This window comes from Podarcis liolepis, assembly GCF_965112155.1.
Source record: "Podarcis liolepis genome assembly, chromosome: 11".
Classification (NCBI taxonomy): domain Eukaryota; kingdom Metazoa; phylum Chordata; class Lepidosauria; order Squamata; family Lacertidae; genus Podarcis; species Podarcis liolepis.
Window position 1 is genome coordinate 7,273,698 of NC_139565.1, and position 144,179 is coordinate 7,417,876.

At 43.5% G+C, this 144,179-nt stretch overlaps 2 long non-coding RNA genes across 3 annotated transcripts; both read left to right on the forward strand.

The window, feature by feature from the left end:
• The first annotated feature begins 46,364 nt into the window (after positions 1-46,364).
• LOC310688525 lies at positions 46,365-84,733 on the forward strand. 2 transcript variants are annotated; one of them, XR_014517006.1, is made up of 4 exons: positions 46,365-46,464; positions 82,006-82,170; positions 83,139-83,236; positions 84,666-84,733. It is a non-coding gene; the product is annotated as an uncharacterized lncRNA (long non-coding RNA). The 2 variants fall into 2 exon arrangements; XR_014517007.1 differs by lacking the exon at positions 83,139-83,236.
• A 35,409-nt stretch (positions 84,734-120,142) lies between these two features.
• LOC310688546 lies at positions 120,143-132,056 on the forward strand. Its single transcript, XR_014517027.1, has 3 exons — positions 120,143-120,264; positions 130,747-130,791; positions 131,901-132,056. It is a non-coding gene; the product is annotated as an uncharacterized lncRNA (long non-coding RNA).
• The last annotated feature ends 12,123 nt before the right edge of the window (positions 132,057-144,179 follow it).

Consider the following 144,179-nt stretch of genomic DNA (forward strand, 5'->3'; position numbering starts at 1 on the left):
CTCCTGAAAGGTTTGGCAGTCGAATCAGAAGGCTTTTTATCACCGGCCAAGAAATCAGCCCTCAACAACTTAACCGGCGAAAAATTTTTTTTTTGAAAAATCCCAAACCCCCGGGGTCACAATTTCAGCAAAAATCTGACTTTTGGCAATTCTCTCAAAAATGGTGCCAAAAGCTTGAAAATGCTCTCCTGAAATGTTAGGCAGTCAAAACAGAAGGCTTTTTATCACAGGACAAGAAATCAGCCCTCAACAACTTAACCGGCGGAAAATATTTTTTTGAAAAAATCCCTAACCCCCGGGGTCAAAATTTCAGGAAAAATCTGACTTTTGGCAATTCTCTCAAAAATGGTGCCAAAAGCTTGAAAATGCTCTCCTGAAATGATTGGCAGTCGAAACAGAAGGCTTTTTTATCACAGGACAAGAAATCAGCCCTCAACAACTTAACCGGCGGAAAATACTTTTTTGAAAAAAACCATAACCCCTGGGGTCACAATTTCAGCAAAAATCTGACTTTTGGCAATTCATTTAAAAATGGTGCCAAAAGCTTGAAAATACTCTCCTGAAAGGTTTGGCAGTCAAAACAGAAGGCTTTTTATCACCGGACAAGAAATCAGCCCTCAACAACGTAACAGGCGAAAAATATTTTTTTTGGATAAATCCCTAACCTAAATCTGACTTTTGGCAATTCTCTCAAAAATGGTGCCAAAAGCTTGAAAATGCTCTCCTGAAATGTTTGGCAGTCAAAACAGAAGGCTTTTTATCACCGGACAAGAAATCAACACTCAACAACATAACCGGCGGAAAATATTTTTTTTCGAAAAATCCCTAACCCCCGGGGTCACAATTTCAGCAAAAATCTGACTTTTGGCAATTCTCTCAAAAATGGTGCCAAAAGCTTGAAAATGCTCTCCTGAAATGTTAGGCAGTCAAAACAGAAGGCTTTTTATCACAGGACAAGAAATCAGCCCTCAACAACTTAACCGGCGGAAAATATTTTTTTGAAAAAATCCCTAACCCCCGGGGTCACAATTTCAGCAAAAATCTGACTTTTGGCAATTCTCTCAAAAATGGTGCCAAAAGCTTGAAAATGCTCTCCTGAAATGTTAGGCAGTCAAAACAGAAGGCTTTTTATCACAGGACAAGAAATCAGCCCTCAACAACTTAACCGGCGGAAAATATTTTTTTGAAAAAATCCCTAACCCCCGTTGTCAAAATTTCAGCAAAAATCTGACTTTTGGAAATTCTCTCAAAAATGGTGCCAAAAGCTTGAAAATGCTCTCCTGAAATGTTAGGCAGTCAAAACAGAAGGCTTTTTATCACAGGACAAGAAATCAGCCCTCAACAACTTAACCGGCGGAAAATATTTTTTTGAAAAAATCCCTAACCCCCGGGGTCAAAATTTCAGGAAAAATCTGACTTTTGGCAATTCATTCAAAAATGGTGCCAAAAGTTCAAAAATGCTCTCCTGAAAGGTTTGGGAGTCGAAACAGAAGGCTTTTTATCACCGGACAAGAAATCAGCCCTCAACAACTTAACCGGCGGAAAATTTTTTTTTAAAAAAATCCCTAATCCCCGAGGTCAGAATTTCAGCAAAAATCTGACTTTTGGCAATTCACTCAAAAATGGTGCGAACCGGTTGCAAATGCTCCCCTGAAAGCTTTTGCGGTGGAAACAGGAGGCTTTTTATCACAGGACAAGAAATCAACCGTCAACAACTTAACTGGCGGAAAATAATTTTTTTAAAAAAATCCCTAATCCCCGAGGTCACAATTTCAGGAAAAATCTGACTTTTGGCAATTCTCTCAAAAATGGTGCCAAAAGCTTGAAAATGCTCTCCTGAAATGTTTGGCAGTCAAAACAGAAGGCTTTTTATCACCGGACAAGAAATCAACACTCAACAACATAACGGGCGTAAAATATTTTTTTGGAAAAATCCCTAACCCCCGGGGTCACAATTTCAGCAAAAATCTGACTTTTGGCAATTCACTCCAAAATGGTGCCAAAATCTTGAAAATGCCCTCCTGAAAAGTTTGGCAATCGAAACAGAAGGCTTTTTTATCACAGGACAAGAAATCAAGCCTCAACAACTTAACCGGCGAAAAATACTTTTTTGAAAAAAACCCTAACCCCCGGGGTCACAATTTCAGCAAAAATCTGACTTTTGGCAATTCATTCAAAAATGGTGCCAAAAGCTTGAAAATGCTCTCCTGAAAGGTTTGGCAGTCAAAACTGAAGGCTTTTTATCACCGGACAAGAAATCAGCCCTCAACAACATAACCGGCGGAAAATATTTTTTTGGAAAAATCCCTAACCCCCGGGGTCACAATTTCAGCAAAAATCTGACTTTTGGCATTTCACTCCAAAATGGTGCCAAAAGCTTGAAAATGCTCTCCTGAAAAGTTTGGCAATCGAAACAGAAGGCTTTTTTATCACAGGACAAGAAATCAGGCCTCAACAACTTAACCGGCGAAAAATATTTTTTTGAAAAAAACCCTAACCCCCGGGGTCACAATTTCAGGAAAAATCTGACTTTTGGCAATTCATTCAAAAATGGTGCCAAAAGGTTGAAAAAGCTCTCCTGAAAGGTTTGGCAGTCGAATCAGAAGGCTTTTTATCACCGGCCAAGAAATAAGCCCTCAACAACTTAACCGGCGAAAAATTTTTTTTGGTAAAAATCCCAAACCCCCGGGGTCACAATTTCAGCAAAAATCTGACTTTTGGCAATTCACTCCAAAATGGTGCCAACCGGTTGCAAATGATCCCCTGAAAGCTTTGGCGATGGAAACAGAAGGCTTTTTATCACAGGACAAGAAATCAGCCCTCAACAACTTAACCAGCGGAAAATATTTTTTTGAAAAAATCTCTAACCCCCGGGGTCACAATTTCAGCAAAAATCTGACTTTTGGTAATTCTCTCAAAAAGGGTGCCAAAATCTTGAAAATGCTCTCCTGAAAGGTTTGGCAGTCGAAGCTGAAGGCTTTTTATCACAGGACAAGAAATCAGCCCTCAACATCTTAACCGGCGGAAAATATTTTTTTAAAAAAATCCCTAAGCCCCGGGGTCACAATTTCCGCAAAAATCTGACTTTTGGCAATTCACTCAAAAATGGTGCCAAAAGCTTGAAAATGCTCTCCTGAAAAGTTTGGCAGTCGAAACAGAAGGCTTTTTTATCACAGGACAAGAAATCAGGCCTCAACAACTTAACCGGCGAAAAATATTTTTTTGGAAAAATCCCTAACCCCCGGGGTCACAATTTCAGCAAAAAATTGACTTTTGGCAATTCACTCAAAAATGGTGCCAACCAGTTGCAAATGCTCCCCTGAAAGCTTTGGCGGTGGAAACAGGAGGCTTTTTATCACAGGACAAGAAATCAACCGTCAACAACTTAACTGGCGGAAAATAATTTTTTTTAAAAAATCCCTAATCCCCGAGGTCACAATTTCAGCAAAAATCTGACTTTTGGCAATTGACTAAAAAATGGTGCCAACCGGTTGCAAATGCTCCCCTGAAAGCTTAGGCGATGGAAACAGAAGGCTTTTTATCACAGGACAAGAAATCAGCCCTCAACAACTTAACCGGTAGAAAAAATTTATTTGAAAAAATCCCTAACCCCCGGGGTCACAATTTCAGCAAAAATCTGACTTTTGACAATTCACTCAAAAATGGCGCCAAAAGCTTGAAAATGCTCCCCTGAAAGCTTTGACGATGGAAACAGAAGCCTTTTATTGCAGGACAAGAAATCAGCCGTCAACAACTTAAGCAGCGGAAAATATTTTTTTGAAAAAATCCCTAACCCCCGGGGTCACAATTTCAGCAAAAATCTGACTTTTGACAATTCACTCAAAAATGGCGCCAAAAGCTTGAAAATGCTCCCCTGAAAGCTTTGACGATGGAAACAGAAGCCTTTTTATTGCAGGACAAGAAATCAGCCCTCAACAACTTAACCAGCGGAAAATATTTTTTTGAAAAAATCCCTACCCCCCGGGGTCACAATTTCAGTAAAAATCTGACTTTTGGTAATTCTCTCAAAAATGGTGCCAAAAGCTTGAAAATGCTCTCCTGAAAGGTTTGGCAGTCAAAACAGAAGGCTTTTTATCACCGGACAAGAAATCAGCCCTCAACAACTTAACCGGCGAAAAATATTTTTTTGGAAAAATCCCTAACCTAAATCTGACTTTTGGCAATTCTCTCAAAAATGGTGCCAAAAGCTTGAAAATGCTCTCCTGAAATGTTTGGCAGTCAAAACAGAAGGCTTTTTATCACCGGACAAGAAATCAGCCCTCAACAACATAACCGGCGGAAAATATTTTTTTGGAAAAATCCCTAACCCCCGGGGTCACAATTTCAGCAAAAATCTGACTTTTGGCAATTCACTCCAAAATGGTGCCAAAAGCTTGAAAATGCCCTCCTGAAAAGTTTGGCAATCAAAACAGAAGGCTTTTTTATCACAGGACAAGAAATCAGGCCTCAACAACTTAACCGGCGAAAAATATTTTTTTGGAAAAAATCCTAACCCCCGGGGTCACAATTTCAGCAAAAATCTGACTTTTGGCAATTCATTCAAAAATGGTGCCAAAAGCTTGAAAATGCTCTCCTGAAAGGTTTGGCAGTCGAATCAGAAGGCTTTTTATCACCGGCCAAGAAATCAGCCCTCAACAACTTAACCGGCGAAAAATTTTTTTTTTGAAAAATCCCAAACCCCCGGGGTCACAATTTCAGCAAAAATCTGACTTTTGGCAATTCTCTCAAAAATGGTGCCAAAAGCTTGAAAATGCTCTCCTGAAATGTTAGGCAGTCAAAACAGAAGGCTTTTTATCACAGGACAAGAAATCAGCCCTCAACAACTTAACCGGCGGAAAATATTTTTTTGAAAAAATCCCTAACCCCCGGGGTCAAAATTTCAGGAAAAATCTGACTTTTGGCAATTCTCTCAAAAATGGTGCCAAAAGCTTGAAAATGCTCTCCTGAAATGATTGGCAGTCGAAACAGAAGGCTTTTTTATCACAGGACAAGAAATCAGCCCTCAACAACTTAACCGGCGGAAAATACTTTTTTGAAAAAAACCATAACCCCTGGGGTCACAATTTCAGCAAAAATCTGACTTTTGGCAATTCATTTAAAAATGGTGCCAAAAGCTTGAAAATACTCTCCTGAAAGGTTTGGCAGTCAAAACAGAAGGCTTTTTATCACCGGACAAGAAATCAGCCCTCAACAACGTAACAGGCGAAAAATATTTTTTTTGGATAAATCCCTAACCTAAATCTGACTTTTGGCAATTCTCTCAAAAATGGTGCCAAAAGCTTGAAAATGCTCTCCTGAAATGTTTGGCAGTCAAAACAGAAGGCTTTTTATCACCGGACAAGAAATCAACACTCAACAACATAACCGGCGGAAAATATTTTTTTTCGAAAAATCCCTAACCCCCGGGGTCACAATTTCAGCAAAAATCTGACTTTTGGCAATTCTCTCAAAAATGGTGCCAAAAGCTTGAAAATGCTCTCCTGAAATGTTAGGCAGTCAAAACAGAAGGCTTTTTATCACAGGACAAGAAATCAGCCCTCAACAACTTAACCGGCGGAAAATATTTTTTTGAAAAAATCCCTAACCCCCGGGGTCACAATTTCAGCAAAAATCTGACTTTTGGCAATTCTCTCAAAAATGGTGCCAAAAGCTTGAAAATGCTCTCCTGAAATGTTAGGCAGTCAAAACAGAAGGCTTTTTATCACAGGACAAGAAATCAGCCCTCAACAACTTAACCGGCGGAAAATATTTTTTTGAAAAAATCCCTAACCCCCGTTGTCAAAATTTCAGCAAAAATCTGACTTTTGGCAATTCTCTCAAAAATGGTGCCAAAAGCTTGAAAATGCTCTCCTGAAATGTTAGGCAGTCAAAACAGAAGGCTTTTTATCACAGGACAAGAAATCAGCCCTCAACAACTTAACCGGCGGAAAATATTTTTTTGAAAAAATCCCTAACCCCCGGGGTCAAAATTTCAGGAAAAATCTGACTTTTGGCAATTCATTCAAAAATGGTGCCAAAAGTTCAAAAATGCTCTCCTGAAAGGTTTGGGAGTCGAAACAGAAGGCTTTTTATCACCGGACAAGAAATCAGCCCTCAACAACTTAACCGGCGGAAAATTTTTTTTTAAAAAAATCCCTAATCCCCGAGGTCAGAATTTCAGCAAAAATCTGACTTTTGGCAATTCACTCAAAAATGGTGCGAACCGGTTGCAAATGCTCCCCTGAAAGCTTTTGCGGTGGAAACAGGAGGCTTTTTATCACAGGACAAGAAATCAACCGTCAACAACTTAACTGGCGGAAAATAATTTTTTTAAAAAAATCCCTAATCCCCGAGGTCAGAATTTCAGCAAAAATCTGACTTTTGGCAATTGTCTCAAAAATGGTGCCAAAATCTTGAAAATGCTCTCCTGAAAGGTTTGGCAGTCAAAACAGAAGGCTTTTTATCACCGGACAAGAAATCAGCCCTCAACAACATAACCGGCGGAAAATATTTTTTTGGAAAAATCCCTAACCCCCGGGGTCACAATTTCAGCAAAAATTTGACTTTTGGCAATTCACTCCAAAATGGTGCCAAAAGCTTGAAAATGCTCTCCTGAAAAGTTTGGCAATCGAAACAGAAGGCTTTTTTATCACAGGACAAGAAATTAGGCCTCAACAACTTAACCGGCGAAAAATATTTTTTTGAAAAAAACCCTAACCGCCGGGGTCACAATTTCAGGAAAAATCTGACTTTTGGCAATTGATTCAAAAATGGTGCCAAAAGCTTGAAAAAGCTCTCCTGAAAGGTTTGGCAGTCGAATCAGAAGGCTTTTTATCACCGGCCAAGAAATAAGCCCTCAACAACTTAACCGGCGAAAAATTTTTTTTTGGAAAAATCCCAAACCCCCGGGGTCACAATTTCAGCAAAAATCTGACTTTTGGCAATTCTCTCAAAAATGGTGCCAAAAGCTTGAAAATGCTCTCCTGAAATGTTTGGCAGTCAAAACAGAAGGCTTTTTATCACCGGACAAGAAATCAGCCCTCAACAACTTAACCGGCGGAAAATATTTTTTTGAAAAAATCCCTAACCCCCGGGGTCACAATTTCAGCAAAAATCTGACTTTTGGCAATTCACTCAAAAATGGTGCCAAAAGCTTGAAAATGCTCTCCTGAAAGGTTTGGCAGTCGAAACAGAAGGCTTTTTTATCACAGGACAAGAAATCAGCCCTCAACAACTTAAGCGGCGGAATATTTTTTTTTGAAAAAATCCCTAAGCCCCGGGGTCACAATTTCAGCAAAAAATTGACTTTTGGCAATTCACTCAAAAATGGTGCCAACCAGTTGCAAATGCTCCCCTGAAAGCTTTGGCGGTGGAAACAGGAGGCTTTTTATCACAGGACAAGAAATCAACCGTCAACAACTTAACTGGCGGAAAATAATTTTTTTAAAAAAATCCCTAATCCCCGAGGTCACAATTTCAGCAAAAATCTGACTTTTGGCAATTGACTAAAAAATCGTGCCAACCGGTTGCAAAGGCTCCCCTGAAAGGTTTGGCAGTCGAAACAGAAGGCTTTTTTATCACAGGACAAGAAATCAGCCCTCGAAAACTTAACCGGCGGAAAATATTTTTTTGAAAAAAACCCTAACCCCGGGGTCACAATTTCAGCAAAAATCTGACTTTTGACAATTCACTCAAAAATGGTGCCAAAAGCTTGAAAATGCTCTCCTGAAAGGTTTGGCAGTCAAAACAGAAGGTTTTTTATCACCCGACAAGAAATCAGCCCTCAACAACTTAACCGGCGAAAAATATTTTCTTGGAAAAATCCCTAACCTAAATCTGACTTTTGGCAATTCTCTCAAAAATGGTGCCAAAAGCTTGAAAATGCTCTCCTGAAATGTTTGGCAGTCAAAACAGAAGGCTTTTTATCACCGGACAAGAAATCAGCACTCAACAACATAACCGGCGGAAAATATTTTTTTGGAAAAATCCCTAACCACCGGGGTCACAATTTCAGCAAAAATCTGACTTTTGGCAATTCACTCCAAAATGGTGCCAAAAGCTTGAAAATGCCCTCCTGAAAAGTTTGGCAATCGAAACAGAAGGCTTTTTTATCACAGGACAAGAAATCAGGCCTCAACAACTTAACCGGCGAAAAATATTTTTTTGGAAAAATCCCTAACCCCTGGGGTCACAATTTCAGCAAAAATCTGACTTTTGGCAATTCATTCAAAAATGGTGCCAAAAGCTTGAAAATGCTCTCCTGAAAGGTTTGGCAGTCGAATCAGAAGGCTTTTTATCACCGGCCAAGAAATCAGCCCTCAACAACTTAACCGGCGAAAAAATTTTTTTGGGAAAATTCCCAAACCCCCGGGGTCACAATTTCAGAAAAATCTGACTTTTGGCAATTCTCTCAAAAATGGTGCCAAAAGCTTGAAAATGCTCCCCTGAAAGCTTTTGCGGTGGAAACAGGAGGCTTTTATCACAGGACAAGAAATCAACCGTCAACAACTTAACTGGCGGAAAATAATTTTTTTAAAAAAATCCCTAATCCCCGATGTCAGAATTTCAGCAAAAATCTGACTTTTGGCAATTGTCTCAAAAAGGGTGCCAAAATCTTGAAAATGCTCTCTTGAAAGGTTTGGGAGTCCAAACAGAAAGATTTTTATCACAGGACAAGAAATCAGCCCTCAACAACTTAACCGGCGGAAAATAGTTTTTTGAAAAAAACCCTAACCCCCGGGGTCAGAATTTCAGCAAAAATCTGACTTTTGGCAATTCTCTCAAAAATGGTGCCAAAAGCTTGAAAATGCTCTCCTGAAATGTTTGGCAGTCAAAACAGAAGGCTTTTTATCACCGGACAAGAAATCAACACTCAACAACATAACGGGCGGAAAATATTTTTTTGGAAAAATCCCTAACCCCCGGGGTCACAATTTCAGCAAAAATCTGACTTTTGGCAATTCACTCCAAAATGGTGCCAAAATCTTGAAAATGCCCTCCTGAAAAGTTTGGCAATCGAAATAGAAGGCTTTTTTATCACAGGACAAGAAATCAGGCCTCAACAACTTAACCGGCGAAAAATACTTTTTTGAAAAAAACCCTAACCCCCGGGGTCACAATTTCAGCAAAAATCTGACTTTTGGCAATTCATTCAAAAATGGTGCCAAAAGCTTGAAAATGCTCTCCTGAAAGGTTTGGCAGTCAAAACAGAAGGCTTTTTATCACCGGACAAGAAATCAGCCCTCAACAACATAACCGGCGGAAAATATTTTTTTGGAAAAATCCCTAACCCCCGGGGTCACAATTCCAGCAAAAATCTGACTTTTGGCAATTCACTCCAAAATGGTGCCAAAAGCTTGAAAATGCCCTCCTGAAAAGTTTGGCAATCGAAACAGAAGGCTTTTTTATCACAGGACAAGAAATCAGGCCTCAACAACTTAACCGGCGAAAAATATTTTTTTGAAAAAAACCCTAACCCCCGGGGTCACAATTTCAGCAAAAATCTGACTTTTGGCAATTCATTCAAAAATGGTGCCAAAAGCTTGAAAATGCTCTCCTGAAAGGTTTGGCAGTCAAAACAGAAGGCTTTTTATCACCGGACAAGAAATCAGCCCTCAACAACATAACCGGCGGAAAATATTTTTTTGGAAAAATCCCTAACCCCCGGGGTCACAATTTCAGCAAAAATCTGACTTTTGGCAATTCACTCAAAAATGGTGCCAAAAGCTTGAAAATGCTCTCCTGAAAAGTTTGGCAATCGAAACAGAAGGCTTTTTTATCACAGGACAAGAAATCAGGCCTCAACAACTTAACCGGCGAAAAATATTTTTTTGAAAAAAACCCTAACCCCCGGGGTCACAATTTCAGGAGAAATCTGACTTTTGGCAATTCATTCAAAAATGGTGCCAAAAGGTTGAAAAAGCTCTCCTGAAAGGTTTGGCAGTCGAATCAGAAGGCTTTTTATCACCGGCCAAGAAATAAGCCCTCAACAACTTAACCGGCGAAAAATTTTTTTGGGGAAAAATCCCAAACCCCCGGGGTCACAATTACAGGAAAAATCTGACTTTTGGCAATTCTCTCAAAAATGGTGCCAAAAGCTTGAAAATGCTCTCCTGAAATGTTTGGCAGTCAAAACAGAAGGCTTTTTATCACCGGACAAGAAATCAGCCCTCAACAACTTAACCGGCGGAAAATATTTTTTTGAAAAAATCCCTAACCCCCGGGGTCACAATTTCAGCAAAAATCTGACTTTTGGCAATTCACTCCAAAATGGTGCCAAAAGCTTGAAAATGCTCTCCTGAAAGGTTTGGCAGTCGAAACAGAAGGCTTTTTTATCACAGGACAAGAAATCAGCCCTCAACAACTTAACCGGCGGAAAATATCTTTTTGAAAAAAACCCTAACCCCAGGGGTCACAATTTCAGCAAAAATCTGACTTTTGACAATTCACTCAAAAATGGTGCCAACCGGTTGCAAATGATCCCCTGAAAGCTTTGGCGATGGAAACAGAAGGCTTTTTATCACAGGACAAGAAATCAGCCCTCAACAACTTAACCAGTGGAAAATATTTTTTTGAAAAAATCTCTAACCCCCGGGGTCACAATTTCAGCAAAAATCTGACTTTTGGTAATTCTCTCAAAAAGGGTGCCAAAATCTTGAAAATGCTCTCCTGAAAGGTTTGGCAGTCGAAGCTGAAGGCTTTTTATCACAGGACAAGAAATCAGCCCTCAACATCTTAACCGGCGGAAAATATTTTTTTAAAAAAATCCCTAAGCCCCGGGGTCACAATTTCCGCAAAAATCTGACTTTTGGCAATTCACTCAAAAATGGTGCCAAAAGCTTGAAAATGCTCTCCTGAAAAGTTTGGCAGTCGAAACAGAAGGCTTTTTTATCACAGGACAAGAAATCAGGCCTCAACAACTTAACCGGCGAAAAATATTTTTTTGGAAAAATCCCTAACCCCCGGGGTCACAATTTCAGCAAAAAATTGACTTTTGGCAATTCACTCAAAAATGGTGCCAACCAGTTGCAAATGCTCCCCTGAAAGCTTTGGCGGTGGAAACAGGAGGCTTTTTATCACAGGACAAGAAATCAACCGTCAACAACTTAACTGGCGGAAAATAAATTTTTTAAAAAAATCCCTAATCCCCGAGGTCACAATTTCAGCAAAAATCTGACTTTTGGCAATTGACTGAAAAATGGTGCCAACCGGTTGCAAATGCTCCCCTGAAAGCTTAGGCGATGGAAACAGAAGGCTTTTTATCACAGGACAAGAAATCAGCCCTCAACAACTTAACCGGTAGAAAAAAATTATTTGAAAAAATCCCTAACCCCCGGGGTCACAATTTCAGCAAAAATCTGACTTTTGACAATTCACTCAAAAATGGCGCCAAAAGCTTGAAAATGCTCCCCTGAAAGCTTTGACGATGGAAACAGAAGCCTTTTTATTGCAGGACAAGAAATCAGCCGTCAACAACTTAAGCAGCGGAAAATATTTTTTTGAAAAAATCCCTAACCCCCGGGGTCACAATTTCAGCAAAAATCTGACTTTTGACAATTCACTCAAAAATGGCGCCAAAAGCTTGAAAATGCTCCCCTGAAAGCTTTGACGATGGAAACAGAAGCCTTTTTATTGCAGGACAAGAAATCAGCCCTCAACAACTTAACCAGCGGAAAATATTTTTTTGAAAAAATCCCTAACCCCCGGGGTCACAATTTCAGTAAAAATCTGACTTTTGGTAATTCTCTCAAAAATGGTGCCAAAAGCTTGAAAATGCTCTCCTGAAAGGTTTGGCAGTCAAAACAGAAGGCTTTTTATCACCGGACAAGAAATCAGCCCTCAACAACTTAACCGGCGAAAAATATTTTTTTGGAAAAATCCCTAACCTAAATCTGACTTTTGGCAATTCTCTCAAAAATGGTGCCAAAAGCTTGAAAATGCTCTCCTGAAATGTTTGGCAGTCAAAACAGAAGGCTTTTTATCACCGGACAAGAAATCAGCCCTCAACAACATAACCGGCGGAAAATATTTTTTTGGAAAAATCCCTAACCCCCGGGGTCACAATTTCAGCAAAAATCTGACTTTTGGCAATTCACTCCAAAATGGTGCCAAAAGCTTGAAAATGCCCTCCTGAAAAGTTTGGCAATCGAAACAGAAGGCTTTTTTATCACAGGACAAGAAATCAGGCCTCAACAACTTAACCGGCGAAAAATATTTTTTTGGAAAAAATCCTAACCCCCGGGGTCACAATTTCAGCAAAAATCTGACTTTTGGCAATTCTCTCAAAAATGGCACCAAAAGCTTGAAAATGCTCCCCTGAAAGCTTTGGCGATGGAAACAGAAGGCTTTTTATCACAGGACAAGAAATCAGCCCTCAACAACTTAACCAGCGGAAAATATTTTTTTGAAAAAATCCCTAACCTAAATCTGACTTTTGGCAATTCTCTCAAAAATGGTGCCAAAAGCTTGAAAATGCTCTCCTGAAATATTTGGCAGTCAAAACAGAAGGCTTTTTATCACCGGACAAGAAATCAGCCCTCAACAACATAACCGGCGGAAAATATTTTTTTGGAAATATCCCTAACCCCCGGGGTCACAATTTCAGCAAAACTCTGACTTTTGGCAATTCACTTCAAAATGGTGCCAAAAGCTTGAAAATGCTCTCCTGAAAAGTTTGGCAATCGAAACAGAAGGCTTTTTTATCACAGGACAAGAAATCAGGCCTCAACAACTTAACCGGTGAAAAATATTTTTTTGGAAAAATCCCTAACCCCCGGGGTCACAATTTCAGCAAAAATCTGACTTTTGGCATTTCATTCAAAAATGGTGCCAAAAGCTTGAAAATGCTCTCCTGAAAGGTTTGGCAGTCGAATCAGAAGGCTTTTTATCACTGGCCAAGAAATCAGCCCTCAACAACTTAACCGGCGAAAATTTTTTTTTTGGAAAAATCCCAAACCCCCGGGGTCACAATTTCAGGAAAAATCTGACCTTTGGCAATTCTCTCAAAAATGGTGCCAAAAGCTTGAAAATGCTCTCCTGAAATGAGTGGCAGTCGAAACAGAAGGCTTTTTTATCACAGGACAAGAAATCAACCCTCAACAACTTAACCGGTGGAAAATATTTTTTTGAAAAAAACCCTAACCCCCGGGGTCACAATTTCAGCAAAAATCAGACTTTTGACAATTCACTCAAAAATGGCGCCAAAAGCTTGAAAATGCTCCCCTGAAAGCTTTGGCGATGGAAACAGAAGCCTTTTTATTACAGGACAAGAAATCAGCCCTCAACAACTTAACCAGTGGAAAATATTTTTTAAAAAAATCCCTAACCCCTGGGGTCACAATTTCAGCAAAAATCTGACTTTTGGTAATTGTCTCAAAAAGGGTGCCAAAATCTTGAAAATGCTCTTCTAAAAGGTTTGGCAGTCGAATCAGAAGGCTTTTTATCACCGGACAAGAAATCAGCCCTCAACAACTTAACTGGCGGAAAATATTTTTTTGAAAAAATCCCTAACCCCCGGGGTCACAATTTCCGCAAAAATCTGACTTTTGGCAATTCACTCAAAAATGGTGCCAAAAGCTTGAAAATGCTCTCCTGAAAGGTTTGGCAATCGAAACAGAAGGCTTTTTGTCAGAGGACAAGAAATCAGCCCTCAACAACTTAACCGGCGGAAAATATTTTTTTGAAAAAATCCCTAATCCCCGAGGTCACAATTTGAGCAAAAATCTGACTTTTGACAATTGACTCAAAAATGGTGCCAACCAGTTGCAAATGCTCCCCTGAAAGGTTTGGCAGTCGAAACAGAAGGCTTTTTATCACCGGACAAGAAATCAGCCCTCAACAACTTAACCGGCGAAAAATATTTTTTTGGAAAAATCCCTAACCTAAATCTGACTTTTGGCAATTCTCTCAAAAATGGTGCCAAAAGCTTGAAAATTCTCTCCTGAAATGTTTGGCAGTCAAAACAGAAGGCATTTTATCACCGGACAAGAAATCAGCCCTCAAAAACTTAACCGGCGGAAAATATTTTTTAGAAAAAATCCCTAACCCCCGGGGTCACAATTTCAGCATAAATCTGACTTTTGACAATTCACTCAAAAATGGCGCCAAAAGCTTGAAAATGCTCCACTGAAAGCTTTGGCGATGGAAATAGAAGCCTTTTTATTATAGGACAAGAAATCAGCCCTCAACAAGTTAACCGGCGAAAAATATTTTTTTGTAAAAATCCCTAACCTAAATCTGACTTTTGGCAATTCTCTCAAAAATGGTGCCAAAAGCTTGAAAATGCTCTCCTGAAGGGTTTGGCAGTCAAAACAGAAGGCTTTTTATCACAGGACAAGAAATCAGCCCTCAACAACATAACCGGCGGAAAATATTTTTTTGGAAAAATCCCAAACCCCCGGGGTCACAATTTCAGCAAAAATCTGACTTTTGGCAATTCTCTCAAAAATGGTGCCAAAAGCTTGAAAATGCTCTCCTGAAATGTTAGGCAGTCAAAACAGTAGGCTTTTTATCACAGGACAAGAAATCAGCCCTCAACAACTTAACCGGCGGAAAATATTTTTTTGAAAAAATCCCTAACCCCCGGGGTCAAAATTTCAGGAAAAATCTGACTTTTGGCAATTCTCTCAAAAATGGTGCCAAAAGCTTGAAAATGCTCTCCTGAAATGATTGGCAGTCGAAACAGAAGGCTTTTTTATCACAGGACAAGAAATCAGCCCTCAAAAACTTAACCGGCAGAAAATATTTTTTTGAAAAAACCCCTAACCCCCGGGGTCACAATTTCAGCAAAAATCTGACTTTTGACAATTCACTCAAAAATGGCGCCAAAAGCTTGAAAATGCTCCCCTGAAAGCTTTGGCGATGGAAACAGAAGCCTTTTTATTACAGGACAAGAAATCAGCCCTCAACAACTTAACCAGCGGAAAATATTTTTTTGAAAAAATCCCTAACCCCTGGGGTCACAATTTCAGCAAAAATCTGACTTTTGGTAATTGTCTCAAAAAGGGTGCCAAAATCTTGAAAATGCTCTCCTAAAAGGTTTGGCAGTCGAATCAGAAGGCTTTTTATCACCGGACAAGAAATCAGCCCTCAACAACTTAACTGGCGGAAAATATTTTTTTGAAAAAATCCCTAACCCCCGGGGTCACAATTTCCGCAAAAATCTGACTTTTGGCAATTCACTCAAAAATGGTGCCAAAAGCTTGAAAATGCTCTCCTGAAAGGTTTGGCAATCGAAACAGAAGGCTTTTTGTCAGAGGACAAGAAATCAGCCCTCAACAACTTAACCGGCGGAAAATATTTTTTTGAAAAAATCCCTAATCCCCGAGGTCACAATTTGAGCAAAAATCTGACTTTTGACAATTGACTCAAAAATCGTGCCAACCAGTTGCAAATGCTCCCCTGAAAGGTTTGGCAGTCGAATCAGAAGGCTTTTTATCACAGGACAAGAAATCAGCCCTCAACAACTTAACCTGCGGAAAATACTTTTTTGAAAAAAACCCTAACCCCCGGGGTCACAATTTCAGCAAAAATCTGACTTTTGGCAATTCATTCAAAAATGGTGCCAAAAGCTTGAAAATGCTCTCCTGAAAGGTTTGGCAGTCGAAACAGAAGGCTTTTTATCACCGGAGAAGAAATCAGCCCTCAACAACTTATCCGGCGAAAAATTTTTTTTGGAAAAATCCCTAACCTAAATCTGACTTTTGGCAATTCTCTCAAAAATGGTGCCAAAAGCTTGAAAATTCTCTCCTGAAATGTTTGGCAGTCAAAACAGAAGGCTTTTTATCACCGGACAAGAAATCAGCCCTCAAAAACTTAACCGGCGGAAAATATTTTTTTGAAAAAATCCCTAACCCCCGGGGTCACAATTTCAGCAAAAATCTGACTTTTGGCAATTCACTCCAAAATGGTGCCAAAAGCTTGAAAATGCTCTCCTGAAAGGTTTGGCAGTCGAATCAGAAGGCTTTTTATCACAGGACAAGAAATCAGCCCTCAACAACTTAACTGGCAGAAAATATTTTTTTTAAAAAATCCCTAACCCCCAGGGTCACAATTTCAGCAAAAATCTGACTTTTTGCAATTCACTCAAAAATGGTGCCAAAAGCTTGAAAATGCTCTCCTGAAAGGTTTGGCAGTCGAAACAGAAAGCTTTTTTATCACAGGACAAGAAATCAGCCCTCAACAACTAAACTGGCGGAAAATATTTTTTTGAAAGAAACCCTAACCCCCGGGGTCACAATTTCAGCAAAAATCTGACTTTTGGCAATTCATTCAAAAATGGTGCCAAAAGCTTGAAAATGCTCTCCTGAAAGGTTTGGCAGTCGAAACAGAAGGCTTTTTATCACCGGACAAGAAATCAGCCCTCAACAACTTATCCGGCGAAAAATATTTTTTTGGAAAAATCCCTAACCTAAATCTGACTTTTGGCAATTCTCTCAAAAATGGTGCCAAAAGCTTGAAAATTCTCTCCTGATATGTTTGGCAGTCAAAACGGAAGGCTTTTTATCACAGGACAAGAAACCAGCGGAAAATATTTTTTTGAAAATATCCCTATACCCCGGGGTCACAATTTCAGCAAAAATATGACTTTTGGCAATTCAGTCAAAAATGGTGCCAACCGGTTGCAAATGCTCCCCCGAAAGCTTGGGGATGGAAACAGAAGGCTTTTTATCACAGGACAAGAAATCAACCCTCAACAACTTAAGATGCGGAAAATATTTTTTTGAAAAAATCCCTAACCCCCGGGGTCACAATTTCAGCAAAAATCTGACTTTTGGCAATTCATTCAAAAATGGTGCCAAAAGCTTGAAAATGCTCTCCTGAAATGTTTGGCAGTCAAAACAGAAGCCTTTTTTATCACAGGACAAGAAATCAGCGCTCAACAACTTAACCGGCGGAAAAGATTTTTTTGAAAAAAACCCTAACCCCCGGGGTCTCAATTTCAGCAAAAATCTGACTTTCGGTAATTTTCTCAAAAACGGTGCCAAAAACTTGAAAATGCTCTCCTGAAAGGTTTGGCAGTCGAAACAGAAGGCTTTTTTATCACCGGACAAGAAATCAGCCCTCAACAACTTATCCGGCGAAAAATATTTTTTTGGAAAAATCCCTAACCTAAATCTGACTTTTGGCAATTCTCTCAAAAATGGTGCCAAAAGCTTGAAAATTCTCTCCTGATATGTTTGGCAGTCAAAACAGAAGGCTTTTTATCACAGGACAAGAAACCAGCGGAAAATATTTTTTTGAAAATATCCCTATACCCCGGGGTCACAATTTCAGCAAAAATATGACTTTTGGCAATTCAGTCAAAAATGGTGCCAACCGGTTGCAAATGCTCCCCCGAAAGCTTGGGGATGGAAACAGAAGGCTTTTTATCACAGGACAAGAAATCAACCCTCAACAACTTAAGATGCGGAAAATATTTTTTTGAAAAAATCCCTAACCCCCGGGGTCACAATTTCAGCAAAAATCTGACTTTTGGCAATTCATTCAAAAATGGTGCCAAAAGCTTGAAAATGCTCTCCTGAAATGTTTGGCAGTCAAAACAGAAGCCTTTTTTATCACAGGACAAGAAATCAGCGCTCAACAACTTAACCGGCGGAAAAGATTTTTTTGAAAAAAACCCTAACCCCCGGGGTCACAATTTCAGCAAAAATCTGACTTTCGGTAATTTTCTCAAAAACGGTGCCAAAAATTTGAAAATGCTCTCCTGAAAGGTTTGGCAGTCGAATCAGAAGGCTTTTTATCACAGGACAAGAAATCAGCCATCAACAACTTAACCGGCGGAAAATATTTTTTTGAAGAAATCCCTAATCCCCGAGGTCACAATTTCAGCAAAAATCTGACTTTTGGCAATTCACTCAAAAATGGTGCCAAAAGCTTGAAAATGCTCTCCTGAAAGGTTTGGCAGTCGAAACAGAAGGCTGTATATCACAGGACAAGAAATCAGCCCTCAACAACTTAACCGGCGGAAAATAATTTTTTGAAAAAATCCCTAACCCCCGGGGTCACAATTTCAGCAAAAATCTGACTTTTGGCAATTCTCTCAAACATTTTGCCAAAAGCTTGAAAATGCTCTCCTGAAAGGTTTGGCATTTGAAACAGAAGGCTGTTTATCACCGGACCAGAAATCAGCCCTCAACAACTTAACTGGCGGAAAAGATTTTTTTGAAAAAAACCCTAACCCCCGGGGTCACAATTTCAGCAAAAATCTGACTTTTGGCAATTCACTCAAAAATGGTGCCAAAAGATTGAAAATCCTCTCTTGAAAGGTTTGGCAGTCGAAACAGAAGGCTTTTCATCACAGGACTATAAATCAGCCCTCAACAAATTAACCTGCGGAATATATTTTTTTGAAAAAATCCCTAACCCCCGGGGTCACAATTTCAGCAAAAATCTGACTTTTGGCAATTCACTCAAAAATGGTGCCAACCGGTTGCAAATGCTCCCCTGAAAGCTTTGGCGATGGAAACAGAAGGCTTATTATCAAAGGACAAGAAATCAGCCTTGAACAACTTAACCGGCGGAAAATATTTTTTTGAAATAATCCCTAACCCCCGGGGTCACAATTTAAGCAAAAATCTGACTTTTGGCAATTCACTTAAAAATGGTGCCAAAAGCTTGAAAATGCTCTCCTGAAAGGTTTGGGAGTCGAAACAGAAGGTTTTTTATCACAGGACAAGAAATCAGCCCTCAACAACTTAACGGGCGGAAAATATTTTTTTTGAAAAAATCCCTAAGCCCTGGGGTCACAATTTCAGCAACAATCTGACTTTTGGCAAGTCACTCAAAAATGCTGCCAAAAGCTTGAAATGCTCTCCTGAAAGGTTTGGCAGTCGAAACAGAAGGCTTTTTATCACAGGACAACAAATCAGCCCTCAACAACTTAACCGGTGGAAAAAATTAATTTGAAAAAATCCCTAAGCCCCGGGGTCACAATTTCAGCAAAAATCTGACTTTTGGCAATTCCCTCAAAAATGGTGCCAAAAGCTTGAAAATGCTCCCCTGAAAGCTTTGGCGATGGAAACAGAAGGCTTTTTATCACAGGACAAGAAATCAGCCCTCAACAACTGAAACGGCGGAAAATATTTTTTTGAAAAAATCCCTAAGACCCGGGTTCACAATTTCAGCAAAAATTTGACTTTTGGCAATTCACTCAAAAATGGTGCCAAAAGCTTGAAAATGCTCTCCTGAAATGTTTGGCAGTCGAAACAGAAGGCTTTTAATCCCAGGACAAGAAATCAGCCCTCAACAATTTAAACGGCAGAAAATATTTTTTTCAACAAAAATCTGACTTTTGGCAATTCACTCAAAAATGGTTCCAACCGGTTGCAAATGCTCCCCTGAAAGCTTAGGCGATGGAAACAGAAGGCTTTTTATCACAGGAGAAGAAATCAGCCCTCAACAATTTAACCGGCGGAAAATATTTTTTTTGAAAAAATCCCTAAGCCCTGGGGTCACAATTTCAGCAACAATCTGACTTTTGGCAAGTCACTCAAAAATGCTGCCAAAAGCTTGATATGCTCTCCTGAAAGGTTTGGCAGTCGAAACAGAAGGCTTTTTATCACAGGACAAGAATTCAGCCCTCAACAACTTAAGCGACGGAAAATATTTTTTTGAAAAAATCCCTAACCCCCAGGGTCACAATTTCAGCAAAAATCTCACTTTTGGCAATTCACTCAAAAATGGTGCCCAAAGCTTGAAACTGCTCCCCTGAAAGCTTGGGCGATGGAAACAGAAGGATTTTATCACAGGACAAGAAATCAGCCCTCAACAACTTAAGCGGCGGAAAAGATTTTTTTGAAAAAATCCCTAACCCCCGGGATCAAAATTTCAGGAAAAATCTGACTTTTGACAGTTCACTCAAAAATGGTGCCAAAAGCTTGAAAATGCTCTCCTGAAAGGTTTGGCAGTCAAAACAGAAGGCTTTTTATCACAGGAGAAGAAATCAGCCCTCAACAAATTAACCGGCGGGAAATATTTTTTTGAAAAAAAACCCTAACCCCCGGGGTCACAATTTCAGCAAAAAAATGACTTTTGGCAATTCACTCAACAATGGTGCCAACTGGTTGAAAATGCTCCCCTGAAAGCTTAGGCGATGGAAACAGAAGGCTTTTTATCACAGGAAAAGAAATCAGCCCTCAACAACTTAACCGGCGGAAAATAGATTTTTTGAAAAAATCCCTAACCCCCGGGGTCACAATTTCAGCAAAAATCTGATTTTTGGCGATTCTCTCAAAAATGGTGCCAAAAGCTTGAAAATGCTCTCTTGAAAGCTTTGGCGATGGAAACAGAAGGCTTTTTATCACAGGACAAAAAATCAGCCCTCAACAACTTAACTGGCGGAAAAAAATTATTTGAAAATATCCCTAAGCCCCGGGGTCACAATTTCAGCAAAAATCTGACTTTTGACAGTTCACTCAAAAATGGTGCAAAAAGCTTGAAAATGCTCCCCTGAAACCTTTGGCGATGGAAACAGAAGGCTTTTTATTGCAGGACAAGAAATCAGCCCTCAACAACTTAACCAGCGGAAAATATTTTTTTGAAAAAATCCCTACCCCCCGGGGTCACAATTTCAGTAAAAATCTGACTTTTGGTAATTCTCTCAAAAATGGTGCCAAAAGCTTGAAAATGCTCTCCTGAAAGGTTTGGCAGTCAAAACAGAAGGCTTTTTATCACCGGACAAGAAATCAGCCCTGAACAACTTAACCGGCGGAAAATATTTTTTTGAAAAAATCCCTAACCCCCGGGGTCACAATTCCAGCAAAAATCTGACTTTTGGCAATTCACTCAAAAATGGTGCCAAAAGCTTGAAAATGCTCCCCTCACAGCTTTGGCGATGAAAACAGAAGGCTTTTTATCCCAGGACAAGAAATCAGCCCTCAACAACTTAACCAGCGGGAAATATTTTTTTGAAAAGATCCCTAACCCCCGGCGTCACAATTTCAGCAAAAATCTGACTTTTGGCAATTCACTCAAAAATGGTGCCAAAAGCTGGAAAATGCTCTCCTGAAATGTTTGGCACTCGAAACAGAAAGCTTTTTATCACAGGACAAGAAATCAGCCCTCAACAATTTAAACGGCGGAAAATATTTTTTTCAGCAAAAATCTGACTTTTGGCAAGTCACTCAAAAATGGTTCCAACCGGTTGCAAATTCTCCCCTGAAAGCTTAGGCGATGGAAAGAGAAGGCTTTTTATCACAGGAGAAGAAATCAGCCCTCAACAACTTAACCGGCGGAAAATATTTTTTGGAAAATATCCCTAAGCCCCGGGGTCACAATTTCAGCAAAAATCTGACTTTTTGCAATTCTCTCAAAAATGGTGCCAAAAGCTTTATAATGCTCTCCTGAAAGGTTTGGCAGTCGAAACAGAAGGCTTTTTATCACAGGACAAGAATTCAGCCCTCAACAACTTAAGCGGCGGAAAAGATTTTTTTGAAAAAATCCCTAAGCCTGGGGTCACAATTTCAGCAAAAATCTGACTTTTGGCAATTCACTCAAAAATGGTGCCAACCAGTTGCAAATGCTATCCTGAAAGGTTTGGCAGTCAAAACAGAAGGCTTTTTATCACAGGACAAGAAATCAGCCCTCAACAACTTAAGCGGCGGAAAAGATTTTTTAGAAAAAATCCCTAACCCCCGGGGTCACAATTTCAGCAAAAATCTGACTTTTGGCGATTCTCTCAAAAATGGTGCCAAAAGCTTGAAAATGCTCTCCTTAAAGGTTTGGCAGTCAAAACAGAAGGCTTTTTATCACAGGACAAGAAATCAGCCCTCAACAACTTAAGCGGCGGAAAAGATTTTTTAGAAAAAAACCCTAACCCCCGGGGTCACAATTTCAGCAAAAATCTGACTTTTGGCAATTCACTCAAAAATGGTGCCAACCAGTTGCAAATGCTCCCCTGAATGCTTTGGCGATGGAAACAGAAGGCTTTTTATCATAGGATAAGAAATCAACCCTCAACAACTTAAGCGGCGGAAAATATTTTTTTGAAAAAATCCCTAACCCCTGGGGTCACAATTTCAGCAAAAATCTGACTTTTGGCAATTCACTCAAAAATGGTGCCAACCAGTTGCAAATGCTATCCTGAAAGGTTTGGCAGTCAAAACAGAAGGCTTTTTATCACAGGACAAGAAATCAGCCCTCAACAACTTAACCGGCAGAAAAAATTTATTTGAAAAAATCCCTAACCCCCGGGGACATAATTTCAGCAAAAATCTGATTTTTGACAATTCACTTAAAAATGGTGCCAAAAGCTTGAAAATGCTTCTCTGAAGGCTTTGGCCATGGAAAGAGGAGGTTTTTTTATCACAGGACAAGAAATCAGCCCTCAACAACTTAACCAGTGGAAAAAATTATTTGAAAAAATCCCTAACCACAATTTCAGCAAAAATCTGACTTTTGGCAATTCACTGAAAAATGGTGCCAAAAGCTTGAAAATGCTCTCCTGAAATGTTTGGCAGTCGAAAATGAAGGCTTTTTATCACAGGACAAGAAATCAGCCCTCAACAATTTAAGCGGCGGAAATTTTTTTTTTGAAAAAATCCCTAACCACCGCGGTCACAATTTCAGCAAAAATCTGACTTTTGGCAATTCTCTAAAAAATGGTGCCAAAAGCTTGAAAATGCTCTCCTGAAAGGTTTGGCAGTCGAAACAGAAGTCTTTTTATCACAGGACAATAAATCAGCGCTCAACAACTTAAGCGGCGGAAAAGATTTTTTTGAAAAAAACCCTAACCCCCTGCAGTCACAATTTCAGCAAAAATCTGACTTTTGGCGATTCTCTCAAAAATGGTGCCAAAAGCTTGAAAATGCTCTCCTGAAAGCTTTGGCGATGGAAACAGAAGGCTTTTTATCACAGGACAAGAAATCAGCCCTCAACAACTTAAGCGGCGGAAAAGATTTTTTAGAAAAAAACCCTAACCCCCGGGGTCACAATTTCAGCAAAAATCTGACTTTTGGCAATTCACTCAAAAATGGTGCCAACCAGTTGCAAATGCTATCCTGAAAGGTTTGGCAGTCAAAACAGAAGGCTTTTTATCACAGGACAAGAAATCAGCCCTCAACAACTTAACCGGCAGAAAAAATTTATTTGAAAAAATCCCTAACCCCCGGGGACATAATTTCAGCAAAAATCTGATTTTTGACAATTCACTTAAAAATGGTGCCAAAAGCTTGAAAATGCTTCTCTGAAAGCTTTGGCCATGGAAAGAGGAGGTTTTTTTATCACAGGACAAGAAATCAGCCCTCAACAACTTAACCAGTGGAAAAAATTATTTGAAAAAATCCCTAACCACAATTTCAGCAAAAATCTGACTTTTGGCAATTCACTGAAAAATGGTGCCAAAAGCTTGAAAATGCTCTCCTGAAATGTTTGGCAGTCGAAACAGAAGGCTTTTAATCACAGGACAAGAAATCAGCCCTCAACAATTTAAACGGCAGAAAATATTTTTTTCAGCAAAAATCTGACTTTTGGCAATTCACTCAAAAATGGTTCCAACCGGTTGCAAATGCTCCCCTGAAAGCTTAGGCGATGGAAACAGAAGGCTTTTTATCACAGGAGAAGAAATCAGCCCTCAACAACTTAACCGGCGGAAAATATTTTTTTGAAAAAATCCCTAACCCCCGGGGTCACAATTTCAGCAATAATCTGACTTTTGGCAATTCCCTCAAAAATGGTGCCAAAAGCTGGAAAATGCTCTCCTGAAAGGTTTGGCAGTCGAAACAGAAGGCTTTTTATCACAGGACAAGAAATCAACCCTCAATAATTTAAGCGGCGGAAAATATTTTTTTGAAAAAATCCCTAACCCCCAGGGTCACAATTTCAGCAAAAATCTCACTTTTGGCAATTCACTCAAAAATGGTGCCAAAAGCTTGAAACTGCTCCCCTGAAAGCTTGGGCAATGGAAACAGAAGGATTTTATCACAGGACAAGAAATCAGCCCTCAACAACTTAACCGGCGGAAAATAGATTTTTTGAAAAAATCCCTAACCCCTGGGGTCACAATTTCAGCAAAAATCTGACTTTTGGCAATTCCCTCAAAAATGGTGCCCAAAGCTTGAACATGCTCCCCTGAAAGCTTGGGCGATGGAAAAAGAAGGATTTTATCACAGGACAAGAAGTCAGCCCTCAACAACTTAAGCGGCGGAAAAGATTTTTTTGAAAAAATCCCTCACCCCCAGGATCAAAATTTCAGGAAAAATCTGACTTTTGACAGTTCACTCAAAAATGGTGCCAAAAGCTTGAAAATGCTCTCCTGAAAGGTTTGGCAGTCAAAACAGAAGGCTTTTTATCACAGGAGAAGAAATCAGCCCTCAACAAATTAACCGGCGGGAAATATTTTTTTGAAAAAAAACCCTAACCCCCGAGGTCACAATTTCAGCAAAAAAATGACTTTTGGCAATTCACTCAACAATGGTGCCAAAAGCTTGAAAATGCTCTCTTGAAAGCTTTGGCGATGGAAACAGAAGGCTTTTTATCACAGGACAAAAAATCAGCCCTCAACAACTTAACTGGCGGAAAAAAATTATTTGAAAATATCCCTAAGCCCCGGGGTCACAATTTCAGCAAAAATCTGACTTTTGGCAATTCACTCAAAAATGGTGCCAACCGGTTGCAAATGCTCCCCTGATAGCTTAGGCGATGGAAACAGCAGGCTTTTTATCACAGGACAAGAAATCAGCCCTCAACAATTTAACCACCGGAAAATATTTTTTTGAAAAAATCCCTATCCCCCGGGGTCACAATTCCAGCAAAAATCTGACTTTTGGCAATTCACTCAAAAATGGTGCCAAAAGCTTGAAAATGCTCCCCTCACAGCTTTGGCGATGAAAACAGAAGGCTTTTTATCCCAGGACAAGAAATCAGCCCTCAACAACTTAACCAGCGGGAAATATTTTTTTGAAAAGATCCCTAACCCCCGGCGTCACAATTTCAGCAAAAATCTGACTTTTGGCAATTCACTCAAAAATGGTGCCAAAAGCTGGAAAATGCTCTCCTGAAATGTTTGGCACTCGAAACAGAAAGCTTTTTATCACAGGACAAGAAATCAGCCCTCAACAATTTAAACGGCGGAAAATATTTTTTTCAGCAAAAATCTGACTTTTGGCAAGTCACTCAAAAATGGTTCCAACCCGGTTGCAAATTCTCCCCTGAAAGCTTAGGCGATGGAAAGAGAAGGCTTTTTATCACAGGAGAAGAAATCAGCCCTCAACAACTTAACCGGCGGAAAATATTTTTTGGAAAATATCCCTAAGCCCCGGGGTCACAATTTCAGCAAAAATCTGACGTTTTGCAATTCTCTCAAAAATGGTGCCAAAAGCTTTAAAATGCTCTCCTGAAAGGTTTGGCAGTCGAAACAGAAGGCTTTTTATCACAGGACAAGAATTCAGCCCTCAACAACTTAAGCGGCGGAAAAGATTTTTTTGAAAAAATCCCTAAGCCTGGGGTCACAATTTCAGCAAAAATCTGACTTTTGGCAATTCACTCAAAAATGGTGCCAACCAGTTGCAAATGCTATCCTGAAAGGTTTGGCAGTCAAAACAGAAGGCTTTTTATCCCAGGACAAGAAATCAGCCCTCAACAACTTAAGCGGCGGAAAAGATTTTTTAGAAAAAAACCCTAACCCCTGGGGTCACAATTTCAGCAAAAATCTGACTTTTGGCAATTCACTCAAAAATGGTGCCAACCAGTTGCAAATGCTATCCTGAAAGGTTTGGCAGTCAAAACAGAAGGCTTTTTATCACAGGACAAGAAATCAGCCCTCAACAACTTAACCGGCAGAAAAAATTTATTTGAAAAAATCCCTAACCCCCGGGGACATAATTTCAGCAAAAATCTGATTTTTGACAATTCACTTAAAAATGGTGCCAAAAGCTTGAAAATGCTTCTCTGAAGGCTTTGGCCATGGAAAGAGGAGGTTTTTTTATCACAGGACAAGAAATCAGCCCTCAACAACTTAACCAGTGGAAAAAATTATTTGAAAAAATCCCTAACCACAATTTCAGCAAAAATCTGACTTTTGGCAATTCACTGAAAAATGGTGCCAAAAGCTTGAAAATGCTCTCCTGAAATGTTTGGCAGTCGAAAATGAAGGCTTTTTATCACAGGACAAGAAATCAGCCCTCAAAAATTTAAGCGGCGGAAATTTTCTTTTTGAAAAAATCCCTAACCACCGCGGTCACAATTTCAGCAAAAATCTGACTTTTGGCAATTCACTCAAAAATGGTGCCAAAAACTTGAAAATGCTCTCCTGAAAGCTTTGGCGATGGAAACAGAAGTCTTTTTATCACAGGACAAGAAATCAGCCCTCAACAATTTAAACGGCGGAAAATATTTATTTGAAAAAATCCCTAACCCCCGGGGTCACAATTTCAGCAAAAATCTGACTTTTGGCGATTCTCTCAAAAATGGTGCCAAAAGCTTGAAAATGCTCTCCTGAAAGGTTTGGCAGTTGAAACAGAAGGCTTTTTATCACCGGACCAGAAATCAGCCCTCAACAACTTAACCGGCGGAAAAGATTTTTTTGAAAAAATCCCTAAGCCTGGGGTCACAATTTCAGCAAAAATCTGACTTTTGGCAATTCACTCAAAAATGGTGCCAACCAGTTGCAAATGCTATCCTGAAAGGTTTGGCAGTTGAAACAGAAGGCTTTTTATCACAGGACAAGAAATCAGCCCTCAACAACTTAACCGGCAGAAAAAATTATTTGAAAAAATCCCTAACCCCCGGGGACATAATTTCAGCAAAAATCTGATTTTTGACAATTCACTTTAAAATGGTGCCAAAAGCTTGAAAATGCTTCTCTGAAAGCTTTGGCCATGGAAAGAGGAGGTTTTTTTATCACAGGACAAGAAATCAGCCCTCAACAACTTAACCAGTGGAAAAAATTATTTGAAAAAATCCCTAACCACAATTTCAGCAAAAATCTGACTTTTGGCAATTCACTGAAAAATGGTGCCAAAAGCTTGAAAATGCTCTCCTGAAATGTTTGGCAGTCGAAAATGAAGGCTTTTTATCACAGGACAAGAAATCAGCCCTCAACAATTTAAGCGGCGGAAATTTTTTTTTTGAAAAAATCCCTAACCACCGCGGACACAATTTCAGCAAAAATCTGACTTTTGGCAATTCACTCAAAAATGGTGCCAAAAACTTGAAAATGCTCTCCTGAAAGCTTTGGCGATGGAAACAGAAGGCTTTTTATCACAGGACAAGAAATCAGCCCTCAACAATTTAAACGGCGGAAAATATTTATTTGAAAAAATCCCTAACCCCCGGGGTCACAATTTCAGCAAAAATCTGACTTTTGGCGATTCACTCAAAAATGGTGCCAAAAGCTTGAAAATGCTCTCCTTAAAGGTTTGGCAGTCAAAACAGAAGGCTTTTTATCACAGGACAAGAAATCAGCCCTCAACAACTTAAGCGGCGGAAAAGATGTTTTAGAAAAAATCCCTAACCCCCGGGGTCTCAATTTCAGCAAAAATCTGACTTTTGGCGATTCTCTCAAAAATGGTGCCAAAAGCTTGAAAATGCTCTCCTTAAAGGTTTGGCAGTCAAAACAGAAGGCTTTTTATCACAGGACAAGAAATCAGCCGTCAACAACTTAAGCGGCGGAAAAGATTTTTTAGAAAAAATCCCTAAGCCCCGGGGTCACAATTTCAGCAAAAATCTGACTTTTGGCAATTCACTCAAAAATGGTGCCAACCAGTTGCAAATGCTCCCCTGAATGCTTTGGCGATGGAAACAGAAGGCTTTTTATCATAGGATAAGAAATCAACCCTCAACAACTTAAGCGGCGGAAAATATTTTTTTGAAAAAATCCCTAACCCCTGGGGTCACAATTTCAGCAAAAATCTGACTTTTGGCAATTCACTCAAAAATGGTGCCAAAAACTTGAAAATGCTCTCCTGAAAGCTTTGGCGATGGAAACAGAAGGCTTTTTATCACAGGACAAGAAATCAGCCCTCAACAATTTAAACGGCGGAAAATATTTATTTGAAAAAATCCCTAACCCCCGGGGTCACAATTTCAGCAAAAATCTGACTTTTGGCGATTCTCTCAAAAATGGTGCCAAAAGCTTGAAAATGCTCTCCTGAAAGGTTTGGCAGTTGAAACAGAAGGCTTTTTATCACCGGACCAGAAATCAGCCCTCAACAATTTAACCGGCGGAAAAGATTTTTTTGAAAAAATCCCTAAGCCTGGGGTCACAATTTCAGCAAGAATCTGACTTTTGGCGATTCACTCAAAAATGGTGCCAAAAGCTTGAAAATGCTCTCCTTAAAGGTTTGGCAGTCAAAACAGAAGGCTTTTTATCACAGGACAAGAAATCAGCCCTCAACAACTTAAGCGGCGGAAAAGATTTTTTAGAAAAAATCCCTAACCCCCGGGGTCACAATTTCAGCAAAAATCTGACTTTTGGCAATTCACTCAAAAATGGTGCCAACCAGTTGCAAATGCTCCCCTGAATGCTTTGGCGATGGAAACAGAAGGCTTTTTATCATAGGATAAGAAATCAACCCTCAACAACTTAAGCGGCGGAAAATATTTTTTTGAAAAAATCCCTAACCCCTGGGGTCACAATTTCAGCAAAAATCTGACTTTTGGCAATTCACTCAAAAATGGTGCCAACCAGTTGCAAATGCTATCCTGAAAGGTTTGGCAGTCAAAACAGAAGGCTTTTTATCACAGGACAAGAAATCAGCCCTCAACAACTTAACCGGCAGAAAAAATTTATTTGAAAAAATCCCTAACCCCCGGGGACATAATTTCAGCAAAAATCTGATTTTTGACAATTCACTTAAAAATGGTGCCAAAAGCTTGAAAATGCTTCTCTGAAAGCTTTGGCCATGGAAAGAGGAGGTTTTTTTATCACAGGACAAGAAATCAGCCCTCAACAACTTAACCAGTGGAAAAAATTATTTGAAAAAATCCCTAACCACAATTTCAGCAAAAATCTGACTTTTGGCAATTCACTGAAAAATGGTGCCAAAAGCTTGAAAATGCTCTCCTGAAATGTTTGGCAGTCGAAAATGAAGGCTTTTTATCACAGGACAAGAAATCAGCCCTCAACAATTTAAGCGGCGGAATTTTTTTTTTTGAAAAAATCCCTAACCACCGCGGTCACAATTTCAGCAAAAATCTGACTTTTGGCAATTCACTCAAAAATGGTGCCAAAAACTTGAAAATGCTCTCCTGAAAGCTTTGGCGATGGAAACAGAAGGGTTTTTATCACAGGACAAGAAATCAGACCTCTACAATTTAAACGGCGGAAAATATTTATTTGAAAAAATCCCTAAGCCCCGGGGTCACAATTTCAGCAAAAATCTGACTTTTGGCGATTCTCTCAAAAATGGTGCCAAAAGCTTGAAAATGCTCTCCTGAAAGGTTTGGCAGTTGAAACAGAAGGCTTTTTATCACCGGACCAGAAATCAGCCCTCAACAACTTAACCGGCGGAAAAGATTTTTTTGAAAAAATCCCTAACCCCCGGGGTCACAATTTCAGCAAAAATCAGACTTTTGACAATTCACTCAAAAATGTTGTCAACCGGTTTTAAATGCTCCCCTGAAAGCTTTGGCGATGGAAACAGAAGGCTTTTCATCACAGGACAAGAAATCAGCCCTCAAAAACTTAACCGGCGGAATGACCGCTCCCCGCTTAAAACGGGGGGCGCCCTTTGCGTGGACGCGTGCAGCCCCTAGATCTGGAGCGGACCCAACAGCATAGGCTTGGCTTTACCTTCCCACAGGTGTGATACCTGGAGGTCTCCGCCTACCTCAGTCAGTTGTCCAATCCCACCTGGGGGAAGCGTTGCCAAGGAGACCAGGCCAGGTAGGGGAGGGATTACCTGCCCACACAATAGAGGGAGGATCTTCCCTAGGAATCCTCACTTGGCTCCAGAGCTTCTCCCACCCTACCCACCCTCAGTTAATGTCTTATTTTGCAGGCTAACTTTTCTTCACAGGTATGCGGGCGCTGCTACGTTAAGGTCGCTGTTAAAGGGACGGAAAGGAATTTCCCTGCATAGGCAGGTTTCGCCTTTCCGGTAGCAAAACGTCACAACTTTGGCGGTATCAGGCCTTGGGCGGAATCCTTTTGTCCATCTTCCTCTTGCGGCGGCAATACCAGGGTTCCCCGTTAAAGGGGTTTTCTGAAGGGAGGCTTTGGCCGTACACCGAAAGGTTGTTATTGCTCTCTCCTGCGGCGGCGGTGTTACGGGGGCGGCCATCTCTGCTTGAACATATGTTCTCCAGAGCCGGCCCACCCCCCCCACACTGGATAATCCTGATGCTCCCTAGGTCCCCGGCTGGGGACCAGGGAGGGAGAACGCCCAATGCCTGAGCCAAGTTCTACCCACATTTGAAATTTAATAAAGTTGTGGCCAATTTAATCCCATAGCATGTTGTCTTGAGTCGTTATTCCACATGACGGGGGGAGCGTGCAGGATCTGGGGACTCCGCCTGTCCACGCAAAAGATTTTTTTGAAAAAATCCCTAAGCCCGCGGTCACAATTTCAGCAAAAATCTGACTTTTGGCGATTCTCTCAAAAATGGTGCTGAAAGCTTGAAAATGCTCTCCTGAAAGGTTTGGCAGTCAAAACAGAAGGCTTTTTATCACAGGACAAGAAATCAGCCCTCAACAACTTAACCGGCGGAAAATATTTTTTTGAAAAAATACCTAACCCCCGGGGTCACAATTTCAGCTAAAATCTGACTTTTGGCGATTCTCTCAAAAATGGTGCCAAAAGCTTGAAAATGCTCTCCTGAAAGCTTTGGCGATGGAAACAGAAGGCTTTTTATCACAGGACAAGAAATCAGCCCTCAACAACTTAACCGGCGGAAAAAAATTATTTGAAAAAATCCCTAACCCCCGGGGTCACAATTTCAGCTAAAATCTGACTTTTGGCGATTCTCTCAAAAATGGTGCCAAAAGCTTGAAAATGCTCTCCTGAAAGCTTTGGCGATGGAAACAGAAGGCTTTTTATCACAGGACATGAAATCAGCCCTAAACAACTTAACCGGCGGAATTTTTTTTTTTGAAAAAATCCCTAACCACCGGGGTCACAATTTCAGCAAAAATCTGACTTTTGGCAATTCCCTCAAAAATGGTGCCAAAAGCTTGAAAATGCTCCCCTGAAAGCTTTGGTGATGGAAACAGAATGCTTTTCATCACAGGACAAGAAAACAGCCCTCAACAACTTAAGCGGCGGAAAAGATTTTTTTCAAAAAATCACAATTTCAGCAAAAATCTGACTTTTGGCAATTCACTCAAAAATGGTGCCAAAAGCTTGAAAATGCTCTCCTGAAATGTTTGGCAGTCGAAACAGAAGGCTTTTTATCACAGGACAAGAAATCAGCCCTCAACAATTTAAACGGCGGAAAATATTTTTCTCAGCAAAAATCTGACTTTTGGCAATTCACTCAAAAATGGTTCCAACCGGTTGCAAATGCTCCCCTGAAAGCTTAGGCGATGGAAACAGAAGGCTTTTTTATCACAGGACAAGAAATCAGCCCTCAACAACTTAACCGGCGGAAAAAATTTATTTGAAAAAATGCCTAATCCCCGGGGTCACAATTTCAGCTAAAATCTGACTTTTGGCGATTCTCTCAAAAATGGTGCCAAAGGCTTGAAAATGCTCTCCTGAAAGCTTTGGCGATGGAAACAGAAGGCTTTTTATCACAGGACATCAAATCAGCCCTAAACAACTTAACCGGCGGAAATTTTTTTTTTGAAAAAATCCCTAACCCCGGGGTCACAATTTCTGCAAAAATCTGACTTTTGGCAATTCCCTCAAAAATGGTGCCAAAAGCTTGAAAATGCTCCCCTGAAAGCTTTGGTGATGGAAACAGAATGCTTTTCATCAAAGGACAAGAAATCAGCCCTCAACAACTTAACCGGCGGAAAATATTTTTTTGAAAAAATCACAATTTCAGCAAAAATCTGACTTTTGGCAATTCTCTCAAAAATGGTGCCAAAAGCTTGAAAATGCTCTCCTGAAATGTTAGGCAGTCGAAACAGAAGGCTTTTTATCACAGGACAAGAAATCAGCCCTCAACAATTTAAACGGCGGAAAATATTTTTTTCAGCAAAAATCTGACTTTTGTCAATTCACTCAAAAATGGTTCCAACCGGTTGCAAATGCTTCCCTGAAAGCTTAGGCGATGGAGACAGAAGGCTTTTTATCACAGGACAAAAATCAGCCTCAACAACTTAACCGGCGGAAATTTTTTTTAAAAAAACATCCCTAACCCCCGGGGTCACAATTTCAGCAAAAATCTGACTTTTGGCAATTCCCTCAAAAATGGTGCCAAAAGCTTGAAAATGCTCCCCTGAAAGCTTTGGCGATGGAAACAGAAGGCTTTTCATCACAGGACAAGAAAACAGCCCTCAACAACTTAACCGGCAGAATGACCGCTCCCCGCTTAAAACGGGGGGCGCCCTTTGCGTGGACGCGTGCAGCCCCTAGATCTGGAGCGGCCCCAACAGCATAGGCTTGGCTTTACCTTCCCACAGGTGTGATACCTGGAGGTCTCCGCCTACCTCAGTCAGTTGTCCAATCCCACCTGGGGGAAGCGTTGCCAAGGAGACCAGGCCAGGTAGGGGAGGGATTACCTGCCCACACAATAGAGGGAGGATCTTCCCTAGGAATCCTCACTTGGCTCCAGAGCTTCTCCCACCCTACCCACCCTCAGTTAATGTCTTATTTTGCAGGCTAACTTTTCTTCACAGGTATGCGGGCGCTGCTACGTTAAGGTCGCTGTTAAAGGGCCGGAAAGGAATTTCCCTGCATTGGCAGGTTTCGCCTTTCCGGTAGCAAAACGTCACAACTTTGGTGGTATCAGGCCTTGGGCGGAATCCTTTTGTCCATCTTCCTCTTGCGGCGGCAATACCAGGGTTCTCCGTTAAAGGGGTTTTCTGAAGGGAGGCTTTGGCCGTACACCGAAAGGTTGTTATTGCTCTCTCCTGCGGCGGCGGCGTTACGGGGGCGGCCATCTCTGCTTGAACATATGTTCTCCAGAGCCGGCCCACCCCCCCCCACACACACTGGATAATCCTGATGCTCCCTAGGTCCCCGGCTGGGGACCAGGGAGGGAGAACGCCCAATGCCTGAGCCAAGGTCTACCCACATTTGAAATTTAATAAAGTTGTGGTGTGGCCAATTTAATCCCATAGCATGTTGTCTTGAGTCGTTATTCCACATGACGGGGGGAGCGTGCAGGATCTGGGGATTCCGCCTGTCCACGCAAAAGATTTTTTTGAAAAAATCCCTAAGCCCGGGGTCACAATTTCAGCAAAAATCTGACTTTTGGCGATTCTCTCAAAAATGGTGCCAAAAGCTTGAAAATGCTCTCCTGAAAGGTTTGGCAGTCGAAACAGAAGGCTTTTTATCACAGGACAAGAAATCAGCCCTCAACAACTTAACCGGCGGAAAAAATTTATTTGAAAAAATCCCTAACCCCCGGGGTCACAATTTCAGCAAAAATCTGACTTTTGGCGATTCTCTCAAAAATGGTGCCAAAAGCTTGAAAATGCTCTCCTGAAAGCTCTGGCGATGGAAACAGAAGGCCTTTTATCACAGGACAAGAAATCAGCCCTCAACAATTTAAACGGCGGAAAATATTTCTTTCAGCAAAAATCTGACTTTTGGCAATTCACTCAAAAATGGTTCCAACCGGTTGCAAATGCTCCCCTGAAAGCTTAGGCGATGGAAACAGAAGGCTTTTTATCACAGGACAAGAAATCAGCCCTCAACAACTTAACCGGCAGAAAAAAATTATTTGAAAAAATCCCTAACCGCCGAGGTCACAATTTCAGCAAAAATCTGACTTTTGACAATTCATTCCAAAATGGTGCCAAAAGCTTGAAAATGCTCTCCTGAAATGTTTGGCAGTCAAAACAGAAGGCTTTTTATCACAGGACAAGAAATGAGCCCTAAACAACTTAACCGGCGGAAAATATTTTTTTGAAAAAACCCCTAACCCCCGTGGTCACAATTTCAGCAAAAATCTGACTTTTGACAATTCACTTAAAAATGGTGCCAAAAGCTTGAAAATGCTTCTCTGAAAGCTTTGGCCATGGAAAGAGGAGGTTTTTTATCACAGGACAAGAAATCAGCCCTCAACAACTTAACCGGCGGAAAAAAATTATTTGAAAAAATCCCTAACCACAATTTCAGCAAAAATCTGACTTCTGGCAATTCACTGAAAAATGGTGCCAAAAGCTTGAAAATGTTCTCCTGAAAGGTTTGGCAGTCGTAACAGAAGGCTTTTTATCACAGGACAAGAAATCAGCCCTCAACAACTTAACCGACGGAAAATATTTTTTTGAAAAAATCCCTAAAACCCGGGGTCACAATTTCAGCAAAAATCTGACTTTTGGCAATTCACCTAAAAATGGTGCCAACCGGTTGCAAATGCTCCCCTGAAAGCTTAGGCGTTGGAAACAGAAGGCTTTTTATCACAGGACAAGAAATCAGCCCTCAACAACAAAACCGGCGGAAAATATTTTTTTGAAAAGAACCCTAACCCCCGGGGTCACAATTTCAACAAAAATCTGACTTTTGGCAATTCACTCAAAAATGGTGCCAAAAGCTTGAAAATGCTCTCCTGAAAGATTTGGCTGTCAAAACAGAAGGATTTTTATCACAGGACAAGAAATCAGCCCTCAACAACTTAACCGGCAGAAAAAAATTATTTGAAAAAATCCCTAACCGCCGAGGTCACAATTTCAGCAAAAATCTGACTTTTGACAATTCATTAAAAATGGTGCCAAAAGCTTGAAAATGCTTCTCTGAAAGCTTTGGCCATGGAAAGAGGAGGTTTTTTATCACAGGACAAGAAATCAGCCCTCAACAACTTAACCGGTGGAAAAAAATTATTTGAAAAAATCCCTAACCCCCGGGGTCACAATTTCAGCAAAAATCTGACTTTTGGCAATTCACTCAAAAATGGTGCCAACCGGTTGCAAATGCTCCCCTGAAAGCTTAGGCGATGGAAACAGAAGGCTTTTTATCACAGGACAAGAAATCAGCCCTCAACAACTTAACAGGCAGAACAAATTTATTTGAAAAAATCCCTAACCGCCGAGGTCACAATTTCAGCAAAAATCTGACTTTTGGCAATTCTCTCAAAAATGGTGCCAAAAGCTTGAAAATGCTCTCCTGAAATGTTTGGCAGTCAAAACAGAAGGCTTTTTATCACAGGACAAGAAATCAGCCCTAAACAACTTAACCGGCGGAAAATATTTTTTTGAAAAAACCCCTAACCCCCGTGGTCACAATTTCAGCAAAAATCTGACTTTTGACAATTCACTTAAAAATGGTGCCAAAAGCTTGAAAATGCTTCTCTGAAAGCTTTGGCCATGGAAAGAGGAGGTTTTTTATCACAGGACAAGAAATCAGCCCTCAACAACTTAACCGGCGGAAAAAAATTATTTGAAAAAATCCCTAACCACAATTTCAGCAAAAATCTGACTTCTGGCAATTCACTGAAAAATGGTGCCAAAAGCTTGAAAATGTTCTCCTGAAAGGTTTGGCAGTCGTAACAGAAGGCTTTTTATCACAGGACAAGAAATCAGCCCTCAACAACTTAACCGACGGAAAATATTTTTTTGAAAAAATCCCTAAAACCCGGGGTCACAATTTCAGCAAAAATCTGACTTTTGGCGATTCACCTAAAAATGGTGCCAACCGGTTGCAAATGCTCCCCTGAAAGCTTAGGCGTTGGAAACAGAAGGCTTTTTATCACAGGACAAGAAATCAGCCCTCAACAACAAAACCGGCGGAAAATATTTTTTTGAAAAGAACCCTAACCCCCGGGGTCACAATTTCAACAAAAATCTGACTTTTGGCAATTCACTCAAAAATGGTGCCAAAAGCTTGAAAATGCTCTCCTGAAAGATTTGGCTGTCAAAACAGAAGGATTTTTATCACAGGACAAGAAATCAGCCCTCAACAACTTAACCGGCGGAAAATATTTTTTTGAAAAAACCCCTAACCCTCGGGGTCACAATTTCAGCAAAAATCTGACTTTTGGTAATTTTCTCAATAAGGTGCCAGAAGCTTGAAAATGCTCTCCTGAAAGGTTTGGCAGTCGAAACAGAAGGCTTTTTATCACAGGACAAGAAATCCGCCCTCAACAACTTAACCGGCAGAAAAAAATTATTTGAAAAAATCCCTAAGCCCGGGGTCACAATTTCAGCAAAAATCTGACTTTTGGCGATTCTCTCAAAAATGGTGCCAAAAGCTTGAAAATGCTCTCCTGAAAGGTTTGGCAGTCGAAACAGAAGGCTTTTTATCACAGGACAAGAAATCAGCCCTCAACAACTTAACCGGCGGAAAAAATTTATTTGAAAAAATCCCTAACCCCCGGGGTCACAATTTCAGCAAAAATCTGACTTTTGGCGATTCTCTCAAAAATGGTGCCAAAAGCTTGAAAATGCTCTCCTGAAAGCTCTGGCGATGGAAACAGAAGGCCTTTTATCACAGGACAAGAAATCAGCCCTCAACAATTTAAACGGCGGAAAATATTTCTTTCAGCAAAAATCTGACTTTTGGCAATTCACTCAAAAATGGTTCCAACCGGTTGCAAATGCTCCCCTGAAAGCTTAGGCGATGGAAACAGAAGGCTTTTTATCACAGGACAAGAAATCAGCCCTCAACAACTTAACCGGCAGAAAAAAATTATTTGAAAAAATCCCTAACCGCCGAGGTCACAATTTCAGCAAAAATCTGACTTTTGACAATTCATTCCAAAATGGTGCCAAAAGCTTGAAAATGCTTCTCTGAAAGCTTTGGCCATGGAAAGAGGAGGTTTTTTATCACAGGACAAGAAATCAGCCCTCAACAACTTAACCGGTGGAAAAAAATTATTTGAAAAAATCCCTAACCCCCGGGGTCACAATTTCAGCAAAAATCTGACTTTTGGCAATTCACTCAAAAATGGTGCCAACCGGTTGCAAATGCTCCCCTGAAAGCTTAGGCGATGGAAACAGAAGGCTTTTTATCACAGGACAAGAAATCAGCCCTCAACAACTTAACAGGCAGAACAAATTTATTTGAAAAAATCCCTAACCGCCGAGGTCACAATTTCAGCAAAAATCTGACTTTTGGCAATTCTCTCAAAAATGGTGCCAAAAGCTTGAAAATGCTCTCCTGAAATGTTTGGCAGTCAAAACAGAAGGCTTTTTATCACAGGACAAGAAATGAGCCCTAAACAACTTAACCGGCGGAAAATATTTTTTTGAAAAAACCCCTAACCCCCGTGGTCACAATTTCAGCAAAAATCTGACTTTTGACAATTCACTTAAAAATGGTGCCAAAAGCTTGAAAATGCTTCTCTGAAAGCTTTGGCCATGGAAAGAGGAGGTTTTTTATCACAGGACAAGAAATCAGCCCTCAACAACTTAACCGGCGGAAAAAAATTATTTGAAAAAATCCCTAACCACAATTTCAGCAAAAATCTGACTTCTGGCAATTCACTGAAAAATGGTGCCAAAAGCTTGAAAATGTTCTCCTGAAAGGTTTGGCAGTCGTAACAGAAGGCTTTTTATCACAGGACAAGAAATCAGCCCTCAACAACTTAACCGACGGAAAATATTTTTTTGAAAAAATCCCTAAAACCCGGGGTCACAATTTCAGCAAAAATCTGACTTTTGGCAATTCACCTAAAAATGGTGCCAACCGGTTGCAAATGCTCCCCTGAAAGCTTAGGCGTTGGAAACAGAAGGCTTTTTATCACAGGACAAGAAATCAGCCCTCAACAACAAAACCGGCGGAAAATATTTTTTTGAAAAGAACCCTAACCCCCGGGGTCACAATTTCAACAAAAATCTGACTTTTGGCAATTCACTCAAAAATGGTGCCAAAAGCTTGAAAATGCTCTCCTGAAAGATTTGGCTGTCAAAACAGAAGGATTTTTATCACAGGACAAGAAATCAGCCCTCAACAACTTAACCGGCAGAAAAAAATTATTTGAAAAAATCCCTAACCGCCGAGGTCACAATTTCAGCAAAAATCTGACTTTTGACAATTCATTAAAAATGGTGCCAAAAGCTTGAAAATGCTTCTCTGAAAGCTTTGGCCATGGAAAGAGGAGGTTTTTTATCACAGGACAAGAAATCAGCCCTCAACAACTTAACCGGTGGAAAAAAATTATTTGAAAAAATCCCTAACCCCCGGGGTCACAATTTCAGCAAAAATCTGACTTTTGGCAATTCACTCAAAAATGGTGCCAACCGGTTGCAAATGCTCCCCTGAAAGCTTAGGCGATGGAAACAGAAGGCTTTTTATCACAGGACAAGAAATCAGCCCTCAACAACTTAACAGGCAGAACAAATTTATTTGAAAAAATCCCTAACCGCCGAGGTCACAATTTCAGCAAAAATCTGACTTTTGGCAATTCTCTCAAAAATGGTGCCAAAAGCTTGAAAATGCTCTCCTGAAATGTTTGGCAGTCAAAACAGAAGGCTTTTTATCACAGGACAAGAAATCAGCCCTAAACAACTTAACCGGCGGAAAATATTTTTTTGAAAAAACCCCTAACCCCCGTGGTCACAATTTCAGCAAAAATCTGACTTTTGACAATTCACTTAAAAATGGTGCCAAAAGCTTGAAAATGCTTCTCTGAAAGCTTTGGCCATGGAAAGAGGAGGTTTTTTATCACAGGACAAGAAATCAGCCCTCAACAACTTAACCGGCGGAAAAAAATTATTTGAAAAAATCCCTAACCACAATTTCAGCAAAAATCTGACTTCTGGCAATTCACTGAAAAATGGTGCCAAAAGCTTGAAAATGTTCTCCTGAAAGGTTTGGCAGTCGTAACAGAAGGCTTTTTATCACAGGACAAGAAATCAGCCCTCAACAACTTAACCGACGGAAAATATTTTTTTGAAAAAATCCCTAAAACCCGGGGTCACAATTTCAGCAAAAATCTGACTTTTGGCGATTCACCTAAAAATGGTGCCAACCGGTTGCAAATGCTCCCCTGAAAGCTTAGGCGTTGGAAACAGAAGGCTTTTTATCACAGGACAAGAAATCAGCCCTCAACAACAAAACCGGCGGAAAATATTTTTTTGAAAAGAACCCTAACCCCCGGGGTCACAATTTCAACAAAAATCTGACTTTTGGCAATTCACTCAAAAATGGTGCCAAAAGCTTGAAAATGCTCTCCTGAAAGATTTGGCTGTCAAAACAGAAGGATTTTTATCACAGGACAAGAAATCAGCCCTCAACAACTTAACCGGCGGAAAATATTTTTTTGAAAAAACCCCTAACCCTCGGGGTCACAATTTCAGCAAAAATCTGACTTTTGGTAATTTTCTCAATAAGGTGCCAGAAGCTTGAAAATGCTCTCCTGAAAGGTTTGGCAGTCGAAACAGAAGGCTTTTTATCACAGGACAAGAAATCCGCCCTCAACAACTTAACCGGCAGAAAAAAATTATTTGAAAAAATCCCTAAGCCCGGGGTCACAATTTCAGCAAAAATCTGACTTTTGACAATTGACTCAAAAATGGTGCCAAAAGTTTGAAAATGCTCCCCTGAAAGCTTTGGCGATGGAAACAGAAGGCTTTTTATCACAGGACAAGAAATCAGCCCTCAACAACTTAACTAGCGGAAAATATTTTTTTTGAAAAAATCCCTAAGCCCCAGGGTCACAATTTCAGCAAAAATCTGACTTTTGGCAATTCCCTCAGAAACGGTGCCAAAAGCTTGAAAATTCTCTCCTGAAATGTGTGGCAGTCGAAACAGAAGGCCTTTTATCACAGGACAAGATTTCAGTCCTCAACAACTTAACCGGCGGAAAATATTTTTTTGAAAAAATCCCTAACCCCCGGGGTCACAATTTCAGCAAAAATCTGACTTTTGGCAATTCACTCAAAAATGGTGCCAACCGGTTGCAAATGCTCCCCTGAAAGCTTAGGCGATGGAAACAGAAGGCTTTTTATCACAGGACAAGAAATCAGCCCTGAACAACTTAACCGGCGAAAATATTTTTTTGAAAAAATCCCTAACCCCAGGGGTCACAATTTCAGCAAAAATCTCACTTTTGGCAATTCCCTCAAAAATGGTGCCAAAATCTTGATAATGCTTCCCTGAAAGCTTGGGCGATGGAAACAGAAGGATTTTATCACAGGACAAGAAATCAGCCCTGAACAACGTAACCGGCGCAAAAGATTTTTTTGAAAAAATCCCTAAGTCCCGGGGTCACAATTTCAGCAAGAATCTGACTTTTGGCAATTCACTCAAAAATGGTGCCAAAAGTTTGAAAATGCTCCCCTGAAATGTTTGGCAGTCGAAACAGAAGGCTTTTTATCACGGGACAAGAAATCAACCCTCAACAACGTAACCGGCGTAAAAGATTTTTTTGAAAAAATCCCCAAGCCCCGGGGTCACAATTTCAGCAGAAATCTGACTTTTGGCAATTCCCTCAATAATGGTGCCAAACGGATGCAAATGCTCCCCTGAAAGCTTTGGCGATGGAAACAGAAGGCTTTTTATCACAGGACAAGAAATCAGCCCTCAACAACTTAACTAGCGGAAAAGATTTTTTTGAAAAAATCCCTAAGGCCCGGGGTCACAATTTCAGCAAAAATCTAACTTTTGGCAATTCGCTCAAAAATGCTGCGAAAAGCTTGAAAATGCTCTCCTGAAAGGTTTGGCAGTCGAAACAGAAGGCTTTTTATCACAGGACAAGAAATCAGCCCTCAACAACTTAACCGGCGTAAAAGATTTTTTTGAAGAAATCCCTAAGGCCCGGGGTCACCATTTCAGCAAAAATCTAACTTTTGGCAATTCACTCAAATATGGTGCGAAATGGTTGCAAATGCTCCCCTGAAAGGTTTGGCGGTCGAAACAGGACCAGCTTTCCAGGTCATGTGGCCAGCAGGACTAAACTGCTTCTGGCACAATGGGACACCGCGACGGAAAGCAAAATGCACAGAAATACCGTTTACCTTCCTGCTGCAGTGGTATCTATCTATCTACTTGCACTGGCGTGCTTTCTAACTGCTAGGTCAGGAGGAGCTGGGACAGACAAATGGGAGCTCACCCCGTCATGGGGATTCAAACCACCAACCTTCCGATTGGCAAATCCAAGAGGCTCAGTGGTTTAGACCAGTGTTTCCCAACCTTGGGCCTCCAGCTGTTTTTGGACTACAACTCCCATCATCCCTCGCTGGCAAGACCAGTGGTTAAGGATGATGGGAATTGTAGTCCAAAAACAGCTGGAGGCCCAAGGTTGGGGAACACTGGTTTAGACCACAGTGCAACCCATGTCCCGAATAAACAAGCACACAATCACTGATAGGTCCACCCGTCATTGTGAGGCTGAAAGCAATGAAGATGATGCCTCCCCAGCTGTTGCCATTGGCTGTGGGTTTCTTGTGATGTCACAAAAGCCCTTGGCAACTGAGGGTATATAAAGGCAGGCCAAGGGGAAAGCCCTTTTCTATTTCCAGCAGGACAAACCTGGCAATAGATGTGACATTCAGCACTGCCCGGGTTTCTTCCACTTGGAGGAGGCAAAGTGGTGAATGGAAGGAGGCAATCCTCTGGCAGTGGGATGCTAGGGAGCGAGAATAAGGCAGGTTTGCTTGCTTGAAGGCTGCTGGTATCCATAGCTGGAAGCTGGCGGACATCTCATGAAGGACCTAAGAGAAGCTGGCAGATGTTGGTGGATGGAAGCCAGTGGCTTTTGGATTCGGAAGTCAGTGGAGGCTACAAGGCTACAGCAGACTGATGTTTGTGGATGTCGGCTGATTGAAGTTCACCTTTGGAAGACAGTCATCAGAAGCCAGTGAATATTTGTGGACTGAAGCCAGGGCACAAACGTGAATTGATGTCATGTTTTTGGATGTCGGCTGGTATATGTTCGTGTGAGTAAATAGGAGGTTTCAAATGTGGTTGAGGCAGAATGGTGTTTACATGTGCACGAATGTGGCATGTGAAAGGTAGATATTCATGAATAGATGGAACCCATGGGAGGGGGGGATATTAGTTTCATGGAATCAGAATCAGGGAATCGAGTTTGGGAGGGACCATGAGGGTCATCTAGCCCAACCCTTTACAGTGCAGGAATCTTTGTCCATTGTGGGGCTCAAACCCACAACCCTGAGATTAAGAGTCTCATGTATTTTGTGTTTTCGTGTTGTATTTTTATGTTGTGAACTGTCTTGTGATCTTTGGATGGAGAGCAGCATTCAAATTTTAATAATAATAATCATAATCATCATAATCATCATAATAAATATTGGTAGGCTGAAGTTAGCAGGTGAAGTTACCAGGCAGAAGCCAATGAAGGGTCCTGAGTGATGCTGTCAGATGGTAGCCTTAAAGCCTGGCCATCTATGGGTGAAGCAGCCACCTTGGCCTTTACAATCATAGAATCATAGTGTTGGAAGGGACCCCGATGGTCATCTAGTCCAACCCCCTGCAGTGCAGGAATCTCAGCTAAAGCATCCATGATAGATGGCCATCCAACCTCTGCTTAAAAAACTCCAAGGAAGGAGAGTCAAGAACCTAATATAATTGTCCATATGCTAATACATTCCTCCAAGAAAGGAGAGTTCACAACTTCCTGAGATTGCTGTCTATGTCCTTTGACATCCCAAAGTATTTATTAGTTAGTACATTTAATAATAGTTAGCATTTATGCAGAGCTCTTGGGGCTTCAGAACACTTCTCTTACAGTGGGTGCTATAATCCTAACAAGGACAGTATTGAAAACACCCTTATCTCAGATAGGAAGCTACAATTTACCCCGGAGCACCCAGTGTATTCATGCCAAGGTGAGATTTGAACCAAGGACTTGGGTGATTTGTGGCTCAGTCTCCACACCACACCATGCCTTGACATTTTTAATATCCTTCTTGAAACTGAAAATCACAATCAATACTGCAACAGCTGCTGAAAGGCTTTTTTTGTAGTTACCTTCTTGAGTAGAAGGCAATTACACGCCTGTCGTTAGAACAATCTCAAGAAGACTAGGAAACATTATGTTCCCTTGCTATAATATGTACCACACAAAGCAAAAACATATAATCTGCGGTTGGAGCAGAGAATGAATTACAACAGTAACAATTATTGTGCTTAATAGAACGCTCACAAGCTGAAACCTACCTTGTTAATCCAGTTTGCTCTGCCCAACGCTGATTAAGGTACATTACTGCATAGCTTGGTAAAATCATGCAATTTCACAAGCATTTTACAACAACTGCTATTAGACACAGGGACATAGTGTTCATCTTCCAATAGCACATTTCTACGGTTCCATAAGATCTGATCTGCAACTGTTAAAATGACCCAGTCATTTCCCTAAATTTAATATTGCATAATTCAGACACTCTAGTGATGGTCAAAAATGTGCACTATTCGGTCAAAACTGTACTTACTTATCTACTTGTTGTTAATGTGTGTGTTGTTGTTTTTAATTATCTGATTGGTTTTTTAGGGGTGTGCATCTTTTTAAAAATACTGCTTTTATTTATTTTAATGGTACCGAAGATACGGGTAACTCTTGAGGCAACAATTGTTACAACAGTAAACATTAATTATCTGATTGTTGATTTATTTTATGGTTAAAAGTTTGGGGTGTTTGCGTTGGGCCAGACCATATTTTGGAAAGAAAAAAAAAATATGAACGAATTCCTATGCCCCACAAATAAGCCAGAGATGCATTTTAAACAAAAGGACACGTTTTACTCATGTAAAAACACCCTGATTCCAGGACCGTCCACAGGCCAGATTTAGAAGGCGATTGGACCAGATCCGGCCCCTGGGCCTTAGTTTGCCTACACATGGTATATATTATGAGACTAAACCTGGCTCTGAGTGAGTTTCTTTTAAATACATATTTTTACATTTATTTTCTCTAAAAGTACGTGTCTCCAAAAAACAAACTGAGCTAAATAGCTCCAGAACATTTGAGATATCATTACATTAAGAAATCATTACATTCCAACTAGTGCAATTAGTCCAGGAGGTGAGAATTAGGTTGGTTCATCTCAGAAACCAGAAATATTGAATTTCTTACTCATCTTTGATATAGGCTTCTCCAAGGAGTTCAACAACCGCTTTATTCTGCCTACATGAAATTTTGGGAGGGGCTATAATGTTAATTCTCATTAGCACTGCAGCTCTGACCCTATTGCATTTCATTAACCTGCAATCATATTACAGGTTGCCCTGAGATGTGGAAGACAAAATAAATGGCATATTTTGTCACACCTGGAAATAAGCACACGCAGGAACTTATATATTGCTTGTTTTGTTTTTGTGTTCCCGTGGTGGTACTTCTGGACTACCTGTCAGATGTTATTAAAAATACAATAAAGACATTGACAAAACAGAACACCTCGGTCACAAAGCTTGCATATTCTTACTACCAGAAAATAGTGCAATAAAAGCAGTGGGGGGTTTTCTGGGGACACGCATACCCCTAAACATTTTGTGAATCTTTGTACTTTTGTCCATTTACTGTAGTATAAAATGGTGATTTTCTTGAGTCAAAATGAGAGCACCCCTAGACATTCTTTTTTTTAGAAAAAAAGCACTGAATAAAAGTATCTGTATGATCCATTTTGTCTTTCTCACGTTATAAGGCCCTACATTGTATTTATTTCCTGTATCACAGTGATGCAATGTAGCTTCCTTTAGAGACCTTTAGGAGTATTTATGGGAGCCAGTTTCCTAGGAGTTTCCTAGGTTACTGGATCTGCGATATGGGAACGACGTTGTGAGCTCAGGCAGTGACATGGCTGAGATCATCATAAGCAGAACTGACAATCTGGAACAAATCAAGAATCTCATAGGTAAATGATTTGCTGCGTAGATTGTCTAAGAGGATGCAACTTAATCCCGGAGAGATGCCTTTTCAATTGCCTGACCAAAGGATGTTACCATTGAGTGAGAAGGTTTGCATCATACAAAACAAGGTGTGTAATGAATTTAACCAAAGTGAAGGTAACAGGAACATGGATCAGCATCGCTGTCTAAAATTAACCGAAGCACATTAGAATATAAAGTACAAAGAGCCACCAGCAAGCTCCCGTCAGCCATTTCCAGGAAGATATCCCCAAACACAAAAGCTACCCATGTTGGGCATCACAGCAAATAAACACAAGTTAATTTCCAAGTTTAGTTCATTCAATATTTCTAGTGTGACAAGTGACATGTTCTTACAATCACTGCATGCTCTAGGAGTATGGACGATTTAATCTGTTTCATGCCCTCCAACATTTCTCAGATGAAAATAGTGGCATCCTATATAGCAACAACAATTTTATTATTTATATCCCACACATCTGACTGGGTTGCCTCAGCCACTCTGGGCGGCTTCCAACTTATATAAAAACATCATTAAACAGTAAACAATAAGAACACCTCCCTATACAGTGGTACCTCTGGTTATGAACGCTTCTGGTTGCGAATGCTTCGGGTTACGAACTCCGCAAACCCGGAAATAGGTGTTCCTAGTTGCAAACTTTGCCTCGGTATGCGAACAGAAATTGTGCGCCAGAAGCACACGCACAGTGGGAGGCCCCATTAGCAAAAGTGTGCCTCAGGATAAGAACAGTTTCAGCTTAAGAACGGACCTCTGGAACGAATTAAGTTCGTAACCAGAGGTACCACTGTAAAGGGCTTCCCTTCAGATGTCTTCTATATATTGTATAGCTACTTATCTCCTTGGCTCTGGGGTCACATAACTCTAGGTTGCAGGGTATCTCCAGGGGCAACAAGGGCTGGAGCGCTTTTCTGGGGGCCGCTCTAGGCTGTGAGCATCTCTGGACATGGCAAAAGTTGGGGCGACCCTCTGGGGGCTGCTGTAGGCTGCGCTGTGTCTCGTGAGGCTGCACAGGGCAGGAGGCAGAAGACAGCAAAGGGAAGAGGGGAGGGAAGGAGGGGGTGAGAGAATGGGTTGTGGCTGCAGGCAGGCAAGGAAGGGATTAGTGTCAGTGACGGGGATGGTAGTGGGTGCCCCGAATTTCCAACACAAAATGTTAGAGGGTATGTATTCAGCTGTCTGAAGTGGTATGCCAGAATACTTGGTGGATTGGTTCAAGAGGCAAAACCTATTATCCAGAGACTCACACCACTTCACTGAAGGTCATAAAATTACCAAAGATTTTTAAGTTGTATATACAGTGGTACCTCGGGTCAAGTACTCATTCTGGAGGTCTGTTCTTAACCTGAAACTGTTCTTAACCTGAAGCACCACTTTAGCTAATGGGGCCTCCTGCTGCCGCCGCGCCGCACCACCAGAGCACAATTTCTGTTCTCATCCTGAAGCAAAGTTCTTAACCTGAGGTACTATTTCTGGGTTAGCGGAGTCTGTAACCTGAAACGTATGTAACCCGAGGTACCACTGTATGTACTATGACGGGATGAGCTCCCGTTGCTCTGCCCCAGCTCATGCCAACGTAGCAGTTCGAAAACACACCAGTGCAAGTAGATAAATAGGTACCACTGTTGCGGGAAGGTAAACGGTGTTTCCGTGTCCTCTGGCTTCCTTCACGGTATCCCATTGTGCCAGAAGCTGTTTAGTCCTACTGGCCACATGACCCGGAAAGGTGTCTGTGGACAAACGCCAGCTCCCTCAGCCTGAAAGCAAGATGAGCACCGCAACCCCATAGTCACCTTTGACTGTCCAGGGGTCCTTTACCTTTTTTACCTTTACTATGACTGATTAGTAAACTAACAAAATATGTAGTTAAAGTCTTCTGAAAGTGAGATATTATTCACAATGCATGTACTCACTTTTGGTGATGTGTTTCCACCACATAACCCTAACTCATGATTCAAGGTGTACTGCAACTCACAGGCCAGAGTTACTACTTCTTCACCAAAATTCAGTGCCCCTCTGCCTCTTGCACTCCTTTCTAAATAATATTTGCAATGCCCCCGGCATCAACCCCAAAGTTCTGTGCCTAGTGCAATCGGAGCTGTCACGCTCCCCAAATTCTGCCTCTGATGCATAGCTGTCAAGCGTCCCTTATTTGGAGGGACAGTCCCTTATCCCAGCGCCATGTCCCACTGCTGTCCCTTATTGATGGATGTCCCTTAAATTTCCCGGGTTTCAAAGGAAGCAGCTCCTCTCCCTCCCTCCCTGCCAGCCAGGGAGGAAGGAGGCTCCAACTGTGTTGCTTGGCTGCCCGGATCGCCCCCCTCTGACCTCCTCTCACCAGCCTCAGCCCCCGGGAGCCCCTCCCCGCCAGGACTGGTGGGAGCCTCGGGCCTTTCCGCCACCATCCTCCTCGCGGCTGCCTCCCCTCTCCCAGTCGCCGCCACTCCCGCTAGGCCGTACTGCGGCTGTGCCGCCGAATGACCCTGATGAGATGGGCAGCCTGGCATGGCCTATGAATTGTTGAGGTGCCTTGAAAGGAGAGCGAGGGCAACCATAGAGAAAGCAGTTCAGAGAGAGGAGGCGGCGGAGGTGTGGGCAGGTGTTCCAAGGGCTACAAGGGAAGGACCGCAAGTCCTTCTCCCATAGATTTGTAGTGGTAGACTAGCATAGATGGTCTGATCTGCAGGTTTACTTCAGGCTCTATTCCCCCCCCCCCTTCCTCCCGCCCCACCTGATGGAATTGAGAGCTGCAGATGGAGAACGAGAGAAAAGATACAGAACTGAAGCAGCATCTTCGTAGCTTGGACTTCGTTTTGCGCGAAAAGTGGTTGCTGCTTGTAGTTATTTAATTGCAGTGTTTCATCGGCTGGTGTCTTGAGCAGCAACCTCTGGAAACAAAGGGCTAAAAACCGGCGCTGCTCTCCAAAATTATCTGGTCCCTTTTAACTTCGTATTTCAGCTGATTGACTGAAATCCCTTATTTTGGCTGCTGGTCCCTTATTTTCAAGGCTGCTGGTCCCTTATTTTCAAATCTGTAAGTTGACAGCTATGCTCTGATGGCAAGTAGCTCTGCCACTGTCTTATTCAATGGACAATGATTTCTCCTTCTTGGGTGTCATCCCCCAGAAAGATTTGAAATCCTACAATAAACCTCATCACAAGATGTGTAATATCTGCCTCTGCTTTTCAGTAGACAAGAAGGGACTTTCGTTATAGGCCTCATTTTATAGTAAGCAGAGCAAAATGTACTCTGAGCCTGTAGGGTTTTATAATTATAACATTAGATGTCCACAACCTCAATATTTTACCCTTGCTGAGTACACAAGTTGGAAACCTTTCGGACATGCATTAAAGGAATGCTGAGGCCCACTTCTCCTGTAATTGCATTTGGGAGTCTGCATCGTTGGCAGAATTTGTCTGCATTTGAAGCCACCTGGTGTTATTTAGAACATATGGCAGCAGAAAGAGAGATAAAAGAAAAGAAAATTAGGGCAACAAGCACCTGGCTCAAAAGCATTTGCTCATCACTGCTGGCTAGAAATATTGAGCTCTAGATCCAGTTTTGTTACGTTTCTAAATCAGTGATGCTCCTCAAGCACATGGCAAGCTCTTCTCTATATTTACCCCAACGTTGCATCCAGGCAATACTGGGAGCAATATCTGAATCCCGTTTGCTGAGGCAAAGTTCACAATAGGACAGTTTCCCCCTTTCTGAAGCCTCATAAGAAAGCCAGACTCTTCAGGGGATGGAGTTGATTGCCTGTCCTTAGGGGCAGTGGTGTAGTGTGGGTTGCCAGCACCCGGGGCGGACAGGAAGCCAATGCCACCAGAGCACCCCCACGAGCCAAGTGGGGCTGCACTGTACCGTCTGCCTCCCCGTGCAGGGGGGAGCTTGGCCAACCTACAGCCCTTGGCAGATGAATCCCCCCAATGCCCGTGGACAGGAGCACCAGGCCGGGCCACGCTAGGGTCAACCCTTGCCCGCCTCCCTCCATCCATGCCAGCTCACCATGGACCCGAGCTGCTCTGCTGCCTTTGCCAGGGCAGGGATCCCCATGAAAGCCTGTGCCTGCATGGGGGTGTCTGGTTGTTCCCCCTACAAATTTTGCGCCTGGGGCCACGGTCCCCCACGCTATGCCACTTCCCTTGCAGACAAGTGGGGTTGGTTGAATCTGTCAATCACTGTTTCTGTTTCTCATTTTTTCCAATTCTCCACATTTCCACATCTTTTGCATTTTTTTTAAAAAAAGAAGTCCTTATGAAAAGTCTGTAACATTTCTGCTAGTATCCACATCTTTGTAGGCGATGCTTATTTACAATCTTAATAAAGGAAGGTAAGGAACGTGGACGTCCCAACTTTTGAAGTTGCAAAGACAGGGAGTTTTAAAGTTCATCTCTTATTTTGGAATTCTTCCTCCCATTTGACTTGTGATGGAAGCGAAGCTTAATTAACAGTGATGTTCTTTAACTTAAGAAATTGCAGTGTACAGAAAAATTAACGCAGGAAAGACAAAGTAGGCTGATTAGTTTTCAAGGTGGAAGGAGACAATGCATAGTGTGGGCTTGCTCAAAAGTGGAGCGTTGTAAGCTCCAAGGGAGGGGATTTTATTTATTTTGAAGATTTCTGTTCCACTTTATCTTCAGTGAGTGCAAAGCATTTTCCATCAAATCACTAAACCATCAAGCTGATGAAGAATAAACAATAGCAAAATTATTATCAAAGAAATAAAATGTTCCCATCAGAATGAGCTATAGCACTAATCCATAAAAAGGAGACTGACCCCACTTGCAGCAACAGAAAAGTAGTGAATATTTTAAAGACCATCTGATCCTGAAGGCATTCAGTGCCCGAGGTAGGCATTCCATAAGTTTGGTGCCAGTACTGAGAAGCCCCTGCTTCTGGCGGAGCCCAGTGTGGCACGGCTTCTGCTCTCATGCTCGGGAGCAGCCAACTATGGTCCTGTGTTGAAGAGAAGTTATTTATTTTCCTATAAAATTGCTTAAACATTAAGTGTTTGTTTTGATTTCAATTTCTCATCCCTGATCACTACACAGTCAGACCGCGCTTTGCCCTTGCTTTATTTTACCTGCTTTACTTACAAACTCCAAAAGTCAGATTCATGCGTTATTCCATGCAGCAGCAAGAAGAACACAGGTATAATTTCTTGGGTTAGAAAATACAGAAAAATGCTTCTGAGCACACAGTCTGCACTTTAAGTGGTCACCCCTGACATGTTTAGCACATCCAGAGGGATTTTAGTACATGGGCACATTAATACTCCCATTTGCACTCCAAATGCAATCTGGTTAACCTGGGGAAGACTGTACAATGTGCCTTTGCTAAATGTACAGTGGTACCTCGGGTTAAGAACTTAATTCGTTCTGGAGGTCCGTTCTTAACCTGAAACTGTTCTTAACCTGAGGTACCACTTTAGCTAATGGGGCCTCCCGCTGCCGCCGCCGCACAATTTCTGTTCTCATCCTGAAGCAAAGTTCTTAACTCAAGGTACTATTTCTGGGTTAGCGGTGTCTGTAACCTGAAGCATCTGTAACTTGAAGTGCCTGTAACCTGAGGTACCGCTGTAATTGGATCTGAAAACCCTCACTGTTTTTTGTTTTGCCATTATATCTTGATTTTAGTTTTATTTTGAAGTTCCCATTCTATCAGTCTAATTAGATGAATTTGTTCCTCTTGATTTTAAGCTAAACGAACTGTTTTATTGACAATAGGGTTGATGTATGTTTCTGTGCTTTCCAAGTATCATTTGTGAATTTCTCTATCAGTTGATTTATTTCTTGAGCGCACGCTGCGACAGCAGGGTACATTAAACAAAAATCAGTCTCGTAGCTGTTGATTTATTTGTATCCTCTTTTCCAGTTTAGAGAATGTTAAATTGATTTTGAAAGGAACTTAACTTCTTTTTCATATACTTTAAGAGAAAATACCACTTAAATAACCCAGATTAGGTCCAGGTCTTTCTGTTCATATTAGAATGGTTGCAATCAGGGTTGTATTTTGCCTTATATATGAGACAAATCTTTTACACCACATTTTTATACTAAAGACATCTCTTACACATTGCCTTCCCCAACCTGGTGCCCTCCAGAATTGTTGGACTGCAACACTCATCAGTCCCAGCTAGCATGACCAACGGTCAGGAACAGCCAGGCACTGCTGCCAATTTCAGTATTCTGGATATGTCTGGGGAAATCTGGATGTATGGCAACCCCAAATATCTACAACAGATTGTATGTCCAAGTGCTATGGCATGGATAAAGTGTGTTCCCTAGCTTTTTCTGTAGAGCACATGACACTTTCTGAACACAACTAGTGGCTTCACAATCCTATTTCCCAAGCAGTGAGATTTAGAGAATGCTGGAGACTTGCAGTATCTTTGTAATTATCTGTTCATTATTTTTTTTTAAAAAAAATACAGGTTGAACAGGAGTCACGGAGCACAAAATCAGCTGCACAGACTATATCAGTTGTATGACTACATCAGTCCAAGTCTCACCAAATTCAGATCCAAATTCCAGACTGTTGATTGATGCTGTCAGGCATATGCTTTCAGACACAATGCACAACTTCCAGCAATCACCCTCCGGCTGGGTTTTACCAGAGATACAGTACAATGTGGTTTTAGATCAAAGTCACAGAGTGACTGTCGGTTGTCTAAGCCATCCAAACTTAAGAGCTGCCACTTTTCTTAACAGGGCAACATGACTAACCATCACATCGGTAATGAGCAGGTAAGACTGCATGATTCTCACCAGATAATTGCACAAAACTGCCTTGCAATGGCAAGAAAATCGTTACAGGCGCTCCTCTTAAGTTTGACACAAGAGAGCCCTGGCCGCTCAACACAGATAAACATTGCACAGCCTCTGGAGAGGTTTGAAGCTCAACTCAAAATAATATTTTTCACCACTTCCAGATTTTGGTCTCATTGCACATACAGTGGTACCTTGGGTTAAGAACTTAATACATTCTGGAGGTCCTTAACCTGAAACTGTTCTTAACCTAAGGTACCACTTTAGCTAATGGGTCCTCCCACTGCCACTCAATTTTTGTTCTCATCCTGAGGTAAAGTTCTTAACCTGAGGTACTATTTCTGGGTTGGCAGAGTCTGTAACCTGAAGCGTCTATAACCCGAGGTACCACTGTACTATAAATCCCCCAAGAGGTCTTTGTAAGTGACAGAGTCTGAAAGATACTGTTTGTTTTTTAAATATACCTGCACTCCTGCAGTGGCTGAGCTTTACAAAATACTCACTCTTATTAAAACAGCGACATGGGGAGCACATTCCTCCTTTGATGACTGACGCTACCATTAATTAAAGTCATCTGACTGACTGAAGGGAGAAGCAGCACAAAGACTTTAGTTTTGTACAGCAAGTTCAAAATCTGTAAAAAAAGGTAAAGGGACCCCTGACCTTTAGGTCCAGTCGTGGCCAACTCTGGGGTTGCGGCGCTCTCTCGCTTTAGTGGCCGAGGGAGCCGGCATACAGCTTCTGGGTCATGTGGCCAGCATGACTAAGCCGCTTCTGGCGAACCAGAGCAACGCACGGAAACGCCGTTTACCTTCCCGCCGGAGCAGTACCTATTTATCTACTTGCACTTTGATGTGCTTTCGAACTGCTAGGCTGGCAGGAGCAGGGACCGAGCAATGGGAGCTCACCCCGTCGCGAGGATTCGAACCGCTGACCTTCTGATCGGCAAGTCCTAGGCTCTGTGGTTTAACCCACAGTGCCACCCGTGTCAAAATCTGTACCTGGTACTAAATAAATCCTGGTACTCATCTCTGTGGCTGCTTTTCCAATAAAACCTATGGTTGCTTCCAGGTGACTCTAATGTCTGAAATTTTTCTGGTGGATCTCTCTCAACAGTTCTGCCTCTTAGTTGCCCTGTCAGTCATTGTAGTCACTAAGCAGTAGCTTAAATCTAGATAGAGTTCTTTGAAAGCCATTTTGCGTTCCCGGGGAGATGACGCTGCGGGCTGGGAGCAAGCCTTCCCCACGCGCATAGGGCGGGATAGCCCTTGTGCCATTGGATGGTCCTCAGCCACATCATCCTTAGGCCGTCCAATCCGGACGGTCCAGGGGCGTGGCCCAGGCTATTTAAACTGCCCGCAGCTGAGGACTTGCCCCTGTTTTCTCCCTGCTCTGTCAGTTCTCCTGCCCTCCTGCCCTTAGGTTAGGCTCTTTATGTCTTGACCTTGCTATGGACCTCGGTTGCTCGCCTTGGTTGTCCAAGGGGCCTGGTAGGAATTTTTCCCCACTTGGCAAATTGGCACCAGCCATTTGGTTTTGCGCCTACCTTGTCACAACTTTGTAAGTTTTGGCGGTTAGGCATTGGAGTATTAGGTTGAAGGTGAGGGGAGGTAGTGGCCATCACCTACCACTCCTAATTAAAGGGCATTCCATTAAAGGAATCTGGGGTGTGTGGTCTCTGTCAAAAGCCCCAGACGGGGGGCTAGGGCCATGGCACGGCCCCTAGCGGTGTCCCTGGGGGAGTTCCTAGTTGATGTGCATCAGCAGGACTCCCCCTACTGGTGGTTAACCCTTTCAAGACTCCTGCAGACGGGTTTCCAGTGCCTAAGCCAATAACACTCACATTCTGTAACCAATAAAGTTGTGGTCTTTTTCACCCATTAACCTAAAATACTGTTCCATGTGTCTTTATTCCACTTCCCAGGAGGGTTTGGGACCTTGCCACACAAAAACAAAGCAACTGAATTTCAGCACCCTCCATGAACTCCATGTTGGCAGGTCATTGTCTTGCATTGAAAACAAGCCTTCCAAACTGTCAGCAAACAATTGCTTAAAAAAAAAAAGTGGCTTCATGTAGTTATTAAATGAGAACAAGGCAGCCTGGTTCTATGGGGCTCCCATACATTTAACAGCCTTTACCAAAAGTGTCATGGGTTTTGAAGACACTCGAACTCAGGACAAAAGGGAGAAATGTGCTTAGAGAAAGGCACGCTTGGCAAACCCTCACCATGATCAACTCCAGCCCGGAAACCTATGTCTCCACTGTGGAAGGGCGTGTGGATCCAGAATAGGCCTCCACAGTCACTTACGGACTCACTTTTAAAATTGTGTTTATGGAAGACCATCTTACTTGGCTATGAGGGATCGCCAAAGAACTAGTTGCATATTCCATCTTAACAGACAAATACAGATTACCTACAAATGCTCAATGGCAACATCTCCAGATAAAACACTTGCTAACCACCATCTACGGGCCAGCAGCTTTTACAGCCTCAGAGACCCCAGAGATATTGAAGCAGTTGATTAATTCTTATGCAACAAAAAAACCCAGCCATCAGCATATATAAATCTTTGTTACTAGCAAACCAGTATAATACACAGGCACTGAGGGGGGATTGGAATAAAGAATTAGGCATCTCACTTTCGACCACACAGTGGGAAACTGTTTTAACTGCTATAACAAGGGTGTCTCTGGACCTTAAATTGACAAAAAAATAATATTTAGAATACACTGACGTTTGTTGAAAAAAGGGCTATCTAAGGTATCTATCTGTTGGAGATGCAATAGGGATAATGCTTCTCTAAAACATATGCTTTTTCATTTTCCTGTATTGAAAGATTTTTGGCAGAAGGTAACTGAAACTATCAACAGAACTGTACGGAACAACCTTACATTTACAGAGCAAAATATCCTCTTGAATTATATACCCAGCACATGGGACCTTTAAAAAGGACAATACGAGTGGACTCTTCTGCTTAACTCAGTGGTGCAGGACTTTTTGGTGACTGTATGTGAAAATGAACTTCATGCTTATGCATGTTAATTGTTAATTGTTCAACATCCCTGGAGAAGGTACACCCTTAAGATGCTACTTTATGCCTTATAACTCTGTTTGAAATGTATGCGCTAGCCTGGATCTACAGCCACACAATATGAATCATACTTAATTCTAAGGACTCAGCTATACAGCTGCAAATAAAACGTTTTAAGTGTGTTGTAACATGCAATATACAAATGCGACACTAGATGGCAATAGTGAGCTATGGCAAATTCAATATAGTTTTCAAAACGTTTTTTAAAAAGCATTTTCATAGCATTTTTTATATGTGTGTAGATTCCACCCAGGATTCAGTAAAAACAGGCTTTCAACCTTCCCCATACTATTTGTAGATGGCAAAGTTGGGGATACATGTAAACTGCTTAGATACTACTTGGGCAATTGAGCACATAATGTAATAAAATAATGATAATAATTTTTACATATGGATGAAGGAAGACATGGACTAAGAGCTACAAGGAGGGTGGGCCAAGTCCTTTGCTTTCCTCAGTATTAAAATAATATAGAATAATACTTAAATAGGATCCACAGTCATAATTCACAGACAGTGAAACTAGGAGGAGCCAAAATATATTCAAGCAATAGACTGAAAATTTTCAACACTTGAGGACTATCTATAGCTATAAATTGACAGAAAATTTGTCAGAAAGTATGATTAACCATGGAGTCCAATGCATTTACTTAGGAAAAAGTCTCATTGTGTCCAGTGAGACTCCCTAATAAGTGTCCTCAGGACTGAAGCCTTAGGCTACACATTGCAAGTGCATGCTCACTTGCTTGGCAGTAAACTTGATTCTACTCAGTAGTACTGCCAAGGAAATACAGGATCAGGCCTGCAATCCTACTGCATTGGAATTAAGTCCCAGCAGTGAGTTGACTGCTGAAGAAACATGCTTAGGATCAGGCTACATGGAGGGCTGTAGTTTGTCTGAAACTCTTCACTGGCTGCAGAGATGAAAGGAGCCTGAATTCCAGATTTCTTAGATCTCACCACTAGATCATGCTGTGACACAATAGATGCCTCTACAAGCCTAATTTTCAAAATCTGTTATCTAATGCTGCATAACACAGTGGGCCTGCAGAAACTGACACATTTCCTCTCAGTTCGATAAGGCTGTTTTTATCCAGAGAACCGAACATGATTTTAATCTTTCTGAGAGAAGCTGAAATCTTATAGGGGCATTTGGGTTCTTTTGGCAACCGTTGCTGAATCTGAACTCCTTTATTTTTCATTTTACACACAAGGGTTCTGTGCTGGGAATGGGAAGAAGGAGTGCAGAAACATTTTTATACAGTCATACCTCGGGTTGCAGACGCTTCGGGTTGTGCGATTTCGGGTTGCGCACTGCACCGAACCCAGAAGTACCGGAACGGGTTACTTCTGGGTTTTGGCACTTGCACATGTGCAGAAGTGCTAAATCATGCTTTGTGTATGCACCAAAGTGCCAAATTGCAAGCCGCACGTGCACAGATGTTCCGCTGCGGGTTGTGAATGTGCTTCCTGCACGGATCATGTTTGCAACCCGAGCATCCACTGTGTGTGTGTGTGTGTGTATATATATGTTATGAGGGGGAAAAAACTGCTCCTTTTCCCTTATCGGGTACCCAAGAGCCCATATAGAGTCCTTTTGTAGTTTCTCTATCAGCAGGAGAAAATAACAGAGGCCAACCAGAGAATATTGAGAAGCAAAGCAGCTAGTAAGCCTGATCTTTATTAAAGCTGTTGCAACAAGGTGTTGCCCCCCCCCCAGGACCCCGAGCCACGTGCGCAAGCCCTTATACAGTGGTGTCCCGCAAGACGAATGCCTCACAAGACGGAAAACCCGCTAGACGAAAGGGTTTTCCGTTTTGGAGGTGCTTCGCAAAACAAATTTCCTATGGGCTTGCTTTGCAAGACGACAATGCCTTGCGAGTTCCTGCGGGGTCCCCCCCCTTTTTCTAAGCCGCTAAGCTGCTTATCAGCTGATCCGATCAGCAGATAAGCCGCTAAAAGCCGCTAATAGCGCTAATCCGCTAATCCGTCAATGGGCTTGCTTCGCAAGACGAAAAAACCGCTAGACGAAGAGAATCACAGAACGGATTCTTTTCGTCTTGCGAGGCACCACTGTATAGACATTTTTAATTGCCCGCCCTGGAGTCCAAGACCACCCCCAGAAACATCATACATACATCACAGAAGGGGTGTGGCCCAAGACTACCCCCGGAAATCTGGGTGTGTTGTTTCTTCCTGTCTGCCACGTTACCTGAGTGGATTACCTGGGCATCCTGGCCACTCTTTTGTTATGATAACTACTCATTTCCTGAATCCAGGTCACAGGTCACGGGCTCACACCCTATTCATATCTTAAATGTGCCCTTAAGACAGGATTTGTTAATGAGACAATGGGGAGATTTCCCATTTCCTTCGACCTTCCAGAGAAATATTTGAGGTCATTTTGAGAGAGCGAAAACGGTTTCAGGACTTTTCTGTGGGTTTCAGACATGTGGTTTACATATTTTGATGGGTTTGCTTGGTACATTTATGAACATCTATTTTACATATGTAAGACCTTAAAATTATTATAACAATATATATTGGTGAATTTTGAACTTGTCCAGTTTTGTGATGGAATGCAGACAGATCTCAAGTGCAGCAGCCCACGGTGTTTACTAAGCAATTCTGTCTGGATTCTTTGGCTTCTGGTGATACTTGTGGCTCTCCTTGACATTTTATGCAAGAAGAAATAAAGCAAATTTAAAGTTGCAGGAGTGGCTTAGAGTAATTGATGCTGCAAAGATGCATGTCAATTAGCAATATGCATTTGGTATATAAGGTAAAGGGACCCCTGACCATTAGGTCCAGTTGTCACCGACTCTGGGGTTGCAGCGCTCATCTTGCTTTATTGGCCGAGGGAGCCGGCGTACAGCTTCCGGGTCATGTGGCCAAACCAGAGCAGCGCACGGAAACGCTGTTTACCTTCCCACCGGAGCAGGACCTATTTATCTACTTGCACTTTGATGTGCTTTCGAACTGCTGGGTTGGCAGGAGCTGGGACCGAGCAACGGGAGCTCACCCCATCGCAGGGATTTGAACCGCCGACCTTCTGATCAGCAAGTCCTAGGCTCTGTGGTTTAACCCACAGCGCCACCCGCGTCCCTTTGGTATATAGTCTTTTTGGTATATAGTCTTTGCCAATTTTTGAGTTTTCAAGTTTTACCCTATAGGCATTTTGTGTCTTCCAAAAGTACCACGTAATATCAAATCAATCTAGAAAATAGTTATGTAAAGGAAACAGCAGGGATGAAGAAACCAGCATCTCCTGCTCTTCATCCTACTGTTAGCGATGATTAGCTGAATGAGATAACCACAGATAAGGACAGAAGGCGAAAGTCCACTGGCCACTTTCCCTTCCAGTAAGATGTCAAGGCAAGTCCAGAGGGAGCCTTCAGAATACCAAATAATTAGATTCCAGCTGCTTTTCATGTGATGAATAAAAAGCAGCTGGCTCTACGGTCTAGCAGAATGTGGTAGGAAGCTTATGGTGGGGTTCCCCACCATAGTTTGTAACTTTGGGGATCATATTTGTTGTTGTTGTTTTGTTTTGTTTTTTTAAATACTCATAAAGAAAAAAGACTCCTCGTAAGTTGGAGAAAACGTAACGGGTTTCCAAAAGAAAAAAGCACACCCCCACATCCTGAAGGGATACTGTCTCCTATTTCATGTCATGATTCTGCTGTCTCAGTCTGATACATGTCAGCATGAGGCACAAGAGCTACATTACACTTGATGCCCAGTGAGATGGTAGAATGCCTGACTGTGTCATTTCAAGCGGCAGGTGGGTGTGTCTTTGAAAACTCCCTCATGTTAACACACATAATCTTGTGTGCAAAAGAAAAAAGAAAGAAAAGAAAGCCACATTGTGTAGCTCTCTACCTGTTGTACAGCAACACGAGCAGTTTTGAGGAGAATGTGCTTCTGGTGCAACGGGATACTGTGATGGAAACCAGAGTGCATGGAAATGCCTTTTACCTTCCCACCACAGCAGTACCTATTTATCTAGTTGCCCAGGTGTGCTTTCGATCTGCTAAGTTGGCAGAAGCTGGGGCAGAGCAACAGGAGCTCATTCCATCACAGGGATTCGAACCGCCAACCTTCTGATTGGGAAGCCCAAGAGGCTTGGTGGTTTAGACCAAGGCACCACCCATGTCCCAGATAATCAAGCACACAATCACTGAAAGGTCCGCCCACCATTGTGAGGCTCAAAACAATGAAGATGATGCCTCCCCAGCTGTTGCCATTGGCTGTGGGTTTCTTGTGATGTCACAAAAGCCCTTGGCAGCTGAGTGGATATAAAGTCAAGCCAAGGGGAAAGCCATTTTCTATTTCCAGCAGGACACACCTGACAATGGATGTGACATTCAGCACTGCCCAGATTTCTTCCACTTGGAGGAGGCAAACTGGTGGATGGAAGGAGGCAATCCTCTGGCAGTGGGGTGCTAGGGAGCGATAATAAGGCAAGTTTGCTTGCTTGAAGGCTGCTGGTATCCATGGCTGGAAGCTGGTGGATGTCTCATGATGGACCTAACTGTAGCTTCTGGCACAACGGACACTGTGATGGAAACCAGAGCACACAGAATGCCAATCACCTTCCTGCCACAGTGGTACCTATTTATCTACTTGCACTGGCGTGCTTTTGAACTGCTTGGTTGGCAGGAGGTTGGCAGAGCAACGGAAGCTCATCCCGTTGTGAGAATTCGAACTGCCGACCATCTGATTGGCAAGCCCAAGAAGCTCAGTGGTTTAGACCACAGCGCCACCCACATGCAACAATCTCATCTTAATAAAGAACAGTTGATTAGGCTGAGAACAAGTGCCATGGCTGCATGTTCCTACAGCTATCACATTTGAATCCTGCTCTTCTGAGGCTTCCAAGCTTTTCTGCATATTTGGTTAAGGGATTATGAATGCAACAACAATTATCGCATACTGGCGTACTTTGAACCCCATCTTTTGCTGATATCATATCATGTTCCTGGCTAGAGTCATCTTATGCAAACAGATTATAATATATTAAATGTTTAATGTTAAATAATGTGTCTGTGTTGCCTACAGCTCTCTACAAGCTGCAGCAATGAACAGTTTTACTACCTCTATTAGTACATTTGGATGGCTGCCTCTTCGTTTCCTAGTCCCATCGCTCACAAAGGTAAAACAAAAACTCTGAACCAATTTCTGATGGAAAATTATCCATTGTTGAACTGTTGCTGCACATTTCCTGTTTAATGAGAAGTGTTTCAAAGCTTTAGGAAAAGCTATTGTTTTTCTGCAATTTCTTGAACGGCCAGGAGAAAGGAGCATTTCACTTCCAAGGCCAATGCAAAATTTATAGGCTAAACTCCTTTCAGTGACAACATTTCTCAAAGTAATGTGTAGCAGAAGTGAACATTTTTTTTGCCCAAGCATATCCTGTTTAACAAATGCAACACCCGCCTGCTGCTTCTGTAACTCTCTTTAAATAGTAATCCTATTTTAACAGAACTTGTGGTTATGCAAACAAGGTGGGTTTCCCCCAAACCACTCAGTAAATGGGCCTTACTGTCCCAACAGAAAGCAAAACATACTTAGCGGTCATTGCACATATTCTTCCTTTCCCTATTTTCCCTCCAGTAGCCACCAGTGAGATGATGTGGGCGGGAGACTCTTCCTCTCCCAGTACAGAGGCTGACTGGCAAATGTTTAGCAGAGGAGGAATAAGACTCAGGGAGATTGACTGTGTGACAGTGCAGACCCTCCAGGTGTCCCTGTTTTCCAGAGACACTCCCAGATTTACAGAATCCGATTTGATCCAAGAATGTCCTGCTTTTCTTTAGGCCATCCTTATTTTCATCAGAGGTGATGGAGTCATGCGATCCCCAATTCAAGGAGAGAAGTAACTATACAACCTTTAGAAGACCCTGGAATTTTTAAAATGTTTTATTATGGTGTGTGTGTGTGTGTGTGTGTGTCAGTCAGGATGCTGTCATCAGCTCCTGGCTGGTTGCCCAGGAAAGTATAAAGACAAGGAAAAGTTTCTTGCCATCCTTTTTTATTTCAGTCTTTTCAGACAGAGGCTATAGAACCCAGCCTCTTGGACAGGCATAGGCAGACTTGGCCCTTCAGATGTTTTGGGACTACAGCTCCCACCAGCCCTAGCCAATTGGTCAGGGATGGTGCGAGTTGTAGTCCCAAAACATCTGGAGGGCCGAGTTTGCCTATGCCTGCTCTTGGATAATGGCATTGTCCCGAGTGAATCTCCACCCCTTGTCTCTCTCTCTCTTTTTAATTTATTTAATCATTTTTTCAATACAAACAACCGCAAAAGACACATACAACAAGAACCATAATAACACTAATAACACAATTTGACAATTCAGATTTGAATACTGATATACCAATGACTACACCTTTTTAACAATATTCCCCCACCTCTCCTCCCCCTACTTCCCACCACTGTCCGCCTTATCGCTCTTGGATAAAGGCGTTGTCCCGAGTGAATCTTCACCCCGTCTCTTCCACCTTCTCATTCATCATTATCATCTCCTCTGTGGGTGCTGCTATGTGCCTTCTGTCTTTGAGCTCTTTGCTCTCCTACGTTTAAGGCTCGCCGGGTTCTAGGACGTGTCTGGGGAAACATGGACATATGACAACCCTGTCATAAGGAATAATTGTTTTGGATCTACCATTAAACTGAATGGGCTCAAGGAGCTGGGGATTTTATAGGAGTGTATCTGTGCAGTTCGAAAGCACGTGAAAGTGCAAGTAGATAAATAGGTACCACTCCGGTGGGAAGGTAAACGGTGTTTTCATGCACTGCTCTGGTTTGCCAGAAGCGGCTTAGTCATGCTGGCCACATGACCCAGAAGCTGTACGCCGGCTCCCTCGGCCAATAAAGTGAGATGAGCGCTGCAACCCCATTGTTGGTCACGACTGGACCTAATGGTCAGGGGTCCCTTTACCTTTACCTTTATCTGTGATTTAGGCTGCAGTGGCAGGTGACGCAGTAGGACTGTGCACTTACGTGACCTCCCTGCAGCTGAGTCAATGCTGCTACTGGGATGCTGCTGGGATGGAGAGCAGTGTGGTGTGACAGCGCTGAGGTCAGTGCAGTGCAATCACACAGGCAGGAACACCAGATTGGCTCCGCCAGCGCATTCGCACCACGCTGACCATTCCACTACCTCTTCTTCCCATTGCATCCTGGTATCCACCAGCAACTCAGCAAGAGGAAGATCAAGTAAGTGGTGTAGCCCCACTGAATTCCATATCCGTGTAACTGGGAGCAAGCCTTGATGAACTTAATGGGAGTCCCTTCTGAGTAGATAATGTAAAAGATTGGTACTGTTATGAGATCTCTGTTTCTCTCTCTGATCGGATTCATTACGTTTCATGAGATCTAAAAATATATCCTCTTCTTGTAGCAGATGTTTGAAAGGCTGCACATTTATATTCAGAGATTCCTGCTCATCCACGAGCATCTCAATATGAATTATGAACTAATCTTGGCATTCGGTGCCTCTCAAGAATTTATCTGCTTGCAATTCTAGGAACAGATTGGAAAACTGGGTATCATTAATTTTGTCTCTCTGCAATACTTCTTCAAGAAGGAGAAAAAACTGTCGCTACAAGTTTTTTTTAAAATAAGATATTTATTAAGATTTTCAAAAAATTACAAAAGAAAAATAAAAATAGTTAAAAAACAGTTCAATCTTTCCATCACATATTTTTCATTTGCTTATTTCCCGGACCTCCTCACGCCTTCCTTTTCTGTATTCCAGTTCCAATTGTTAATTCAGCAAATCCCTCCCCTCTTCATAGTTAAAAAACAGTTCAATCTTTCCATCATTCATCTTAATCTTCAATTTTTAAATATTATAACATTATTTTTTTTACCCATTAATAACCATTTTCTCATATTCCACTTAGTTTCTATCCAACATCATTCTAACATTCATTAATTTTACAGTGTTTCTGTAAATAATCTTTGAACTTTTTCCAATCTTCTTCCACCAACTCTTCTCCCTGGTCTCGGATTCTGCCAGTCATTTCTGCCAGTTCCATATAGTCCATCACCTTCATCTGCCATTCTTCCAGGGTGGGTAGATCTTGTGTCTTCCAGTACTTTGCGATGAGTATTCTTGCTGCTGTTGTGGCTTACATAAAGAAAGTTCTATCCTTCTTTGGCACCAATTGGCTGACCATGCCCAGGAGAAAGGCCTCTGGTTTCTTCAGGAAGGTATATTTAAATACCTTTTTCATTTCATTATAAATCATCTCCCAGAAAGCCTTAATCCTTGGGCACGTCCACAAAGGTGAAAGAATGTACCTTCAGTTTCTTTACATTTCCAACATTTATTATCGGGCAAATGATAGATTTTTGCAAGCTTGACTGGTGTCATGTACCACCTGTATATCATTTTCATAATATTCTCTCTTAGGGCATTACATGCCGTAAATTTCATACCTGTGGTCCATAACTGTTCCCAGTCAGCAAACATAATGTTATGTCCAACATCTTGTGCCCATTTAATCATAGCAGATTTCACCGTTTCATCCTGAGTATTCTATTTCAACAGCAAGTTATACATCTTTGACAAAGTCTTAGTTTTAGGTTCTAACAGTTCTATTTCTAATTTTGATTTTTCCACCTGGAAGCCAATTTTCTTATCCAAGTTATATGCCTCCATTATCTGATAGTAATGAAGCCAGTCTCGCACTTTATCTTTTAATTTCTCAAAACTCTCCAATTTCAATTTGTCTCCTTCTTGTTCCAAAATTTCCCAATATTTTGGCCATTTGACCTCCATATTAAGTTTTTTCTGAGCCTTCGCCTCCATTGGTGATAACCACCTTGGGGTTTTGTTTTCAAGTAAGTCTTTATATCTTATCCAGACATTAAACAATGCTCTTCTGACAATATGGTTTTTAAATGCTTTGTGTGCTTTAACCTTGTCGTACCACAAATACGCATGCCACCCAAAAACATTGTTAAAACCTTCTAGATCCAAAATGTCTGTGTTCTCAAGAAGCAGCCATTCTTTCAGCCAGCAAAATGCTGCTGACTCATAGTAAAGTTTAAGGTCTGGCAGGGCAAATCCACCTCTGTCCTTTGCATCAGTTAATATTTTAAATTTTATTCTGGGCTTCTTGCCCTGCCAGACAAATCTAGAAATGTCTCTCTGCCACTTCTTGAAACAGTCCATTTTGTCCAAAATTTGCAATGATTGAAACAAAAATAACATTCTTGGCAATACATTCATCTTCTGTTGCTACAAGATTTAAGAGGGACGTGGGTGGCACTGTGGGTTAAACCACAGAGCCTAGGGATTGCTAACCGGAAGGTTGGTGGTTCGAATCCCCGTGACGGGGTGAGCTCCCATTGCTCGGTCCCTGCTCCTGCCAACCTAGCAGTTCAAAAGCATGTCAAAGTGCAAGTAGATAAATAGGTACCGCTCCGGCAGGAAGGTAAACGGCGTTTCCGTGCGCTGCTCTGGTTCGCCAGAAGCGGCTGAGTCATGCTGGCCACATGACCCGGAAGCTGTACTCAGCCAATAAAGCGAGATGAGCGCCGCAACCCTAGAGTCGGTCACGACTGGACCTAATGGTCAGGGGTCCCTTTACCTTTACCTTTACAAGATTTAAAGCCTTCAGTAAACCAAGCGCTTTTGCTTCTGGAAACGGACATCATCGAACATTTAACTAGAGAAGGATTCCAATGAAACCATTGTCTGAGTATGCAACTGTAGTTCAAGGAAATGACATAAATATTTATTTATTAAATTTATATCACACCCTTCCTCCTGATTTAAGGAAAGCCCAATGAGTACAGATACATCTCTGGGTGGATATTACTGGGGCTTTAAAAAGCCTACAACCTTCTGAATGATGGCTGCTAATACTCTTTCAGCCATTGCAGATATCAGTGATAGACAACTGAGGGGCTGAGTTCTTGACACTCTAGCCGCTTACTAGATGAAATAAATAGATGCAATAAGGTTCTTGATAATGTAAACTCATTTGTATTACAGTGGTACCTTGGTTCTCAAACACTGAAAACCTGGAGGTGTTCCAAATGTTTTTCAGAAGCCGAAAGTCCGATGCAGATATCAGCTATTGTTTCCGGGGTGCCTGCACCAATCATAAGCTGCGCCTTGGTTTTTGAACATTTCAGAAGTCAAACGGACTTCCGGAACGGATTAAGTTTGGCACTTTTGTTTTTGCAATTTATTTTGTGTGGGGGTTTTTTTGAGGCTTTTTTGGTTAATTTGTTTTTGTGACTTTGTGGATGATAATTTTTGTCATCTACAATACTGTCTTATTTATTTTATAGTACAGCACATTGATTACTGCTTTCGTTTTGTGGATCAGTGGTCTTGTTAGATAGTAAAATTCATGTTAAATGCTGTTTTAAGGGTTGTTTTTAAAAGTCTGGAATAGATTAATCCATTTTGCATTACTTTCTATGGGAAAGCATGCATTGGTTTTGGAACACTTTGGTTTTGGAACAAACTTCTAGAATGGATTAAGTTTGAGAACCAAGGTGCCACGGTACTGTGACACTGATCTGTTATATTTGATTTTGATATGTAAATTTGTCTTGCTGTGCTTAGTGCTTCATATTTACCTTTTTAGCATTTGTTAAGCTAAATATTTTTGTTATGTCCTGTTTCAATAAGAATTAAAAGACAATATTTTAAAAAAAAGAAAAGAAAAAGAATTCTTAGGGCAGTAGAGGGGCACTAACAACATAGTGGATCCAGGCAGAGGAGTCTTCTGTTGCATGTGATTAATTGTATTTATATACAGATATTCAAGGTTACTGAAGATAATACAAAATAAGACTGGAAGGAAAATAAGTAAACGCATGCCGATCCAAATCTGTTGCCAATTTTTATGAATTCATTTGTCCCCTGCAAAAATTAGAAGGGAGTTTCTCCTGGGGTTTTTTTTTGGGGGGGGTATTATTGTAATGCAATATAATTCATTTATTCTTTCACCACCACCTAGGTTGAAAGGCATCCACTCTAGAAGGAGTGCTGAAACATGCCTGTGAATTTAGATTAATTGGCTAACTAATATCACAGTCAGTGATAAAGGAGGGGAGAGAAATATTACCTCATTAGTTCAAACAAATGGCCCTTCTTGCTAACTTCACGCAGAATGCCATATTTAAAATGTCAGACAAGTGCAATATCAGCATCACTCAATTGCAGACCCCAAGATAAACCATGTGGAACCTCAATGAGTAATGAATTTTAGAATCACCCTTGACAGCAAGGTCCATAACTGTGTTGACCTCACTAAAAATAAATTAGAAGGTAATGGCTCCTCTTCATGGTGAATTTTGCATTGCAAATGGATATTGTCCTCCAGGAGCCTCATTCAGATTGTTTCTCAAAGAGATTTCAGAAGTGCTGTCATGCCATAATAAAGCACTTGGCAAGATTTAACAGGCACTGATGCCAACCAGGAATAATATTTTTAAAACCTGTTTTTATCCTAGTTTTGAGAATGCCTTTTACCTGTTGTTCAACTTATTGTTCTACATCACTACAGTCATAGATCCTAAATAAATGTAGACTTCATTTTAGCCTCTCTCCAAACATACAAATCAACATTCTTAACCTATAATTTCATTTACGCTTTAGGTACAGAACGGTGGAAACACAAACAGAAAATAACAAGTATGGAAATAATTACAACAGTGAATAGAGTAACAACAGGAGGAAACTCCTCAGTTTTAGTTGCAACAAGTTTAATAGCGGGTGGCGCTGTGGGTTAAACCACAAAGCCTAGGGCTTGCCGATCAGAAGGTCGGCAGTTCGAATCCCCGCAATGGGATGAGCTCCTGTTGCTCAGTCCCAGCTCCTGCCAACCTAGCAGATCGAAAGCACATCAAAGTGCAAGTAGATAAATAGGTACCGCTCCGGCAGGAAGGTAAATGTCGTTTCTGTGTGCTGCTCTGGTTCGCCAGAAGCGGCTTAGTCATGCTGGCCACATGACCTGGCAGCTGTACGCCAGCTCCCTCGGCCAATAAAGCAAGATGAGCACCGCAACCCCAGAGTTGTCCGCGACTGGACCTAATGGTCAGGGGTCCCTTTACCCTTACCTAATATAATACAGGCACAGAATTGTAGAGCTGGAAGGGATCTCGATGATCATCTAGCCCAAACCCCTGCAGTGCAGGAATCTCAACTAAAGCATCCATGACAGATGGCCATCCAACCTTTGTTTGAAAACCTCCAAGGAAGAAGAGTCTACGACCTCCCAAGGGAGTCTGTTCCACTGTTGAACAGCTCTTACTGTCAGAAAGTCTTCCTGATGTTTAATCAGAATCTCCTTTCTTGTGACTTGAATCCATTGGTTCAGGTCCTACCTGTAGTGGTTGGGAGTTACTCGTGCATAATCCTGCTCCGTTTGAGCATTAGATTGCCTGGTTAAACCCTCCGGAATGCACAGCCCATCTCAGCGTGGCTGCCCTTAGTCACTCGTAGAATCTGTCTGTGGGCGTTTCTTAAAGCGTTGCCAACATAAGAGTTGTTTGACGCCCAATCGTTTCCGCCTCTCACTGCGCGGGAGTCTCCTGCGCAGGGTGGGCGTGGGCAGCGGGGTGCTTGGGCTCTCCTCACTAACTTCCAACGAAGAGTCCTGGAGCCCCTGCACCTCCCTGTCCCTTGCTCTCCTGGATCCCCGGTGTTACACTCATTCTCTTCCCCTTCTTCCCAGCTGAGTCTCCCCCTAGCACTGGGACCTTCTCCTGCAGAATCAGAGACCCTCTCCTTCTCCCGTGCCTCTGATGTCAGTTCCCTGAAACTACCCTCTAAGACAGGTGAAACAAGCTTGCTCCATCATCCACGTTACACACCTTTAGATATTTGAAATTCCTATTATATCTCCTCTCAATTTCCTTCCCCCCCCAAGCTAAACACCCAGCTCCTTCAACAGTTCTTCATAAGAATATCATGGGGGACTTTGTCAATATATATATATTACTTAAGATAACACTCCCACACTTTAGAACATATTTTCAGAGATTTCATTCAATACCTGGATATGCCTGTCTTCCTTGAATAGAAATAAGAGCCTTTTTCATGGCTCATGAATGGAGACTACAATTTTTGAAAACCCAATCTCAGGAGTCCCCTTCTTGCAGAAGTAAGGAAGACAGACTTCTTGTAAAGCAAAGGGAATTTTACAGTGAATTGTAGTATATTTATATAATTTTGAACAAACGTTATAAAGCAGCCATTCTTCTTAGACATTTCAATTATCCAGGCAAACGTGATGATGTTCATTGGTAGGCAACTACTGCAAGCTAATTGGGAAGCTACCTTAAACTGAGTAAGACTATTAGTCTTTCTAGTTCAGATTTGTTAATTATTATTATTATTATTATTATTATTATTATTATTATTATTATTTATTATTATTTATACCCCACCAATCTGGCTGGGTTTCCCCAGCTACTCTAGGTGGCTCCCAACAGAATATTAAAAGCACAAGACAACATCAAACATTAAAAACTTCCCTAAACTTCCTTGACATCTGATGGGAAGGCGTTCCACAGGGTGGGTGCCGCTACCAAGAAGGCCCTATGCCTGGTTCCCTTAGCTTCACTTCTCACAGTGAGGGAACCACCTGATGGCCCTAGGAGCTGGTCCTCAGTGTCCAGGCAGAATGATGGGGGTGGAGACGCTCCTTCAGGTATACTGGGCCAAGGCCATTTAGGGCTTGAAGGGTCAGCGTCAACACTTTGAATTGTGCTCAGAAATGTGCTGAGAGCCAGTGTTTGTACTGAGAGGTCTGTGCTCTCCAGAGTCAGAGATCTAATAAGATGTTGAGTCCATAGATATACACATGACCAAGTATTGTTGAACACCACCCCAATCTCCAAGCAACGTGAAATTCCTGGGGTTCTAGGCACTTACCAAGGGTTCAGTTTCCTTTGGAATGAGGAGGAGCAGAGACTGTAGTGTCTTTATGATGTATGGTTTATTTACACATATATACAACCTGAGCCTACGATAGAGGGGTTCACAGCATTAACACCCCAAGAGGGTCTTGCTTACTCCCATAGCCACAGCCTTGGATTTCAACATGATTCTGGCTCCTGGCTGCCCAGCCTGCAGCCTGCAGCCTGCCAGCTTCTAGCTTCTAGCTTCTAGCTCACATAACTCAACTTTCAGTTCTGGCCTTTGTCTTTCTAACTTCCGGCCAGTAGAGGGATGGGGGCCCACCCACTGGCGGAAGAAGATGGCAGGGGGAGCACACCGCCCCCAGCAGAACGATCCCGGTGGGGTGCCACCATGGCTGCCCCCCACCCTTGTTGGGTGCCACGCCCCCACAGGCATACAGTCTACCCGCCCTCTGCACACTCATATGAGTAATGGCAGAGGATGGATGAAGTTAACAAAGTGAGAATTCAAGAACAGGAATTCTATTAACACTTAGGATAGTTGGTGAGCTGTAAATCCAATGGAAGGTAATTACATTTTATTGAGAGAGAACCACTTATATTGCTTATTCAAGCCTAAAGAATGTGTCACATATGCCCATGAAATCTATTGAGCAATTTTTTTTTTAATTTTTGTTGTTCAAATATAGCAACTTTTAAAGTCAGAGACAAAATGCCCAAGGAAACAGAGACGGGGCCTCACAGGTTCTTCTATATTTTAGTAGTTGCGGCTGGCAATACACATTTCATCACCTTCCATTTTAAACCGTCGTTAATACGCATACATTTTCCATTTCTGTCTCAATTAAATCAATTATACTTAACAGAACCTGTGCCTTCAGGGGAAGTGTAACTTCAACCGACCAGTTTCTTGGACACAGGAAATTTCTTTTGCTAGTTTTCCCTGTATCTATATGGCTTTGTTTTTGTTTTGTGTTCAATGGGAGCACATTCTCCATTCACACCTATGATTCACCTCCTGAGTCAGGCTAGGAGAAAATGGATTATATGGTTGTATTGTATACAAAGCAGCACTCACCAGACATGCCAAGCCTTCTTTCACACCCTATTTTGCTTGCCTCTTCAATTGCAATTTGGCATCTCAAGTCCCATCAATCAGGTTGCTTAATGAGGTACTGTAGGCAGCTGTATTTGTCAGCCCAGAGGCTAATGCACAATGTGCTTGTTCCAAAGAGGTTTTCTATTTCATGCATATGACGAAGTAGGCTATTACCTACAAAGTTCATTCCAAAAGCTCAGGCTCCAAATGTATTAACATTTGCAGTCCAATGGCACGTAGACATTAGTGTTACAGAATCTACAGGTTCTTTCCTGTTGCAGAATCTATAGATATGAAAAGTACAAAAAAATGTTATGGCCAACGTGAAGAGGAATTGCAGGCTGGGAGAGGTAGATTATAAATACACATTTCCACAGGGAACAAAAATAACATTGCAGTCTTCTAGATAACCCATTGGTCATGAGAGTTTACTTCACTAGATAACCCATCGGTCATGAGATTTTACTTTACTTTTTACTCAACATGTTCAAACTTGGGGTTTGATGTGATTTTAGAAGAAGTGCTATTATGAAACACTATGGTGCTGTAATGAAGTAGAACACTTAATCTTTGCAAACAAAAAAACTAAAAACCCCAAAAGGCAAGTAAACTCAACAGTAAAAACTGCAAAACTAGGTTGGAGAGTGTGATATCAAACAAAGTCTTTGCATGCCCACAGTCCTGAAAAAGTATGAAGTAAATGATCAAATAAATGAAATCTTTAAATGCATAGTGGTTCAGTACGACCACTACTGCAGGGGGACCCTGTTTTGAGTTCATACTGACAAAAAATTGATTATCGTTTCTGTATATCACCAGTATCAGAGGTATTACTCTTATTCCTGACTGCAAATCTCACAAAACAGAGAAATGTAACCAGTGCCAAAAACAGTCAAGCACATCTCTCTAGTGAGCTAAACTGGCTCATCTACAAGGGAGGACGCAATGGAGGCAGCTGAAGCCCCTTCACCTTGTCCCTATGACTGAACACACTCACCCTCAATGGTGGCACTGAGGAAAAGGAGAAAGAGGAGGAGCAAAAGGGCCAGGGGGAACAGACAGTGAGCCTCAGATTGTGGTTCTGGGCCCAGGCCAGAAACCGATGGTGCCATCCCATGTCTCAAGTCCTGACCTTGCTTTCGGTTTCAAATACTCAGAGACTTTAAGAAAGTCTCTTTGCACAGTAGACCAAAAGGGCTAATTAAAATATGTAGATGTAATTTACGTTTCATTCCCAAAGCTTTTTCTATCACATCTGAAAACAAATGCTGGAATTGGATGCTGGAGCTCTGATCTGGAGCTGTTTTCTGTTATCCTCATTTGGACAAGACTCCCACTTTAAAAAAACAAACAAAAACAAAGCCTCCAATGGTTTTCATAAGACAAATAGGTTTATCACAGGGCATTGGTGTACACTGCTGAGGGAGAGTGTTGCAGATACAGTGGTACCTTGGTTCTAGAACGGAATCCATTCTGGAAGTCCGTTCAACTTCCGAAAAATTTGAAAACCAAGGCACAGCTTCCTATTGGCTGCAGTAGCTTCCTGCACTCAAGCGGAAGCTGCTTCAGACATTCAGCTTCCAAAAAACATTTGAAAACCGGAAGACTTACTTACGGGTTTTCGGCATCCGGGAGCTGATTCAAGAACCAAGGTTTGGCTGTTCAAGAACCAAGGTTTCACTCTATTGTGCAGCTTGAACTGGATGCTCAAAAACTGACTCCTTTTGGGATAAAACATTGTCCAGACTCATAAGTATTGTTCAAAGCTTTACTAACCAGAACTTCTACAAAACAGGTACAAAACAATCAAAGATACATCCAAATAATTCTATAAGACATATGCTTATCCAAGGCATAGGTTCATTTTCTTAGAAATAAAATAACTTATAATCAGAGCTGACAAACATAGCGTTCTCTCTCTCTCTCTCTCTCTCTCTCTCCCTCCCTCTCTCTCTCTCTCTCTCTGGCTCCATTAGCCAGCATGGAATTCCAGCCCAAGGCTCCTGAACTCCTGGAGAGGCATCTTATCACATCCTTTTCCCACAGAGCCTGAGAAAAGCCAAGACCCTTCCAAAATGGTGAATTTGCAACTGAATACCTTACTCATTTGATCTAAGGTTAAACACTCCCGTGTTAGAGCAGAGACCTTTCTCAGCTAATCATTAACTCAGCTAAAGCTTAGAGAGCTCTCAGTATGCTGCCATGGGAAATCCCCAGTGTTAGCAATGCACACTCAAGCAGTCTCCATTTCAGTGTCAATTAAACAATTATACTTAACAGAGAAGCAAAGAACAAGGGGGCGGGGAGAACCTGATCAGCAGTAACAAAAAAAGGAAGGACCTGGTTTGTGTTGGACAAGCACTAAGTAGCTCAGTGGTGGAGAACATCCCCCCCCACATAAAGCCCCCATCATCTCTAGGCAGGGATGGACAAGGGCGCTACCTGAAACCCCACAGAGTCAGTGTAAACAATAACAGATGGACTAATGGTCTCTGACGCCGCATAAGCCAGCTTCCTAATGGCTCAGGACCACAGTACTTCAAGGACTGCCTCCCCCCTATGTGTTCATCATCTGAGGCCCTTCTTGGTGTGCCTCCATGTGGCGACACGAGAATGGGCCTTTTCTGTAGTTGCTCCCAATTTGTGGAATGCTCTGGAGCCTTTGGGATGCAGGTGGCGCTGTGGGTTAAACCACAGAGCCTAGGACTTGCCGATCAGAAGGTTGGCGGTTTGAACCCCCGTGATGGGGTGAGCTCCCGTTGCTCGGTCCCTGCTCCTGCCAACCTAGCAGTTCAAAAGCACGTCAAAGTGCAAGTAGATAAATAGGTACCGCTCCGGCGGGAAGGTAAACGGCGTTTCTGTGCGTTGCTCTGGTTCGCCAGAAGTGGCTTAGTCATGCTGGCCACATGACCCGGAAGCTGTACACCGGCTCCCTCGGTCAATAAAGTGAGATGAGTGCCGCAACCCCGGAGTTGGCCACGACTGGACCTAATGGTCAGGGCTCCCTTTACCTTTACGTTTACTGGAGCCTTCATTCTATATTTTTAGGTGCCAGGTGAAAATGTTCCTCTTCAACCAGGCCTTTGGCTGATTAATATCCTACAGCCTTTAAAACGTGTCTGTGGGAAGGAGGATTATTGGTGTGTTGTCTTGGTTTAATTGTTTACTTGTGTTTTATTTTGTGTTTTATTCTGAGGGGAGAGAGACTTTCTGCAGGCAATGGCTTCTCCACCTGCCTTGCCCCACCCTCGAACACCGGGAGCCTTTCCCAGTCCCATGACTTTGAGAACAGTAGAAGCAGCTGGAAAGAGAGGAATTCAGGGATATTAAAAATAAATAAATTATAAATTGTGCATCCTCGTTTTTCAATTTGATCCTTTTACACTGTTTTGCATGTCTCTATGCATTGTGATTTACTTTTGTTGATTATAGATTAGTAATTCTTTATTGTAATTGATAAGTGCAAACTGTTGATTATTTACTGATATTTAATTCTACTGTTCACTATTGGATCATAATGGATATTTGAATATTGCTTTATTCAATATAAGTCATTTATTGTAAAGTTATTGTGACTTTTTATATTGGATCAGATTGTTACTATTAATGTTTGATGTTTTATTGTTATTTTTATGTGTGTTGGAAGCTGCCCATAGTGGCTGGGGCAACCCAGCCAGATGGACAGTGTATAAATAAAATTATTATTATTATTATTATTATTATTATTATTATTATTATTATTATTATCATCATCATCATCATCATCATCATCATTATTTATTCTGTAAACTGCCCTAAGAATTTTGTTGAAGGGTAATATAATGATGATGTTGATGTTTTGCCTGCACAAGTGTGTACATCCCTTTGATAATTATTATTTATTTTTACTTTAAAGTGGCATACTATCAAATCAATCATTCATGTATCTGGCTTCCCAGGTACAGCAATTGTAGCAGTGACATTGATCAAACCAGGCTCATTGCCCATGGTGTCCCCAGTTGCTCCTAAGAGATTATTACAGGGTTGCATGGGTGTGAGGTTGGGCATGGCCCAAGAAGGTGGCAGTGCCAAATCACTGGTCTCACAAAGCCTTAAGGCGTCTTCTGCGGAGGACAGCCTGTGTCGCTCTGCTGTTCTGTGGCCCTCTGAGCGACAAACACCTGTGGCTTTCTGTTTTCTCCAGCATCTTTTTCATTCCCCACTAATAACTTGTGAAGAAAGAGAAACCAAATTGACTGCTGTGGCTTCCGAGAAACGCAACTGGTGAGAAACTGATTAATGCGCTTGACAGTTAATCAAATGCCCGAACAATATTTCCCTAAGCCCAGAAGGGGCTGTGTAATTGCAACAGCGGAGATTTCATAGCTTCCCACTTGCCTCGGGCGCTGGGTAGTCACAGTTGCTACCTTTTGAAATGAAGTGCAGCACAACATTTAAATCATTCGCCGGGTTAGGAAACCAACCAAACGATAAATGCAACCCACATGAATATCCAAAGGACAAGCCCACTTAACAATGTTGTGTCGTTTTGTATTCACGCAGGTTAAACACACAATGGCAGGAATTATACAGCGACTCGATTCGGACTCCTTTGCCACGGGTTTGGAAAGAATTCCGCTGCGATGGTGATCAATTTTTAATTACACTTTCTGGCAGCGTAATAATATGGTGATTCGTTTTCCTGACAGGAAACTGGAAGATCATTATGCAGCATGAATAATTCAGAGAAGCAAAGTTCTTGTTGACAAGAATAGTAATAGTTTTTGCATCCCCCCCCCCTCGCCCAAGGGGATCTTGTTGACACCCCTAGCTAGAGTTAAGACATGCCAAAAGACTTTAGCCACAGGCCTTGGGTAGGTTGGAAAAACACACACCTGGAATGGAGTTTGGAAAGTAGATTTGAAAATTTTGTTAGGGCAAGCAAAATAACGTTTGTCAGCTGAAATTTCTTTTAAAAGTTTGAATAAGCATTATTTATTTCATTAACATATTGTTCATATGGGTCTTTATAAAACAACAACACACAATTATGCCGTGAGGATACATTCTCCATCAAGCTTATTGGTAAATGAAATATGACCCAATTTTCATGATGGAAATGTTGCCTTTGCTTATAATGTGCATTTTACAGCAGGCTGCACAGCGAAGTGGTGGTTTCTTCATTCCATTGTGCAGCAAGCAGGCTACATTTTCAACCCACAGGGAGGTGCATGGAAAAAGTTAACACTCTCCAGACTGAAAATTGATCTGGCCACAGCGTGGAGCCATCAGATGACCACTTCGCTGTACAACCCATGTGAATCCACCTCTATTTATAAGCTATATATTTTAATCTTTTCTATGTAGTTATATGGAAATATATTGCATTTTCTTTTACATAAATGGATAATTTGTTATTAATTTTGCAAAACTGCTTGCTTCTGCCATTAAACACACACACACACACACACACACACACACACACCTTTCCCTGAACTTATGCAGCAAAACTATGCGTTTCAAAGTTGCAGTGTTTTTGTCTATTGATTGCTCACCTGCCCCTCCACGATCAAGGATATTCCATTAAAGGACTACAGGGGTTTGGATTTTGTCCGAAGTCCGCGGAGGGGTGAGGGCCATGCCATGACCCACCCAGAGCACCGGGGTAGAGCGTGAGTTGATTTCCATCGACTGAGCTCCCTCTTCAGCTGGTTACCCTTACCAGACTCCCTACAAGGTGGGCAGGAGTCAGTTATCGTTTTGGATTCCAGTGCCTAAGCCAATACCGCTCACATTCTGCATTCAGTAAAGTTGTGGCCGAAATTTGCCCATTAACATTTAAACTTAATTCATGTGTCATGATGTCTTTATTAACCAGGAGGTGGACTGTGGCCTTGACGTGCAACCTGGGGTCTGAGGCGATCAGAATGAGGGAGTCATTTTTGCATCTGAAGCCCTGACAATATGTGCTGGCCAGGGATGAAGGTGTAGGCAGTACAGTCCTACCTCGGGTTACAGCTGCTTCAGGTTGTGTCTTTTCGGGTTGCGGACTGCCGAAACCCAGAAGTACCGGAACGGGTTACTTCCGGGTTTCGGCAGTTGCGCATGCACAGAAGCGCTAAATCGCACTTCGCGCATGTGCAGAAGCGCCGAATCGCAACCTGCACATGCACAGATGCACAGACGCGGGTTGCGAATGCTGCGGGTTGCGAACGTGCATCCTGCATGGATCACGTTCGCAACCTGAGCATCCACTGTATCCTATTCCACCCCTCGCTGTGCCTGTTCCAGGTGGCATGAGAGTCCAGCCTGCCTCACCAAAATGCTTCTCACATTAAACAACTGATGGGTGGAACACCCACAGAGGCTTACCACTTGCCTGGATATAGCCTTACCACTTGCCTCTACCACAGGGAAGTCCCCCACCCACTGAGCCTCTTGGGCTTGCCGATCAGAAGATCGGCAGTTCAAATCCCTGCAACGGGGTGAGCTCCCGTTGCTCTGTCCCAGCTCCAGTGCTAGTTTACTACTATTACTACTATTACTGCTATTAAAATTTGAATACTGCCCTTCATCCAAAGCTCACAGGGCAGTTCACAGCATTACAACATGGAAACACAAAATATATGAGACTCTTAATTTCAGGGTCATGGGTTTGAGCCCCACACTGGGCAAAAGATTCCTGCATTGTAGGGGGTTGGGCTAGATGACCCTCATGGTCCCTCCCAAACTCGATTGCGTGGCAAGTCCCCTCCCCCATGTGAAATGAAGACACAGGAAACATTATTTAAGGTTAATGGGCATAAAAAGGCCACAAGTTTATTGATTACAGGAATAGGAAGGTATTGGCCTTGGGCATTGGCTCCTATCGACTACCCGGCATGGAGACCGGGAAGGGTTATCCGCAATCTGTGGGGGTCCTGTTGAAGTACGCCAACTAGGATCCCACGGGTGTCACCACTCGGGGGCGTGCCGGAGGCCCTTACCTCCCTAGGTTTCGGACAAGGCAACGCCCCCCGGAGTCCTCTACCGGACTACCCCTTTCATTGGGGGAAGGTGATGGCGCTTCCTTCCCCCTTCATTTGCATAACAATTACCCCTGCCAATGCCTAACTGCCAATCGAGCAAAGCTCGCTGCCAATACCTTCAAACCTGTAACCAATTCCTAATCCCTGCTATGATGTCCCCCAACCAAATATCATTTCCAGCATCTGACAGATGCACGCCATCCCATCTGTAGAGGGCCTCGTTGCTGTACTGGATGCCTGGGTGGCCTATGACGCAGCCACCCAGAGCCGCCACTCTATGTGCCACAGCCCACTCCAAGACCTTTCTTGCTTTATTGATTCCAACCAGGCTCAAAGTATTCCTCCATGTCCTCCTCTCAAGCAACGAGGACCACAAGACCAGCACATCCCTCTTTGCGCTATCCATGCCAGTTCAACATTTTCAGGTAAGTTCAAGTTTTGCCCCAACCTGGTCCTCATGGCTCGATTCTTGGCCCAATGCACGATGCTGTGGCCCACCAACCAAATGCGCACGCTCCTGTATTCTGAAAGGCAAATAGACAGAAAAACCCAGGTCAGACGCCCAACTGCTAGTCATAAATTCTTTCTCACATAAGCTTTGTATGCATTAGATTTCCACCGCCCCAAGTCCTTTATCCTCTCAGCAGAAAGCCCGAGGTGTACTGCAGTGGTAGCTGCCCCAATCCGAAAGGAGTGAGCCGCAAATTCCACCGCAGGCAGCCCGCATGCTGCCAAAGCCATGCGCATCACCCGTGTAAACTGGTGTCTGGTCAAGAGCGATCCATCCGCGTGAATTAAGAAAGGGCCGGGGCTATTGGGTCTTAAGTAGAGGAAACGCCTCGTATCCCTAACCGGGCAGGGTCCGCTACCTTGTGCGGCTGGTAACCTCAAGAGGGCCCCCCTACCCTGTTGGTCCGTCTTAGAGCTCTGCACTTGAATGATTAGGTCAGTCCTAGATAGGGTCAGATCACTTAAGAGGATGCCCCTCTGGCCGTGGGCATCCCCACCCTCACAGACTACCTCCCTTATGAGAAGGGCACCAAAGAAGGCTATGGAATGAGCGGCAGAGAAAAGGCGAGCTTCATATTTTGACCAGCATATTGATAATAATTTTTTGTGTATCTGGGTCAGAATATCATAAGTTAAAGGCCTCCTCTTGTCAGTGCTGGGAGGCTGGAGCCGGGGCCAACCCTCTAAAGTCTTACGCACTATAAATTCAGCGCGTGGGTCGGTGGCGAAAAAGGCTTTACAAAAATATGAGATCCCTGCGGACTGAATATTGAGAGTCTTTGGTGCCCTGCCCAGCTCCTTCAGGTGGGCTAAGTAGTGGAGGACCTCCCTTGTTGAGGGAATGGAATTCTGCCTCGTGCTGGGTATTCTGTTGCAGAACTTTAGGAAGCCAGCCCACGCTTTCTTGTATGATCTCATTGTGGAAGGCGCAACTGCACCGAATACTCCCTTCATCACTTCTTGCTCCCAAGACTCCAGAGATGCTCCGGGAAAGGCATCGATGATTGTTCCACATCCGGCGCTAATGAGCGGAAGCGCTCCATCTGAAAACGAGACAGAGCATCCGCGATGTCATTATTAATGCCAGGTATGAATTTGGCTGAAAAATATATATTCTGCTCAAGACAGAGGAGGACGAAGGACCGTAACAAGTTTCCCACCCTGGTGGAACGCGCGGACTGTCTAGAAAGAACCGCTACTACTGCCTGGTTATCTGTGTTGAAACAAACCCTATGATTGCGGAACTGCTCTGCCCAAAGATGTACTGCCACTACAATAGGGAAAAATTCCAATAATGTAAGGTCCCGAGTAATGGGCTTGCCCTGCCAGTCTGCTGGCCACTTTTGGGCACACCACTGGCCCCTGAAATAAACTCCAAAACCCAAGGAACCTACCGCATCTGATGACTTGGAAGTCAGCATTGAGTGCCATGGAATCTTGCCATAAGGATATACCATTGTACCTGTCGAGGAATTGTAGCCAGACTCCCAGATCTGCCTTAACTTCTTTGGGGAGGCGCACCCTATGCTGTGGTGCCCTGAGACCTGCCGACAATCTGGCCAGACAGCCACAAAAGGGCCAACCAGGCGCCACTACCCTACAAGCGAAATTTAGGTGACCTAGCAGGGATTGAATTTGCCTTAGGGTAACTTTCTTTAGGGGCAATAGCTGCTGTATTAGTGCCTTAAGGGCGAACAGTTTTTCCTCGGGTAACCTAGACGTTTGGGCCACGGTGTCTAACTTTATGCCCAGATAGACCATGGAAGTGGCTGGACCCTCCATTTTCTCGGCGGCCAGTGGCACCCCCAGCTCCCAGGCCAGGGCCGTGAAGGCCTCCGAAAGGGCGGAGCATCGTTGCCTATTATCTGCCACCAAAATAAAGTCGACCCTGTCCTGAATCGTAGGGCCCAATCGAGAAACGTACTGAACGACTCAAAGGCTGATCAAGCCACGGAGCAGCCCATAGGCATTGCTTTGTCAATGAAATACACTCCCTCAAATCTAAAGCCCAACCAACAGAAGTCAGCTGGATGGACGGGAAGAAGGCAGAACGCCGACTCGATGTCACATTTGGCTAGAAGTGCCCCTTGCCCAAATCTGCGAATCATTTTAACTGCTTGGTCAAAGGAGGCGTATTTCACAGTACAAAGTTCCTGGGGGATCGCGTCATTGACCGAGCCTCCCCTTGGGTAAGAGAGGTAGTGGATCATGCGAAATTCCCCTGGGGCCTTTTTAGGTACAATGCCCAGGGGGGATAGGTGAAGTCCTTCCAGGGGAGGTTGGGAAAAGGGGCCTGCTACCCTACCTGCCCTGATTTCTTTCTCTATCTTTTTTCTAACTACCTCGGGCCTTTCCCTAACTGATTTTTGATTTTGTGGGTCCCCGGTGTTGGGGGGGAAAGCCACGGGGATCCTGAACCCCATGGAGAACCCCTCCCAAAGGTATTGTGTGGCTTTTCGATCGGGATATTGGTCTAGCAGGGTTTTGAGGGGCTGGAGACGGATAGGGGAGAAGGCAAGACCAAGATACCTATTATTGATGGTTACGGGACCCTGATGAGAGGATCCAGGGGCACCTCTGGTGTTGTTGTGGAAGTACCCCCTGCCCCCCGAAAGGGCTGCTGCTTATTCTTAAAGCACACCGAGGCAGGCTGGTTTCCCTGGCACCGCTCGCATTTGTGAAGATACTTACAGGAGGGACGCAAACATACACCTCTGTTGTATTCCCAACACTGGCCGCGCCGTTTTGCATCTGTCTTACCCGACTTGGCCGATTCCTGGCTTTTCTTTTCGATATAAGGGCCAACGTCTTCGTCCCAGTAATTAGGATCCCTTAGGTCCCATCGGGTGGAAGACAGGAGAGAAGCATTTTTATGGAAATTCTCATCATATGTTAAAGCGGCATTTTCCTCTGCCAGTGTGTGAGCCCACCTCACATGCACCAAATAAGCAACCAGATCCATGGAGCGCCGCCAGATGCGTAGTGAGCAGGGAAGCTGCGTGCACGGCTTAAAGCAGGGATGGATTTAAACCTCCCTGCCTGGAAAATTAGTCTAGGAAGATCCACAGCCCCACAGATACCCGTCTGCGAAGAGAGGGGGGACTGCCTGATTAAATTACAAAAAACCACCCCCCACACCCATGTACTTAGCCAGCCGCAGGACGATCAGGGGAGACTTTCTGGACGTCCCAGCAACTCCGATGTAGCTTGGAAGCAAAACACCAATGCAGAGACGCTCCCAAAAGCTGGTCCAGTAAAAGGAACAGAGGGCAGAAAAGCCGACAAAGAAAAAGCCGACAGACAAAAACCAGGGTCAAAACCGGTCAGCTGGAACGGGGCAAAGAGGGCGGACCCCGGTCGTGCCTGGCCTTAAATGGGTGAGGCCACGCCTCCCTAGCCCGCCGATTGGCGGGCAGGGCTGCAGGCACGCCCGGGGATTCCCTTGCTCTCACGGGGGCAAAAGGCCAGCCCCAGCGTGTGTGGGAGGGGGTAGCCCGCAACCCCCTCTCCTCTCCAGTTCAGAAATGGCTTTCTCTGATTCTCTGAAACCTATATCCCTCCTTCCATGGGTTTCATCTATTCTTTCACACATCAGATTCATGAACATGCAAACACTATTCTGCCTCAACCACATTTGAAACCTCCTATTTACTCACACAAACATATACCAGCCGACATCCAAAACCATGACATCCATTCACGTTCGTGCCCTGGCTTCAGTCCACAAATATCCACTGGCTTCTGTTGACTGTCTTCCAGAGGTGAACATCCAACAGCCAACATCCACAAACATCAGTCTGCTTTAGCCTTGTAGCCTCCACCAACTTCTGAATCCAAATGCCACTGGTTTCCATCCACCAACATCTGCCAGCTTCTCTTAGGTCCATCATGAGACATGGATACCAGCAGCCGTCAAGCAAGCAAACTTGCCTTATTATCACTCCATAGCATCCCACTGCCAGAGGGTTGCCTCCTTCCATTCACCTGTTTGTCTCCTCCAAGTGGAAGAAACCTGGGCAGAGCTGAATGTCACATCTATTGCCAGGTGTGTCCTGCTGGAAACAGAAAAGGGCTTTTCCCCTGGCCTGCCTTTATATCCACTCAGTTGCCAAGTGCTTTTGTGACATCACAAGAAACACACAGCCAATGGCAACAGCTGGGGAGGCATCATCTTCATTGCTTTGAGCCTCACAGTGGCAGGTGGACCTATCAGTGATTGTGTGCTTGTTTATTTGGGACACGGGTGGTGCTGTGGTCTAAACCACCAAGCTTCTTGGGCTTCCCAGTCAGAAGATTGGCGGTTTGAATCCCCACAACAGGGTGAGCTCCTGTTGCTCTGTCCCAGCTCCTGCCAACCTAGCAGTTCAAAAGCACGCCAGTGCAAGTGGATAGATAGGTACCACTGTTGTGGGAAGGTAAACAATGTTTCCATGCGCTCTGGTTTCTGTCACGGTGTCCCGTTGTGCCAGAAGCAGTTTAGTCCTGCTGGTCACATGAACCAGAGAGCTCTCTGCAGACAAACACTGGCTTCCTTGGCTTAACCATCCAGGAGTCCTTTACCTTTTACCTATTTACCTTATCATTTCTAATTACTACTTCAATGGAAATATGAAAGGACTGCAGTCTTAGTCTTCTGGATCCTTCTCCTGAAGTCTGGATCCTTCTCCTGTATTATATGAAAACCCCTCAAAATAATAAAGCTAAAACAGGTATTCCATTACTGGTTGGCTAACTCAAACAGGACTCTGGGATTTCTGCCATCTGGAATTCCTAGGTTGTCCATGTGTCCTACTTTGCAGATGATCTGAAGGAATCCTCTGTTCAAAGGGCTGTGCAAACCAAGCTCAATTCAAAGATAAAGAACCAGAAGAAGGGAATGGACCTTGAAGTTGTCCGAAAGTTGGCACCCGGACAGCAGACCAAGGAGGCATACAGAGCACCCAATTGCAGCCTTCCCTGCTAAAGTGAGATATCTTGTTTCTATTTAAAATATAGTAATTATTTCCAACTGTATATATGCGTTAATTAATACATGCAGATTATATGCAAATCCATGTCTTCTTTCTGGTATTGCATAACTGGCCACTTTACAGATTTTGCATTTTCAGTGTCCCAGGCAAAAGGAAGAGGAGTCCTCCCAGTTGTTGCTACTTCTTCTCCCACCACTACTAGGTTAGATTTCCATACCCTCCAACATTTCTCTGATGAAAATAGGGACATCCTAAATTATTATTATTATTATTATTATTATTATTATTATTATTATTATTATTATTAATACCCCACCCATCTGACTGGGTTGCCCCAGCCACTCTGGACAGCTTCCAACATATATAAAAACATAATAGAACATTAAACATGAAAAAACTTCCCTATACAGGGCTGCCTTCAGATGTCTTCTAATGGTTGCATTTTTACTTATCTCCTTGGCTCAGGGGTCACATAACTCCTCACCACCCAACATTTTCCAATGATAATAGGGTTGTTCTAAGGGAAAACGGAACATTCTGGGACCAAATCAGAAACTGTGACAGCTTCTGTAAATCTGAGACTTTCCTTGGAAGATAGGGACACTTGGGGGGTCTGGATTCTGGAGAATGAAAGGGAGCAGTAGGGTAATATTTAGGCTTGTTGGTGGAAGAATAAGCTTCAGAGAGTCATGGAGGAGTTTGGAAATTCTTGGGGAGGTTTTGATTCTGCTTCAGTCCTGCTGATGTTATCAGGTACATAACAGGTTTCTAAATTATGGGATCATTAGGTGGAGAAAGCTTTTTTGAGGGGAAGGGGAACAATTCATTTGTTGAGCCCAACTCCAAATGCAACTGAAAAAGTTCCCCATAACAAACATGCACTACAATATCTACTGTACATACACGGCTCATATATTTTCCTTTGCTATTGTTGTCATTGGTAAAACTTTGTATCCCAGCAGTCAAGGGTTCCTTCAGATTGAAAAGATGGATGAAGCCCAAAAGGGTTGCTAATGGAGCACAGATACCCAGATGTCTGCAGAATCTGAAGATGCAAGGGGTGAGAATTATTTCACATTGTGTTGATGAGATGTGGATTGCCAGCAATTAAAAATCAATTATCCCCAGCAGCTGCGTTCATATTTCAGCAGAAATGGGGAAGCAGAGTTTGGGGCTTCCCAGGCAAGCATTTCCTCCCCCCCCCCCATGTTATTCTTAGTGCTATATTAGCTCCATCTTTGATCCACTGCTACTCATGAAAATGAGAGGGGCTGCTCCTTGTTCTTTCTCACAGAAAACTTCAGCCATTCTTCTCCCAAGTAGAGTTACTGGCAATAAAGGGATTCAACTCCAGCCTCTCTTACATGTCCTCTCTTACAAGTAGATACATTGGCAGAGAATAGCACTAGTCAAGGCTTTCCCCCTCTGCTGGAACTTGCTGTAATGGCATTCCAGTACCTCTCAGCTGGGTCCCAGTTATGAGGGAGAGACCCAACAATGAGGAGACCCTCCCAGGAACCTGAAGAGGACATCCTCTATGGCAGGGGTCAGCAAACTTTTTCAGCAGGGGGCCAGTTCATTTTTATTTTTTTTTCCAAAATATAGTCCGCCCTCCCCCACAAGGTCTGAGGGACAGTGGACCGGCCCCCTGCTGAAAAAGTTTGCTGACCTGTGTGGTAGACTTTTATATTGTTCTGCAGGGAAAAGCAGTTTTATTCTGTTTAGCAAGCAGAACGCTGAAGCACATAGAATATTCATTCAAGGACCTTGGAAGAAAAACAGAGTGAACATCTGAATTGCTGTCCCCCTGCACCTCACTGTCAACTCTCCACAATAGAAACTATGACTAATGCTTCCAGCAATATTCCTGTTGCCACAATGAACGTGTGTTTTTATAAACAGAGACTATTATTACCAAAACAGGAAGTGAAAAAGAAAGAATGAGAATGCTGTAACGGTAGCATTATCTCTCTGTGTTAAACTGTACAGATAAGAAGGGGAGGATTCACTAGTAGAAGGCACAAGATGGTTGCTGAGAACAGCAAACACTTTAGGTGCAACAACTGATAAAAAGGATTTTACCAGCAACACCTTGACAAACACAGGGGTGCCTAGGTTTTAGGAATGGGGAGAATTCAAATCAGATTGCATTTAAACATGGATTTACCCATTTTACACTTGTTAAGATTATATGTGGACTGAAACACCACCACCCTTTGAAATTTGTACTTCTCTAAATTTTGCAGTTCAGTTCTCCAGCTCAGCAATATGCACAAAAATCAATAAACTAAAGTAAAGTGTGCGTGAAAATGCACATGAAATAACAGGGAGGGGGGGAAATGATTTAGATTAAGGAAAATACAATGAGATAAAATATACTTTGCAAAAATGTGTAAGGCAAAATTGCATACAAAAATGTGTACATATTAGAAATGCTGGTGAATTTTCAGGATGACTATTTTTTATTATTTTATTATTATTTTTTAAAGGAGAATTCAGAAGCTGATGTGGAAATGTGGAGAATTGAAGACAGGTGACATGAGAAACCAAAATTGACTTCTGTTTCAGTGTATCTGAAGAAGTGTGCATGCACACGAAAGCTCATACCAAGAACCAACTTAGTTGGTCTTTAAGGTGCTACTGAAAGGAATTTTTTTATTTTGACTATGGCAGACCGACACGGCTACCTATCTGTAACCAAAATTGACAGGTTTGCTCAATCCTACCTGGTCAGAACATGTCTGAAAATGAAAAAATGGGGATGTTTCGGCAGCGGCGGCTGGTTTGCCAATACAATGGGAAGATGTTGCTGTTGCCAAGTGCAGCCAGTGGATAGGGAAGTCTCCACACCCTTGCTGGTGGGAAGAAGGGTGTCAGAAGGCCAGTATAGTCAACACCATGAAAGGTGCAGGGCTGCTGTTGTATCTTACGAGTTCCTGGTGTGGCCAGTCAGTAGCTGCAAACCTGCACAGCTTTGACTTTACAATTCCTGTTGCTGACAAGTCTGCTACCAAAAAGGGTGGGAATGGGGGGGGGCCAGTGGCGTAGCGTGGGGGGTGCCAGGGGTGCCAGCCGCACCGGGCGCAACATCTGCGGGGGGCGCGAGTCCAGAGGGAAGGGACAAGTTCCTTCCTCCGCCGGGCTCCCCGCCGCCACCACCAGCCTTGCGCCCTAGCGCACACGCACCCCCCGCCACCGCTGCGGCTGCGCTCCACTCACTGCTCGCAGGAGGAGCAGCCGCTGCAGCAGCGCTGACGCCGCCACCGACGCCTGGCCGGGCACGGGCAGCCTCCGCACCCTGACGCCATCCCCTTCCCCCTTTTTTTCCAGAGCTGGGGGAGGGGGAGGTTTTAAAAGGGGGTCTTGCATTGGCGATCCTGCAGCACTTTGGGCCGCACGACGCGAGCGCGCAGCACGGATCAGCCACAACCCCACCCCGTGCATTTCCCGGGGAAAAGTGCTCCGCGTGGGAGGCGCGTTTCCCCTTCATTCCCTCTCGTGCAAATCCTCCTTGGGTTCCCTCCCCCGTCTTTCCTCTCCCTACCTCACAAAAGCCTCACCTCGTCGCCTCCTCGCCTCCGCAGGAGCGTTTCCCTCCGCGGAAGAAGGAGCAGGGCGCTTCTGCAACTTTGGATTGCAACTTCTTGCTTCCCTGGGAAACAGAGCCCGGCCGGGTCAGTTGTCCAGCGGAGGGCCAGTTCCCCCCTCCCTCTCTCTCTCTCTCTCTGCAACCCTTGCGCCCGCCCCCCCCCCCCGCGTACTATTTGCAATGCAACTTCCGCGCTCCATGCGCTTTCATAGAATCTGTCGAGCTGGAAGGGAGCCGAGGGTCATCTAGTCCCACCCGCTGCAATGCAGTAATACGCCGCTGCCCCCCTACAAGGGATCGAACCTGCAACCTTGGCCTTATCAGCGCCGTGCTCTTAAACTGAGCCATCCGGGCTCCCCTTTACCCCACCTTCTTGCGTGCCTGAACCTGTCCGCGTTTTGCATTCTAACACTTGCAAGCTCCATCCTCCAGCAGTTCCCTGACGCCGGCTGCGCTTCCTTTCAGGCCAATACTTGGCAGCCATAAACTCGCACCGTGTCCAATATCCTATAAAAAGCATTAATCGGAATACCTTGCAACATTTCATCAAAGAAAATTGAGACGCCCTATTCCATAATAATAATAATAGTAATAATTTTATTATTTATACCCTTCCCATCTGACTGGGCTGCCCCAGTCACCTTGGATAAAAATATAATAAAACATGAAACATTTAAAAAAACTTCCCTTCAGATGACTTGTGAAGTTGTAGAGTTACTTATCTCCTTGGCTTGGGGGGTGTCAAATAAAAATAAAAATAAATTATTTATACCCTGCCCATCTGGCTGGGCTTCCCCAGCCACTCTGGGCGGCTTCCAAAAAAATATTAATACGTCAAACATTAAAAGCTTCCCTAAACAGGGCTGCCTTCGGATGTCTTCTAAAAGTCTGGTAGTTGTTCTTCTCTTTGACATCTGGTGGGAGGGCGTTCCACAGGGCAGGTGCCACTACTGAGAAGGCCCTCTGCCTGCTTCCCTGTAACCTCACTTCTTGCAGGGAGGGAACCGCCAGAAGGCCCTCGGCGCTGGATCTCAGTGTCCGGGCAGAATGATGGGGGTGGAGACGCTCCTTCAGGTCTACTGGGCCGAGGCCGTTTAGGGCTTTAAAGGTCAACACCAACACTTTGAATTGTGCTCAGAAACGTACAGGGAGCCAATGTAGGTCTTTCAATGTAACTTCATACATTATTATTATTGTTGTTGTTGTTGTTGTTTAGTCATTTAGTCGTGTCTGACTCTTCGTGACCCCCTGGACCAGAGCACGCCAGGCACTCCTGTCTTCCACTGCTTCCCGCAGTTTGGTCAGACTCATGTTTGTGGCCTCCCCTCCCCATCCAGCTTGGTTTCCCTAGCCACTCGGAAACCCGAACCCTATGGAAATAGGGATGTCAAGGTTGCAGGTTCGATCCCCGCACGGGTCAGCTGCGTGGTCCTGCATCTTTCCTCAGGGCCTGCAAGACAGAGCTGTTCCACCTGGCCTTTGGTTTGGACTCAGTGGGACCCTTATGTCTTCCCTCCCCTTACAGTTTTGATTTGTGCGCTACTTTTAAAACGAGGCTGCTTTTCAAATTGCATTTTAACCTGTATTTTAAATTGGTCCCTCCCCCCATTATGTTTCTATTGTAATTTTACCAGTGTTAGCCGCCCTGAGCCCGGCTCTGGCTGGGGAGGGCGGGGTATAAATAAAATGTATCATCATCATCACCACCACAGGGGGTTGGACTAGATGACCATCGGGTCCCTTCCGACTCTACGATTCTATGATTCTATAAAGTCAAGTGTTACCGGAAAAATCCGAGGGCGCGCTCGCACTCGAGTGCTAAAATCCACGGGTTAGGGGGCGCAAATTACTTGCCTTGCCCCGGGTGCTGACAACCCACGCTACGCCACTGGGGGGGGCCTCCCTTCCCCTTGCTCACTTCTGAGCATCAACGACCTCTTCCCAGTCCTTCCCATCCATTTGCTACCTCGCTGGACGCTGGTGGTTCTAGGAATTAAACCTCAGTGTGTCATTGTGGCTAATACCCCACCAGAGTGGTGCATGCTCTAATTATCTCCCGCTTGGACTACTGCAATGTGCTCTACGTGGGGCTACCTTTGAAGGTGACCCAGAAACTACAACTAATCCAGAATGCAGCAGCTAGACTGGTGATTGGGAGAGACCGCCAAGATCATATAACACCGGTCCTGAAAGACCTTCATTGGCTCCTAGTACGTTTCTGAACACAATTCAAAGTGTTGGTGCTGACCTTTAACACCCTAAATGGCCTCAGCCCAGTAGACCTGAAGGAGCGTCTCCCCCCCCCCCATTGTTCAGCCCGGACACTTAGGTCCAGTGCCAAGAGTCTTCTGGCGGTTCCTTCATTGATAGAAGTGAGGTTACAGGGAACCAGGCAAAGGGCATTCTCGGTAGTGGCACCCGCCCTGTGGAACACCCTCCCTCTCAATGTCAAAGAAATATACAACTATCTGACTTGTAAAAGACCTCTGAAGGCAGCCCTGTTTAGGGAAGTTTTTAATGTCTGATGTTTTAATGTATTTTTAATCTTTTGTTAGAAGCCGCACAGAGTGGCTGGGGAAACCCAGCCAGATGGGCAGGGTATAAATTATTATTATTATTAAGAGCAGGGAACCAATATTTCCTTCCTTCTTGCTTCTGTCATGTATTCATGATGTGATCTGCCTTGCACCCTTTGTTCCTCAGTTTCTTACCAGGTTTTTGATTGGGAAATCATAATATGTGAAGCCCTTATTTATCTGGACATCAAACAGGGAGCAGATAATGTTGCAGTTCTTACCGAGCGGCTAGACCAGAAAAGGTGAATGAAGTGGTCCAAGAGCACAGGAGCTCTCCAGTGTCACATGATAGGAAGCATATGATGATCTGAGCCGTACCAGGCTAAGTGGCAGGCATGGGCAGTGGAGGACACTTGAGAGCACTACTGAGCTACTGACAAATGCTGGTTCTAACTAAGGAAGCAGGGAGATGAGAGCTGGAAATGGAAGAGTGTAGGCAGCTTCCTTGTTCTGGATGCAGGTCCTGAAATCTAGGAGGCAAGCAGAAATGGAACGGACACCAAGTAGAAATGGAAGGGACACCAAGTTCCTCACCAGTGGAACTGGTCCTCCTATAGGCTTAGAGTGGAGTCGTTGCCTCAGGCAGATGTTTTTGGATATTACAAGGAAGTAGCTTTTGTCTTCAAGGAGAGAGAGACCGCCCCTCTCTTTCCAGTCAGCTAATGTCACACCCAATCCACACTTTTTCGTAAGTCAGCCTTTCGCTTTAATAATAACTTGAACAAAACTTGAACGCCACACTACTTAGCTTCTGGAGAAGGATTCATGAATGGTTGGATCTGACTGAGATAAAAGAGATGTGGGGGTACTCAACTAAGTTTTACTCAAGAGCAGACCTATTGAAATCAATGCACCTGACTTGCTTGAATGCCATCCATGATATATGGCTGAGGTGAAAATGTAACCCCAGACTTTAATAAGTCTGCAGAGAGGGAGTGGCAGTTTGGAATAAATGTGATATATGTATACAGTGGTACCTCGGGTTAAGTACTTAATTTGTTCCGGAGGTCCATTCTTAAGCTGAAACGGTTCTTAACCTGAAGCACCACTTTAGCTAATGGGGCCTCCCGCTGCCGCCACGCCTCCGGAGCACAATTTCTGTTCTCATCCTGAAGTAAAGTTCTTAACCTGAAGCACTATTTCTGGGTTAGCGGAGTCTGTAACCTGAAGCGTATGTAACCTGAAACCTATGTAACCTGAGGTACCACTGTATACATAAACATCTGAAATGCTTGTCTACAGAGCTTTATGTATTTATATTATATCGCTTAAACATAGAATTTAAAAATTCTTAAATCTGCAATCCCGTGCTTAATTACTTGGGAGCAAGTGTCATTGACTATTGCAAGACTTAACTTCAGAGTAAACCGGCAAAGGATTATACTGTTAGACCATGCCTGCATACAAAGAACTGAGCTTGTTTGCAGTAGAGTTTTATATTTAGCTTTGTCCCTATATGGGAGGTCAAAAATCATGTCACATAATATGCATGAGTGAATTCTAAAACTGCATCATGGAAATCGGTGACCTTTCAGGGAACCTCCTCTAGAATCACAAAAGTAATCTGAAAACTATAATGCAGTGTTAAGGAAACATGTTTAAAAATCCACCCCATTGTGGATAATTATGTGTTACTTTAGCTTATTTGCATAATATTGACAATAGACAAAGTCAGCTTTGCAGCTGCCATAGCCTACTCTGCTTTGTTTCAGTGTATGAGTAAGATACTCATGGGGTCTACTGATAAATTTCTGCCCCTAAAAAGTGGTAGTTAAGGCATAGCTACTCTTCCTAATTGTCATTCTTATACAATAGCTTCTAGATTTTAGTTTTCTAAATTGAATTGGCATCTCCCACAATAGCACCAGCTAGGAGTGGGAAAACACTTTCAGTTCCAGTAGAAAATAATCTTGGTGTGTCAAATTATTTTGCCACCTGGGTAATGTAGATCAGGGGTCAGCAAATTTTTTCAGCAGGGGGCCGGTCCACTGTCCCTCAGACCTTGTGGAGGGCTGGACTATATTTTGGAAGGGAAAAAAGGAACAAATTCCTATGCCCCACAAATAACCCAGGGATGCATTTTAAATCAAAGGACACATTCTACTCATGTAAAAACATGCTGATTCCTGGACTGCCTGCGGGCCGGATTTAGAAGGTGATTGGGCCGGATTCGGCCCCTGGGCCTTAGTTTGCCTACCCATGATGTAGATGCTTCAAGTCCTTTGTGAACTGATCTCCACCCCATTGATAGGCCTGGACGAACAGGACTCATGTAGTGGCCTGACATCATCACAGAAGGTAGAGGCCATCCATTGGAGTCATAGGCACCAACTCTATGGAGCTGAGGACAGCTTAACCCCCCCCCCAACAGGAATGGGACTCAGCCCCCTCCAATCTTGAGGGGCCCGTGGTGGCTGAGAGCCCCACCAAGCCTTTCTGCAGGGGTGGGGGACCTTGTTGGGCCTCTCTGCAGTGATGGAAGGCTTCCCTGGGCTGATATAAATTATACTGTCAACCTGTATTGAAGCACCATGCCTCAGTCAACACCTAAGAATGCTCACCACAAGGTGATGGTGGGAAGGGGCTTTCTGGGCCTACTCAAAAACGTTTCCAGAGTTGAAAAGGACCTAAGTATCTCAAAAAGAGCCTGAAGAATTCAACCCTGAAAGCTGGTCAATTCTGTGATTTGGTGGTGCCCTTCCCAACTATACCATCAAGAGTCAATTTTGAAAGCTGGATATTTCCACTACCCAGTGGGATTATGACTATTTTGAGTTCTTTAAATTAGTTCTTTCAATAATGATGAGTTCTTTAAAAGACTGAAATGGGCAGGCAATATAAGGCAGAATTTGTTGAATCTACAAGTCTTAAATGATTTTTAGTCAAATTTATGATTAACTAATAAAACCAGCAGAATGAGAACTTAATTTCCAATTATGGAAGCACTGATTGCTTTTAGATGTAGTGGCCAAAGAACTAATTTTTCAAGAAATAGCATTTTGCTTTTCTCTTTTTACAAAGAATGTAGGGAGATTAACAACCTATTGCATTGTCTATATTTGTAGAACCATAGGGAGAATTTTAATATGTTGCCTCTTTCCTATTACTACATTAAAAAACCTCTCTGTGAAAACTGAGATTAAAAAGAGGTATAAAGAGAATGAACTTTGAGAAATATAGCCTTTTCCCACAATAGCAGAGATTTTGAGATAACAGTTTGTTTACTATCAGTAATTAGTAATTAGCTACCACATATCTTAGTCTTCAGAAATTTGTACTTGTCAGATGTGGACCGTAAGGTCTGCTCTTAAAATATATCGTTGCATCAAAACGTGTGTTCCAAAGGCGTACTTTGGCTCCCAGTTTGTTTGATCTGTACTTGTATGACCTGTCATTCATGTTCAGTTCATCTGAGATTCATAATTCTAAATTGGAGAGCACAACAATTAGTATATTACTGTATGTAAATGATGCTGTATTGTTATCTAAAGCTCTAGCATATGATTGAACATGAGACCCTGTGCATACAATCATTGGAAAAATGTATGAGATTTGAACCCCAAAATGCACAAACTCTCCAAGCGTCCCTATTTTCCAGGGACATTCCTGGATTTACAGAGGCCATCCCAATTTCTATTTGATCCCAGAATGTCCCGCTTTTACTTAGGATGTCCCTATCTTCATTGGAGAAATGTTGGAGGATATGGAGTGATCCAACCCCCAAGCCATCTGAAGGCAGCCCTGTATAGGCAGGGTTTATTTAATATATAATGTTTTATTGTGTTTTTATATATGTTGGAAGTCACCCAGAGTGGCTGGGGCAACTCAGTCAGATGGGTGGGGTATAAATAGTAAAAAATATTATTTATGGAATAGGACGTCCCTATTTTCATCGCAGAAATGTTGGCGGGTATGCACTTAATAGTTCACACGAGGAGCAAACATGGGTACATGAGTACTATGTTGCAACCAGGTCTGGAGTAGAGTATTCTTCCACATACCGTCAGCATGATCGAGTGGATATTGGGAATTATTGTACAAAGTCTTGCACAACTTTGTACTGTATTTCAGGACACAGCTTTGTGCACATCTGGTACAATGCTAAGTGCACAGTTAACAAGGCAGAGTGCTCACATATGACCAGAAAGCCCTCAGGCCTTTTAATTTAACTGAACACCCACAAAAACCCCCCAATTTTGGGTATTGCTGGGAGTGTACATTGTTTCCCAGCAGTGAAGCCTAGGTGGCACTATATGTTCATTGGTGGGTAGAGGAAACATGGCATGGCCTCATTCAACCCATCCAGTCTTTCGGAAAAGGTAAATACTGTCATTTGCTGAATTTCCTTCTGTACTGGAAAATGATTGTGCTCTAGAATGATATTAGATATTCCCATGTCTACTCAGAGGTCCCATTCAGTTCAACAGGGCTTCTACCCAGCAAGATGGGTATAGAATTTTGACGTTATTCAGATGGAAAGACCACCTATCCTTTGACTTTTTAAAGATGTGTCTGTTAACAAACATAGCTTACAAATAGAAAAAAGAATGAAAAAACTGGGTGTAGAGAGAGGCTCAGAGTCAAAGATCTCCTATTCTCTTCCATTTCCTCCATCCCATCATATATTTCTTATCCAGTTAATGCACCAACGTTCTCTCATCTACAATCACACATGTACCTACATATTGAACATTCACACATAATCAGATACACTAACATCTCGCGTTCTTGATCATGGTCCACATGATCAAATCTTTGTTTAATAAGCCAGGAAATGCACCCACAAGTAGCTTTGGAGCTTCACTCCTCCCTTGGGGCAATCAACAAAACAAAGCAAAAAGCTACTATTAACCATGGTTTCCTGTGACGTGCAAACCACAGTTTAAAGATGGCTTGCAAACCTGGCTTGTTTGAAAGCATCACATGTAATGGGAAGCTGTGGTTAACTTGTTTTCTTCACCACCCATGCGGTGGAGGGGTGAATGTGTCCACATGCAGATGAAATCAGTGCTAATATATCCTAGTTATAATAATTAATATAATATAATATAATATAATATAATATAATATAATATAATATAATATAACCAGGATCCAGCCATGCAAACATGGCAGCTGCGGAGGCAAGGAGACTGTCTTTCACTTTCTGCCCTACTGCCATTATCCATCATGATAACACATTCACACAAGTGTGGGTGTGGGTGTAGGTGGGTGTGGGTGTTGGGATCTCCTTAATTTATCCTCATATGTCTGGCAGATTCCCTGCCAGCCAGCAGAATCGATTCATACAGAGAGACGTACGGTTGTCAACATAGCTGTTCAGAGGTATCAGCTGTGCTGGCACCAGTGGCAGATAGAAGATTTCTAATCTGTTTCAGAATTACCCTTCACTGCGTTCAGCGCAACCAGGTCCACCCACAAAGAGACCCTTCTTGTTGAGGGGTTCACTGGGTTGAGTGAATTGATTAGCTCCTGACCTCATCCCAAGGCCTGATTATGATTTTGGGATATAGGCCAATAAGCAAACCTCCTCCTTGAAGCTATGATTGTGGGCTTAGGCCAGGGGCAGGGAAGTTGTGCCCCCACCAGATGCTGCTGAACTACAGCTCCCATCACCCACCACCATTCAGCCAGAATGGTTGGGGCTGATGGGAGCTGGAGTGGAGGGTCACAGTTTCCCCATCCCTTAGGTGCTTCCTCTGAGTGCAGCCATAACCCATGGCAATCTCTTTGGAAGCAGATTTCAATTGATTCTGCTCCACCAAACTCTGCTGCCTCTTGAGATTCCAGGGAGCTTTTGTGAGGAAATGAGCAGCAGCAAGTAGTCTGATTCCTTTTAGCATAGCAAAAGAGTGTTTTCCTGTAATTTGTGCCTTACATCTGGAATTTAGAAGAGGGGTTGGCTTACCTGTGGCCCTCCAGATGTTGGTCTCCCATCACTTCTAGTCAGCATGATCAATGACTGGGGTTGAGGACATCTGGAGGACCACATATTACCCAACATGGAAGTATATCTGACATAGTAATAATAGTAATAGTAATAGTAGTAGTAGTAGTAGTAGTAATAATAATAATAATAATAATTTATTATTTATACCCTGCCCAGCCACTCCTGGGCGGCTCCCAACAGAATATTAAAGACACAATAAAACATCAAACATTAAAAACTTCCCTAAACAGGGTTGCCTTCAGATGTCTTCTAAAAGTCAGGGAGCTGTTTATTTATTTGACATCTGGTGAGAAAGTTTTCCACAGGGTGGGTGCCACTACCGAGTAGGCTCTCCATAGGTGGAGCAAGAAGAGGAATGTTTTGGTGCCTGGGAGGTGTGGTAGGAGTGGCTTGGAATAGTGGCTGGAATTTGCGTGTGTAGACCCCCAAAACCACTCCCAAATGAAGACACAATAGACACAGATTTTAGTTTAATGTTTTTGGCATTAAATTTTGGCCACAACTTTATTGATTACAGCATGTGAGTGGTTGTTTAGGCAATGGTTCCAGAATACCTGAACCTGCACAGTGGAAGGAACAGGACTGACACTGGGCACCACCATCCACTGGGCAAGCATCCTGGGGGAGCGAGAACTCCTTCGATCTCACAGCTCACCCCACATGCTCCTAGGGGCTCTGGCGTGGCCCTGGCCCCTTGACAGAGTTCGGACAAAAGCAAGGCGAGCTCCTGGATTCCTTTAACGGAATTCCCTAGCAGCAGCAATGGAGGAGCAGGCACAGCCAACCACATCCTCTCCCCAAAACATTGACCCAAATGCCTAGCCGCCAACCTTACAAAGTTGTGACAATTTGCTACACGGTAGGCAAAAACCACGTGGCACCAGCCAATCAGCCCAATGGCAAAATTTCTACTGGGCCCCTGCTCCAAAACAGAGACCCCTAGATAGGCATAGCAAGGCCATAAGAACAACCCTAAATATAGGGAGAGGAGGGTGGGTGATGCGCTGCACGTCGCAAGAAAGTGAAACTCTCCAGCGACGTGCAGCAGCTTAAGTACCCCTCAGCAGCCAATAGCCAACCCAACTGACCAGATTTCTGCCCCAGCAACAGAGGGGCAACCAATGGGGTGTTGTGGCCATCCAAACAGTCCCGCCCCACAACACGGAGGCAGTTTCTGGTGATCTCACCGCAACACTTGCCCTCCATGATGGAGGACTGGTAGCAAGCTTCATTTTCTTCTCAAATCCTGAGTGAGAAACATCTATCTCAACATCTAAACCATTTTGTCTCAATCGTTTGTGTGTTAAAATAGCTTGCTTTTTAACAGGTATGCTGTCGACTTTGGCCAACACATAACTCTGTCTTGCGAACAGAACCACCATGACAGAAACGTTAAGGATGGATTTTTGTCTCCCAATTTCTCAGCACATGCAGCCAAACCTTTTAAAAGCCTTGCAAGCTGACTAACAGCAGGAGTTCCCTTTCATGCCAGGAACAGCTTTTACTTAATTAAAGATGCATGCTAGAGAGCAAAGGAGGCCTGGGAACAAATCAAAGGAGAGAAGTCAAAGATGGTGGATCAAACAGCCTGGCAGTCCTTTGTGGGGGGAGGGGAGTGCCATCCTAATATCTTCTTTACTGACAGTTCAAATGCAGTGATGGAGAAAAGACGCAATCCAGGTCTCTGTGCCAACTAAATTCAACTTCAGGCATGATTTTTTAAAATAAAAAAATTATGATAATTACAATAATAACCAGAGCTAGAGGAAATGTTGCACCCCAAAACTGAGGATGCAGGGGCAACGGCGTAAAACACTCACAACATAGTAAACCAGCATTTCTTTAAAAAGTGGACTGTGATCTACTAGTGGATCTCCGACCACTCAGGTGGGCCTCAGCACTACAACCTGTGGCCTTTTGATTGGGCCAATGACGACACTAGAAGGTCCTTGTATAATACTGTAAGCAAAGGTGGTTAAGTTTCAGAAAAACTGCTTCCACTGAGGCAAAAGGACTAGAGGAGATGTTGAAGGAAATTAGAAAGAGTTACTTTTTAAATATGTGTATAGAAACTGAGAATAGAAAGGAACATAATAAGAGAGAGAAGCTATTACAGGAAGAAGTGAATTTAAAAGGAGGGATGGAAAAGACTGGTCGTTTGGGGGAGAAAGGAGAAGGTAAGTAGAATTTACAGGAGGTAAATAGAAACAGTTTGAGAAGCATTGGGGATAAAAAATATAAAATTAAATACTTTCTGTACTTTGAGCCTCTGGATCAGAAAATTATTCCTAAAATTTGGGAGGAGAGTCACAATTCTTTCTGAGCTAAAATTTGAGGAAAGCTGCATTATGAAACTCCTTGCTATAAGGAAAATGCTATGGCAAAGTATTTAGCATTTGCCAAAGAAGGATCAGGTATCAGTAAGAAATTGCGTCAGCAATTGCCGATGCTGAATTCTGATTTCATCTGCCATCATTTTGTGACTGGTTCTACCCCTGTTGCCCCATCTTGTGACTGGTGGACCTCAGTAATTTCCAATCCACTCAACTGGAACCTGGGAGTAGAAAGTTTGAGAACTCCTCCAAAAGCTAATAAAAACTGAAGATGCTCATTTTGAGAGGTGCTTGAGGAGTTCCATATTTGTGAATTCCGATACGAATTGATCTGATTCACAGCTTCTGGCCAAATGTGCAGACTTACATTTTATTGTCCTTTTGCTTTCACACCTTCCAACTGTTCTGACACAGTTCCTGGAAGAATCAAAATATGTTTACAAATGTGTGATTTGAGAGAAAATATTATTTAAATACAGAAAGACTGCAAATTATGCACATTTAACTTGTGTGTGTTCAGCTTCATGTGTGCAGCAAGAAAATTTAAAAAGGGCGTGGAAAGGGGGAGGGGTTCTGGAAAAAACGGCTTTGGCAATCCCACCTGCCATTGAATCTAATGAGTTTTGACTATACATGATTTTGGCTTTAGGCACGAACCCTGGAACATCACCCTTGTGTAAGTTGCAGGTTTACTGTATATGTTTAAGTATTCATTTAAAAGTGAATTTCCATGCAACTTTTTTTGAAAACAACAACAACAGAGTAATGTGGAAATGTGATGGAACATGCCAAAGCAATGACAATTGTTAATAGACTGTTCCTAGTGACAGTCACAAAAACAAAAAGATTCCTGCTTCTTGGGAGAAAAGTGATGGCAAACCTAGACAGCATCTTAAAAAGCAGAGGCATCACCTTGCCAACAAAGGTCCATATAGTTAAAGCTATGGTTTTCCCAGTAGTGGTGTATGGAAGTGAGAGATGGACCATCAAGAAGGCTGATTGCTGAAGAATTGATGCTTTTGAATTATGGTGCTGGAGGAGACTCTTGAGAGTCCCATGGACTGCAAGATGATCAAACGCATCCATTCTTAAGGAAATCAGCCCTGAGTGCTCACTGGAAGGACAGATCCTGAAGTTGAAGACTCCCTGGAAAAGACCCCAATGTTGGGAAAGATGGAGGGCACAGGGAGAAGGGGACGACAGAGGACGAGATGGTTGGACAGTGTTCTGGAAGCTACCAACATGAGTTTGACCAAACTGTGGGAGGCAGTGGAAGACAGGAGTGCTTGGTGTTCTCTGGTCCATGGGGTCACAAAGAGTCGGGCACTACTAAATGACTAAACAACAACAACAAATGAAAACTCATTTTTCTCAATATTGCAGCTGTTCAGTGATCATGAAGCTTGTGGTAACCGATGGGATGTGATTAATGTTCAAGGCAGTATATAACAGGAGAGGGGCATGAAAGCTGCCTGGTGGAAAATGTATGAGGAGCATTTATTTCTCCTTTGTCATTAGAAACCAATAAATAGGACGAGGAAGCAGTTCTTTCTCCATTAAATTGTTTTAAGGAGGAAGAGTTTAACAAGGTCAATTAGGGAAAGTTCTTTCTTGGGAACATGGAAAAGCAAGGGTCATCAGCAGCTGTAGATAAGCACACTCCTTTCTGCTGCAGATAGAGATGGGTAAACCATTTTAAGAAGTGCCATGTTTTGTTTTTAATCTAATGTACATGAGTACTCATACATTAAGGAATGTAAGTATTGGAATGTTATCCAAAGCAATAAAATCATAAAGGGATTATGGGGCTGCTATTTGAGAAATACAAGTCCACAGCCTTAGTAGACATGCCGAAGAAAGTGCATGCTGCCATGATCTGTGGCTAATATCATTCATTGAACCAAATGCAACATATTATAGCAACACTCTTGGAAACCCTCTCCACCGCATTGTATTATCAAGGGGTTGGTTTTTTTGGGGGTAGGAAAAATAAATATAAATTATGAGTATGCTCATTTTTGCTTTCCATCTTGGCAAGAACGAGAGAGGCAGCTTTCCATTTGCACTAACTAAAAATAGCTCTTGAGTCATGCATCAGCTTTTGACACTGCAGTAAACTTATGCAAGCCTCACAAAAAATAAATAAAGGTAGCCTCGTTGACCCAAAATTAAAATTCCAATGTCCATATTAAGGTAATAATATGTATCAGGCTAACTCAAATAGCACAATATAATGTGCAAGTTCTCCAGAACTCAGGCAGGATGGTAAACAGCAATGAAGGGAGGAGGAATATTATTATGTTGAAACCATGGCATCTATATGTGGTCATGAGGCTATTTGAAACTCAAGTGCATTATAGAACTAGAGGATAGAGGTATACAAGCTCATTTACAAGTTATGTCCTCGCCCAAACACCTATTCCATTTTTATATGCATTGTGGTCCTTTTGTCTTCTCAGCAAACATTAGATTGTTGCCAGATCTCACTTGCTCAAGATTGTGATAAGTCACTTTGAACAGTTCCATGAAGGCATAAGTATAGAATGGGTTCAGGTGATGTTCACCTTACCACGAAGTGACACAAACCACCCTTTTTTATGCAGTAGATCCTAAAGAAGTGAGATTTCCCTTGCTCTCTGTCTTTGCTTGCTGTCAGTGGCGTAGCGTGGGGGGTGTAGGGGGGCCGGCCGCACCGGGCGCAACATCTGGGGGTTAGGGTTAGGGGGCGCAAATCCACGGGTTAGGGGGCGCGAATTACTTGCCTTGCCCCGGGTGCTGACAACCCACGCTACGCCACTGCTTGCTGTTCAAATGTGTGTTACTTAACTGTTTACGACATCCCACTCTACTGAAGAAGATCCTGTACCTTTGTGATAAAACCTTTCAGTATGCATGTGAAAGAGTTGTAAGGGACAATGATCAATCTTTAACAATGGTGAATTTAGAAACAAACAAAACAACAAAATAGGCTACTGTTAACTTTGGAGGACAAAAAGCAATACCACTGCCACCCTCAAATCTCTATGATATATTGTAAAGAACTGCTAAATACTGTTGAGGAACTCTGCTCAGTTAATCAAAACCCTTTTGCTTCATTATGTCATGTAATTTTTGTATTTATTTTGCAGGAATAGCAGTTCCACATTTGCCCTGAAAGCTTCACTTACGGAAAATTTTCATTCTGGACAAAAAAAGCAGGACTGTCAGGCAGTGGCGAAGCTGCATGCTCCACTACCGGGGTGGAGAGCAGGTGGGGGCGTGGCTGGCACCCCTGGGGGGCGTGTCACACATCCTGGGGGCATGGTACGCCGCCTGCGAGTGTGTGGCGCGTTGCCCACAGGGGCGTGGTGCATGTTCCGGGGGCATGGCATGCTGACTGTGGTGGCATGGCACCCGGCGCGTGGGGGGGCGCGTACCGCGATGGCACCCTACTGGAATAGTGGTGCCGGGGGCGGTCTGCTCCCTCTGCATTCCCGTTCCTCCGCCAGTGCTGTCAGGAATCATGCTGTGTCTTTGGAGCTGCAAAATATTTTCCATGCTCTTACCTTGAACACTGATTCTCAGCCAGAAGGGCAAAAACGGCAGTTGCAAACTCCAGAACACACTCTGATGGCAGCAGAAGGTAGTGTACAGAACAATTCCTGCTGCTTTACAGAGATGTGTGGTGGTGGCACGTCACTCCTTACTGGGGGAAACTGAGCAGCAGTGTGTGGAAGAAAGGCTCATGGTTTCAGTTATCTCTATACTAATGCACAGAGTATGTGAAACAAGCAAGAAAACTAAACATCAAAACCAACTTTTTGACATTAAGAGCTGTTTGACAGTAATGGACTATCCTTCCTTGTAGGCTTCAGAACAGAGGTTAGGTGACTATCTGTCATGTGCACTTTAGTTGAGATCCTTGCATTTCAGGGACTTGGACCTGATGACCTCCGGGGGTTCTTCCAATTCTACAACTCTATGATTCTATAAAGAGCTGTCCATTTCAAGTCTGGTTTAAAGAGAAGGACTATTAAGCAGGAGAGAAGGAGCTTTGGAGTTGCCCATCAACAGTTAACAGCATCTGGTCAAAAGACACACAAGTCACCTGGTGTCTTTCCCACTGTCATGAGATGTATTCTATTTCTACTGAAATTTTTGTAATGATTTCTAAATTTGCACCTATACATCTAAATTACCATATGAAAACCGGTGTCCTCTTTTGTTCTCTCTTTTGTGTGTCATGCAACCCCACTTTTTTGACAATGTGTAACTGGCCACACTAAGCAAATGACAAGTATAAAAGTTGACTACATGCACTAATACAGGTAGGTAATTTTAGATCACTGCCTTGTAGTGGCTCTTTGGGGTTTTAGGCAGGAGATATTCCCAGTCCTATCTGGAGAAACCAAGGACTGAACCTGAGACGTTCTGCATGCAAAGCAATTGCCCTTCCGTCGAGCTTAATGCCACCATACTTTAAAAGTAAAAAAAAAAACTACAATATGGAATAACTGGGGGTTATTATCCCTGATGGGCCACTCTTGTGGACTTTTTGTCATTAAATCTACAAGAAGGAACACAATTGTCCTGGAAGCAAGAATTGATATTTCAAAGCTGTTTTACAGTGGCTCTTGTGATGTTTTATTATAGGTTTGAGGTTTGTGTTTCAAGTAGATTTACAATTCGCAAGATGAATGACGCTTCTTCCAGACTGAACTGGTGACCTACCTAACATAGTAGTCATTTTGGTTCAGCATCAAGCTAGAAGAAAAGCTCTGGTTCGTTTTAAAAATAAAAAGGTTGATTCTTCTTTCAGAAAATATCTGCTGCTACTTCATGCTTAGGAACACAATGGAAAAGAAATGCGATCAGAACTAAAAAACTAGTTTGTTAGTGGAAAAGACTTGCTTGGCTGCTTTCTACTCTGAACCTTCGCCAATATTTTCTTTCTCGAAATTTTGTCTCTTTTTTCCTCTTCACACATCACAGTGTGCCACTAATTTTGACTGCCTACAAGTTTAGATACATAGAAAGAGAACATGGCCTGATCTGGATGAAATGCTAAATAATGGTATATACATAGGTCTGCCCCTCTCCCATTTCTCCTCTGGTATGGATGTGAGGAGAAGGTTGAAAGCTGTTTTTCATTACCTGTAGTTTGTCATTATGTTTGAAAAGGGGGAAACTGTAGTTAAAACTATGTTTGTCCCAAACAAGCCAGGACATATTGGACAAACCACAGTTAAAAAAAATAACGGGTTGTCCCATTTCAGACATCATGACGAACCTCAGTTAGTTGAAAACAGAAGCAAATGCTTCTATTCCCCCCCCCCCCCAGGAACACATTAGAGGAAGAGAGGAGAGCAGGTACACTGGAGAGCAAGGATCATTCATGTAGCACTAAGCTATAGCTATGTGCTTTTCAAACGTAAGAGTTGGTACCTGTGATGTTAACATATGAGAGTGCTGGAGGTGAAATAGTTAAACAGGTTACCCAATCAGGACCCAGGGGGGGCGGAGTCAGAGGGACTATAAAACCAGCTCTGGGAGGGGTGAAGGTAGGAGTTGGTTGGGAATTGGGTGGTTGGTTGGAGTGGGAGTGAATTGGGATAGAGTCTGTAGGTTGAGTTAGTGTAGCGAAATAAGCTGAGTCAGGAACAGTTAGGAGCTAGGAAGACAAGTAAATATTTGAGAGGTGGTTTGGTGGGGGAGAGCAGGTAGCGAAAGTTATAGGTCTGTATAGGCATCCCATGAATGTAATTGACCGATACCGTTTATGAAACCACACGCTTGTTAAACTGCAATAAATAAACAGAACTTTATGTTCCAATTTAACCCTGACCGGACTCAGTATTGTACCAGGTAGGGCCTGGGTGGTGGCAGTGAGAAATAAAGTGGTGGCACAGGGATCAATAGACGGTGAAACATCCGGGGACCCTGTGTGATTGCCACAGTACCATTTGCGCTATTTTTACTGAATCAAAATAATGCCTATCTACTAAAAGCATGAAAATGTGAAACTACTAGAAACCCCTTCAAATTGATTCTAGTGTCACTTACTGTTTCTCCGTGGCAACCAGCTTAGAACATATTTGGATATGTGATATTACCTGTGACAAGGTAACGGAGATAAGCACACATAAAGAAACTCAGGCAGGGTGGTCTTAGAAATCCATGATGTAGGGTTCCCGTTCTCTCTTAAATTTCCAGTCATGCTCAGAGCAGCCTTCTTCTTGCCAGCGCTTCCACACACCAGGTACCACACAACTGTTTTGAAAGTTGTGCTATAAAAGCTGACATGAGTCTGGAAACGATAGGTCAACAGGCAAGCTTCTTCCCATTTAATTAAGCAGATTAGATTAAACCGTTTTGACACTGAACATCAAGTGTTTGTCTTTAGATGTTAGTTTTCATGTGTTGACTCACTCTTCCCCAAAATGCCCACAAGCTGGAGTCCAGTTGTGCTGCTGCGAGGTTTGAGGCAATCAAAAACATTTTATCGCTGTTGGTGGAGGACAAGTACCCAACTGCTAGGCCATTATGTTTTCAGTTAGCCTTTGTGAGGGGAAGCAAAAAGTCTTAACCAGTGGAATAAAAGCAAATAAGGAAGTAAATGAAAATGCTGCATGCGTGAGTCCCCTGCCGGAGCTTTCATGTGTTCCTATTGTGTGTACAAGAAATGCATACACAGAATTCTGACGATGTATATTCAGGCTAGATAGAACACAGTTTGCTTGACCATAATTGAGTGTGTCACCACCCAGAGCAACTCCCTATGTGGATATGACTATATGTTTTGTTTTTAAAAAAATAAAAACGATTTGAGTGACTCAGATGCTCCAGTTATTGTCTGAAGTGACATGATTTTAAATTTATTAGGTGATGCTCAGATGGTCCTTTGATTCCTTGTTTCTGAGGGTAGTGAATGACGCATTTTCCTTGCTGTACTTTTCAAGCACCCCTGCTGTTTCTCCCTCTTGCTTTAGATTGTGTTCTTGCCACCTGCTCCAGCAGAAACTCTTTCTCTCTTGACCTTATCGCCAATTGATCCCATGACTCACCACAACAAAGAGGCAGTCTCTTTTTTAAAAAGAAAAGAACAGAACCCTACTACCAACAGCTATTTGTTAGAAACATAATACAACACGCTTCTAGCAGGCATCTCAGCGGAGGAGAGGGGCAGGATAGCAGCCAGAGATCCAGCGGGGATTTTGCGCGTTGAGGTCCCCAAGACACCCCAAATAAAAACACAATGACACTTAATTTTTGTTTAAGGTTTTTTGGTATAATTTTGGCCACAACTTTATTAAATTACAGCAATGCTTAGGCATTGGTAGCGACTAACTGACCCCGCACGGGGACAGCTCTGACATTCACACTCCCCGCGAAGTCAGCAAGGGTAAGTCACCTGGGGAGAGAGACGGGACTGGGAACCATGCCTTACCTCTCCCCAGAATGCTCCCAGGGGCTTGCGTGGCCCTAGCCCCTTGACAGGGGTTTCGGACAAAAGTATGGGGAGCCCCTGGGTTCCTTTAATGGAAAACCCTTGCAGCAGCAGCAGCATTGGAGGGGCAGGCACAGCCAAATCCATACCCCTCCACCAACCAATTCCAAGACCAATGCCTAACCGCAACCTTACAAGTTGTGACGATTTGCTACGCAGTAGGCAAAAACCAAATGGCACCAGCCAATCAGCCAAAGGGACAAAACTCCTACCGGGCCCCTGCCCCAAGAGCAGACGACCCCATGACAGGCATAGCAAGGTCAAGCAAACAGCCGAACATTAGGGAAGGGAGGGCGGGTGATCCGAAGCACGCAGCGAAAAGAGGAAATTCATCGCTGTGTGCAATGTATTTAACAAATAGGGCTGTCAATCAACAAATGACAACATCTAGATTTCCCCAGTAACAGCCCATCCCTGCTTAAAAGATGGCCAAACCTTTTGCCTAGCAACAATGAGGTGTCTCGTCAGCCCCCACCGCAACACGTGCTCTCCATGAGGGAGAACACACTTTATCAGGAAGTTCTTGGTGACCCCTCAAAGTGAGAAACCGGGAGTCCATGGCTTATTCTGTGCCAATTTCCTCTTACGTTCCTCTCAATGTGTAATGAGTGTGGGGTTGCTCGTGCGTAAGTTACCGCCACTCCTGGCTGTGTTGCCTTGTTAAACCTTTCTGTCTGGACAGCCCTTCACTTCGTGGCTGCCTCAGTCGCTAGCAGAATCCGTCAGTGGGCGTTTCTTAAACCTTTTCCAACATAAAAGTTGTTTGACGCCAAGTCTCCTCCTACTCTCCCTGCGCGGAAGTCTTCTGCGCAGGGAGGGCGTGGGTAGCGGAGGACCCGTGCTCTCCCCGCTGGTGTCCAGTGAAGAGTCCTGGAGCCCTCTCTCCGATTCCCCCATCTGCCCCCCTTTATCCCTGGTGTTGCGCTGATTTGCTTCCCCATCTGCGGAGCTGCTTCTCTCCCTGCTGGGCCCTTCTCCAGCATCATTGGAGAGCCTTCCCTCCGCCTCTAGCTCCGATGTCAGTTCCCTGACACAATGCATCAGTTGGGTAAGACCTAGAGAATTGGGGAGCCTGTGCATATTCAGATATACACATGTAAAAACAAGAATCAGAATTCCACCCATTGTCCCCTGCAGAATATCTTGTGAAACTCCCTCCTTCCTCAATAAATGTCATCACCTGCCTATGGGAGGTGAATACAGTTTTAATGCTGAATCATATAGCTTCCCCCACTGTTCCTTCTTGCCCTCCACTATTATTATTTATTAGCCCATTGCTTTCTTCATTTACTAGACCATTCATTAATATGAGTCAACTATAATTTCACACAGCATTAACTGAGCTGAAATTTTCCAGGATAGTATATTTGGGGAGATTGCTTTTTCCCTGCCTGTGCACATACACATCCCTCATGAGATTGTTGGTGAATATTTGATTGAAATCTTTGCAGATAAGGTGGAGAATTTTCAGAGGCACCAGCTCAAATTGCCGAGGGATTTAATGGTCAAAACCAGTGCTTTAAGTTCAACTTTACAGCAGATTAGCAAGCAGGGAATGCAAGATAATATCAGTGCAATGTGTTCAAAGCAGCAGCCCCCAATCAGTACCTAGGCTGCCACATTTTGTATCAGCTGAGCTATGAAAAACTTCTTTTTCTAGACTGCAAGATGCATGTTGCCTACTACTTTCCAATGGATTACCTGAATTTGCAGTATAGGTCTTTGTGGTAAACAACTTGCCCACATGTGTCTTGCTGCTACAGAATCCAAACTGCATTATGTAGGCCCCAAATGTCTGAAAGACCATCTCTTTCCCTACAGACCCTCTCAGGTGTTAAGATTGGCAGAGGAAGCCATACTTTCTGGTGCTGATGGGAGTTGGAGTTCAGCAGTATCTGGAGGGCATCCCATTGGCTATTGCGGCCCTAAATAATCCCTCTGTAACTTGGCTCATGTGGGGTGGAGAATGGGAATCTGGATTCCCTTGAACATTCCACTTTTGCCTAAGGAAATCCCTATAAAGCGTGTTCTCCCTCATGGAGAGCACGAGTTGCGGTTGGGGCTCACGAGACACCTCACTATTGTTAGGCAAATGGTTTGGCCATCCTTTAAGCAGGGGCGGGCTGTTACTGGGGAAATCTAGATGTTGTCATTTGTTGATTGACAGCCCTATTTGTTAAATACAATGCACACAGCGATGAATTTCCTCTTTTCGCTGTGTGCTTCGGATCACCCGCCCTCCCTTCCCTAATGTTCGGCTGTTTGCTTGACTTTGCTATGCCTGTCATGGGGTCGTCTGCTCTTGGGGCAGGGGCCCGGTAGGAATTTTGTCCCTTTGGCTGATAAGTGTGTGCCGTTTGGTTTTTGCCTACTGTGTAGCAAATCGTCACAACTTGTAAGGTTGCGGTTAGGCATTGGTCTGGGAATTGGCTGGTGGAGGGGTATGGATTTGGCTGTGCATGGTTCCCAGTCCCGTCTCTCTCCCCAGATGACTTACCCTTGCTGACTTCACGGGGGGTGCGAATGTCAGAGCTGTCCCCGTGCGGGGTCAGTTAGTGCTACCAATGCCTAAGCAACCATTCACATTGCTGTAATTTGAATAAAGTTGTGGCCAAAATTATGCCAAAAACCTTAAACAAAAATTAAGTGTCAATTGTGTTTTTCTTTGGGGGTGTCTTGGGGACCTCGACATGCAATGTTCCAAAAATAAGATACTTTCCCCTTGCTAGTCCTGATCTTTTCTGCTTTGATGGGACAGGTATTTCAATAAAGCTGCAGCAAGTGTTAGTATTGTAATCTTTCACTTCCCCGCCATTTTGGGCTCCATTTTTGTTAATGATATGTAGAGGGAGAGTTTTCCCCTAAAGATAGAAGTGTTCCTAATCAGGTTTTCCTTGTGAAAAAGATGAGATGCAATTTAAAGATGTGCAGAAATCAGAACCTTGAGTAGCTGAACTCAGAAACAGTTCTCTGTCATTTCATCGTCTGCAATTTAATAGGAGAGAGAAACTTCTCAGGGCCTCTGACAAATGTTGAATGTAATGAAATGCAGAAAATCATAATTGTTGCTAGCTGGGTGGTCATTAAGTCAGTTTATATTTAGACAGGGGCCATCGTTTAAAATGCAGAAACTAGAGGGAAATTTGTATGCCTGAGAAGAGCTTACTGCTCACACAGCTGAACTTGCATCTGTTGAGTAGCAAATATATCCAATGGAGGTAATTCCACAAGGAACAAACCACAGGAATGTGGGAAGCCTGCCTACCTGTGTTCCAGCGTGGGATTGTCTTCCACCTTCAAGTGATTGACATTCAGAAACTGAAAAGTCTAAGCAGCCAAAGTGCCAATCAAAATACATTGAAACATATCAATTAAATGAAAGCAGCTTGTGAAAGTATTTGGCTGGTTCAAAATAAGTCAACATGCAGCCTTATTCATCGGAGAATCCATAAAAGGTTCAAAACCTTTCTGATCCTTACTTTCAATAATCTTTATGAAGAACCTGTTCCACGTTTATCTCTTACAGTCCCTGCTGTCTGATAGTACAGGACTCAGCACTGGTCTGGCAATGCCCCCATGGTGCCTAGTTGAAGAGTGTTTCCCCAAAGGAGAGCATCTTGGACTTGTCCTCCGGAGCCTAAATTGTGGTTGGAGTAGGGGCAAGAAGAAAGGAACAATTGGGGTCAGGACCAAGAGGGAGATCTAGCTGCTGGTATCAAGCCTAACTGTGATAAACCACAATTCCATTTATTTCAGTACAGAGGTACCTTGGGTCATGAACTTAATTCATTCTGGAGGTCCATACTTAACCCAAAACTATTCTTAACCTGAGGTGCACTTTTGCTAATTGGGCCTCCCGTTGCCTCCACGCCATAGCTGTCAAGTGTCCCTTATTTGAAGGGACAGTCCCTTATTCCAGCGCCATGTCCCGCTGCTGTCCCTTATTGATGGATGTCCCTTAAATGTCCCTTAAATGATGTCCCTTAAATTTCAAAGGAAGCAGCTCCTCTCCCTCCCTCCCTGCTGGCCAGGGAGGAGGGAGGCTCCAACTGTGTTGCTTGGCTGTGTTGCTCACCCAGTGAGAAGTCTAAGAATGACTGGGGGGTGGAGCTTGCATGCCTTGTGTGTGGCTAGTTAATGCAAGCTGAGGGGTTTTTTGAATGCTGGACGCCATTTTGTTGCACATGCTGCTGCAAACTTTGCAGTGCAAAGCCAGGCCGGGGAGCCATCTTAAGTTGAGGCTGCATAGGCCTTGTGGTGCATGTGATTCAGATTCTATTCAGTTGAACCTCTGGTTACAAAGTTGGTTGGACAGTGTTCTCGAAGCTACCAGCATGAGTTTGACCAGACTGCAGGAGGACAGGAAGACTGGAGTGCCTGGAACAGGTGAGGCTGCAGGTCCCTTATTTGGGCTGCTGGTCCCTTATTTTCAAGGCTGCTGGTCCCTTATTTTCAAATCTGTACGTTGACAGCTATGCTCCACACTGCCGCTGCGCAATTTGCATTCTCATCCTGGGGCAAAGTCTGCAACCCGAGGTGTTTGTAACATGAAGCATTTGTAACCTGAGGTATCACTGTATATCAGGACCTGGAAGCCTATAGGTAAAGGTAAAGGACCCCTGGATGGTTAAGTCCAGTCAAAGGCAACTATGGGGTTGCGGCACTCATCTCGCTTTCAGGCCAAGGGAGCTGGTGTTTGTCTGCAGACAGCTTTCCGGGTCATGTGACCAGCATGACTAACCGCTTCTGGTGCAACAGAACACCATGACGGAAGCCTGAGCACACAGAAATGCCATTTACCTTCCCACTGCAGCGGTACCTATTTATCTACTTGCACTGACATGCTTTCAAACTGCTTAAATTTGCAGGAACTGGGACAGAGAAATGGGAGCTCACTCCATCACGGGGTTTCGAACTGCTGACCTTCTCATTGGCAAGCCCAAGACGCTCAGTGGTTTAGACCACAGCACCACCCGCATCCCTATAATCATCAGATGTTGTTGTACTACAAGTGCTTCATCCCAGTGGTGTAGTGTGGGTGGCCAGTGCCCAGGGCAAGGCAAGAATTGCTCCCCCTAACCCGTGGACCATGTGCTACATGTACCCCTCTGAAGGTGTTAAGAGAGCAGCCAGGGAGATGCCTCTCCACCACCTGAGAAGCAGCCCCACAGGCAGGTCTGCTCTACCTAACAGGCCTCATGGCTGACCTCAGGCACAGTGGCATGTGTGTGTGACCACCGTCCATCATCTCTCTCTCATGGCATCCCCACACACATTTACCTACATATTTGACCTTCGCTATGGCATCGTTTAAAGGGGGCTGGGCAGAGTGGGGTGTGAGGAAAAACAGACGGATTACGCATGTACATTCAATTGCCTAATGGCGTCCGCATCACCCAGGAGAGCGCAGCTGCAGAGATAAGAAAATAAGAGTTGTTCCATTATCTGGAGAGGTCACTTTCTGATTCATATGAAGAAGCCGTTTTAAGAGAGCCCAGCTACAGGAGCACACAGCTGTATTGAGGCTGTGTTGAAGTTTTGCACCCCTAAGAATTTTGCGCCTGGGGCAGCCATCCCTGTGGTACCCCCTCATGCTCTGACACGGCCTCATCCCTGACCATTGACTGCAGTGGCTGCGCCTGATGGGATATGGAATCTAACAACATCTGAAACATGAAGAACTGCCTTAAAATGAGTCAGACCATTAGTCCAGTGTTTCCCAAACTTTTTTGGGCAACGGCACACCTGTTTACTGAAAAAAAATCTCGCGGCACACCACCATTAAAGCCCCGCCCCGTGACGTCAGCACGCAGCGTCACGCCGGGAGGGACGCACGAAAGTGAAAGTTTTTTCCCTCCCCCTTGCTGGGGAACCTCCAAGCTTTGGGGGTGGGAGGAGGCAGCAGAGCGAGGGACTGAGGGACGGCGGCAACTGAGGCGGCGGCGGCTGTTGTGGTGGTGGCGGCGATAGCGGGCAGAGGAGGGGGCGGCGGCGGGGCTTGAGGAGCCGTCGCCGGGAGTTGCTGCTGCTGTTGTTGCTGCTGCTGCCCGGACATGCCGGCCTCCTCCTCCTCCGCTGTCTCGCGCTCCTCCCTTTTGCACGCGCTGCCCCGCCACTCGGCACCACCACCGCGGAGCCGCCCCCGGCTCGACGTGGATCCTCGCCGCCGCCGCCTCTCACCGCCCGACTCGCCCGCCTCCCTCCCACGGCACACCAGCCAATGTCTCACGGCACAGTAGTGTGCCGCGGAACACCGGTTGGGAAACACTGCATTAGTCCATCTAGGAACTCGGCTCCATTGGTCAAAAACCAACATTTCGAATGCGTTATAAACATGCAACACCACATGGCGCTGTAGAGTAATAAACTTTTCTATGTGATTTTACATAGCAGGTTTCCCCCCTCTTTTGTTATAACAATTAAATTTCTGACATAGTGTTTTTTCCCTGTGCGTAGATCCACCCTAATTCCATACTCTTCTTTTTTTTTACATTAGTTCACTTTTTTGCTGGGCCTGATGGAAGATGGCCTGGCAACAGCTGGAACTTAGGAATCGGCCTTGTTCCCAGTCAGACCACTGGTCCATTAGCTCATGACTGTCTACACATGACTGTCTCTGGGATTTCAGGCAGCGTTTTCCCCCAAACACTACATGAAGATGCCAGGAATTGAGCGTGGGAACTTGTGTATGCAAAGCAGATACTCTACCCCTAAACCACAACACTTCCCCTATAGTCATGGCTTTAGAAGGCCATGTTTTGTGTAGTTATATTAGCATTCCCCCTCGTGTTTGTTTGTTTAAACGCAATTAATTAGTGTACTTATTTAAAGCTATCTCAGAATCTAGAGAGTTACATTTCTCGTTTAATTCACTGTATTGCTGTAATTAACTCTAACAGGATTATAGGATCCATAGAGGCATGTGGGTGGCATTTGTCTGAGAACTCTAAAAATACTGTTTGAAGCAATGACTTTGGGCTTCGGGCTTCCCATTGTATTCAGAATTTGGAGAATGTTTTTTCTGTTTTGCTCTTCTCTTGTCCCTCTCCTTATTTTCCTTTGCCTGAATCTAATCTCCATACAGAAGAGGAAGAAAGAGCATTTATCAAGATTTCTCTTTGCCTCGTGACATGCAGTTTAGAACGTTGCCTTAAAAAGCAGTTATCTTCATTGTTCACGAAAGGAATTCTTGGCTTGGACTGAAGGGCAGCATTGGCAACTGTGCTATTTAGTGTCGCACAGAAGCAAGCTGGTTCCAAGTGATACTAGCATGAAAACAAAATGCAAAGCAAGGGGGACAAAGATGTAACACTGGCAGATCTGAAAATGTAATTAAAGTGCCCCGTCTTTTTCTCTTTACCTTTTGTCATCCTTTCCCCATTTGGGACAAATAAGAGCATCTTGAACAGGGTAAGGAGCTAAATGTAAGATGAACTAATCAACTGCTTCCTTTATGTGCCTGTTGCTGTAAAAATAAGCCTTTTGCACAAATGTTAAAAATGATTCTTGGTTGAGTGATGAAGAACACACGAATGAGAGATGAGGCTTTGCAGGCAAGCATGAAGATATTATACAGCAAACATGAGTCATGAGCAAATGATTTAAAGAACACTTCCCAAGTTGTTGGAACTTTTGCAATTCTGAGAAAGATGTTGAGAAAGTGCAGAATACTAAGGCTTTTTACAAATAGAGCTTGTTTTTACAAACAAGGTTGTAGGAAAAGGCAATGGAAGCTGCCCTCGTTCTTGCAACAATGGAAGATATTTGCGTGGATTACAGATTCAGACATTTATAATGTTCCCCCATTGGACTATTAGGGTGCTTGTTTGAAAGCACCCCCGTATCAATACTTTTCTCCATGTGGAGAGCTAAGAGATCAGGGAGATTTGGCACCTTCTCATAGGACAGTCAGGCTTTTAAGTGCTCCTGTGATCGTATGCCGAATACTATTTGTATTTGTCATTTCAAAGGTATACTACGGCTGTTTCAGAATAAACATCATTCGGGGACAAACACCGAGTCAGTCTTTTAAAGTGAGAAGATGTACTGTTGCTGAAAGCAGGAGGTGTCATTTGTATTTTCGGATGTAATGTCAGATGTGGAGGTGGTGCAGTTCTTGTAAAGAAGGAAGGGTTATTTTTGTCATGCCACCATTTGGATGTCTGCGGAATGATGAGTAATTCTCATCTGTTACGGATGCTGCTTCTTCAATATATGCAATATTTTAGAGGCGTTATTTAAGTAGAATGGGACTTATTCCCAGGTCAGGAAATATGCAATTGCAGCCTAAATTGTTTAAGAAGCTTGGGCTAAGGGCTCACCCAGTTTTCTGCTTGTTCCACCCTTTCTAGGCACCGATCCAACTGGTTTTGCCCTTGCCCTGCTGCTTTCCCCCTGGAAAACCTATTCTTTACCAATAAATCAGAGCAAACATCAATCCAGAGAAAACCCGCTTGATGTTTGCTCCGATTCAGTGGTAAAAAATGGGTTTCCTCTGGAGAAAGAGGTAGGATGAGGGAAATGGATGAACCTGGAGTATTTTACTCCTGTGCATGCACTGTTTAAAGACAGCTACAGTGTGGTAGGGGAAATAATTACAGAAATGATTTTTAAAAGATGCAGTGGTACCTCGGGTTAAGTACTTAATTCATTCCAAAGGTCCGTTCTTAACCTGAAACTGTTCTTAACCTGAAGCACCACTTTAGCTAATGGGGCCTCCTGCTGCTGCCGTGCTGCTGGAGCACAATTTCTGTTCTCATCCTGAAGCAAAGTTCTTAACCTGAAGCACTATTTCTAGGTTAGCGGAGTCTGTATCCTGAAGCGTATGTAACCTGAAGCATATGTAACCCAGGGTACCACTGTACTCCTATTCCCTTTGGGCCGGGGAACTGTTACTTTTAGGGGGGGGGGGGGAATCCCTGCGGCATCCACCAAGCTAACAATAAAGTTGCCTTTGCAACGTTGCTTTTCTCATGCAGATAAAGTTCTTCTATAGCTATATGGAAAGGTAAAGGTAAAGGACCCCTGGACAGTTAAGTTTAGTTGAAATTGACTTTGGGGTTGTGACACTCATCTTGCTTTCAGGCCAAGGGAGCCAGTGTTTGTCCACAAACAGCTTTCCAGGTCATGTGGCCAGCAGGACTAAACTGCTTCTGGCGCAACGGGACACCGTGACAGAAACCAGAGTGCACGGAAACACCATTTACCTTCCCGTCACAGCAGTACCTATTTTATCTACTTACACTGGCATGCTTTCAAATTGCTAGGTTAAGTCGAGTCAAAGACAGTTTTACAGGTCATGTGACCATCAGGATGTAACTGCTTCAGATGGAATCCAGAGCACACACAAATGCTGTTTACCTTCCCACTGCAGAGGTACCTGTTTATCTACTTGCACTGATGTGCTTTCGAACTGCTAGGTTGGCAGGAGGTGGGACAGAGAAACGGGAGCTCATTTGGTCACGGGGATTCGAACCACCAACCTTCTGATTGGCAAGCCCAAGAGGATCAGGGGTTTAGACCACAGCACCACCCGCATCCCAAATAAACACACAATCACTGATAGGTCCACCTTCCATTGTGAGGTTCAAAGCAATGAAGATGATGCCTCCCCACCTGTTTCCATTGGCTGTGGGTTTCTTGTGATGTCACAAAAGCACTTGGCAACTGAGTGGATATAAAGGCAGGCCAAGGGTAAAGCCCTTTTATATTTCCAGCAAGACACACCTGGCAATGGATGTGACATTCAACACTGCCCAGGTTTCTTCCACTTGGAGGAGACAAAGTGGTGAATGGAAGGAGGGAATCCTCTGGCAGTGGGATGCTAGGGAGCGATAATAAGGCAAGTTTGCTTGCTTGAAGGCTACTGGTGTCTGTGGTTGGAAGCTGGTGGATGTCTCATGATGGACCTAAGAGAAGCTGGCAGATGTTGGTGGATGGAAGCCAGTGGCATTTGGATTCAGAAGTTGGTGAAGGCTATAAGGCTAAAGCAGACTGATGTTTGTGGATGTCGGCTGATGGAAGTTCACCTTTGGAAGACAGTCAACAGAAGCCAGTGGACATTTGTTGATTGCAGCCAGGGCACAAATGTGAATGGATGTCATGTTTTTGGATGTTGGCTGGTATGTTTGTGTGAGTACATGGGAGGTTTCAAATGTGGTTGAGGCAGAATGGTGTTTGCATGTGCATGAATGTGATGTGTGAAAGGTAGATATTCATGAATAGATGGAACCTGTGGGAGGGGGGATATTAGTTTCATGGAATCAGAGAATCGGGGAATCGAGTTTGGGAGGGACCATGAGGGTCATCTAGCCCCACCCCTTACAATGCAGGAATCTTTTGCCAACCCACTGGCATGCTTCCAAACTGCTAGGTTGGCAGGAGCTGGGGCAGAGCAAGGGGAGCTCACCCCGTCGTGAGGATTCGAACTGCTGACCAGGGGTCCTTTGCCTTTACCTTACCAAGCCACGACTGGTCAAGCTACGGGGCAAGGCCAATTCGTATTTCCTTTTCTTTGATGTGTCTCCTGTGTAGCGGCAGCAGACTTTAAGCTTTCTAGCCAGGCCACTACGGTTGCACACACATGGGTTCGTATGAGGGCCCTTCCAAGCTGCCCCAGCCATCTGCCTGAAGCTAAGAGAACAAGGGAGGCGGGGTGCATTTATTTGGCTTGCACCAGCACCAGAGGTGACCCCGAAACCAGCTAAGGAGACAGAGTGAATGAGTTTTTAGCACCTCCATGGGTGGTGAACACAGCTGTTGTCAAACTGGGATCTGTTCAGTGCTGCCCCGAGTCACCCGGCGACTTATTATAATAACTTCATGGTGAGTTTTGGCACCTACTTCTCTTGAAAAGAAAAGCACTGGGTGAAACGCGCCACTGTAAATTTACTTTCTATCCCAGATAACTCCCCCCCCAATAAATATTACTTGTGAAAATGTCATATGCAGCTAAGACTTAGGCCACAATCCTAAACACACTTTCGAAGGAATAAGCCCTTACTGAACAGAATGGGATTTACTTCTAGGTAGACACGAGCAGTTAGGGAGCCGGATGCCCTGTGGATTTAATATTAAAACAAATCCCCAAGGTCTGTATATCAGTTTACAGCTTTTATCTGCATCAGCTAATTCTATATTAAGGATTCTCTTTCATGGAGGAGAGAATTATGTCACATATAATAAAAAGAAATCTTTTGGAGCCAGATCAGAACTTAGCATATTTTCCTTAATGATCTGCAGTGCAAATACAGTATTTTCATCTTGCGCGTTTTTAGCTTTTAAAATGTATTTTTTATTTATTTACAGTCTTTCTAAGCTGCCTTGGTATACAAAGATGATAATATTAGTTGCAAAAATATATATATATTTTAACTGCACAGGTATACAATAGCTCCAGTTTAAAAGTGTGCAAAACAGTAATTTGAAGCTATATAAAAGCAAGAGTAGCAATCTCCAACTAGTTCCCACATACAGAAGCACAGATTCTTCACCAATTTCCAGAAACAGATCACAGAAGAACACATGTGGACTAACTCATAGGCCAATAGTCCTGATCTTGATAGATTGTAGTGATGGAATTGGAAATTAGGCTTCATTGGCAAATCTGAAAACCATCCTAGAGTGCCATTTCCTCACCCCCAAATGGCAGTGTGGCATTTGCCTCCTAGGTGGGTCATAAGGAAAGGGTTAAAATGAGTGTGATGTGATTGGCCAGTGGAAACTGATAGGAGGAGTTAGGGTTAGAGGGGGAGTTGTGTGAAAGTCAGTTGAGAGTTGAGAGTTGGGAGTTGGAGAAGGAAGAGGGAGGATAAGTCTGTGGGTTGGTCAAGTTGTGTTGTGAATGAGTGAGAGGAATTGTTAGGTGGAGTCAGATAGATAGTTGGAATAATCAGTTTGAAGTTGTTAGGAACGCATAGGACAGTTAAGGAACTAAGATTAAGAAACTGCCAAGAAAAATTAACTGAAACCATAAGCCTGTTCATGCCTGAAAATAAACTTGATTATTTGTTAATGTTAGCAACTGACTGGACTCCGTGTGTACCCGTGAGGAGAAACAGGTTGGTGGCAGCGAAGAAAGCAATCACAGTGGTCCCTTCTCCCAGACTGAAGCTGGTCCGGGGACCCTGTGTGATCGCCACAGGCAGGTTCATCCCACAACCATCCATGCTTGGAATCAGAAAGAAAATGCCAGTCAGTTATTTGAGATTGAATGTATCTAGCTCTCCGGTTACCTCACTAAATGACATAGTGGTTAATGCAAGTAGGTCAAGGGAGAGAGGGCTCTGTGGGTTCCTAGAAACCAGAATGCCAGTGAGTAGATCCTTGCTCTGCATGCAATGCTGCAGGGAGTCATGATTCCCTCTATTTCCATGGCCCGTCCTTCTGAGGCCACTTTTTTGGTCCCTCCCTCCCTCTCCATCTTTCAGGGTGCCAATGTTGCCACAATGGAGGAAGAATTGGGAGCGATTGGACAACTCCTTCGGGCATCCCTTCGAGCATCCGCTTGACCTCTGGCAAAATTCTGGTGCTATGATGGGTTTGAAATCAGGCTGTGTTCCTGTGGTCCCTTCTCCCAGACTGAAGCTGGTCTTAGGACCTTCTGTAAGGCAGATTTTCTCGGGCTCCAGAGTAGGCTGCTGAGGCAGACTTCCTCACTTCCCAGAAAGAATCTGTGAGTTCCCAGATTGGCTCTGTTCTGACCACTTACCTCTTCATCTGTTCCTCACGTACACTCCACCCTCTTTATGCTGGTGCTGAGGTTGTGACTGTTGGCACAGCTGCCTTGTCTCTTTCCTTCCACTTCTTGTCTCTTTCCTTCTTCCCTTTTCACTTCATGTCATACAGTGGGCTTTAAGCTTTCCAGCAAAGCCTCTACTGTTGTTGTTGTTGTCTATATATTTTATTTATTTATGATTTTCAGTTTTATACATTTCAATAATTTTACAATCATTTTAACATTTCAAAACTCGACTTTGTTCGAGTTTTCTCTTTCTGCAACTCCTTAATTTTTTTATATATATTTTCTGCATATCAAAATTAACTTAATTTGCTAATTTATTCATCTACTTTAATAGATATACGTTTATAAAACTGCAGGTTATTACAATAATCCTGCCAATGTTCTTATCTGTTTACAATTTAAATATTCAATAAACCATTTCCATTTGTTTATAAAAAATTGTTATCTTGATTTCTTATTTTTCCAGTATGTTTTGCCATGTCTGCATATTCCATAAGTTTTTGTATGCATTCTCCCTTTGCTGGGACTTCTTCTTCTCACCATTTTTGGGCAAGTAACATTCTCGCTGCTGTAGTCGCATACATAAATAAATTTCTATACCGTCTGGGTAGTTCTGTCCCTGTAATTCCCAAAAGGAAAGCTTCTGGTTGTTTATTTTAACAAACATTATTTAAAACATATTTTTCAATTCATTATATATCATTCTCCCCCACACACATTTGTGCAAAGGGTCCTTCTGAGCTATCCTAGCCATTTGTCTGAATCTGAGTTTGACCAAACTGCGGGAGGCAGTGGAAGACAGGAGTGCCTGGCGTGCTCTGGTCCATGGGGGCAAGAAGAGCCGGACACGACTAAACGACTAAACGACAACAAGAGAATGAGGGAGGAGGGGAGCACATTTATTTGACTTGCACTAGAACCAGAGGTATCTGTTCAGAGTTGCCCCAAGTCACCCAGGGACTCACCTGTAATGACTTCATGGTGAAGTTCCGGCACCTATTTTTCGGGGAGGGGAGCACTGTGTACAAATTACAGGCGTCAACGTTAGTTTCTTGGAAGGAAGAGAGGGTTGTTCCAACCACTTTGCCTTTATTCCCTGGAAGACAAGGGTTCACTACTATAGAGATTCTCCCATGCACTATTCAGAAGCCCACCCCTAAACTATTGAGATAACATATGTCCACTTTAGGGCATGTAGTTGTTGTTGTTGTTTAGTCGTTTAGTCATGTCCAACTGTTCGTGACCCCATGGACCAGAGCATGCCAGGCACTCCTGTCTTCTACTGCCTCCCGCAGTTTGGTCAGACTCATGCTGGTAGCTTCGAGAACACTATCCAACCATCTCGTCCTCTGTCGTCCCCTTCTCCTTTTGCTCTCAATCTTTCCCAAAATCAGGGTCTTTTCCAGGGAGTCTTCTCTTCTCATGAGGTGGCCAAAGTATTGGAGCCTCAGCTTCAGGATCTGTCCTTCCAGTGAGCACTCAGGGCTGATTTCCTTCAGAATGGATAGGTTTGATCTTCTTGCAGTCCATGGGACTCTGAAGAGTCTCCTCCAGCACCATAATTCAAAAGCATCAATTCTTTGGTGATCAGCCTTATTTATGGTCCAGCTCTCACTTCCATACATCACTACTGGGAAAACCATAGCTTTAACTATATGGACTATACTATATGGCGTGATGACAAAAATACAAAACATGAAAGCATTGAAAGCACCTTCCTAGTCAATATTCCCGGAGGCAATAATATTACATAACATGTTTACAAAACCTTCCACAAAGCACAAATTCTTTACAAAAATGGAATGAGCATATTTCAGGGACAAAGCATTGAAGATACATGGCATTTACATTCAGAAATGTGTAAGTCTTGTACAGCTGGTATTCAGTTTGACATCAATTTAGATCACAGGGGTGCGTGATTTATGATTTGCCTTTATGCACGTGTTATTTAAACTGCCCAGATAGTTGCATGAGCAGATATTTGAAATCATGAAAGTATATTAATGTTGGGTAAGATAAGCTTTAAAAGTGATTGGTCTTCTATGTGGATATCTTTTCATGGTTTCATTCTGTTATGTAAAATGGCCACTGCACTTGAAGCATAAACATTGCAGTGTTTATCTTCAAGAACAATGAAGTTTGCAATGAACATTTAATAGCCAGAATTTCCTTTGCAATAGATCATGTTCATTCTTTCTTGTTCTAGGGAGAAGAATGAATTCCTCATGCAATTTTCACTCGAAAACAGGACATACTTCAGGCAAGGACCTGATTACAGCTGCTGCAGAACAGGATATTGCTTTCTCTAATCCTGTACCATATTTAAAGCTTAGCCATCAGCGCCTGCCTCTGTGTATCCAAGCACAAAGCATTTAAAACTACAGTAAATCTGAATGGATGTGAAATAGGTTGACCTTGGAAATCTCTGCTTAATCTTTTTTTCCAGCTTTCATCAACCAATAACAGTCACCCTTTTGAAAGCTTCACAAGCCATCAGCTGGGATTTCAGACAACTGCAGATATGTCAGTTGGACAAAATGAGTTATTTCTTGCATAGGGCTTACATCCTGTGTTATTTTATGTAGGTTACAAGTATTTGCATTCCACTAGCACATCACATATGGGTTTACGACATTCCTCCCTGTCTTCAAAGTACATTTTTCTTACACCTCTTTGGTCAACCGATAATGACTGTTGAGAAGGCACTTTTACAAAGACTCAGTCAGAGAATACTGAAACAATTATGTCAATCGAATAGATTAGCTTTACGTGTAGGAGATGTTGCAGATATTAATATTGTACAGTCTGAAGTGACTGGAAGCATAAGAACTGACTCCTTTTGGAAGAAAACATTGTTCAGGCCCATAAAAATATTATTCAAACTTTTACTGGGAGAACTCTTCAAAACAAAACAAAACATAAGCATCAAAGATACTCCCCCAAAATCCATACAATATCTTGTTCTGTCCAGCACAGGCTCAGCATCTTAGAAAACAGACCTAGAATCAGAGGTCTCTCTCTCTATCAGCATCCATTTCCCTGGAACTTCATTTACATCTTCTGTTCCCTGTGGTGTTCAGAGAAGATGGCTCACCTTTTCCAGTGGACGGCATTGTGGCTAGGCATCCAGGACCCAACAGTGATCCAGCACGGGGGCAGAGATGGACTCCCCTTCCTCGTGTCGCCGTGGCTGTGTCACCAGCGCTAGCATGGTCCCGCTGACCAATCAGCACTGGTATCGGGTGTTGCCACAGACGATTTAACCACAGTGTGGCCAGGGGCCTCCCTCTCTCGCCTCATTTTGTTGGATTTAACAGCCACCACCCTTTCAAGATGGTGAATTAGCAACTCAATACCTTTGTCATCTGATCTAAGGTTACAACAGTTTAGAGTAACAGAAAACAATCTGCAGGTAAAATAACATTAGCTAGTGACAGTTCAGGGTCCTTTAGAAACCCACCTTGTGGTGGGACGGGACCCAATGTTAGTAATAGAATTTCCCCATAATAATAATAATAATAATTTATTATTTATACCCCACCCATCTGGCTGGGCCTCCCCAGCCACTCTGGGCGGCTTCCATAAAAACCAAAAATACAGTAAAATATCACACGTTAAAAACTTCCCTGAACAGGGCTGCCTTAAGATGTCTTCTGAATGTCAGGTAGTTGTTTATCACTTTGACATCTGCTGGAAGGGCGTTCCACAGGGCGGGCGCCACTACCGAGAAGGCCCTCTGCCTGGTTCCCTGTAGCTTTGCTTCTCGCAATGAGGGAACCGCCAGAAGGCCCTCAGCGCTGGACCTCAGTGTCCGGGCAGAATGATGGCGGTGGAGACGCTCCTTCAGATATACTGGACCGAGGCCGTTTAGGGCTTTGAAGGTCAACACCAACACTTTAAATTGTGCTCGGAAACGTACTGGGAGCCAATGTAGGTCTTTCAAGACTGGTGTTATATGGTCTCGGCGGCCGCCCCCAGTCACCAGTCTAGCTGCCGCATTCTGGATTAGTTGTAGTTTCCGAGTCACCTTCAAAGGTAGCCCCACGTAGAGTGCATTGCAGTAGTCCAAGCGGGAGATAACAAGAGCATGCACCACTCTGGCGAGACAGTCCACAGGCAGATAGGGTCTCAGCCTACGTACCAGATGGAGCTGGTAAACAGCTGCCCTGGACACAGATTTGACCTGTACCTCCATGGACAGCTGTGAGTCCAAAATGACTCCCAGGCTGCGCACCTGGTCCTTCAGGGGCACAGTTACCCCATTCAGGACCAGGGAATCCTCCACACCTGCCCGCCTCCTGTCCCCCCAAAACAGTACTTCTGTCTTGTCAGGATTCAACCTCAATCTGTTAGCCGCCATCCATCCTCCAACCTCCTCCAGACACTCACGCAGGACCTTCACCGCCTTCACTGGTTCTGATTTAAAAGAGAGGTAGAGCTGGGTATCATCCGCATACTGATGAACACCCAGCCCAAACCTCCTGATGATCTCTCCCAGCGGCTGCATGTAAATGTTGAAAAGCATGGGGGAGAGGACAGAACCCTGAGGCACCCCACAAGTGAGAGCCCAGGGGTCTGAACACTCATCCCCCCCCCACCACTTTCTGAACACGGCCCAGGAGGAAGGAGCGGAACCACTGTATGACAGTGCCCCCAGCTCCCAGCCCCTCAAGACGGTCCAGAAGGATGCTATGGTCGATGGTATCAAACGCCGCTGAGAGATCCAGCAGAACTAGGAAACAGCTCTCACTTTGTCCCTAGCCCGCCGGAGACCATCAACCAGTGCGACCAAGGCAGTTTCAGTCCCATGATGAGGCCTGAATCCCAACTGGAAGGGATCCATGTTAAGTCTTCAGCAGTACACACACATTTTCCATTTCTGTGTCAATTACATCATACTTAACAGGGGAGAGTGGCTTGGATTCAGGTTTGCATGATCTGAGATGTAGTGAAAATCTGGAACTGGAGGCAACATAGATATGGTTCCCAGGCAGTCACACATGTAAGCACTTAACAGGATGTTTTCCACCTTTGCCTCAGGCAACATGTTTTTGACCAGCCCTCAAACCTTTGTGAGGGTCTCCTTAGCTACTATTTCAGAAGCTGTGATTCCCCTCAGGAGCATGCCCAAAAGGACACTTTTGTCATTGTGATGCCAAGCAAAGACTTACCTGTTTGCCAAGGCTCCCCCCCCCCCAGTAAATTAGGTCTAGATGTTTATGGAAAACCTGTATTTATGTTTGGGCATTCCCAACTGAGCGTTTGCTAGCATTGGTCCATATTTTGATATCTTTAGATGGTGCTATTTTTGTCCTACGTCAACGTTTTGATTATTCTTATTTTCAATTGCTTTGAGAAGTAGCAGCCTAGGAATTGATTAAATACCGTAAATAAATATAAAGGAGGAAGCAGAGTTGACCTGCTTAGCTTCAACAAAGTGGGTCTGTGCCTTCAGACCATAATCTGCACGATCATCTTCAATGTAGGAGCCCGTGTGTGAACAAGTGCTCCCATGTCACTTTCCACACAGTTGGGTGGGATATCTGATTGTGCTGGTGTCCCAGTATTCACACATAGGCTTCTACATTGCACACAACCACACTAGTGTGTGACAGTCAAAAGATGGAGCATCAGCACACCTGAAGCCTTGTGTCAGGGCTCCACATCACTGAAGGCAACTTCAGGCTTTTGCTTTTTGAACTGTGTAAGGTGGAAAGAGGGAACTTATATTCTGCATTGTGAGATGGGGAAATTCTAAATTAATAATAATAATAATAATAATAATAATAATAATAATAATAATAATAATTTATTATTTATACCCCACCCATCTGGCTGAGTTTCCCCAGCCACTCTGGGCGGCTCCCAATCAAATGTTAAAAACAGTACAGCATTAAATATTAAAAACTTCCCTGAACAGGGCTGCCTTCAGATGTCTTTTAAAGATAGGATAGCTGCTTATTTCCTTTACATCTGAAGGGAGGGTGTTCCACAGGGTGGGCGCCACTACCGAGAAGGCCCTCTGTCTGGTTCCCTGTAACCTCACTTCTCGCAATGAGGGAACCGCCAGAAGGCCCTTGGAGCTGGACCTCAGTGTCCGGGCTGGACACTGATTCTAAATACATCCTAAATATACATTCCAGGGAGATGTGCAAGCTCTTCCTTGTGTAATGTGCAGAAACACAAAATTCAGAACTAGAAATCACCCATACACCCTCTTTTATTGTTTGCGGGTCCATGAGCGCACCCTGTCCTTGGGGCCCTTCCCCCCCCTTCAAAGGAAGAGACCAGACAACAAGGTATGGGTTCGAATTGGCCACAACTTTATTGAATTCAGATTTCAGATGTAGGCAACCTGGCCTTGGCCTTGGAAGGTATCCCTCTTAACCCCACGGGGTGGGCCAAGCCTGCAGTTTCCTGGTGGGTGGCACCTGGCCAGGTGTCTCCGCTTGGGCCCACAAACTCCACCCACCTGCTGGGAAGGGGTGAGCAGGTATTCATTCTCTCAGAACATATAACACCAACCTTAGTCCCATGATATTTTGTTCCACAGGACCGAATACTTTAGGTAGAACATCAGGAATTCCACTTTCAAATTAGACTTTTCTGCAGTAAGAATCATAGAACTGTTGAGTTGGAAGGGACCCCAATGGTCATCTAGTCCAACCCCCTGCAACGAAGGAATCTTTTGCCGTATGTGAGGTGCGAAACCTGAGAATAAGAGTCTATTGCTCTACCAACTGAGCTACAGTGGTACCTCAGGTTAAGTACTTAATTCGTTCTGGAGATCCGTACTTAACCTGAAACTGTTCTTAACCTGAAGCACCACTTTAGCTAATGGGGCCTCCTGCTGCTGCCACGCCGTCGAAGCATGATTTCTGTTCTCATCCTGAAGCAAAGTTCTTAACCTGAAGCACTATTTCTGGGTTAGCAGAGTGTGTAACCTAAAACATATGTAACCTGAAGCATATGTAACCCAAGGTACCACTGTTTATTATCTCCAGGCTCAGAAGTACTTTAACCAAGGTGACCTCACACACACACACACACACAAAATCACCACAGGGAAATTTTATTATATTTTTTCCTGAATATAACGTGAGCAAGCCCCAAAATCCATGTCACATAATATTAGCACCAAGCACACTAAATATTATGTCAGCCAGCACACGAAGTTGCTGTCATGTCACCCAGGCTAATGTCATTTACTGTCCGTTCCTTTGGCAGAAGATGGAATGCAATGTGACACTGGGGATTCTGCACATAGAAAGCTGTTTGTCCATGCAGCCCAGTATTGTCAATTCTAATTGGAAGTGGCTCTCCAGGGTCTTGGGCAAAGGGTATTTCCCCATCACATGCTACCTGATATTTTTCTTCTTCTTTTTAACTGGCGATGGCAGGGACTGAACCTGGGACCTCTGGTACAGAATGCAAACACTCTGCAACTAAGCTGTGGTCCCTTCCAAAGCTATAGTCCTCTCAATATGCTCCACAATATAGTACCAACCAAGTTAAGCAGTGAGTTGGTGTAGCTTAAAGGAGAAACGTTTTCCACCTTAAACACCTTGGTACAAAGCCATAATATCTAATACCAGCCATCAGCACCCAGTCTAAACCACTGAGCCTCTTGGGCTTGCCAATCAGAAGGTTGGCGGTTCGAATCCCCATGACGGGGTGAGCTCCCATTGCTCTGTCCCAGCTCCTGCCAACCTAGCAGTTTGAAAGCACGCCAGTGCAAGTAGATAAATAGGTACCTCTGCAATGGGAAGGTAAATGGCATTTCTGTCTGCTCTGGCTTCCGTCACGGTGTCCCGTTGTGCCAGAAGCAGTTTAGTTCTGCTGGCCATATGACCCAGAAAGCTGTCTGTGGACAAACGCCAGCTCCCTCAGTCTGAAAAGCGAGATGAGCGCCGCAACCCCATAGTCACATTTGACTGGACTTAACCATCCAGGGGTCCTTTACCTTACCTTTACCTATAACCCCTGGAGTGTGCAGAATTTCATACAAAAACACTCTAGCTATAACAGACAATAACAGCAACCCCAGTGCAAGATATTTGCACATGTCCTTCTAGTCAGGCAACAACAAGGTGATAGGCACCATTAGTCATATTCAGACTAGACCAACTGAAATCAACAGAGACAATTACCTTAAGTCCATTGATTTTCATGGGTTTACTCCAAGTAGGACTAGCATTGGATTCCACTCATGGAATTTCAGTAACTGATACATTGCTTCCTTATTCATGGTTGTTATCTGATTCATTACTAAAGTTCTTGTTATATCTGAAACTTTCCAAAGTTTCATTTCTGGGTATGATGCCATAACAACTTTCTTAGTCTCCTGGAGCTGTGTTGCTCAGCTGAACAAACATTAAGGGAGCTTATGATGCAGAAAATATAAAGGACATGGCAGGCTTTGCTTCATCTGTAATTTCCTGAATTTATTGGAGGTCTCTAAGAGCTCAGTAAATTAACAGCATATTACTCTGCAAATGGCTCCTTTGAAATGATGACAGCTGTCGCTGGATTTATGGCCTCCTTTTATAAACTTACTTTAAGCAGCTCATATTATTAAGCAGGCACCTTGACTATGCAAACAAACCAAAGCTGAACTGGAACCTACCGCGAAAGCCTGGACAATTTGTGACAGACTGAAGCAAATTGGAGACTGCCTCATCTCTCTGCTCCTGTAGCATGGCAAGTGACAGGCAAGTTGACATAACCTAGATTTAGCATTAGGCACAGGCGATGACCATCAGGAATGGTCCTACACTGAAGCAGAATACTAGTGGCAGATACCAGGGGCAGAAAGCAGCAGGTTGCTTCATTATGCACTCACCTCCTGAAATTTCATGTGCTCACCTAACTTTTCACAAGCTTTGCAGCAATGTGGAAAATTAGGATCTGGGTAAGTGACAAAACAACCACATAGCCACTTTACCTCACATTCAAAGGAGGGTGGGAGCACTGGCGGAGGAAAGGGGGGGCGGGAGGAGTGTACCACTCCCAGTACCATCAGGGAGGGGGGTACCATCGTGGCCGTCCCCCAGACATGTGCCACGCACCCCCCCACCATGCCGGGCGCCATGCCTTCACGAGCGGCGTGCCACACCACGCTGGCATTGTGCCACACACCCCTGGGCAGGCCCCATGCCCCCGCCTGTTCTCCGCCCCCGGTGTCAGAGCATGCAGCTTCGCCACAGGGAGGGAGACACATCCACTTTTTTAGATAACGTTCAGGACCCTCCAGACTGTTTTTTTTTGGGGGGGTGAGTGTGTTCTGCAAGTCTGCTCACCCCTTTAGTTGTGGCAGCATTGCAGGACAGCAGAGGCTCCACTGGGGCCCCGATGAGGAAACCATGATTTTGGTTCCCTTCCTGATAGGAGGCTGGGGCATAAGCCCCTACCGCCTATCAGGAGCAGGATTCTAGCCTACATCCTGCTTTGACGAATGGGGATGCAGGCTGGGACTTGGGCTGTGCCAGGGGGTGGAGCCCATGGAGTGGGAAGGCTTTCCTCGGGTCGGCCCCCTGGTCATTTAAGCAGCCTGCTCCAGGGGCACTGCCTGCTTGTCCCTTTGTGGGTTTTTCCACCCCACCCCCTCGGTTTAAGCTGATAGTGAAGGACTTTGCTGTGGCTATGGTGGTCACTGTTCTTTATGGGGGTGGGGTAGGAATTTCTCCACCGGGCAAATTGGCTGTGACCTGGTGGTTTTTGCCTACCTCATAGCAATTGTCACAACTGGGTTGGGCATTTGGGCAATTCTTTGACTTGGATGGAGGGGGGGTTGTAGTCTCTGCCTGCCCCTCCAAACTCTGGGGTATCTCGTTAAAGGGATCCGATCCGGGGGGAGTGGCCATGTCCGAGTGCCCAGGTGGGGCCAGGGCTGAAGGCACTCTCCCAAATGCTGGTCCCTGTGGGGGTCACCCTATTTGATGTAAGTCTTAGGAACCCCCACCTGGATTGACCACACGTCACTTCCAGCGGGCAGGCCAGAAGTGCAGTGGTACCTCGGGCTAAGTACTTAATTCGTTCTGGAGGTCCGTTCTTAACCTGAAACTGCTCTTAACCTGAGGTACCACTTTAGCTAATGGGGCCTCCTGCTGCCGCCACGCTGCCGGAGCACAATTTCTGTTCTCATCCTGAAGCAAAGTTCTTAACCCGAGGTACTATTTCTGGGTTAGCGGAGTCTGTAACCTGAAGCGTATGTAGCCTGAAGCGTATGTAACATGAGGTACCACTGTATTTCAATTGCCCCATGTCCAAGCCAAATCTCTTTCATCTGTATTCAATAAAGCTGTGGCCTGTTTTGATCCAAACCAGTCTTATTGGTCTCTTATGTATCTGCATTGGAGACTGGGGAGCACAACCCCTGGACCTGCAACAGGTCATTGACAAAATAAAAGAGCATTTGCGGTGGATTTATACTGGAGTTTCCACACACCCAAGGACCAAGGAGGGCTAACCAGCCCCCGGTGTGGGGTGTCAGGGGCGGGGAAAACCACAGCTGCAGTGGCGCGATGGCTTCTTGTCACCCCCCCCCCTCAGAGATGGCACCCAATGTGAACCGCCCCCTTCCTCCACCACTGAACACACCATGTTGCCCTTGTTAGTTACTCTGTGATATTTCACCAATGTTACCACATTAAAGGTAAAGGTAAAGGTAAAGGAACCCCTGACCATTAGGTCCAGTCATGGCCGACTGTGGTTGCGGCGCTCATCTCGCTTTAGTGGCCAAGGGATCCGGCGTACAGCTTCCGGGTCATGTGGCCAGCATGACTAAGCCGCTTCTGGCGAACCAGAGCAGCGCACGGAAACACCGTTTACCTTCCTGCCACATTACTGCCATCCAAAGGGGTCCTCTTGCACTGTAGAACAACAGAAACCGAACAATCTCCCCACTCAGAACATTTTGTACTGTAAAAAGGTACAGGAATTTAGCAGGGATCTATGGGACATGCACTAATTGAAAATGAACCAGTACGTCCACCCCAAAACAGTACTGAAAGTGGGATTGCATTTCGCTGCTCCAACATAATCATGAGCACAAATAATCCTGAGTCCACAAGGTAAAGAGCAACTCAAACTGTTTGTGCAAGACAGCCAGTAGTACCTAGACACACACACAAATGTTGCTGACGTGTTGCCATTTTTGGAATCATAACGAGACCAACCTGTAAGCTAAATGCCTGGGCCTCTGAACAAGATACAAGCAGCATGTGGTAACAGCTGAAAGATTTGCTGACAGTTTGATTAAGGAGGGTAACCATTTTCAGCCCACAGAAAATGTACATGGGGAAAGAAAAGCGATATGATAACATTTCAGAACAAAAACACATTGCTATGGCAACTCCGTGTTTTCCCTGGGGGCTCTTTCTTCTAAGAAATGTTATAAGTGCACACTGGTAAATTGCAGGGTCTCTGTGCATACTTTGTCAGGAAGAGAAATGAATATTAATAAGGATTCACACAGAAAGGCAGCTTTGCAAATAAGCTTTGCCCAAAGATGTGGGCGGCTTTAAAATTGCTGCCTAATTTTCTGAAACAAACATGGGCAGAAATTTCTTTTTAAGGTTTCAAAAGACTCTGCCGTATTCCTCCGTAATCTTGTGGGCCGAAGTTAGTATTGCTAACTGTTCAGTATTTTCAGCATTCTTGCTTGCGTTGGGGTCAGGTATTTTGTCCCAGCAACTTGGAGCTATCTGTTTCATTTCCTGTTGACACCACACCCTTAACTAACAGAACCTGCCTCTTGATATACTCAGATTCAATCAGAAGCCTCAACCCTGAACCAACAAAGACGTAGTCAACTCTCACTGCTAACCCAGCCTTCCCTGACATGGTACCTTCCAGATGTTTTAGACAATTACGGCTCCAGCTAACATGGTAGGAGATGGTGGTAGTCCAAAATATTTTGAGTGCACCAAGTTAGGGAATGTCATACTCACAACCAGCACTGTTGTTTTTCTGGGGGGACGCATACTGTTAAGTTATGGGTGAACATATCAGACGACACAGCAGTTCTTCAAACAGCTCTTGTTTATTCACAAGCCAGAACTGAACTGAATAGTTCAGTCAGCCTGCTTATATACAGCTCCAGTACAACGTAACTGTAACAATTTTCTAAAACTACCCAATCACTGAACGTCACTTTCAATCCCTTATTTGCATAACTATCTACAGTACCCCCCTGCTGGCCCAAGATGAGAACTTCAGTACATAACACATACCCCTAAACATTTTGTGAATCTTTGTACTTTTGTCCATTTACTGCACCGTATTTTTCCGTGTATAACACGACCCCTATTTTGGAGGAATCAAATTTAAGAAAATGGGGGGAGATGGCCCAAAGTTGTCAAGCTTTTTGGGGGGAAGGGAATGCAAATGCTGGCAATCGCTCACATCACAGAAGCCAACAAGTGTCTGCCTGCTCACAAACAGCACCCGACAATCAAACGCCCAATTGCCACATCGCCAGCCAATCCGCAGCGGCACATGCCGCAGCAACCAATCACCCACCCAATTACCACAGCAACAGCCAATCCAAATCAGCCCTTGTCACAGCCACCAATCTCCCATCAAATCACCTCTGACAAGCTGCAGCTCACGGCTGCAACCAATCACCCGTCCCCCTCTTTGCACTATTCATGTATAAGACGACCCCCGATTTTAAGCATAATTTTAGAGTAAAAAAAACCTCATCTTATACATGGAAAAGTACGGTATTTATTTTCCCTGATTTGAACTATAAAATGGTGATAAAATGGTGATCTTGAGTCAAAATGAGAGTACCCCTAAACATTTAAAATAAAAAACGCACTTCTCACAACCCATCCTTGACTCTGTCCATTAGACTGGAGTTGTTGTTGTTTTTCTAATTCACAAGCTGCCATTGACCACCTCAGCTATAGTTCTTCAATGTTCTCCAGAGGTCTTCTGTTATGTGTCCTCTCCCAGTCATCAATGTTGAGTAGATTGACAAACCAGCCACAATATTTATATGGGTATATCTGTCTCTGCGAAGCAGTTCAAGTGTTTTCTGCTGAGCAATGCATTTTAATTTTTGCTGGTGCAGCAAATCAGTTGTGTTTTTCAAGTTTTCAATCTGCATTTCTCATGACAGGGTCATATGATCAGTATTATTTTCTGTGGCGGCCATAGTTTTCAGTTAGTCCCTAATGAGTTATGTCAGCCTATGCTGACACAGTTGTTTGCACAGGACCACGTTGTGATCGGTTTGCTCCAGATCGGGTTTTCCAACCTAAATGTCGCTCAGCATGAATTCACCAAAGCTAGTGTAGCCAGAAGCCACCATGAGCTGTCTAAAAACGGCAGCTCACATGGTTTACAAAACACTCAGTCATGTGAACAGTCATGTGTGAGAATCAGTTTCTGTTTACCAACACAAGAAAATGCATGGAAAAGGAGAGACAAAAAGGCCAGAGAGTTTATGCTCACTTTATATGTATTTTAAATTAATTGTTAATTGTAGAATTGTCAGTGTTGTTTTGCAGTAATATTGTACCCCATGATATATATATAATAATTTTTAGTTATTGATATAAACTGCTTATTTTCTGTCATCTGCTCTGAGCACAAATATTTGTGGGAAATTTGGCATAGAAATAAATTACTATGACTAAGTTGGTTATGCCTGGTGGTTGGTGACTTGGAGAGAGAAAGAGTGCAACCACAACTGAAAACGCATCAGACAAATAAGAGTGTATATTGATAAATGTGGGTGGGAATTGGATAGGAGTGACAGAGAAATTCTTCACTGACTTAGATAAAAATCAAATCCAGAGAAGAACTCAAGGCCATAATGAGCTTCACCTTTTTATTTTTTATTTTTATCTATCTATCTATCTATCTATCTATCTATCTATAACAGATCATAAAAGGGGAAGTGGGATAAGAGTAAAAGAACACAACACTGGTAAGATGATGATAAATTATTATTATTATTATTATTATTATTATTATTATTATTATTACCACCACACCCATCTGGCTGGGTTTCCCCAGCCGCTCTGGGCGGCTCCCAACAGAATATTAAAAACACAATAAAACATCAAACATTAAAAACTTCCCTAAAGATAACAAGAAGCAGAAAACAATGTTCACTTTTAAAGAAGTTCATTGTAAAGTGATGCCTTTTTGTGTGTAAATATATTGGTACAAACTAGTCCTTATGTGTTTCCTTTTTCAAGTCTGAATATATTTAATATTTTATATTCTCCAAGTTGGGGGTGCACAAGTTCCACGGACTTCGCTTCTCCCTCTCATCCCCACCATGACTGAAGCCAGCAAAATGCATTAAAAAGCTGCATGAGAACATAGCCTTGGAGCAAAATGCAGAAAGGCATGGCAAACGTTTTGTTTTAATTAGGAGAGAACTGAAGGCAAAGTATAATATATACAGTAAAGGGGGGGAGCTTTGTTAATACAGCTGCGGTTATTGAGAAATCAGTGTTTGAACAGAAGTTGCGTTTATTCAGATGCATATATTTCAACAACAGTAATAACAGACTTTCATTTAAATACTCTCCACATTACTTAGGTAAACAGGCTGTGCAGCTGGTCTCTTATTTGTGCTGCATGGGATTAAATTTCAGTAAATCCCGCAAACAGCATTAGGCCCTGGAAGCTTTACAATCATACTAATAGCAAAATGATTATCTTCTGCGTTGCTGGGGTTCACATCTCTTCCTTCCCTCCCATCAACATATTAAATACGTTTTATTGTGCAACACGGTAAATATAATGAACAGCTGGATCAAGCATACCCACCACAGACTTCCTAGATGTGTGTTTTTTTCAGTGTTTTGTGTGTGGCGCATCCCAGATTAATGCTGCGTGCATGTGTGTTTGTGTGGTGTGTTGGTGCTCCTGCTGGCAATCTCACTTCCCTGTGTGTGTCACTGATGTTTTGTGAAATGGGATGGGCAGTGACCATCTGTTACCTGGGCTCAGCATCAGAAAGAAATACTGTGGATGGACAGACTTGAGTCCTGTCCTTTTCCCTTTTCTCTCTTTTCTTTACAGATAATTCGGTAACAGTGCCCTAGAGATGTGGACCAATGAACTGGTAACAGACTGACAAGTCCTCAGAGATACTGAAAAAAAGAAAGCGCTTGAGGGGAACCACTGCCCCTGAAAAATTGGAGTATCTAGAGAAGTGGTTCCCAACCTTTTTTTGGCCATGCCCCACCTAAGCATCTCTAGAATCCTGATGCCCACACCACCACCCCGTGACATATAATTCTTATTATTCAAAAGGTGAACAACTCTTCACGTGAAGCAAGCCTAAAAGGCTGTTGTTGTTGTTGTTGCTCAGTCATTTAGTCATGTCCAACTCTTCGTGACCCCATGGACCAGAGCACACTAGGCACTCCTGTCTTCCACTGCCAGGAGTGCCTGGCGTGCTCTGGTCCATGGGGCTCACAAAAGGCCATTAACGATCTAATTATTAATTATTAACGATGTCAATCAACATTTGATGATCTCCTTCTACCGGTCAACAATAGAAAGTGTCCTTTCATACTGCATCACGGTGTGGTACACTGGTTTGACATCAACTGATAGGAAGTGCCTACAGAGGGTGGTGAATACAGCACAAGATATTATGGGCTGTCCCGTGAAACCACTGGATGAAATAGCAGAAGAACATTGCCTCAGGAGAGTGAGGAAAATTCTCAGGGATGATTCACACCCTGGCCGGCACTTTCTTGATCTCCTGCCCTCGGGCAGAAGATATAGAAGCATGATTAGTCGCACCAACAGGGTAAAGAACAGCTTCTATCCGTGGGCTGTTAGGCTGCTGAATGAAAAGATAAGAACAGGGCAACTGACTTTCGGGTTTGGTGGGTGTGCGTCAGTAAACGAGGGGAATTAAGACTAAGAGAGCAGAGTGGGGGGTGCTCGTGTAATCTCACTGTATACAAGTTGTACAAGTGGCAATAAAGTATTTCAAATCTAACTCATTCTCAAGTTGCCCCCCTTAAAAATCAAATTGTCCCACTGTGGGACATGTGCTCTACATTGGGAACCACAGGTCTAGAGTAAAGGAACTTCTTTCTAATTGCAGGACTAACGGGTCAAACACACTGGTAAGGGGCTGGTTCTAAGAAAGGAAGACAGTCAGAACCAATATTTCCTCTCAAGGGTTTATCAGGCAAGGCGAGCTCCACATGAGTTAAAACATGGTGTCTTCCTTCGACTGGAATGTGGACGCCCAGGAAGGCCACAGAGTGCGGCGTGCTGGTGAGATGATTTGTAGGCTGAAAGAAAGAACACCTACAAACACCCCTTGCCCATCTCAAATGGAAGATGGGCACAACAACAAAACAACCTGCACCTCACCTTAGATGAATATCTCATCTATTTTTCTCTTTCTTCCTGGATGCAATTTCTTTTCTCATTAATTTTTGAAGAATTATTTTTTTTAAAAGAAGAGTGGGAGAAAATTTCTGCACAAGACCAACAAATTTCATGCTTACCTCATGGTGCTGATCCAATACAATACCACCCAAAAATCTTTATGCTGGTTCAGAGAGGCCATAAATCAGGAGATACTGAAATGGTATAAACCCTTCAGCTCATAGTTTCCCTCACTCTCTCAGCCCTGGAAACTCCTGAGTCCACATTTGTTGAACTAGTATTTGAATGGGTTAAATGAGAAAGAAGCCTGGAATTTATTCACACTCTGACCCTAGTCCTTATACTAATTATTTTATTGCACTCAACAGGAGTCCATCATTAGCAATGCAGAGCCCAGCAAGATGGTACAAATTATTGTGCACTGGATCAGTTATTTTGGTGATATGGTGAACTAATAGGATTGGGGGGGGGGTTGTTATTCTGTATCATAGACAGCTCTTTCCAAAGTAAACATTAAAAGAGTTACCTAGAATTACTGCAGGCTGCTCTGAATAAGCTATAATTTTCTTCTTAATTAACGTTTTGGGGAAGGACGCACAATGAAAGCAGTCGGAATGGAATTCTCTCCTCAGAGTTCTTTTCTTGTTTCATGTGACACTGAAAACAAGGCAGAGGAAATTGCTATTTGGTAAACAGAGACATAACTGGTTTTTTATTTTATTTTTTTAAAAAACCTCTGATCACAAAAACAAAGAAACTCTTCAGGGCATGAATTTGGGAACTCTTTCAGCACTAAGGGCCACATTCTATAAATGCCCATGTCAACTTTTTGAAGGAAGAGCAAGGCACGTGAGAAAACAGGGAAGAAGGTCCCAGGTTCAGTTCCTGGCCTCTCCTGGGAAAGACTCGCTCCATGAAACCATGGACAACCACTGCTGGCCAGTGTAGATACTATTGGGCCAGATGGACCAATGCCAGATGGAGCCAGTGTGGTGTAGTGGTTAAGAGCGGTGGACTCGTAATCTGGTGAACCGGGTTTGCGTCTCCGCTCCTCCACATGCAGCTGCTGGGTGACCTTGGGCTAATCACACTTTTCTGAAGTCTCTCAGCCCCACTCACCTCACAGAGTGTTTGTTGTGGGGGAGGAAGGGAAAGGAGATTGTTAGCCACTTTGAGACTCCTTAGGGTAGTGATAAGGCGGGATATCAAATCTAAACTCTTCTTCTTCTTCTGACTTAATACAGTGGTACCTCGGGTTAAGTACTTAATTTGTTCTGGAGGTCTGTTCTTAACCTGAAACTGTTCTTAACCTGAAGCACCACTTTAGCTAATGGGGCCTCCCGCTGCCACCACGCCACCGGAGCAAGATTTCTATTCTCATCCTGAAGCAAAGTTCTTAACCCGAGGTAATATTTCTGGGTTAGCGGAGTCTGTAACCTGAAGTGTATGTAACCTGAAGTGTATGTAACCCGAGGTACCATTGTATAAGGCTGCTTCCTATTTCCCTCTCTGTGGATGAAATGATTTGGCAACACTGCCACTTATGCAAAGAGGCTTGTAGTCAGGGGCATAGCGGGGGGGGGCATAGCCCCAGACACACCATTTTTAAGGGTTGCAAGCCAGGCACGCACCCCAACACAGAGATTACCATCCTGCCCTGCCTGCCACTGAGGGTCTCTGGGCCTTGGAGCCTGGCTGCCAGGGACCGTGCAGAAGAGAGCTGCACTGAAGAGGAATGGTGGAAGTCACTGGAAGAGAGAGGGTTAACAGGTTCACAGTCATTGGACAGCATTCCTTCACCGCCCTCCCCAAGGTCGAGAAGAGCTCGGAAAGTCTCAGAACAGAAAGCACAGAGGGTACAAGCTCAGATTACAAGACGTGGGAGTGACGTAGATTAATAGGGATGGAGGGGGTAAGCCTTAATTGGGAGCACCGCCGTTTCTAGGGAGATGTGTTATTTTGTCTCTCACTGTGGTTATTAAAGAATCTAACCGGTAAGACGTTCCTTTTGTTTGATCTTCTTATTTACTGCTACGAGGGAGGAAGCCAATTCCCCGAAGCCTGACTCTGGCCTGGCCTCACTGCTGTGGCTCTGGCCCCTTCATTGAAAGGCCATCTGGCCAGCATTGGCGAGGGGATTTGCCCACCAAGGGCCATGTCAGTCAGCGGGGCTGCTCTGTGCACAGGTGGGCAGGGCGCCCCTCTTGGCTCCAGTGATGAGTGCTGAGCTGGCACGCGGGGTCCACGAACTCTCCATGCCCCATGGTGGTGAGTACTTGCCTGGTGTGGTGGGTTCTGTTGACCCTCCATGCCCCACACCCAACTGGCACACACATGCACACACACACCGGGTGCCAGAAAAGGACGCAACGCCACTGCCTGTAGTTTCATTCTTTTTATCTACTAAACCTTTCAGTAATGTTAGGCTTTCGTTTCAGCGCCTTTGAATGGAGCAGGACTTGCAGAAGCACATGGAGGCATTAACTAAAAAGAAATGACCGCACTTATTCAAACAATTAATCCTACTTCATTAATGTCAGCTCTTCCTCCTCAGTCACGGGTAGACTATTTTATGGCTGTTACGTAACTAACATGAAGCTACATCCACAGCAGATGCCAACAGTTCTTTTTCATGTCCCAGATGGACATTTCTGTTATGTACTTTCCACTTGACCTGAAAAAGAGAGAGAGATTACAGAGAGTATAAGTACATAGGACAAGCTTGGGGGCTTTCATCTGGATAAACGCAGTGCAATAACTATCTTTGAGCCTGCGTGTTAGCTTACACATGAAATTTGCACGAAGTCACATGCCAATGGCTGACAACATGGCATGAGCATCTTTTGGACAATTTACACCATCCCTGCCAAATGATTCTTCTTCTTTTTTTAAAAAAAAAAAATTGAATTGAATTTTCAAACATTTTACATCCCACTGAATATCCAACAACTTCCTTGGTTCATTTTATTTACCTTCTCTTCCTGCATATTTTACTAAAACCATTTTTGTCAGTTCTCCATTTTTACAATCCCTCAAACAATAATTACACTGTTGATTTTATCTTAATGCTGCCAGTGTTTTTAAGTGGATGTGTTGTACTAGGATAGGGCTGGGGAGCCTTTTTGGCTCCAGGGGGTGGGGCAGATCTTGATGAGGCCCCGCCCTGCAGGCCAAATTTTGACAGGTTGGTGGGGACCATCAAATGATTGGCTGATGGGTTGACCCACCCACCCATCATGACATCAAATGATTGGTTGATGGCTTGCCCCACCCACCTGTCATCATCCTTTGTGCCTGAACAGCCTGTCTAGCCTGTCCTTTCAACTTCCAAATAGAATATTGTAAAGATCAAGGGAAGGTGGGTTTTCTAAGCCTCCCTCCTTCCAAGCTCCACAGCCAGCGTTTGAAAGAAGGGTTGGGAACTGGAGTAAACAACATCTATATTGACTACCCCAGAAGAGGGTGTGTATGTCTTATACCAGGGTACAAGTATGCAAGGATAACCTTGTTTTTATCTGTGAAATATTGGAGAATGCTGTTGAATCAGGTTTTAACCAGTGTGTGCTGTAAAGGCTCATTGTAATGCTTCAGGCCCTGGCATCTTGAACTTCAAGCACTGCATATATTAGAAACGTAACCTTGAGTAATTAGCTGAAAATGAAGTCCCGAGAACTACCTGTGGAGAATACAAGCCACTGCTTACATTTATAGCCCGTCGTTCTGCTTCCCAGAGACAGAAATAAGAAGCTCAGAAATGCCAATCAGCAAACCACACAACTGGAAAAACAGTTCCCCACGCAGTAAAACGCAGGAATAGTAATTTCACACTCCAGAGAATGGGGTGAGGAGAAGAGTCTACAGGTGGACCACATTTTTAGAAAATTGCTTATCTCATTTTTATTTTCAGTTAATGGGCTCAGGACTTTACAAGCTTTGTCCTATATATTTGGCAAAGTGCACTTGCTACTGATTTGCTTTGCTCAAACTCAGAAATGCATGAACCAGCCACTGAGTAATTACAGTTCTTCTTCTGATAGTGAAGCTATACCGATATATATCATTTGTGAATCCCCTTACACGTATATGTCCCAAGGCAATTTACAGACATAGCCTTAGAAACAACAAAAATTATTTTTAAAAGAGCACAGTAACAACTGGATATACATTTTAAAACAGCAAGAATGAACACCTAAACAGAGACCTTTTCATCTAACTCATAAAGGGTGAGTGGATCTGCTTCCATCTACGACTGTTTAATTATCTGTTCTAGGATGTTTCCTTATATCGACATCAAGCTGACCGGTCAGTAGTTGCCTGCATTTTCTTTCCCCTTATTTCTGAAGATGGAAAAAGAACTTGCTTGCCTCCAGTCCACAGGGTCCTCACCTGTTCTCCAAGAATGCAAAAGATTATAGACAGAGGCTCTGAGATTGCATCTGCAAGTTCCTTTAGTACACTTGGATGCAAAGCTTCAAATAGCCTCTGCCATCGTATGTAACATATGCCGCTGCTCATAAAGCAGCTGATTAATAGATTTAATTATCCTCCTCTAGCTTTTGCCCCGAAGCTCTGCAGTGTAATAGGATGCTAACACTGATATCATCAACAGAGAAGGAAAACGTTCGAGAAACTGGAAGACGTGTCGGCACAGCACTAGTTATAAGGGCTATAGCAAGGGTGGGGAACATCTGCCCCCTTCCTGATGTTGTGGGACTCCATCTGTCCCAGGGAGCTTAGTCAATGGTCAGGCATAGTGGAAGTTGTAGTCTAACAAACATCTGGCAGATAAGAGATACTGCATCCCTGGTCTATGGGCACCTGGAATGGCACGAGATGGACCTTGTAGGCCAATATCCACTGATATGGTGGCCTACATCCATCCTGTCTCTCTCTCCCCCTATATATGTGTGTGTGGTACAGACTGCAGTCTTGATTTCACATCCTTCAGGACCTAGAACTATTCTAAGGAAATGAAGGTTGTGACTGTTGCGGCTACTTAGGATGGAGCTGAGCACCAACATCCATTTTCATACTGCTGACCAACAACAGGGTGATATTGATTTGGGGCACTTAGGGAACTTAGCCCAGGGCCCCCATCAGACCTGGTCCTGGCCAGAGTCCACGGCTCTTCCCTTGAGATGCTCACGAGCATTCAGAATTGCACACACAAATATGAACTCTGCACAATCCCAGAAGCACCATGTATGTGTTATTTATTTCAATGGGAGTTGGGCTAAGATTGAGCACTCACACCGTGGGTCTGGTGTTCCAGAAATTGCTGGTGTGGAAATCATGGATAGCATCCAGCTCACTACATAATTTAGTCTAGGTCCCATGAGCCTTTCTGTTTCTGCCCAGTCTGCTGATTCCAAGATTTGTTCCCCTCTTCCCCTCTGCCTCGAATGGATGCAGGTGGTGCTGTGGTGTAAACCACTGAGCCTTGAGCTTGCCATTCAGAAGGTCGGAGGTTTGAATCCCCGTGACAGGGTGAGCTCCCATTGTTCAGTCCCAGCTCCTGCCAACCTAGCAGTTCGAAAGCATGTCAAAGTGCAAGTAGATAAATAGGTACCACTCTGGCGGGAAGGTAAACGGCGTTTCCGTGCGCTGCTCTGGTTTCACCAGAAGCAGCTTAGTCATGCTGGCCACATGACCCGTAAAAACTGTCTGCGGACAAAGTTCGGCTCCCTCGGCCAGTAAAGCGAGATGAGCACCGCAACCCCAGAGTCGTTCATGACTGGACTTAACTGTCAGGGGTCCTTTACCTTCACCTCCCCCCCCTTCCCCACCTCAGTGGTAGGAAATTGAGTTTATCATCCTTGAATTCTGAGCACCAAATATTATCTAATTTTGGATATTAAATAACAAATGTTATCCAATAACACCAGATACCAAACTATAATACCCTAATTAGACATTCAGCATTTTCAGAGAGGAATTTCAAAACGTATTTAGGATGTGTACAGGTTTCAGTTCCACAATCAACAATTAATTGCTATTATTTTGTGACACGGGAACATCTTTCTGTACAAATTATGTACAGCAGCAATGTAGTCGGCGTTCACTTTCTCTGTGAAGCGTTCTTTAATTGTTGCAGGTTTTCATTCCCTGCATCTCCAGGTCATCATGGAAAGCTATAGAAATGTACTAGAGAAATAATTAGTGCTGTTTTTTGCTTTCAACAGTTTCTGGGAATACTCTATAAATAGTGTTCAATCAACACCATCTCATCGCTCCAAGTTGGCTCCAAGTTGGCTTCACACGTCGTCACGACGTCTACCATGTAAAAAGTGTTTATGAAAGCACAGGTGAAATAGTTCCACACAATAGTTGCTGGTTTCCCCCCTCCAATTTGAACACAGTATGTACAGCCCAGCTCACACCCAGGAAAGTTGGAACACTTAGATACACAGCCCAGTCCTACACACATTAACTTGAAAGCAGTGATGCTACAAATCCTTTCCACTCGAGCTGTCTCTGGGCCACTAATTATGAGCTTCCTACACAAATAATAAAGCAAACACACACACGCCAAGAGTTCAGAAATGGCTCATTAACTTTTGACTCCCACATATTCTCACTTGGGAACTGTCGGGAGAAGGATTGTCAAATATCAACCTAAACTCCTCTTCATTGTGCATCACAAGTCTGGTACCTCGGTTCCTAATTGGCTGCTGAACTGTGGAGGAGAAAGAAGAAACTCCATCAGCATCAGCCATGTTGGTTTTTCTTGCTAGACAGTGGGCTGCTGTGAGACAGAGCAGGTGCCTTCTGCAACAGCAAATATCCTGCAGTCTCTTCAGCCCATGTGTAAGTGGAGCCTACTATGTAGACACAGGAACAGAGACAGTGGGTGGCAGGTCTGTATTTTTCAGGAGGGAGTAAAAAAAAAAAAACATCTTGGAAATGATGGGGAAAGGCACAGAAAAGTGTGGGATGAGCAAATGACTACTGGGAAGATGTGCAAATACTCCACGAGGAAATCAGGAGCAATGCCTCATAGTAATACAACCACCCTGCAAACCATTAAGAATTAATGCTCAATAAAGGCAGTACATAATCTAAGCACTATGTAAGCTTTACAACAAGCAAATCAGTATGAATGCTGAATAACTAGGCCAACTGGAGGAGTCCCAATATTTCAGGAAGAAACATCAAGATTGAATAAGAAAGCGTGGTCTGAGGAATGCCAGCCATGCAGGCACAGAAGAGAACTTCAGTTTTGGGGGGGGAATGTGTCTGAAAAATTACAAATGGAGTAAGAATTTCAGGACAAGAGTGCCAAGTATCATAAGCAGTGAAAATATGTATTACAAGGCTGCTATTTGTTACCTTTGTCAGCAGTAATCCTTATAAGTAAAAGGTAAAGGTAAAGGGACACCTGACCATTAGGTCCAGTCATGACCGACTCTGGGGTTGCGGCGCTCATCTCGCTTTATTGGCCGAGGGAGCCAGCGTACATCTTCCGGGTCATGTGGCCAGTATGACTGAGCCGCTTCTGGCGAACCAGAGCAGCGCAAGGAAACACCGTTTACCTGCCCGCCAGAGCAGTACCTATTTATCTACTTGCACTTCAACGTGCTTTCAAACTGCTAGGTTGGCAGGAGCTGGGACTGAACAACGGGAGCTCACCCCGTTGCGGGGATTCGAACTGCCGACCTTCTGATCAGCAAGTCCTAGGCTCTGTGGTTTAACCCACAGCACCACCCGCATCCGCCTTGTAAGTAAGCCCCACAGTAAAATCAGAACATCTCTGAAACTGTAGGAAATGTTATAGTTTGTGATTTTATGTTGGAGTAATCATAAATGTACTTTATCCTAGGCAATTCTTCTTCTTTTTTAATGATGCAACACGTTTGGGGGTTGGACCAAAACCCCAAACTCCACAAATTTAAATGCAAAGTCCAATGGGTGTTAAATTTATTCCGCTCCCAAAATATTCTGTATTGGATTAAAAATATATAGACAACAGTTTTCCAAATGATGATTAACCACTGTCATCACTGTATGTAGTCTTTGGGAAGTTTCACCAGATGTCGAGGAAGATTTTAGTATACACCTACACCCAATCAGAAATCTGAGGGAAGCAGAGAAAAACTTTTCCTTACTACTAGGAAAATTGCTACTGGGCTGTCAAACACCATTGTCTCAGACAATGGGGCCCAATTCACATCTGTGGAACTGAGCATGTTCCTGGATAATGGACTAATTAAACATGTCATCCAGCAATGAATGGTTAGGCGGAGAGGATGGTGAGGATGACAGAGAATGCATTGACATGGATTGTTGAGTATGACTGGACTAAATGGCCACATGACACGTCAACATGTGGACCAGATGAGAGGGCAAACTCCAGTTCCACTACTTCTCTCTTAGTGCAATGGGGATACTCAAGATGAAAGAAACAATGAACCAATGGCTGTTCCAGAAGTCAGATAAGATCTTTTGTGTCTGGAGCCTGATAAGGACCAGCATGGTCCAGAACCAAATGAAGAAGAAAAGAAGAGTTTGGATTTGATATCCCGCTTTATCACTACCCGAAGGAGTCTCAAAGCAGCTAACATTCTCCTTTCCCTTCCTCCCCCACAACAAACACTCTGTGAGGTGAGTGGGGCTGAGAGACTTCAGAGAAGTGTGACCAACCCAAGGTCACCTAGCAGCTGCATGTGGAGGAGCGGAGACGCGAACCCAGTTCCCCAGATTACAAATCTACCGCTCTTAACCACTACACCACACTGGCTGGGTGGCCCACTATCAGCGCCAATGCATTTCAGCCATCTATAAAGAAGGGTCCTTATCTGCTCCATCATTTCTCTAAGCCCGCTTGTCACATATCCCCTGGAAGGAACGTGCAGTACCTGACCGGAAAGAGCCAAGGCCAAGCTTCCTCAACCTCGGCCCTCCAGATGTTCTGAGACTACAATTCCCATCATCCCTGACCACTGGTCCTGCTAGTTAGGTATCATGGGAGTTGTAGGCCAAAAACATCTGGAGGGCTTAGGTTGAGGAAGCCTGACCAAGGCTCTCCACTCCCATGAGATGGCTGAGCTGCCCTTGCAGCCCTGTTCCCTCACTGTCAGGAATGAGCCAGCTCCAAGAGAAGGCAGAGAGGAACAGAGAGAGTTTTATGATAGCCAGGCAGGGAGGAGTTGGCAGCTGCAGAATTCGGCTCTTACTGACCTTGATGGGGAAGCTGATAAGGCAGTAGCTGAGAGCAGACTAGAAAGCAGTCAAAGCTTGCTGGAAGCACAATCAGGTGCGAAAGAACTCAGAGATAGCCTCTCAGAAAAGGAAGAGGTTGGAGCTAATCCACCAAGTCTGAGGAGTTGGCAAATGGGAGGGTTGCAAGACAGGAAGCAAAACAAGAGACGTAAGGTTCGCAAGTTCAATTGCTTCTGGCCATGCCTGAAGACATCTTCAGAAGGGTCATATTGAGTGATGATGCTGGAGGCTTTGTTAGAGCTGTCCGGAGCAATCTTTTTGTTTTTGTAATAAATCCTCCTTTTTAATTAGCTACGCTTACTGTGTTATCAAGCTGGGAACCTGGACTCCTGACACTCACCACCAGTGTTCCAGACTGGAAGCTGACCAGCCTCGCTGATTTATGTGAGTAAATTTGAACAATGAGTGTAGTGAATAGACTAATTTTAATTCAGTAACTCATAATAATAATAATAAAATTTATTTATAACCCACCCTCCTGGGCCAGAGCCGGGCTCAGGGCGGCTAACACCAATAAAATCAGAGTAAAAACATAATGGGGCGGGGGACAATTTAAAATACAGGCTAAAATGCAATTTAAAATGCAGCCTCATTTTAAAAGCAGCTGATAAATCAAGACCATAAGGGGAGGGAAACATAAGGGTCAGACTAAGTCCAAACCAAAGGCCAGGCGGAACAGCACTGTCTTGCAGGCCCTGCGGAAAGATTTCAAGTCCCGCAGGGCCCTAGTCTCTTGTGACAGAGCGTTCCATCAAGTCGGGGCCAGTGCTGAAAAGGCCCTGGCCCTAGTTGAGACCAATCTAACCACCTTGTGACTTGGGACCTCCAAAAATGTTGTCATTTGTGGACATTAAGGTCCTCCGCGGGGCATACCAGGAGAGGCGGTCCTGTAGGTACATGGATCCTAGGCTGCATAGGGCTTTGAAGATCAAAACCAGCACCTTAAACCTGATCCTGTACTCCCTGTACTCATGAGAGAAGCTTGAAAAGTAATTGCTTTCGTGCATCCCAGGCTCCCTCTCTGTGAGCTACAAGAGCAGTTGGGAGGGTTGTGGCAGCAACTATGGGAGAGTAAGAGCCACTGAGAGCACTGCATGGTTGTTCTGTTGCAGTTGAGCAATGAAGAGCGTGCGAGAAGCTTCTCTTGGACTTTCCCCGTCGTCACACCATCAACACTAGAGCTCACCCCTGGTATCCTCAGGACTATGAGAGTTGCAGCAGAGAGGTATAGTTTATTGACTGCCCTGGCTTGCCAAACCAGGAACTGCTGAGTTAGTTGTCAGATTGTGCGCAGCTTCAGTTTGCACTTAAGCAGCAACCTGCTGAATGGTTTGTTCCATCCACAAATTGTTTTCTATTAAAGGGCTTGTTGTTTTACATCCTCCGGGTGACCTCCTCATCGTGATATATTTCACATGCATACACAAAGCAATGACACGATGCTCTGTTCCTACCTTGTACTAGAACTTTCTGAAACCTGAACAGGAAAGTATGTTTGTGGCTTGGGCATTATGTCGTTTATAGCTAAAAAATGAAATTACATCTAATGGCTCTCTTCCAGGTGTGTGCTAGAGAAAGACAGAGAGGGAGGATGCGTGTGTGGGATTGGTTTTAAAATTACTAAATTGGTTGAAAGCTTCAAAGCATTCATTGTAGGCCCGTAATTCTTTAAATGTCAGTCATGCAAAAGCAGCAGAGAATATTCCAATTTTAGAATCCTTTGTC